This window comes from Podarcis tiliguerta, assembly GCF_965153285.1.
Source record: "Podarcis tiliguerta genome assembly, chromosome: 4".
NCBI lineage: Eukaryota > Metazoa > Chordata > Lepidosauria > Squamata > Lacertidae > Podarcis > Podarcis tiliguerta.
Genome location: NC_139537.1, coordinates 77214092 through 77339173, shown reverse-complemented (window position 1 = coordinate 77339173; position 125082 = coordinate 77214092). Strand labels below are relative to the sequence as shown.

Below are 125082 nucleotides of genomic sequence, written 5' to 3'. Positions count from 1 at the left end.
CACATGACATCAGGTACTGGGAAGGGAAGCATGGTGTGGACAAAATGGCCTCAAGGACTGAAACAGGACTCCTGCAAATGCCTCATTTGGCCCATGGGCTGGAGTTCCTCCACTGCTGTCCCAAAGTATACTATGTTCCCGTTGGAGGAACTGGACGCGGAGGAATTGGTTAATTTCCTTCATGAGCACAGTTCACCTCATAATCTGAGGTAAGTCAACCAGTGCAAGGTCAGCCGAGCCAGTTGCTATGGCAATGGTCCAGTGCCATCTCTATATGTGATTTAAGGCATGCCAGATCATTGGGTCTGGGGCCTTGTGAAGTGTGTCAGGGTCAGTCCTGAGAAGCGACAGAGTCTGTATTACATTTTGAATTGCTGGAGCAACAGAGATACTTTATACTTGTACATATCTGTATCTGTATATGCAAAGCCTACAAACTGTATGTATATACCAGTGTCTGGAACTGTATTACTGAAGCCTAATCTTCTGCAGCAGTAAATTATTTTGGACCTTAAGTTGCCTCTCTGTGGTGACTAGAACTGGGGGCAACTTCCGCTACGTGAGTATCTCGCCTCAGATTCCCAACAAGATATTTTTTATGTTAGAAGCACCGTTTTTTCTTAGTAATCCATTGGTGATCACTTATCTCACATCCATTGTCTGGGCCAGGATCCAAAATACTATTTGTACTTCCTCTGAAAGCTCCTGGAAGGAAATTGGGGTGGGGGGAAGAGAAACCCTTGAGTTTTCAGACATGGATATTTTCAGCTCTGCCTAATTTGTAATATCCCCCCCCCCCCCCCGCTGCTTTTGCAGCACAGGAACACAAGCAAAAGACTTTTATTATTTCATATTGTAGCCTTAATAAATGGAAATTTCACTAGGAAAATGGAAGAACTGACTGGGGTCCACAAATATTAATGCACCCACCTTGTTTATTTTTACAGCTTCCAGCAGCTACAGCTTTGAATGTATTGTTGCAGCCTTGACTGTAACAAGCTTATCCTTATGCATGCAGGTTATCTCGTTTTTCCTCTTTTCTTTGGGAACAGTCATTATGTAGCTGATGACTCCACATCAGTATTGCCCATTTTAAATCACACAAATAGTTTTTAGATAGCCAAAGCAAACAGTATACCTCCCTTGCCTTGAGCTACAATAATCTGCTCTGGAGAGCTAGAGAAAAATGTTAACGTGAACTCCCCATTTCGCCCACTACACCCCGCTGCTACCTGCCCTCCTGCTGTGTTCTTTTCTAAGGCCTTTCTGATTTGACTGTATTGTAAAACATAAAGAAGGAAAGGTTATTACATTTAAAGAAAACCATTTCCCTGCTTCTTAACACTGAACCAGAAAACTGAATAAAATATTTTAGCATTTCCCACCAAGGAGTGGCCAAGGAGTGTGTTTCAGCTTTGCTTTTCAGCCAAAACTTTCTTGCTTTTCAGTTCCCAAAACAGCTCCCCACCAGAATTAACACTCGTGGTTTCTCCTAAATGTTACTGGTTGCAAATACTACTCCTCTTTCCCTCTCGACTTTTCTGCCATTACTCCCTGTTCCTCCCTGACCTGCTAAGCTGCTTTTAATAGGAACGAGGCATAATAGATAAAAAGGCCATTTGATTTCTGCGTTTGTCTGAGATTCACGACCTGCTGTTATTCTACGAAGTTCACTGCAGGGGGCTGACAATACTAGATGCGGCATTTAAAGTGGTTTCTCAGGCAAGCACTGTTCCTTTTTCACTGTTAATTCCCCCCCCCCCTTTTTTTTAAAAGGTCTAACTAGAGCGAATAGGCCCATAAGGGAGTCAAAATGTGAAGTGCCTACAATTATCTTGCAGGATAATGGGCTTTCGCAAAGCAGGGACCAATTTTTTTAAAAAAATACTGTTCTTGGGGGAACTTCCCACCAACACCTTAGTTATCATTGTCCTCAAGTCACCATATATCGTAATCTGTTTATTACATCACGAATGCTTGCTTGAGAAAAATAATGTTTTCATAATTGTCATTCATTGAGAAGGCAGTATCTAGCATTTGTAGTCTGTCCCTTTCTGTGCTGCTGGGCTGCTTATTTTGGAAACACTCTCTGCAAAGGCAGCAATTGTGAAAATGTTTATTCAGTGCTAATACGTCAGTGCTCTGTTCATCTGTAGCTGTCGGGGGGGGGGGAAGGGCTTTGGAAATAAGGCTGTGTGCAGGCTTCTATGAGATACATGTATGTTAAAGGTAAAGGTAAAGGGACCCCTGACCATTAGGTCCAGTCATGGCCAACTCTGGGGTTGCGGTGCTCATCTCGCTTTGTTGGCCGAGGGAGCCGGTGTACAGCTTCCAGGTCATGTGGCCAGCATGACTAAGCCGCTTCTGGCAAACCAGAGCAGCGCACGGAAACGCCATTTACCTTCCCACTGGAGTGGTACATATTAAGCTACTTGCACTTTGACGAGCTTTCAAACTGCTAGGTTGGCAGGAGCAGGGACCGAGCAACGGGAGCTCACCCCGTCGCGGGGATTCGAACCGCCAGCCTTCTGATCAGCAAGTCCTAGGCTCTGTGGTTTAGCCACCCGCATCCCTACATGTATGTTATAGGCATAGTATTTTGAAGTTAACAGGTTATGTTGGGGGGGTTTATGATTGCACTAGATACTGCGGCACCTGCTCCTTTAGAGCACAACTCACATGTTGCACAAACTTTCTTCCTCAAAATCTCAAAGCCTCCCCACATATTTTGCACTTCCTGGAGCTTACGGAGGCATTTTTGTGGATCTCCTATTCTCTGCACCACTCAGCCAATCCTAATCCAAAAGTATAGCTGTCACAAAGAGATCCCTCCCGTGTGTTTCTAAGCAGAAAAAAATCATGTGAGTGATCCAACTGCTGGAAAGTCAGCCCTATGCAGAAGGCTCAGATGCCATCTGTTCTTATGAGACCCGTCCAACACAGCCAGCTTAGCAGATATAGGAGTCTACTTCAAAAACAGCCCCATGTGGTAGCATTAGACTATAGCAGAACCATATATTGGTTCTGAGCTGCTTCCCTGGACTCCTCGTAGATAACCAGAGAAGCAACAGGAAACCTGGAGCCAGCAGGCTAACTAAAATCAGAATGATATTGAACAGCCTTTCCCAACCTGGTGCTCCCCAGTCAGCACAACCCTAAACATCTAGAGTCACCAGGTTGGGAAAGGCTGGTGTACAAGACAACTTGTTGTTGTTTAGTCATTTAGTCGTGTCCGACTCTTCGTGACCCCATGGACCAGAGCACGCCAGGCACTCCTGTCTTCCACTGCCTCCCGCAGTTTGGTCAAACTCATGCTGGTAGCTTCGAGAACACTGTCCAACCATCTCGTCCTCTGTCATCCCCTTCTCCTTGTGCCCTCCATCTTTCCCAACATCAGGGTCTTTTCCAGGGAGTCATCTCTTCTCATGAGGTGGCCAAAGTATGGGAGCCTCAGCTTCAGGATCTGTCCTTCAGGGCTGATTTCCTTCAGAATGGATAGGTTTGATCTTCTTACAGTCCATCAGACTCTGTCTAGCCTGCTGCAATTATTTCCATTGTACTGATAAGGGAATGAGACGGAGGACTAGTAACTTGCCCAAAGCCAGGCAGCAGGTCTATGGATTTAAATCTGAGTTTTTCTAGGTGTTTTAGACTGAATAAAAGTTATCCACTAAATATTGTGGCTGGAGTGGAGTGAATGTGTTTGCGTAAATGTCGAAGCCCACCTTTTAAAGGAAACTTGAGATGTTACAAAAACTGAGTGTATACAAAAAAATTGAATTTGTCCACTAATGGAAGAAAAGGATGGCAAGAATTTCCTTACACAACTCGGTGTAACTGACATTTTCAAGTCTACTTTCTTTTGAAATTGGGTAACTGCTGAGTCAAGCCCAGCATCCAACGTGTTGATTACAGCTTTGTACAGCCACTTCGACCTGCAGGAGGTGAATCGTTCTGCCATTTATCCTATCCATTAATCAATTCTGGCATCCTCCAAGAAGAAGCATAATTAATCATACCTCCCTGGGTCCTCTGTTTTCACAAACAGCATTGATCTACTGCTTCTGGGTTCAATGAAGTTGGGAAAATGATACCTGTGATTCAAGATTTGTTTTATTTCCCGACAAGACATCACATTCATGAAGTCTCTCTTTCATTATGCCTGTAATTATACTACCCATTTGTTTAAGATGATGGTTCTGTTTAATGATAATGATCCTCATAATTACCACTCCCTCTATTAGTGAAGTGGGTACTCAGTGTCAGGGAAGCCAAAGGAAAGGAGAATGGACAATGGGAGGGTGATATTGAAGCTATGCAGGAAAGCAGGAAAGGTCTGTAATGATAAAATAAGTGGGAATCAAGGAAAATTAGCTAGCCTCAGTAGAAAAAATAAGGACAGGGTGAAGAGAAGCTGAGCAGAATGCAAGCAGAATTAAGTCAAGGTCAAAGTTTATTTGTTGTTGTTGTTGTAACCATCCAAAAATGAAATAAAAATATTCTATCTATGCATGCTGTGCTGAATATTCATAAATGCACTGTTAAAATACTGTGATAACCAGTTTGTATATTACATTGCCAATCAGACTTTACAGTTCTTCACAGTTTTGGGGCTGCAACCACGAATCTTGGTTCAGTGAATAGTGGTGACTGTGGAACCAGAGCTACCTTCGTTCAAATGAAGCTCACTAGGTAAATTTGGGCCAGTCAATGTACGGTGGTACCTCGGGTTACATTTGCTTCAGGTTACAGACGCTTCAGGTTACAGACTCTGCTAACCCAGAAATAGTACCTCAGGTTAAGAACATCGCTTCAGGATGAGAACAGAAATTGTGTGGCAGCAGCAGGAGGCCCCATTAGCTAAAGTGGTCTTCAGGTTAAGAATAGTTTCAGGTTAAGAATGGACCTCCAGAACGAATTAAGTTTCTTAACCCGAGTTAGTATTTCATTCTAACTGCTACTTCACAGGGCAAGATAACAAATGATGGAGACATTGTTGTTCCGCATAACAAGCACACGGTTGCAGAAGCTCAAGTAGCACACAGTGGCCATCTTGTGGCCACTGGAAGATGGACAGAAAGGTAGAAAGCCATGGGCAACTTCAAATAAACCAAGACAACTTCAATAACACTTAACCTAACACCGCTTGCAACAGATGAGAATTATCATTGCAACCAGTCACAGTGAATTTTTATTTACTTTCCCCAATATGGTATAGCAAGACATACAATTATTGAAGTATAAAGGTACCCCTGCCCGTACGGGCCAGTCGTGAATGACTCTAGGGTTGCGCGCTCATCTTGCTCAAGAGGCCGGGAGCCGGCGCCGTCCAAAGACACTTCCGGGTCACGTGGCCAGCGTGACAAAACTTCAACTGGCGAGCCAGCACCAGTGCCGCACACGGATATGCCGTTTACCTTCCCGCTATAAAGCGGTACCTATTTATCTACTTGTACTTAGGGGTGCTTTCGAACTGCTAGGTGGGCAGGAGCTGGGACCGAACGATGGGAGCTCACCCCATCGCGGGGATTCGAACTGCCGACCTTATGATCAGCAAGTCCTAGGCACTGAGGTTTTACCCACAGCGCCACCCGCGTCCCTGTAGATAAGGTACTTATTACTTATATGTCTTCAGACCATTTTCTTGGTTTTGTACCTTCATGGCTTATTTGAGATAGTGTCACCGTATCAGATTTGGTACTAATATAATGCTGAGGAGGACAGGAATTTACATGGGTGGGTATTGAAGTAATGTTGCCTTTGCTTATCAGAAGCCTCATTCCAAAACCCCTTTTTAATCATGTAAACTTTCTAAGGCTGTTCCTGGCAAACATGTCCATTCTTATATGAAAGCAGAGACTCTTCTTAGAATCTGGCAAATAACATGGAATTTGCCATCTGTTGCATGGTTGCAGCCACTAGAGTTCCTAGATAGAGGTATCGTACTGCCAATAATTTTTCTAGAGAATTGCAAAGTGTAAACAATACCTTAGGAAAGGAATTTTAATGGAAGGAGTCAGCATCTTCCTTCTGTTGAAAAGTGGCACACACTGAGCTGGGTTCATATCCTGATGAATAACAAGACACAGCATTTTCCTACAGGTTGCATGCACACAGACTGCAGAAGAGCGGAACTACTCACAGTCAGACCTTCCATACAGAGTCCCCCTGTTTGGTCATGTGAACAAGGCTCCCAGACTGAAATCAGCCTCCAGCCTTTTAGATCTGTACTGTGCTGCACACAAAATTATGCTGCCACTTTTTTCCAGCCACAATCCCTCAGACTTTAGCAATTGCATGAAACTCAGCATATGTAGGGACGCGGGTGGCGCTGTGGGTTAAACCACAGAGCCTAGGACTTGCCGATCAGAAGGTCGGTGGTTCAAATCTCTGCAACGGGGTGAGCTTCCATTGCTTGGTCCCTGCTCCTGCCAACCTAGCAGTTCGAAAGCACAGCAAAGTGCAAGTAGATAAATAGATACCGCTCTGGCGGGAAGGTAAACGGCGTTTCTGTGCGCTGCTCTGGTTTGCCAGAAGTGGCTTAGTCATGCTGGCCACATGACCCGGAAGCTGTACGCTGGCTCCCTCGGCCAATAAAGTGAGAAAAACGCCGCAACCCCAGAGTTGGCCACGACTTTACCATTACCTTTACCTTTACAGCATATGTAGCTTTCCCCAGAACGACAATGGTGAAAATCTTAGCCTGTCATGTTCTGCTTATTACTCAGCAGTGGATAAACGCAGAATATGGGATTTCCCAAATGCATACCTGTTTGTATGTGTACTTCGGTTAGATTCAGTGGAGCTCTCAGGAGTAGTTTTTACATTTGATATCTCTCATGTGTAAGGACGAACCTTCCTGTCATTTTGCTTGCTTCAATGTGACAACCTTGGAGCCTTATTTCTGCAGCATGTTTTGAGGTTGTTTTTTTAGCATATCACACAGGAATACAGATTCTATTGCCTTCATTGGAATCTGAGCAGTTCAAATGACCTGTGTCGTCTTCTTTTTCTTAATCAATTTGTGTTTTAATCTAAAATGCTACTTGCTGCTGTATGCATTTATTTCTTCAGCTAAATCTCCACAAGGTGGCAGCAATAATTTTTATAAAGATTAACTGCTTGTAAACAGAAGCAGTGTGCAGTTTTGCTAAGGAAAATGCAATAATGTTACATTTGCATTGCTGTGGATCAGCTACTTCTGGGAAATAACTCTCAATGTAGAAAACTTCGATTCATCCCTATTTAGATCATCTCCCATAATTTTATTCTGCCTTGTTCCCATCCCTGCATCTTACATAATGCTATTCAACTATCCATCATTAAAATCAAATTTCAGCTGTTTTAAATTAATGCAAACTATATGTATTTGTATTTTTGTGGCAGCATTTTATTTATTTCATCATAATTCTTTTTCATTATGGAAATGTATACAGTGGTACCTTGGTACTCAAACAACTTTGAACCCAAACACTTCAAACCTGGAAGTAAGTGTTCCGGTTTGCAAACTTTTTTTCGGAAGCCAAACATGCTCCATTTTGAGTGTTACTCTGAGGTCTGTCTGTTTTTGCTATTTATTTTGCATTTTTGTTTTTGTGGCTCTTTTTGTGTGTGACTGTGTGGAACCCAGTTCAGCTACTGATTGATTGTGTGACTGCAGTACAGTGTTTATTGCTTTCATTTTATGGATCAATGGTCTCGTTAGATAGCAAAATTCATATTAAGTTGCTGTTTTATAGCTTGTTTTTAAAAGTCTGGCACAGATTAATACATTTTGCATTACTTTATATGGGAAAGTATGCCTTGGTTTTGGAACGCTTTGGTTTTGGAATGGATTTCTGGAAGCAATGACATCTTCAGCTAGAGAGTGACAGGATAACTGATGGATGCTCCAGTCCTGACAAGTGAATGAACTGCTAAGGCTTTCATGCACTTTTATTTGATGATGTTTCTATTTACACTAGCAATTCACCTCATGGCACTTCATTGCAGGTTTGTTTGCATTTCCGATTAAAAGCTTCAGGTTACATTAACCTGCGAAGTGAGAAGCAAGCGCCACAAAGTTCAGTGGAGCTTACTCTCAGGAAGCTATGCCCTAGGACAGAAGGTGTCCTTCAAAATAGCTGAGCTTTTATGACAACAGGGGGGGGGGGGAGTCTTCCTTTGTTTTTCAAAAATTCTCTACACGGTTGCTTGCCCCTTGGGAAGCAAGGTCTCCCTGGGGGCAGACAATGGACTTGTAATTAGGGAATTTACCACTACACCACTAGTTAGTATAGCAGAAGCCTTCCTTTCTCTCTTTCTCTCTCTTATTCTGGTGGACCGCAACTGTGCGAAGGCACATTCTTCCTCCTTATGGAAGGGGCAGTTCTTCCTCCTTATGATCTGCATCAACGTAAGACCACAGTGGTCATTGTTTCTTCCTTGGGCACCAGCAGTTGTGGGCACAGTGTGTCAGGAACAATAGCATTTTGGTCCTGTCTCTTTCTCCCTTAGGTGAGTATAGGCAAGAGCACATGGAGGAGGAAACTATCTCCCTTCTTTCTGGTGGGTAGCATCAGTATGTACAGGCTGCTGCCTGAAGGTACAGGATGCAGCTGCCTTGCTGAAACTAAACAGATTTGGGTCTAGGTGAGTAGCTGGATGAGATGCCACCAGAGTACCAAGCTGTACACTGCCTTGGGCACCAGGGTGAAAGAAATGCAGAATACAAATCTAAGAACATGATAATGATGGGGTTGGGGGAGTGGTAACCACCAGCACTGAAAGAGGTGTCAGTGTATGGGCAGATACCTATACACAGATCTGGGTCTAGATTTGATACTGGCTATGGATGCGGGTGGCACTGTGGTCTAAACCACAGAGCCTAGGGCTTGCCAATCAGAAGGTCGGCAGTTCGAATCCCCGCAACAAGGTGAGCTTCTGTTGCTCTGTCCCAGTTCCTGCCAACCTAGCAGTTCAAAAGCACATCAAAGTGCAGGTAGATAAATAGGCACCGCTTCGGCAGGAAGGTAAACGGCATTTCCGTGCGCTGCTCTGGTTCGCCAGAAGTGGCTTAGTCATGCTGGCCACATGACCCAGAAGCTATACACCAGCTCCCTCAGCCAGTGAAGTGAGATGAGTGCCGCAACCCCAGAATCATCCACGACTGGACCTAATGGTCAGGGGTCCCTTTATCTTTACCTTTATGGATCCCACAACTATTAGTAATATTATTTATCTTAGTAATATCAAGCACTACTGTGCTGCTGCGATTGTGGACACATTCAGTGGGGAGTAAACCTCAATGAACACAGCGGATCTTCCCTTCTCAATAAGGTTTGCACTGCACAGCTACAATCTTAAAGACGCTTAATTAGGGAGTAGGCTTCATTAAACCCAGTGAAACTTACTTCCAAAGAAACACAGGTAGGGTACATTATCAAAGAGCAGTCCTAGCCACATCAATCCAGAAGCAAGCCCCAATGATTTCCGGCAGAAATAGAAGTGGTTAGAGGAGTATACTAAATTTTGTACTTCTACACAGTTACTGCACTAGCTATGTCAGAACTCCCACAACCAACCAGGCAAGATTCCTATTGAAACTATGCATATAGTAATTAAAAGCCTGGAGATGAAAGCCATGTATGTCACCTGTTATCTTCATTAGCTCAAATCGCTGCTGCGGTTTTCTTAATCTAACATAAAATTCTTGTTTACCCATTTCATTGGCACTTTTGCCATGTCGGAAGATACGCCTCCCTCTGCAGTTTCATGTGATGCATGAACAGGAGATGCTGGAAATTCAGTTGTATTAAAATTGGGAAAGGCTCCCTGCCAGCCAGTCTATTCAAGAGTGGGAGGTTTTGGAAGAACCTTGAAAGACTCTGTGTAGAACAGGGGTCAGCAAATTTATTCAGCAGGGGGCCGGTCCACTGTCCCTCAGACCTGTAGGGGTATGTCCTGGTATGTCCCACAGAGGAACTTATGGTCTTCAAATAAAAACATCCTGAAGGTCCCAGGCCACAGAGAGGTTAGGCTGGCCTCAACTGGAGCCAGGGCTTTTTTGGCTGCAGCTCCAATCTGGTGGAACGCTCTGTCACAAGAGACTAGGGCCCTGCAGGACTTGACATCTTTCCACAGGGCCTGCAAGATGGAGCTGTTCTGCCAGGCCTTTGGTCGGGGTTCAGTCTGACTCCCTCTCCCCTTTCATAAGAACTTGCATGAAAGTGGCCTCCCAATTTTTCGCACAGGCCCATATAAGTTCAGCACAAACAGTCGGGCCTGGTGAGCATTTAAGGTCCCCAACCCTAATCTGCGGGTTGCCATCTGATTGGATTTTATTCTGATCCTGATCTGATTTGAGGATGGATTTTAATTGATTGTCTGATTTTATGTTAATGTGTTATAGATTTGATGTTAGCCGCTCTGAGCCCGGCTTCGGCTGGGGAGGGCGGGATATAAATAAAAAATTTTATTATTATTATTATTATTATTATTATTATTATTATTTTGAAGGGGGGAAATGAACGAATTTCTATGCCCCACAAATAACCCAGAGATGCATTTTAAATAAAAGGACACATTCTACTCATGTAAAAAACATGCTGATTCCTAGACCATCCACGGGCCAGATTGAGAAGGCGATTGGGCCGGATCTGGCCCCCGGGCCTCAGTTTGCCTACCCCATGGTGTAGAACCTAGAAGAAAGAGCGATGTTCACCATGCTGTTACTCATCCCAGTTACTGCAATTTTATAAAATTGTGATATAATGTGCTTGCTAAAGAGAACAGTGTTAGATAATTCTGTACAGGTTATTTGGAAGGTATGCCTTCCTTTTGCATTGTTTGCTCATGCTGTAAGACAGTGTTGCCCAAATTTGAGTCTCCAGCTGCTTTTGGACTACAGTTCTCATCTTGCGAGTTAGGGATGGTGGGAGTTGTAGTCCGAGAAACAGCTGGAGACCCAAGTTTGGGAAACACTGCTGTAATAAGTGCCTGTCTTCCCTTTAGGAGAGTCATACCCAGTACACCTGTGCAGCAATGTCTCTAGAGCTGTTCCAGATGTGTTGCCTAATAAGCAAGGTGTCACACCCTTCATCGCTGACATAGATAATCTGGGGATAAGAGGAGCATGTCCTACTTCTGTGACACAGAGATAGCTCATCTAAAGTGTATGCTATTAGTTGCACGTCATATCTTCCTTTATAAAGGTAAAGGGTAAAGGGGCCCCTGACCATTAGGTCCAGTCATGACCGACTCTGGGGTTGCGGCGCTCATCTCGCTTTATTGGCTGAGGGAGCCAGCGTACAGCTTCCGGGTCATGTAGCCAGCAGGACTAAGCTGCTTCTGGAGAACCAGAGCAGCGCACGGAAACGCTGTTTACCTTCCCGCTGGAGCGGTACCTATTTATCTACTTGCACTTTGACGTGCTTTTGAACTGCTAGCTGGGCAAGAGCAGGGACCGAGCAACAGGAGCTCACCCCGTCGCGGGAATTCAAACCGCCGACCTTCTGATTGGCAAGTCCTAGGTTCTTTGGTTTAACCCACAGCACCACCCGCGTCCCATCTTCCTTTATACCCTGTATTAAATAATAGGTCTTCGTTCTTCACTTTGTTTTTCTCTTTCAGTATGAAGAGAATCCTCATGGGTTCAGAGATAGTCAGTGGTATGGAAAACAAGTCCAATGCGGAAAGGTTGAAGGAACTGGGTATTTTTAGCCTAGAGACTGAGTAGGGACGTGATAGCACTTATCAAATACCTGAAGGGTGTGCTGCCTGCCCCAAAAGGGCAGGATTAAATCTAGTGGGTTTATATTGCAGGAGGAGAGATTTTTGGCTGAAGATTAGGTGTGTGTTTGTGAGCCGGGCTATTTATTTGCTAATGTTGCAGGCACTCAATCTGCTCCTTCTCAAATTACTTCTAGGACTGTAATTAAAAAACAGGTTCCTCTTGCGGCTGGGCTGAACTCCGCCTCGGAAATTTAAGATTACAATCCCAAACATAATTAATGGCGCAGGAAATGTCATTGAAATCAATGGGAGAGAGCGACTGCAAGAAAACACCACCCCTCTACCGGCGTGTTTGCGACTCAGTAAAAGAACATTTGAGTCTTTTTGAACGGCGGCGGCAGCAGCAACGCGGCCACTGTTGCACGAGAGCCAGTCTCCAGGTATATAAAAAAAGCACGCTGTCTTTAGCAGCACTAGCCCCGCCTACTAATCTTTTGCGCGTTTGCGTGTCTACTGTCAATCAGCGGGCTGAGACCGCTCAGATTGGCTTCCCACGAGGGGGCGTTCGCGAGGGTTTAGGAGGCGGGGCGAAAGTGGCCTAAGCGTCCCACTCGCTGCGGGTCGGACCCGGAAGCAGCTCGGATGCATCTTGTGTGCCGCTTACGCGCGTGCTTGGCGGCAGCTGGTTCGAGCCCCGCTTGGCGGCTAGGTAAGAGGCGGGAGAGCGGAGTCCAAGCCGCTCGGGCGAGGCAGGGCCCCGCGGTGAGCTCGTGCAAATCCTTTCTCGGGGATGGTTTGGGGAAGGGACACCTGTGTGATCGCAGTACTGATCTCAGCAGCAGCGGTGCTCTGGCTGCAGTATGGAAAAGGTACCCAAAATCGCCTTTCGTGCGCCAGATTTGCTTATCTGCAGTTAGCCACAGGCCAGATATGGAGAGGGGCCTTTTTTGCGGGGGTGGGGGTGTTTAAAAGCATTTTAAAATGGAATCTGTTAAGTTATTGTCTGCTTGTAGCTCGCCTCGCCTGCTTAAAAATAATTGCCACAGGTGAGGTAGTGCAAGCAGATTCAAAGATAAACGGATGAGTTTGGGTGCATGACATACTGGAATATATAAGCAAGATATGGTTTAGGGCTTGAGATTAAACGTATGGGTGTGCATATTTTTAAAACCTATTGCAGTCATCTCTCTGTAGTCACCGAGAATTTAAAGAAACCCATCAGGCCAGAGTGTAATGATCATGCCCGCAGACTGAAGCGGGCCAGGTAGATTTTGTGAAGGGTGACTCGCCACCGAACAGTTGACAGAAAGGGCTGATTATACGAGGTGTGGACAGCTCTTGACTTCTCTACGCGATTTATTGGTAGGTAGCTTAATCCATCAGAAGGTGATGTGAAAGCAATCTATCCGGTTACACCTGTGATGACCCATTTCACTAGAGCAAGTCATCACAAATTACGAAGTAGTTCATAGTAGTTTGTATGGCGAGAAAATCCTGCAGGCGAGGGCTAGAATTGCTTATCTTTCTTGCTTTTTAAAAATATGGCGTTTTAGCCTTTTCAACATAATAAAGAGGGCCATAATTTCTGTATTCTCGTCGTACCTTCTTGGCGCTAACCCAGTGTTTAAAAGGTTTGATAGCAGCAGCAGCATTTCTTGCGACGTAACATCCAACGAAAACGCCCGTAACAAAAAAAATACATGCGTGTCTTTGTTGTGGTTTCACGGTGGGGAGGGGAAAAGTACGAGTAGCACCTCTTGTGTCAGCTGATTCTCACGTTCGCTTTAGGAAAGGTGATGGTGGGGAGCACGGCCGGATAAAACTGCCCGTCGCTTCGGATTCGTGGTAGTGTTCGTCGAAAACGACAGAAAGCTGTCAAGCAAAGCAAACGGAAGGCGCTTTCTTTCCTTTTCCACTGCTTGGATTGGAGTCTATCCCTGTCTGCGCTTTTGGGGAACGAGGATTGGAGAGAAGAGGGGGGGGGAGGCCGTCTAGCAATGTTGGTGCTGGCGTGTGCGCGCTCCTTCCAACCCGTTTCTCCGTGGTGTTCCTGGCGCGTGGAGAGAGGTCCCTCCTTCGCATTCCTGCCTGAAACCCCTGTCTCCACCATGCGTTTTTGTTTGAATGCAGCATTCCTCATTGTTTTTTTTGGGGGGGGAGGGGCGCAAGGTACGCGACGCCTTTTCCTCGGGAGGAGACCGTTGCCTATTGTTCTCCCCTTCCCCCCCCCCCACCACTGAAGTTGTGCGACAAACCCCCTCACTGCTTTGTGTGTGAACCTGGGCGACTGGCGCGCGCGCGCGTGTGGATGCGAGTGTGCGCGCACACGAAGGGGAGGGGGCAGCTGGAGCGCAATGCGCGCTGCTGACGCCGGGCCGGCTTGGGCCCGCCGGGGAGCGAGCGGAGGGGGGAAAGAGGCCGCGCCGGTGCTTCTCGGCAGCCGCCGCCGCTTCTTCTCCGAGCTCCGTGGCCTCAGGCCTCCGCGAGGCGATGGGCCTCCAAGCGCAGCCCCCTCCTCTGCCGCCGCCGCCACCACCGAGCTCCCGCCGCCTGAGGCGAGGGAGCGACTGCCGCAAACGAGGCTGAGGAAGGCCAGGCCCGTCAGGCCGGCGGCGGAGGCCCCGTTCGTTGCGTGTGGAAAGTTTCGGTTGGCGGACTATAAGGAGAGAGCGCGGCGAGAGCGGGTCGCGTGAGGCGCCGCCGGCGGCGAGGGAAGGGATGGGGTCTCGGCCGCCGCAACCGCCGCCTCGCCGGGGCCGCTGAGAGGGGGAGCTGCGGGAGGAGGGGCTGCGGCGAGGCGGGCGGGCGGCTGACCCCCGCCGGCCGGCCTGCCTGCCATTGATCGCCCCTTCCCGTCCGAGCGCGGCCATCGCGGCCTCCCGGGTGGGCGGGCCGCCTCCGCCAGGATGATCACCAACACGCGCGGCTTCCTGTGGTCGGACCTGGAGACCCGGGCTCTGCTGGAGATCTGGGGGGAGGCGGACGTGCAGAGCGCCCTGGACGGCAACTTTCGCAACAGCCATGTGTACCGGGACGTGGCTTGCCGCCTGGCCGAGCTGGGCTTCGAGCGCACCCCGGAGCAGTGCCGCATCCGCATCAAGGGCCTCAAGCGCCAGTACTACCAGGCCCGGGAGGGGCTCAAGAAGAACGGGCACGCCAGGAAGATCTGCAAGTACTACGACGAGATGGACCGCATCCTCAGCGGGAGGGCCGGCGCGGCGGGCCTCGACGACAGGCCTCTGAGCCCCGCGGCCGGCTTGGAGCCCGGGTGCCGGCGGAGGCAGCAGCATCTGCAGCAGCAGCACCCCGGAGCCCTGGCCGCCTCCGCCATCCTCGCCGCCGCCGCCTCCGCCGCGCCCCCTTCCGCCAGGCCGGGCGGCGGCGGGGCTTTGCTTCGCGAGGTGGACGCGGAGGAGGAAGACGAGGACGAGCTGGACGAGGAAGGCGGCGAGCTGCTGGAGTCGCCCCCGAGGGACAACTTCCACGAGGAGTCCGGGGAGTGCTCCTCCTACGCCGAGCACGCCATCAAAGTGGAGTGCCCGCCCTTCGCCATCCCGCTGCCGCCGGCAGAAGGTGAGTGTAGAGAAAGGAAAGAAAGTCGAGGGAGGCACAAGTCTCAGTCTCTGTTATGGCACCTGCCATAAAGAAACAGCCCCGTTATCTCTGCTTTTCTGAACAATGTTGCGCGTTGGGGGGGGGGCGGCATCCATAGAACAATCGCATCCCCTCACAGGCGCACAACACACACGCCCTGTTTTTATTGCCCTGCTCCTCCCCAGTCTGTGCCGATGTCTCTCTCCAAAATATGAAGTGTTGGGGGAAAGCTGGTGTTCTCATGATGACTTCACCCCGAGAGCAGCAGCGCTGTGTATTTCGTTTGCCCTGCTCTTGTCTAAAAGGAAAGGCAATGCCCCACTCTCCACTTTCAGTCACACACCCAAACAACTCTGGAGATTTCTCCGCCTAATCTTTCCTTTTGGAAAGGGTGAAACTAGGCTTTGTGTCACCTGGGTCAAAGACCCAGTTTGGCAAAAGAAGAAAAGAGCCAAGGCGTTTGCATACACATACACACACACACACACTCTCACAGGCTAGGAGGCTTAACCCAGGGCAAAAAAAAACAAAAAAACACAAACCCTGGCTTGTCCCCCACTCCATCCTCATAGCTGTGGCTATTAACGTTGCCTGTTAACGTTGTCAAACGGTCCTTCCTTTGGTTATTGGCAGGTGACTTCTGTTTTAAAATGAATCCCTGTTACCGTATTAGGAGTGGGCTATAAAATATAACCAGGGAGCTTCTTTGTCCTGGATATACCACCTACATAAAAGGCATATCCAATAGCAACAAAAATACAGTGGCAGATCAAGACTTCCTTTTTGTGTATGTCGACAGTCCAAAGTTCTGAAGACACTACACCACCCCACATTCCACTGTTGTGAGGGTGGGCACATGGTGGGGCCCAAAACCCAGTAAAGGGTCTGCCATCTCAACAGCGCTGCAATTATCACTTTTGCATCCTCTTTTTCAGTTTAGAAGCACCAACTTGGGCCAAGCACACCAGTCTTTAGCTGGCATTGTCCATCCCCTCTTCCCTTCTGCGATTGGGAAGAATCTATGGTCATTTACATAGGTCATCTCTGTATTTAAACACAAATGGCCAGCTCATACACCTAATGCAAGAATACTGCATGCAGTGTAAATCAGGTGTACAGTGCCCCAAACTTGAAATTCTTTTGCATGATGATGATTTTAAAGCAGGAAGACTGTTAGGCTGGCAGGCCTAAAGGCCACCATGCATCTTTATTTGACAACATATTCTATAGTATTTCTCTTGTAAATACACAACTTTTCATCTAGGTTAAAAACAGAAGCCCTCCACCCTCATATTTATTGTTCACATACACAACTCAGGCTAAATTTAAATTTCCACAAAGAAATTGAAGTGATATCATGTAGGGAGGTCTGTACTTCCTTCGCATGTAGGTGTGTGTATTATTTTTAGAAAACAATTCTAAAACAGAAAAACTGGAATCTGTGCCTTTGTCTTTTTTCATGATTGAGTTTTATTTGAATTGGGCAGAGCTAATACACATACATAAATCTGCATATATTCCACACAAAACTGGCTTCAAATTGGTGTCCTTAGGCTAATAGTCACACTTGAAGCAAACTTTTTACACATAAATAACATCAAAGGGGAGAGGTTTACAGTTGTGACCTTTTGCAATGCAGATCTGAAAGCAGGGCATTAAGGCTGCAGTTCTGTGCACACTTAATCTGGAAGTAAATTCCACAGAATATAATGGGTCTTACTTCCAAGTAAACATGCATAGGCTTCTACTGTAAAAAGTTGAATTGAGCAATTATCTGCAGTACACAAATACTTGTTTAAATTTTTTGGTTGTTCAAGTTCCATACGTACATACATAAATGTTATAGAAACACATAAATTATGTCAATATGAAAACTACCTGATTACTGGAAATATTTTTGTAACTAAAGTGACATTCTTCACTATTTAATTTTCTCTTAAGTTTGGTCAAAACATGAAAAACTAACTTATCTGCTTTTGTTTTAGGTTTTAAACAAATTAATGCTCACACCAATGCACCACCCTTATTATCTCAGGCTAAAAGATCAAAAAAACGCCATGCAAACTTAACACTGGACAAAATGATGGAGAAGTTTCTGCAACAAAGCATGGATACCGAAGAGAAGTTTTACAAATATGAAGAGCAGAGGCTTAAAATCGAAGACAAACGGCGTGAAGCTGAGCACGCCAGAGAGCTCCAGATGTTGCAGATGTTGGGACAGATGTTAGCAGGGATTTCTTCCACAGTATCACAAAGGTCCCAGTATATACCTAGCAATCCTTCACAGAGATCAAATCACCGATCATACGGAGATAATTTTAACTTTAATTCTATGTCAACATCACTTTCGCCACCCATAGGTACTACATTCTCTTGTATAAATGATTTTGGGACCCGGTAGCTAAGATTTTTGTGCACATTTGTGGTGAATTTTTCTAAAGCCAGTGAAATAGTACCCCGGGGGTTGGGGTGGCTGTTAATGGGTATATGTGAAAAATGAATCAAAACACTGGGCATGGTTGATAAGTCTACATAGATAATGGTGTTTATTTAATGTTATGCTCTTTTGCAGAGTTATTGTGGAACAGATCATGATCACTAATGTAGTTTACATAGCCCTTTTTTAAAAATGTAGAGCAATCAGTTGTGAATTTAGTGGATTAAAAAGGGAATTTTGTTCATCTTTAAAATAAAATTCATATTGCTTGATCTTTAGTGTTTCATAGAAATTCTGGAAGTAATAGTTTTTGCACTTGAAACAACATCAGTAATTGCCAGGGATGGTCTAAAATCATAATATATAAGTACTTATGGTAAATACTTTTAGAAGGTGGCTGGTTTTAGAGCAGTTTTTATATTTTTCGTATCCAAGTCTGCTTCCATCTTACTAGGGAATAGAATTAGTCTTGGATATTCTACTTCTGGGCTGGCAATCAGCGTGAAATCGCATCCTGGTCAGCAAAATATTTTCATTAGTACTTGCACTTCATGGTCCTGAGGCTGTCTTCTGCAGTAGATTTTCCTACCACACTTGAATAGTATTAGGGTAGCCTTAGTTTTAATTTGCAAGGCAAGTGAGTTCAAATGTCAATATAGCTGTGGCCTTAAAAATGCAGCATGGGCACGTTTGACTTTGAAAGAGGCAACTTCCCAAAAGTGAGATTGCCTTTCAACTTCTTTTACCCAAGTCAGAAGGGTCACTCCAAAATGCTTTGCAAGCACATTATCAGAAGCTCAACTGGAGTGCATACCACAGATCAGGAACTAGATAGACCTTTGGTCTAAATATGTTTAATACTCCCATCCAACTTCTCATTGAAAACTGAGTAATAGTGCATTTTATCTTTTCTTGTCATCTTGATATTCACAAGGAACACAGTTTGAAAACTGGCTGCAAGGAGTCTTCTAATCTAATGCTACCTACTTGCAGACTGTTTTGGTGTTCTTCAGGACTAGAGGTGACCAAGATGCACGAGAACTATGTATTTGTTAGGTACCACCTTGTGTTTAAATGTAGGTTCTATTCACAAAATCATGCTGTTGTATTTTGGGACCTCAATTGCTAGTGGCTTTAGACTCTTTTGATGCATGGAGACTTACTTCCAAGTAGGCATACATAGGATTGTGTTCTAAGTAGATAATTTGGAGGAGATCTTTGCCTCTACAATACTACTTCTAAATAAAACTATACTCCAACGTTTAATCCCCTTTATGAGCATAAGGTAAAGGGATCCCTGACCATTAGGTCCAGTCGTGGCCAACTCTGGGGTTGCGGCGCTTATCTCGCCTTATTGTCCAAGGGAGCCGACGTACAGCTTCCGGGTCATAGGGCCAGCATGACTAAGCCGCTTCTTGCAAACCAGAGCAGCGCACAGAAACGCCGTTTACCTTCCCGCCGGAGTGGTACCTATTTATCTACTTGCACTTTGACGTGCTTTCGAACTGCTAGGTTGGCAGGAGCAGGGACCGAGCAATGGGAGCTCACCCCATCGTGGGGATTTGAACTGTCGACCTTCTGATCGGCAAGCCCTAGGCTCTGTGGTTTAACCCACAGCGCCACCCGCATTATGTCATGAGCATAACAGGGTGTTAATAGGTAACTGATCTATTTTAAGTGATAGTGTTTGCTCACCCTTAATCATATTCTGGGTAAACTGGAGTTTCCTTTCAGGCTTTCAATAGTTGACATTAATCTGCTTTTACTGTCACTTTATCTAATCTATCTTATGAATTTTGGACCTTTTATCCAATTATCTAAGAATATGCTATTTTAAAAATACAAGGAAAATGGCAAGAAAAGTTATAAATCTTTAGAAAATTGTGTGTGTGTGAGTGGAGAGAGGGAGGGAGGACACAGTACATAAGTTGTACTGTGAAGGCAGTAACAGCAATGCAGCTGTTTCCATTTCTTTCTCTGTGCGCATAATCTTTCAGTGGCTCTCACCCTTCTGTCTACAAGTATGGATTTTTTGAATTTCGTCATGATTTGCACTTTGGTCTGAATATCGTAGGATACACTATTGTTTTTTTAAGTGAGCAAGCTTTTCATTCTTGGGATAGTGCAGAAATGTATAAATAAATGTGGGGAGTTTCTGCCATTGATAGAAGCCCCAAAGGAAAGGAGGAGGGGTTTTAGCATTCAGCATGGTTCTCTATTCACTGCAACTGTTTACCGTGACTACAGACTTCCTTGTTTGGATTTACGACCAAAATAAAAGAGTTACACCTAGAGTGATCCATGCTGGGGTCTCTAATGCAGTTGGAGATATGTTACAGATGTGTCAACATGTTGTGTAAATAACATCAGCGGAAGCGGAGTGCATTAATTAAAGAATTGTTTCCATTGTAAAGGATGAGATCAGAATATTGACCTGAAAGGACTTAATGTTTACTGGAAAAAAGTAAGTTTGATTGTGGAAGGGGTTGTATTGAGAATGAAGAGATTTTGCTGATTTTGCAACCACTGGGAGTTTTCTTGTTTGATGTTGACTTTTTCAGATACATTTTTCGCCCTGTGGATACTTTGAGCTCTTTGTTAGATTCATCTGACTGTGATAACTAAGCACAATTTGAACGGGCAGTTTAAAAAGTAGACATTGCTTCAGCAGAAATACCAATGAAGAGCAGCAGACTGATTGGTAGTTACTAATTATGTGATACAATTGTCAATTGGAAGCGTAATTGTCAAAGTAGGGTTTTTTTAAGCTGCAGAAACATGGAAGGATATTTTGTTGCTTATTTTGAACAAATTTTGGGTCTTTTAACACCCATTCATGTCTAGAAAACCAGCATTTTATTTAACTCCTAACCATTGACTCAGTATCTATTATGTGCTTTTTATTACAAAAAATGTGAGTGTTAACTAAGACCATTTTAATCTTTTTCTAATTTGCAGTTTGAGATATAAGTGGCTTAGGCCCGAGTTCATAATTCTTGTCAGCACAAGTTCTTCTTGCTCAGTGCTGTTCTTCCGGGTGTAGGAGTTAATTACATCCTTGTATGAAAGCTGGCCTGCAACTAAAACTGGATGACTGGGAAATCTTGGAGATTATCACATGAAAGTTATTAGGGTGGGAGCTCAGGCACCACCACCTTCCTCTCACTTGTATTCCCACCCCTCATGCACACACACATTGTCCCTTTCACATTGCCAGTTGGCCATACAAGAGAAATAAGCATCTGTATGATGGTTTGATACCATGGCTACTTTGGGTGTGCAGTGCAACGCAGATGCGAAAAACCAAGTTGGCGCTAATACTGTTCTTACAGTTTTCTGATCAGATCTCTGCACCAGGCATGCTGGTTTGCCCCTGCCACCCGACATTACGCAAACAATGTAGCCAGTTGAATCAATTGAGCCTTTGGGTGCACAGCTCTACCTGAAAAGTAGACCTGGCACTGGACCTCGAACCCAGATTTCACAGAGGTGTAGATTGTGGTTTTGTTCATCATGTGAAGGCTAGCGGGGAGGGCTCTTTGGTACGTTCCTGCTCCCTTGTTGAGGAACATGGAAGTGTTATTATTTGAATAGGGCTGGTTAATTGAAGATGCAAACAAGAATATTTAATACTCTAATTTCTTGGAAATATTAATGTTATCAGTGGATGTTATGAAAAGTTTGAATTTAAAGTAATTATTTAAATGTCTTTGTTTCTTTTTCAGTTATAGAAAGATCTTTCTCAGTGCACAAAACACATTCTGTAAAGGAAATGGAGAATATATTTCAACTGGTGCGGAATGTTATTCCTCCTCTAACTGCCAAAAAGCATAAAGGCCAAGATGGACGAATAGGAATTATTGGAGGATGCCAAGAGTAAGTTAAAAGAAAATGCATAACATCCTTGCAAGCAAGTTTTCAAGTATTACTAGGTTGCAACACATTTTACTAGCCCTCCTTGAGCATACCTTTTTTTAAAAGTTCCATTTGCACCTTAAAAGGTAAAGGGACCCCTGACCATTAGGTCAAGTCACAGACGACTGGGGTTGTGGCACTCATTTCACTTTACTGGCCGAGGGAGCCGGCATACAGCTTCCGGGTCATGTGGCCAGCATAACTAAGCCGCTTCTGGCAAACCAGAGCAGTGCACGGAAACGCTGTTTACCTTCCTGCCGGAGCGGTGCCTATTTATCTACTTGCACTTTGACGTGCTTTTGAACTGCTAGGTTGGCAGGAGCAGGGACCGAGCAACGGGAGCTTACTCCGTCGTGGGGATTCGAACCGCCAACCTTCTGATCAGCAAGCCCTAGGCTCTGTGGTTTAACCCACAGCACCCCCGTGTCCCTTATTTGGCACCTTACCAACCTGCAAAAAAGATATTTTAATCATTTTCTTACTTTTATTAGGCATGGTTTCCTGCCTGGTTGTCTAGAGGCAATTATTACATTCCCACATTCTTACTTGCACATTTAAATCAAACACCTGAAGATGTCTTAAAAGTCATGTTAATCCTTTTTTTTTTTTTTACTTTGAGGCCAAATGTGTGCATATGTCATGTGACCGTAGCTCTTAGGGAAATAAGGAAGGTGTACCATTTGACCTTGAGAGCTTAGCTCTTAACTGCATCTTCAGCCATAATTCACATTCCTTTTGAGATCCCATCATTATGCAAATGTTTGGCTTTCATGAGAAGTGTTCTTTGTGCTGACTGTTAAGGAAATGAATTTGTTTATGTGTGTGTGCATGTGTAATACAATTCTGTGAGCGTAGAAAAAGGGCAGAATGTGCAGTTAGGTATAGAATTCAACTTTCCAGGAATCTCAGCTTCCACTAAAGAGAGTTAAGTTGCTTTCCCTTAGGCCTGCAAATACACACTTGACATGTGTGAGCAGAATGAAAAGCCCAGAAGCCAGAAAGAATAACCAGATGAGATTCACAATGCTAACCTAGCTGCTTCCCATTAGTCTAATCAGAATAAAATAGGGGAACTAGGAAAACAGAGTATAGATTTTAAGAGACTGTGATTCAATTTTCAGAATTTATATAAGTAAAACAACTTTAACTTTTTCCGATGCTGAATTTGGATGCAAAATAAACAAAACCATGCATCCCCTTGATTTAAGGGTAGGGAAGTTGTAACCTCAGGCTCCTCATCACGGCCTCTGGGTCTTCATTCCCCATTGAAAAATAAATTCCTAATATTCTGCTACAATGTAATACACTAGAATGTATGATGGTAGTATTTTCCCATATAGCCAGTGCCAAAGATGCGTCCCAGTCCTAATACAGCCCAGCATAGCACAAGGATTTGAAATCTGGAGACCTGTTTGTGTACTTTCATAGAATCACAGAATTGTAGAGTTGGAAGGAACCCCAAGAGTCATCTAGTCCAACCCCCTGCAGCATGAAGGACCCAGCATGAAGATGACAAATATTTCATAATGCTAAGAAGAAACTATTATTTTAACATTAGATTTTATATTTAATAATGCCTAATCTAAAAGAGCTTCTGCTTGGCCTAACCAAAAAAAAAAAGTGCACGTCTGTCTTAATTTGAGCATTCAGTGCCCAGAGTGGTTTCCTCCTGGTTACATTCAGGTTCCACAGAAGCAGCTGTACCATCACGTTTGTCTCAACTTCAATGAGAGTCTGGTTATTTGTGAAAAGGCTGACTTAGAGTTGTTATCATAGAATAAAGTCTGCTCATCACAGCTACCAAGTATGAGCCTTGGAAGCAAGCCAATGAAGAGACAAGATCTGTTACTTTGCAGCTACCACATTAACTGAACATAAATGCCCTTAGCTATTAGTAGGCAAGAGTCTTCTCTGCAGGCGCTCGGTTGTGATAGTGTCATAACTCATATTTAAGACTTCAAAATATATGCATAATTTGGGGGGGGGGGTACAGGGTAATTTTTAGTCAGTTGTCTTTATCCCAATTCAGCAACCAAACTTGTTAGCAAAATAAAGATGCCTCCTAAGTTTATTTTTTATTTTTTGCCAGGTATACAGGGGCACCGTATTTTGCTGCAATTTCAGCTCTCAAAGTGGTATGTGCTCTCTTAACTTTTCGTTAAAATGGGTAAGGAACATCGCATGGCTAGTTTAGGTTTGATGGGAGTTGTAGTCCAGCAGCATCTGGAGGTCCACATGTTCCTCACCCCTATTTCAAAGGCACTGATAATTATCCAACAGTTTAAAAAAAGGTAAAGGACCCCTGACAGTTAAGTCCAGTCGCAGACGACTCTGGGGTTGCAGCGCTCATCTCGCTTTACAGGCTGAGGGAGCTGGCGTTTGTCCGCAGACAGTTTTTCCGGGTCATGTGGCCAGCATGACTAAGCCGCTTCTGGCACAATGGAACACTGAAACCAGAGCAGCACACGGAAACGGTGTTTACCTTCCCGCCAGAGCGGGTTGGCATCTGGGATCGAGCAATGGGAGCTCACCCCATCTCAGGGATTTGAACCACTGACCTTTTCTGATCGGCAAGCCCAAGAGGCTCGGTGGTTTAGACCACAGTGCCACCCGTGTCCCATTATCCAATAGTTAAGGGTACTTAAACCCGGTGAAAACAGCCTCTTATGTATGTTGTTGAATCATAGCTTTCTGAGGGTTGTATCTCTGAACTTCAAGTGTACTTAAAATGCTTTGGAATCAGACCGACTCGAGTATGTGGATAGTAACTGATTGTCCCCTTAGAAGGCTGCTTTAATAAATACTAATTGTCATCTTAATAATAAAGTGCAGAAAGCCATCATACACAGCGTAGAATTCCGTCTGTAATGTATTTCGCTACTGTGATCTCAACGGAATTCCAGTGGGGAGGAAGCTACCCAAGCACATATCAACAAAATGTTTTACTGTTCGAGGTATTGCTAAAGGCAAGCTATCAATGTTTGAGAAAAGAGATGTGAATGTGCTTTTCATTTAGATTGTTAAGGAATGTTGGGAATGGGCTTTTATATGTAGAGAGAGTACTTATATTGGATCCTAAAAAAATTGTTCCATTGATGTCCATGAGACATGCTCAAGTACAGTGGTGCCTCGCAAGACGAAAAGAATCCGTTCCGCGAGTCTCTTCGTCTAGCGGTTTTTTCGTCTTGCGAAGCAACCCCATTAGCGGATTAGCGCTATTAGTGGTTTAGCGGCTATTAGCGGCTATTAAAGGCTTAAGGGATTAGCGGATTAGCTGCTAAAAGGCTATTAGCAGCTTAGTGCCTTAGAAAAAGGGGGTGGGGAGCGGAAAAAAATCGCAAGAATCGCAAGACATTTTCATCTTGAGAAGCAAGCCCATAGAGAAATTCGTCCTGCGAAACGCATTGAAAAACGGAAAACCCTTTCGTCTAGCGGGTTTTCCGTCTTGCGAGGCATTCGTCTTGCGGGGCACCACTGTATATGTATTTAGGACTGGGGTAACTAGTGTGAGAAATGGACCTAAAAATTGCTTTGTTCTGTAACTCACTAAGAATGTCATGGGGCAGACTCAAGCTAGAAATCATGGAACTGGCTTGTTTGGGTTTTAATGACTAGCCTTTGCATGATGTTGTATTAGTATCAATGGATAACTATATGTTAACTTTCATAGGGTGCAGACATATCCCATGTATTTTGTACCAAAGACGCAGCAACTGTAATAAAGTCTTATAGCCCAGAGCTGATAGTTCATCCTGTTCTGTAAGTATCCTTTCCATTTTTTGTCTTTTGCTTTCCTCCTATATTTTTCTCACATGACTTAATGGATCATGTATTAGTTGTATTAGGGAAGCAGCTCAGAACTGGGTTACCAGGATCAGGTGAAGGGCGCCAATCCCTTTGTGACCCTACTGGCTTTGAACCTGGGTCTTGTATCCTGTACTCAAGCATTTCATGCCGTGATGCTCGCATCCTGTCCAGAGGACGCTGTCTCTGGATCTGTCTTAATGGCTGGAATTTCAAATATGTTTTTTTTAAAAAATGGTATATGGGGCAATCCCGCATGTCTGCCACACTTGCCGTGCTTTGACTCACAGTAGCCAGCTTCTGTTCTGCTGTAACTAAAACCAATCCAGATGCCAATACTTCTCTAAACTACGAGACAACATTTTAATGACGTTTTAATTGTATTCACATAACTTGCAAATAGTGCCACCTTCCAAAAGTGGTGGTGCTGAAAGTCCCAACTGCAGCATTAACCTTTCTATCTACCCAAGCTGTGTCCAAACCATTAGTTTAGTCTCTTACTACAGTGTTGTTGTTTTTAAAGTGACACAGTAAAGCCTCAAGAAAGCACCAGTAGAGACACAGAAGGGACTCTTCCACAGCAGCCAGTTGAAGGATGCCATATGCTAAAATAAGCCTATGTGCATAGATAGGTATTACATCCAACTGTAAATCTCAAAAGTTTGGTTGCTACAGCTGCTGCTTGAAATATACGGTCAGGAATTTGAGATGGGGGGAGGGAATAAAATCAAAACATTGCCAGAAAATAAAATATGAAGCAAGTCACATGGCATATAGGGATTGGAACTTGAGGGGACAGGAAGTGTATGCTACCCATGGGAATTCCTCCTCCTTCTAAAACCAAAAAGGAAACATGGCAGCCAGCCATGTGGGCATTTCATCTCCCTTTCCTGCTTTCGTTTGTCAGCTTTCCAGGCAGATGGAAGTTCCTCGGGTTCCCCACATACATTCACATGATGCCATCTCCTGTAGAAAAGGGAAAATGATAATTTTTGTGAACCGCTGAGGGCTTTTGCCAAAATGATACATTATCTATATAAATGTCTGGATATGGCATGCTTTTATTCAGGAGAAAAATGGTTTAGCAATTAATAATAATAATAATTTATTATTTATACCCCGCCCATCTGGGCACTCTGGGCAGCTTCCAACCAAATACTTTGAGAAACTGGTTGTGGTTGTTTACAGAAGGCCGCTTGGGGAGCAGGCACCCAGTACACTTAAGCTGAAAATTGCCCTTCCTTGCAAATGCAAGAAATCAGATTTTTGGAAACAGGCCAATCTGTGCTCTACTCTGTCTAGTGACAGCCCTGATGCTGTTCATGAAGTGGAAAAGTGGCTGCCACGTCTACACTCGGTTGTTATCGGACCTGGATTGGGTAGAGATGATGTACTGCTTGAGAATGCCAAGGTAAATTGGACAATACCCTTTTTCACGAAACTTAAGTTTCTGTTTTGAATTCATCGCTGTTAGTGATATTCTTGATGTTGGAAATTGAGGGCGATTATAAAATGGCAGGATTAGCAGCTAAAGTTGATGAAAGTTGCCTTTATGTGAAACGCTTACAGATAACTTAATGATCCCCAAGATCCGCAATGCTCCTGTGTTTCTTTGTATGGGAGAGCTCCACCTCCCCTTGGAATAGACATCGAGGCACAGTTGAGCCATTGTAACAAAACAAAATATCAGTAAATGTGGTTTCAAGATGGATCATAATATCCAAGCCATCCTTTGCTTGCTAGTGTTTGATAGAGCTCAGCAACAAGGGCATTGGTTTTATTGCTTACATAGTCCTGGCAGTGATAAAAGTGACCAACGGAAATAGGTCACAGTATTCCCCCCCCACACACACACACTAAAAGGTGAGCAAATGAAGAAGCATTTATCTAGAGAACTGTCTTGCTTGTACTTTTGAGTAGGACCAGTCTGCATTATAAAAAATTGAGAAATGGAAATGAAAGGGCAGAAGTCCCATAATAATGACATCATATGATTAGCACCACTTTATAGCCGCCTTCTTCTGGGTAAACTATCAATATCGTCTGGCCATCTCACTTTTAAAAAAGGAACCATTACATGTTTGTAAACCTCCCCAAATCCCTTAATGTATATACCATACACAGATGAACCACATGGCCCAGTGATGACCTCTGCTGTTCTTCTGATGCCCTGATCCCAAACTTCAGTTTCTATTAAATCTGTTTCCAGAATTGGGTGCACAATATAAATCATGACACAACAGATTGTGCCAGGTAGGAAAGTATGGTTGTGGGAGGTTAGGGCTGGAGATGCTGTGTTGCACTAGAGACTGATCTCTCAGGTCAGTGGTCAGAAAACAAATGTTCAATAAAGGCAGTGCTTCATTAATGCAGGGGTCCAGTCAGGCCCACCAAGCCACTTAGCATGTGCAGCCAGCGCCTGGCATACTGGGTGGTGCCTTTTCCTTTAGCAGAGTCACTTCTCTAGTGACTCTCTAGTACTTCTCTAGTACACCACTGTTGCTAAGAGGTATTAGCACTCAGGAAACGGGAAAGGGTGCTTCTTCCCGTGCCTCTTAACAGTAGTGGTGCACCAGAATGAGAGACACCTTTCCCAGGTAAGTGCTGTTCTTCCCATTGTTGTACGACGAGGAGAGGTTCCTTCCATCAGCCCAGCAATGCTATGGGGGATAAAGTCATTGTCTCCGTTCTTCAGTGATCTCTGAAGAACAGAGAGAATGCTATTCCTCCCACTCTTATTTGTTCTTCGGAATGAACTCTGAAAAGCAGAGAGAGATCTCCCCATCTCATTGCATTTCTCAGAGGAGAGGTTCCTTTCCTCCTAGCTCAGCACTGTGATCAAGAGAAAAACCCTCCCTGCTGCCTGAACGCTTGTGCATGTGCAAACATGTTTTTGCATGTGCGAGCTTTGGCCGCATCCTCTGCTGGCCTGCAGCCCTCTGAGGTCTGGCTAACAGCAAATGTGGCCTATAGGTTGGAAAAGGTTGACCATCCATCCCTGCATTGGTAGTTTTAAAGATCCAGGGGTATGCGTTTTGGGTTTCAGCCACAATTAGAGTAACCCAGAAGAGAAACAATTTTGTAAGCATGGGGTTGTATTCAACTAGGTCCTATTTGGAGTAGAGTAGACAGCTGTTTTTCGAGTTTTTACTTTGAAACTGTAAGAGTTAATTGAACAACGGGAAGAGGTTTCATTTTCAGTTCTTAAAAGTCTGCTCTTTTTTTAAAAAAACACAGGGTATCATAGAAAAATCGAAGGTCAAAGGAATTCCTATCGTAATTGATGCTGTAAGTATTATGTTTTCATTAGCTTATTTGCATGATGTTGTTCTTGCCAGTAAATGTTTCTCTCTTGCTGCCCGACGCAGGATGGTTTATGGCTAATTGCCCAGCAGCCATCTCTCATTCAGGGTTACCCTAGAGCGATTCTTACTCCGAATGCCATGGAGTTCAGCAGACTGTATGAAGCTATGGTGAGTTCATACTATGTTTTCAGTGATACTTAAGGAAAGCAAATTAAATCCAAGACCAAATTACATTTATAGCTCAATCCTATGAACAGCACTGGGTTCAGTGGGGCCTGCTCCCTAATTATGATGTTCAGGGTTGCAGCCTTAACACTAATATCTATGTTTAAGTAAAACCTGCATGAAACAGCACCCGCCTGTAATAACTGATTAGTCCAGAGGTGGGGAACCTTTTTTCTGGCAAGGGTCTTATTTCTTTGGGGGTAATCTGTGAGAGGTCACTTGCTGGGGGTCTCTGGGGCCGCTTGATAGTGTTGGACAGGTACGGACCAAAAGTAGACTTTCTATTACCTCTTTTCCACTCCCTTTCTCCCCACCCCACCCCTGCATATGCTGCTGTTGCTGCTAATTCAATTTATAAGATTATTTATAGATTAGCTTCAACCAGAGCCAGGGCCTTTTCAACACTGGCTCCGGCCTGGTGGAACGCTCTGCCTCATGAGACCAGGGCCCTGCAGGATCTGATTTCTTTCCGCAGGGCCTGTAAGACAGAGTTGTTCTGCCTGCTTGGAGCCAATTTGATTCCCTCCCCCTCTTTCTTTTTCCTTTCTCCTCCTGTGATGAGGCTGCATTTTAACATTTTAATATTTTACTGTTTCAATATTTTACTGTTGTATTTTAATCTTGTTTTTAAGTTGTATTCATTCAACTTGTTTTTATTATTGCTTGTTAGCCGCCCTGAGCCTGGCGTTGGCTGGGGAGGGTGGGGTATAAATAAAAATTATTATTATTATTTATTATTATTACCACCCTTTATCAAAAGATCTCAAGGCAGTGTACAGCATTAGAAACACATTGGAAAACACCAATGATAAAAACATAATAAAAACATAGTCAAAAACCATACTGACAGACACAGCCTATAGTAGTAAAATAATCGTAATAATTGACAATCCTCTCTCACACACTTTCACAGGCCACAGATTATTTAATAGCCAAAGGCCTGTGGAAAGTGGAATGTTTTTGCCTGGCATCTAAAGACATGTAATGATGGTGCCTTTCTGAAAGGAGCATTCCACAATCAGGGAGCCACCACAGATGATAGGAAATGAGACCACAGGTTGCCCATTCCTGAATTAATGGCTGGGTAGTTTTTTCTGATAAAATGATGGTAACGTACATTATTTTACATCACTGAAAGACGTATTTTGATTCTGTATGATTCCCCACCCCCCTCTGTCTTAGCTTAGGGACCCTGTAGATAGCAATGATCATCACGGATGTCTGCTAAGGCTCAGCCAAGCCTTGGGGAATTTGACGATTGTTCAGAAAGGAGAACGTGATCTTATTTCGGATGGAGAAAAAGGTAAGTGAAGAATAAACACAGCAAACAGAATGATAAATAGAGTTGCTTGGTCCTATTATAGATAGATAATCCTGAAAAACAAAAACTAATGCTGACAAGCATATATTCAATATTGAACATTATAAGCAGGAGGATAATGTTTTATTAGATGGATAAAAATTGTTGACTAGTGAATTTATAGTCAAAGTGTCAGTATTAAAAATGAATATTTTACTCAAATGGCAGCAAACATCATGATTTAAGATGTACACAGAAAATGTTAGCTACTGGGGTTGTGGGGCACATCAAATGTGTGATAAAATTACATGCTAATAAGAATGTTCATCTAACCACAAAGGAGATTCTTTTGTGTATTTATTTATTTTTCCTAAGCAATTAGTCCTGCAGAATTATACAGAAATTAGTGAGTAATTACAGAAGATAATTACATAACATGCAGCAGCAAACACACAGGGTGCTTTCATATGCAGTTGATGTAAGCTGTTGCCTACAAATCTTTATGGCAGAACAAATCAGTGGTTCCTTCTGCATGTCCTTTTAAAAAGAGAGATTGTGTTGTTCCTCACTTATGCTCACAAAGCATGAGGCTAGCCCCTCTGCACAAAGTTCCTCATAGCCAATTGTGAAAAAGAGGCCAAGAACTGGCAAAATTCAGAAGTTGGACTTTGACAACTAAATGCAGTCGTACCTTGGAAGTCAAGCAGAATCTGTTCCGGAAGTCCGTTTGACTTCCAAAATGTTCGGAAACCATGCCAGATGTTCGGCTTCCGAAAATTGTTTGAAAACCAGAACACTCGCGTCTTGGTTTCAATCATTTGGGAGCCAAGGTGTTTGAGATCCAAGGTACGACTGTATACACTGTGCATTGTGCCTGTAAGTTGCTTTGAGTCATTTCCATAAGTGACTAATAAATGCAAACAATAATAATCTAGAATATTTATGTGTGTGCACAAATAATGGGCCCTTCAGGGATATGGCAGAAATTCTGTTCTAGCCCTTGCAGCTAATAGGTGGCACTGCAATCATGTAACAGATAAACCTTGCCACTTCTTAAATCTGGGGTGAGCCCTAGGAACCCTGCCCACTTGGTACTTCTCATTACATCTCCAGCCTCTCCCCTTTAAAATACAGTTGGAAAACTTTAGCGAGTGAATTAGCGAGCAATCCTATACAGAAGAAGCTGGCCCTGGTGTTAAAATTTACGCCAGATTCAAACGCTGTTTGGGAGCGGGGCTGACACTGGCTGAGCCAGCCTAAGCCTGATATTTCCCTCCCCCCTTTTGTAGTGCTTGTATGCAGTCATGAAGGAAGCAGCAGAAGGTGTGGTGGACAAGGCGATCTCCTCTCAGGTTCTCTTGGAGTCCTAGCACACTGGGCCTTTCTTGCTGGACCAGAAAAAACAAACGGGTAAGGTGCTGGTCATACCTGAGCATTTTCAGCAGCCTAGTTCTTCACTGGAATTACACTGGGGGCGGGAGGGAAACTACTGGGGAGGAAGGGGTAGATAAACAATAAAACGTGCATTCGGGCAGCAGAAAAATTAATGAGAGATTCTTGTCTGTTAGGCAAGGCAGTATACTTAAATGCAAATCTCTCCCAAGAAATTGAAATACCTTTCCACGCTGAATACCTAGAGTGAGTTAAGATTTCTGAAGCTCCTTGAAAAATCCAGTCCCATTCCAGTTTTAATGAAGATTATTGTTTCCTTTTTAGTCAGAACCCCTTCCTAGTGGCTGCATTTGGAGCATGTTCACTTACGAGGCAGTGCAACAACCAAGCCTTTCAGAAGTGTGGACGGTCTATGACAGCCTCTGACATGGTTTTAGAAATCGGAGCAGCCTTTAATAAACTCTTTGAAACCTAAGACCAAAGCAGCAGAGGAAGGAGAAATACACAACACGGACAGCAACGGAAATTACAGTAGGATATCCATGCGTAATGCACCCTTTTTCAAGTGCTGTTAGCGGTCTTGGTATACTAGGTAGCTTTTATTTTTTAAAATAGAAAAAAATGTAGATATTTTTTAAAGAGTTTGGAATACATTTTTTTTGGCTGAATAAGCTGTAGTTGCAGATGTTATAATATAATAAAACTAAACTGAAAGTATTTCCTCTGTTCTATCTCACAGTTATTGAGCAATAACTAAGAGTGTGCTAGTAGCAAAAGATGCACTTAAGAGACAAATAAAAATAAGGGCACGGTCCAACCAAAGTTAAGCTGCGCATTTCTAAGGCCTGTTTAGTCCTAATGAATTCAGTGGGACTTCCTCCCTAGTAAGTGCATTTGAGTTTGCAGCTGAAGTCTCCTTCGTTTCAGTGGAAGAAGTAGACATTTCTGTCTCCCACTGAAATAAATAGGATTTGAAAACACTTAACTTTGGCTGGATTGTGTCGTGATATTCTTCCACCAGCTTAACTTAGTTCCTTGGTTTGCACCAACTTCATCACTGTTTTGGCTTGAGAACTACTGCAGGGTTTCAATTCTGCACAAGTCTGTGCTGCTTTTGAGACACGCCATTTTCAAGGAGGGACTGCATGAAATTCGCCTCGAGTCCTAGGTACAGAGGCACTGTTTTTCGTTCCTTGCTTTTTTGATGAGGAGGAAGGGGTGGGTATCACTAGTCTTTTTATAAAAAAATCAACAAAAAACCAGCACAAAGAAGCTATAGAACACGGCATGTGAAAAATAGAATTTATTTAGCTGAATGTATTGAAGTTTCATCTACTGAGCTGGGCTAGTTTAGATCATAAAATATTTGCAGAGAAACCAGATTAAACCTGTGATGGAACATTTTTTTTGGGGGGGGGTCAAAAGGGGAAGGCTTTAGGGAAACAACTAATCAAGGAGCAGCTCCTGCCATAAGACCTGCCCGGGAATGGTTTTCAGTAGAAAGCACCCTTTGTGCTTTTGTTTTAACTTTTAAAAGCTGCAGTGGAACACTAATGTGTGGACACACTTAGAAGAATCACCAGCATGTAGTAATTGAAGAATGAAAGGGGAAGGGCTGCCCTTTTAAAACTGCACAGCATTAATGAACTTGCGGTGCCCAGCAGACTACTGGGTAGAGAATAGGTTGTTCACAGTAGCTAGTTATCCCTACCAGAATGTGGAGCTTCTTTGTAATGGGGGGGGGGGGCACGAGTATTCCAGAGGATGTGTGTCAGCTGCTCTATGTGTATCCTGCTTAGCTGTGCTGGTTTAGTAGATGCAAACTCACGTTTTGGTAGGATCTATGCACGGAGCATTTCCACTCTAGAAATCCCACCCCATAATGGTTTTAAGGAGGAAAGATTATGGCAGAATACCCTTTGTTTTTACTTGAATCGCTTGCCGCCTGATGGCATTGCATATTTACTCGGAAGTAAGCCCCACCAAATTCATTGGGACTTGCTCCAAAGTAAGTATATGGAAATCTGCAGCCAGAGTTTATCTAGCTGTTTAACTAGCATTCCCATTTGTGTAGGGACAGACTGCTGTTAGGGTTTGCTACATTATATAGTAGTCAGTTGTTGCTTAGCATACACTGTCTACCTGCAACCAGGACATTGCTCTGTATAAATGCAACGTGCTTATAACTAACATTTGGATGCACTGTGACTACTACCTCAGAAAAATACATTTGTTTCCTTTTTTTGGTTTTTTTAATATATATATTTTCTATTATTTAGTTCTAGCAAAGTTCAGAGCACCAATTCAAACTTTTTAAAGACTTTGTTCGGTCCCTACCGCTTCAGAACACAAGTTGGGGATAGCTTCTCACATTTTCAAAACCAGGAAAAGTGTGTATGCTTTCCCTTTGCTTTCGATTATGTAGACTGTGGCTAGTATGATGTACTTTTTCTTTCTACTGAAATTGGCTCTAAGAAAAGGTTTAAGCAAAATGTATTATCAAGGCATGATTCACTTGTACTGGGCTGAATCCTACACTATATAACCTAGCACTTGGAAGATCCCAATATGGCTCTAGCACCCTGTTCTCCTTGCCTTGCAATGCAAGGATGCAGGTTTCACAATGCCTGTTTGCAATGCTGCTGGGTTAAAGACAAGGCAGACTGAGACAGACTATAAAGGAGGCAGGCGGCATTTTGTTCCAAGATTTTGGAGCCCTGGGTGGTTGCCTTGTTTGCTCAGCCCTAAGGTCACCACTCCTGGACTTTCTGGCATTAGTCATTTCCGCTTCACTGTGCCTTGGCTCATCCCCCACCCTCTCAAAAGCAAAGTAGCAAACAAGGGTCAATGAATGATTAATTAAAAACTTGGTCCAATAGTAACTGGCAGACCCAGAGTAGTTTGCTTTCATTGGGTGAAGGCAAAATGCTTGTGCTTGAGAATGTAAATAATGGTTGAATTGGTTCTTCTCTGGAGTTTCCTAGAAAAGCCTCCTTTGGCTTCAGGCATCTGCTAGAGGTACTGATTCAGCTGCAAGGCAAACCTGCTTTTATTCAGATTTAACATTACCCTGAGTCTTGGGGAACAGTAAAAATTCCAAATTAAATACATTAATTCAAATAGGCTCGTTTGTGTTAAATTATCCATCCTGATTTTCTTGTGCTTGCAAGATGGGGACAGGAGAGTTGAAACTAGACTGTACTACTTGCAAATGTCCCTGTCCTACAGGGCAGGTGTGGGGAACCTGCGGTGCTCTTGATGTTGCTGAACTGCAATTCCCATCATCCTTGGCTATGCTTGCTGGAAGCTGTAGTTCAGCCACCGTGGGCCACAGGTTTCACACCTCCGCCACAGGCAGTAGGTAGGAGTCAGCATGACCAAAGCTCTGAACCCTTTTGGGATCTTCCACATGTGCACCCTGCACTCATGGGGCAAGTGACTCATATGCCCAATCGTTTAAATCACAGCATTGTCTTGGTGCAGTGAGGGAGACGTTAACCATTGGTGTTGTCAACTGAACTAACCTATATCCATTTTCCAGAACGCACTATCAAATAGCTACCATCATTTAGAACTGAGATACAAATGCTGAACAAAATAGGCAGCAGAATTTTCAAAGCTATTATTTTTGCAGGGAAGCCAAATAGGACCTAGGATTTTCAAACTGATTGGAACAGTCACTATCGAGTTGAATTGCTTGTTGTTTTTTTAAACTGTATTACAGAAGTTGCAAATAATGTTGTCCACTAGTGTATAAAGATTTTACAATTGAAGCAATCTGAAGATGTAGCAGTTGATTTCTTGATGAAATAAAAATGACAGCTTAAACAACTGCTACGTGTATTTATTCAGCGGCTTTTTATAACGGAGCTGCAATGTGCCGACAAACTGTGGCTTCTCCATTTTGTTCAATTTGTATTCCTAACCTGGCAGATTTAAAGCAATGAGTGCCAATCTTTCCACTGACAAAGGGGACATGTGAGGGTTCTTGTTCAGTAATCTGGAATAATATTTTGTTGAACAGCTTATTATACTGCACGTAGCACCGTCAGGTTGAAGGATGTAGATTTATTTCCATCTCTCCAGGAGGACAAAAATGAAGGCAACCAGCTGCAGATCCGTCTAAGTTGTAAGAGGACATTTCTCCAGTCAATGCCTTAAGCGTTCATGAAAGGTAGGGGTGGTGAGGGCAAGTCCCTGTCTCCCTTACTGTATTACACATTCTTAGCTGCAGGTTCTATTTTCAGTTCAAGGTTTTTTCTCTCTGATGCTGCTGATATGAAATATGAATACCAGTAGCTTGCACACCTAACATTTTTTGTGGCAGGAATCCGCCAATGCACATACCGTGAATATTATAACCTCCCAGTTCTGATAACGATCTCTTCCCTCCATGGATGAACATAAGGCAAGCCTGCAACTCTTGTTTACCAGGGTCTTCTCTAACCTGATATCCTCCTGATGTTTTGGACTACAGTTATTTTCACTGGCCACAGCCAAAGGTTGGGGAGGACAAAACATCTAGAGGGCCACCATTGGTGAAAGGGTAGCTTAGATCATTAGCACAAAATTAGCACAAAATTGTGCAGGTGTAGGACCCTGAGCAAGTCACTCTCAAGGAATGTTTGGGAAGGGGAGCTAATCTTTGCTAGTCAGAACCAACACATTCCAAGCTAAAGCAGACGAGGTTTCATTTTTCTAGTCACAAGTTCAGGTTCCTAATCTGCAAAGTGAGTGTGTTTGATCAGCCACAACAGACTGACTGGCTTGCAGGTAAAGAATAAAGCAGCACAGGGATGTCTTCCACTCCCAGCTCTAAACTGGCAGCCTAAATCTTAGATCAAGTGTTTTGAAATGGCATTGGTATCAAAAAAAGCAAAGGTTGCATTTCAGCTGGCACAAGAGCCTTTGCTAATAGTGCATTTTGAAATGCAAACTGCATTTCAGCTGCAGTTCGCTTAAGTCCAGCAGAGTTCAATGGAGTCTAATCCCAGGTCTCTGTGCCCAGGACTGCAATCTTAAATAATATGGTGACTCTCTGGACACAGTTTCAGTGATTTCATTTACATTTTAACTAGTAGACTCTACAGGATGCTTTCTTCGGGGGGGGGGGGTGTTAGGTCTTTTCCTCCACTTTTTTATTAATATTTTTGCATTACTAGCTAAAATCCATACATCTTATATCATAAAATAAAAATATTTAATAGCCAAGCTTTGAATAATGCTTGTGGGGTGAGGGACAGAGAGAATTGCCTTAGATTATAAGAGGCATGAAATAAACCAGATCCCAGTAATTATTAATACATCATTTACATACAGGTATCAGTTTTGAAAATGCATTTCATATTGTTGGGGTTCACAACAGGCTAGCATAAAATGGCTGGTTTCCAAATTCCAAGGCCCTGCCTGGAGTTTATATTTGGAAGAAAAGTAGGAGACTTATATAGTTTGTAAGTTACCTCAAGTAGAGAAGCAAGTTCCTTTTCTTATATGTTCCAGCGCTGCTTTGCATTAACTCCCCAGGTCCTATTTCCCTTCTAATGTCCAAGTGTTCTTGTGCACCAATATTTAGAAACTCTTGATACACTCTTGCATGAAACCTGAAATTAGAAACTGCCTTCTAAAGATGGCACCAGTCCCTGCCGTCTGTTTAAAGATTTACAGGTCAGCCAGCATAGTCCCTATGGTCTCGGTGAAATGCATGGAGGCCATACCATCTCAGTAGAGGGCATGCAAAAAGCTTGTTTCTGAATCCACATCTCCGCTACCTTAAATGCCCTGGTCTTCATCAATCCCTTCTCATCTGAACAGCTGGTGCAGCAAATAAAAGGCCATGCTGAATGTTTAAGAGATACGCAGCAGAATAGAGATATTTTACTGCAAGGTGTTCTGGATTAGTATTTTATCTATTATTTTCCAACAAAGACCAATGTGTGTTTCTGGCCTGAAATTAGATCCAACTCTGTATCTGTAAATCTTCATTCGAACAAAGTCCAGCTCCCAAAAAAAATCAGCGAAATGGCATTGTGTTAACCAACATTGCTAAAAAGAAGCCGCCTACTTCTGAACAATGCTTTGATGCAGTGAAAAATATCTGCCACTGATGTTTCACGTAAAGGCTAGTTAGCAGGAGGCTGTAGATCAATAAGACACATGCTAACTCTACTGAGCTATATAAGCCAATGCTTTGACTTGGAATAAGGAACCCTTCCATGTTTCTGACCTTCTAGGTACTTCTGGAGATATGAATTCTGCAGAGATTGCTCTCTGCCTGATCCATAATTCATAAACAGGCTTGTTTGGTGCCAGCTACTTTGAAACAAGACTGAATCTAGTCTGGAACACTTTACACCAATGTGGAAGAAAGTTGGTATATAGAAAAATTATAGCATGGATTAGCACTTAACTGCAACATCAAACTGCAGTTCTTACAATAGAAAAGGGTTTATGTACGATTCAGCACCTTGCTAACAAAACACCCTACCTCTAAACCCTGGAGTTTTTGATCTAAATCCTAGTGCCTTTAAGCTTTAAGTTATTCTCGAAGGCTGTGCTGTTTTTGAGGCAGGGGCCTTCTATCTCCCTGTGCCAAGGGATACCAACTACTTATTGGTAAAAGCAAATTTAAGCCAACTCACCTCTTGTGTCACTACAGCAGACAATGCTATTTTCACTTAATTCTATTTTCTAGATGGCGCAGTTGAAGCAGTGTTTAAACTCTTGAGGTGCTGAAGTAGAGTCATAGGATTCCATAAGTGAGAATACAGGAGAGCTGCTGTAATAAATGACAGATTTGCAATTGTTCCTCCCCACCACACCCCAAAAAGAAAACACAAATCTCTTCAGGAAACAGGCGAAGCTTCTTGCTTTTAAATCTGAAGTAGTCAGTTTTAAGAATTATTTCTGCCACCCAGTAATTCAAGGAAGAGGATTCTCTCAGCCAGGGTAATTTAAAATCCATTATATCGCCACAGTATCAAGTCACTCAGTCTGTACTTCTTATTTTTATCAGCTCTTTTCCCGTTCTTTACTGGGCTCTCCAAGTTCCCATGTAGAAGTAGTACTTCTGTCCTGCGTAAATACAAAAAAAGGAGCGTGTGTTAAACACTCAGATTTCCTTTAACACAAACCACTTCTAGAACTAAAATATGAATTGGAAAAGCCTCTACTCAGTCCTTTTCATGCTGCGAAGTAATGCTATATTGTTCAATAGGCCTGACTTCCAAAGTAGGCCCCACAGGACTGTAACTCTGGCTTCAAATGTGGCATACTGGCTTGCTCTAGCCCAGAGCATTCAAAACTGTGTTGCAACACATTAGTGTATTGGCTGCAGTGTGCAGGTGTGTCGCACAAACGCTCCCCATGCTCCTCCCGGGACTGGAAAGGGGTCAGTTTAACCTCCGGTTTGCTAGTAGAACTGAATTACTGTGTCACAAAACGATGCAAAACTGAATTACTGCATCGAGAAATGATTCACGTTTACAAAGCGTGTCACCAACATGAAAAGTTTTGAAAGCTCTGCCCTAGACCAATGGGAGCGAACCTGTGGGGCTTCCAGATGTTCTAACCCCAACCACCATGGCAAATGGGTCGGGGTGATGGGAGCTGCAGTCCAGCAAACATCTGCAGAGCCACAGGTTCCCTCACCCTGCCCTAGACTCATCGCCATCTTTTCACAGGCTCACTCCATCTGCGATAATGGAATAGCAGTCACAATTCATGTTTCTAAGATGCTTTCCTGATGACGGCTGCAATCCTATGTACACTTTCCTGGGAGTAAGTCCCAGCGAACCCAATGGGACTTACTCATGAGTAATAATATACAGATTGTGCCATAAATCAGCACAATGTTGAATTGCTAGCAGGTAGTAGTAGTAGTACCCCGCCCATCAGACCGGGTTGCCCCAGCCACTCTGGGCAGCTTCCAACCTATATAAAAACATAACAAAACATTAAATCTTAAAAAGCTTCCTTATACAGGGCTGTTTTCAGGTGTCTGTTAAAGGTTATATAGTTACTCCTTGACATTTAATGGGAGGGCATTCCACAGGGAGGGTGCCACTACCAAGAAGGCCCTCTGCCTGATTCCTTGTAGCTTCAATTCTCACAGTGAGGAAACCACCAGAAGGCCCTCGGCGCTGGATCTCAGTGTCCAGGCTGAACAATGGGGGGTGGAGATGCTCCTTCAGTTATACAGGACCAAGATTATTTTATTGAAATGGCTTAAGCTTTTCTGAGGCGGTTGTGATGAGACACACCTGCTGCCACAGCACCAACTAACAAGAATAAACCTAAACTAGCATTCGGTTTTTGGGTTCTCCTTTTCGGTTGCGAAACCAGGAGGACCTTGCTACAACAATCCTCTTCATGTTTTACGCCTGGTTTGTACCCTCCCTGCAGCATGAGCAAGTCCACAATAAGACTGGACCAAGTACACAAAGTTTTCAACAGGACTTTTGGCCCTCAAGTCTGCTTTCGCTGGATTGCAAGCCAGGTTGCTTTTGCCATCACAGCTCCCTCGCAGAAGCCCAACTTACTCATAATAAAAAGGGCTTCTCAGATCCAAATACAGTGGTACCTCGGGTTACATACGCTTCAGGTTACATACACTTCTGGTTACAGACTCCGCTAACCCAAAAATAGTGCTTCAGGTTAAGAACTTTGTTTCAGGATGAGAACAGAAATCGTGCTCCAGCGGCGCAGCGGCAGCAGGAGGCCCCATTAGCTAAAGTGGTGCTTCAGGTTAAGAACAGTTTCAGGTTAAGAACAGGCCTCCAGAACGAATTAAGTACTTAACCCGAAGTACCACTGTAGTATGCAAAAGAACAGAGCACTTTTGCACATTTATTTGCTCTTCTAAAATCTACAACAACCCCCCCCCCCCACATACCCCTTGCATGGCAGGTAAGAAAAACACAGCTAGTACGAATGGGGCAAGTAAACTTTGTGGAGCACTTTTTCCCAAAGCCAGCACCACTCCTTTGCCTTCACAATGCAACTACAGGAGTGCTTGAATATTTTAAAATTTCCCAAGGGCTCTTTAGAACAAAAGAGGCTCTTCAACGCTCAACAGTTGTTTCCACTGAGGGCTGCAAAGGCAGCTACACAGGGCAGTAATAAAGACTTGCTGGCTTCAGCCAAACGTAACGACCATTCAAGTTTAAATCTACTGTTGCTCCTACTGTATTTTAACCATTTAGGGTTCGAGGGGGAAAGCTGTCTGTTCCCAGAGGGAAGGAGGGAGAAGAGATCACAATAAATCCCTATTCCTAAAACAACCCTCAGAAGACATATGCCACAAATGTTCAGCAAGGAGGATTTGAGCAGAGAAAGAGGTGAACCTTTATGTTGATGCCGTATATGGCTAGATCTCGACGCAGGCTGTCACACGCTTGCAAGAGGGGCGCTCGGTCCTTCAACAGTTGCTGCCTTTCGGTTTTCCTCTGCAGCCGGGCTTCTTTCGACAGAGGGGCACCATCTGCGGACACGCCCCCCGTAGCCTCGGGTGCAGCAAGGGCAAAATTGCGCACTTTGGTTCGGAAGCTCACCAGTTCATCTATCACGTTGGAGAGCATGGCTGAATGTTCGTTTTCTGGAGCTACCTATAAATCAAAAACCCGAATTCAATCCCAACATGCAATACACTTACACAGGAAGCCAGCTATGTGCGGCGTGTCCAGAACGGCAACAGGAGTACCCAGACATGTAATATAACTGCATAGATTTGTATTTAAAATAATTTTTAAATAAGATACAAAATGGGTCGTATTGTGCCTGTTTTGATTGCCATTTCTAAACAAATAATAAAATTCTCGATTAAGGGGTATATATATCTTGTTAAAAAGTAAAACAAACCAGTGAAGGCCCTCTTCAAATGTAGCAAAAAATCCTAAAGGAAAGCACGTAGTGCAGAACTTGCATCTAAGCAAGGATGACAGGTGATTTGTATGGGTGTGTATTTCACCCTATAGACCAGGGTTCCCCCAACTTTGGTTTCCAGCTGTTCTATGACTATAATTCGCATAATCCCTGACCACTGGTCCTGATAGGTGGTGATGATTTTATTTAAATGAACGTTTTTACTCCCCCCCCCTCCAAAAAAACAACACACATAACCAAGTAAAGCAATGTAAAACAAAGCACAATCACATTGCAGTAACTAACACCAAATAGACACCAGGTGCTCGTCAACTACATCACAACTAAAATGAATACATTAAGAGATAGTTATTAGGACTTTCAGAAAAGGAAAATACATCCTATTTAGTGTTTCTCATTTTCAACCTTATTGTTTTTGGTTTCTAAGCCAAAGACTTAACACGGTGCTTTGGAATTGTATCAATCCAGATAGATTTCTGAGGATCAGGTAGGAGGACAATTTTAATTTTGATTTTTAAAAAAAGAAGAAGTCAAAAACAACAACAAACTTGACTCTAAATCACCTAGGGACCGCCCTGTGTTAGGGTGAGTATCATATAAAAAATTATATGCACATAAAGATGGAATCAGCTGGAAACGTGTTTTTTCCGAAGGACAAGGGACCAGGCACACAGTTTGTCAGAAGCCTGGTTTTGTGACCCTACAACACCTAACTACAGCTCCTCGGACTCCTCTTGAATTCGATGGGGCTTACTCTCAGGTAAGTGGGGTGCTTTCCTACCTGTCTTTCCGCAAGGGTGATCCCAGTTGTGTGAAGGAATTCCATGATGTAGGAGAGAATGGCTCCAAACACAACGGCGCTCCTAGGCGATCCACTTTCCTGATTTCAAAACGCACAAAAGAGCTGATGTAACGATAACATCTCTCTGCACACGGACAAAGGATGAAAGCGAACAATACTCTGCGGGAATCTATTTATCTGCTAGATTGCCTAAACCTCCTCCTTTCCAAGAGCGAAGACTTCTTAACCGCAGTAACTAGCCATAGAGCAGAAGAAGAATATTTTGGGAAAACAAAATGCTGCTGGCATGTAAGCCGGGCCGCACTTGTAAGGCCTAGGGGCAAAGTTCGAGACACAAAGGCATTTCCTTGAAGCCACTCTCCCTCCTGCAGCTCTTGCTACGAGATTTTTTAAATGTACATTATCTAGGAAAAGCTCAGAAATAAATACCTTCCAAGGCTTCTTGGATAAACTGATAGGATAAGCTCAGGCAGTTGAGACTCTTAATCTCAGTGTTGTGGGTTCGAGGTCCAAGTTAGGAGAAAAATTCCTGCATTGTAGCAGGTTGGACTATAATAATATTATTATTATTCTGCAGTTCTGTGCAATGGCACTAACGCTGGGTTCAAAATCTAGCATTGCCAAACTCAGCTCTCCATCTAAGTGCTCCATACACATTTCTAGCTTTTACTGTTGAAAAGGCCATGCACAAAACAGTGTGAAAGCCATACCTATTGAAACCACAGAAATTCAAGAGCATTTGAAGACTCCTATTTCGTTCAGCAGACAAACAGGGCTTCCCAGCTTTAGTCGTCTGTCGTCTTGAGCAGTCAAAACACTAGTTTGTACACATTTGCACAATTTATACAGGTTACAGAGGCCAGCTTTCCTCATTGCGGAGCCTGGCTAACCATAGTGAAGGATTTTTGTATTTTCAATGCTTGTGTGGTGAGTGGGGAGGATAAAATATCTGTAGAGAGTTTTACGATACAGCCTTGGTTACATAACAGATCTCGGGCAAGTCAAGATTTGGAGGGAAGCAACTTCGCCTTAGTGAAGATCATAATTCCAAGAAATCAATTTAACAAGGGGCAAAACATTAGGAAATAATAATAATGTCACAGATGATGGATTGCATGCAGATATTCACTGAGCTAGAATCTATACTGCCAAGATTCAATACTTTTTTAAAAAAACCAAAACACTGTGTTCTTTTGTTAACAGTTAACCGTGTGTGTGTTTGTGCGCTGTACGTAGATAAAACTTTACTTAACGCAATCAGATGGCTCACTAAAGTAGCTTACAGAAAAGGCACTTTAAAAACAGTAAGCATGGAACTAAAGAGTTCAGTGCTCCAGAAGTAGCGGCCATTTAGGACTTTACCCATTAGACTCAAAATGAGAAGGGTATCAAGCAAGCAGGAAGCAGGCAGTTTCTCCCAACACACACACACACACACGGATTTCAACATTTTGCCTTGGGCAGAGTATTCAACACACCCTGAATATCTGGTGCCATTTAATAACTAACTCACCAATTCTAGACATTAATGGGCATGAAGATAGGCTTAAAAGTAGACCGACCAAAAAACATTTGCTCATAATTTCTTCCACGATTAGGCCCCAAAGTGCTCTGCACAAGCAGGGCAGCATTTCTGCCTATTCACGGTTGCCTTCCCAACACAGTACATAAATCTCCAATCTTCCTATGGCCTCTGTGGCAATTACATGCCATTCTGGAGGAAAACTTTTTTTTGGGGGGGGGGGGTAAATATAATCCTAGCGCCATACTAACAACAGTCACTGTGCATCATCATCTTGCCGCCATATATTAGCAACGTGTTGCTCTGTCTGTAAGCAAACCAACAGGGATGAGCTGTCTATGGTGGCTTGGAGCCAGACTCCTCCTGGTTCTCCTGCAGCAAAGCCCACCACTAGCGACCAACAGGAGCAAGTCGTCCTCCTGGGGGAGAGGACAACTCTGACTTCCAAGTTCAGGATCACTCTGCTCCACCTGGATGCTATGTCTGTCACGCTACCACCAGTGCTATTTTTCTAGAAAAAGAGGTGCCAGAACTCTCCATGAATACCTGCCTTGTTCTCTTATAATGGAAATGGTGCCCACATGAGAGGTGCCAGAACTGAGTTCCGGCGAGTTCCAGGTGGAAGAAAGCCCTGGTGCCAGTCAGTTCACACCTGAAAATCTTTACCACTAAACAGTGCTGGAAGCTATTTTTCTTTTAAATTCGCAACAAGCTAACTTTTGGGCAAGAAAAGGGGAAAGAACAGAATAAACTCAGGAAAACAACAGTTTCTATGAAAGATTACCTGGGTACTCCTCCGTGTCACACTCTCTCTCTCTCTCATATAAATACAGTCGTTCCCTGGAAGTCAAACGGAATCCGTTCCGGAAGTCTATTCAACTTCCAAAATGTTCAAAAACCAAACCACGGCTTCTGATTGGCTGCAGGAAGCTCCTGCAGCCAATCGGAAGACACAGAAGCCCCGTCAGATGTTTAGCTTCCAAAAATACTTCACAAAGCAAAACAGTCACTTCCGGGTTTGCAACGTTCAGGAGCCAAAACGTTCGGGAACTAAGCTGTTCGAAAACCAAGGTACAACTGTAAATACGTAACTGAACGGTGTGATTGGTGAAGAAGGGTCATGTAAAAGTTCTTCAGCTGCCTAAGAATACCAAGTAGCAAGAAGGAAATAAAACTTTTGGTGCTCTGAAGCACAGCAAAAGAGGTTTCTGATTCTAGAAATGCAGTTTGTATAAATGCTTGTCTTGGGATGTGGCAGAGGGTGGGGGAGAGAATCATTTGTCGTTATTTTTCCTTGCAAGTTTTGCCTAGGAAAATGATAAAGCCAACCTGTCAGTACAGAACTGTTTAGACAATGGTCGGTTTCTGATCTTCGTCTCCTAACGGGTTACCTTAGTGACGGCCTTCAGCTGCCTGTTGCCATGGTGAATGAGGTCCATAATTGCACCAATAGCCCTGGGGGTGTCAAAGTCATCGGCACACGCAGACTTGACCGCTGCTTTGGTGTTGGCTAGCCTTGGAGAAGGAGGAGAAAAAAATTAAGACAACGGAAGTGTTGTTGTTTTTTTAGAAAAGCCCCAGACGTAAACCGACCGGCTAGTTAAAATGCACTTTTGGCAGGATGTATCCCAGGTTAAGTAGTTTGACCAACAATTTCATCAGGAGGCGGCTAAGTTCCTGCTCCAACTTTTGCATGGGGAGCAAAAGTGCTTCACACAAGCTGAATCAAGTGCCATTGGTAAATCACTATTAAAGGAGAACGGATACCTTTCTTACAACAAAAGGGACAAATGAACGGGAGATGACAAGACTTCCTGCTGCCTGATGACAAGACCTCTCTGCAGCCCATTTTCCAGGCACACTGTACGTGCGTTTAGGACAGATAAAGGTTCTGGAACTAGCAAAACTGACGGATATAATAAGGAGAAAATCCAAAACTATGGTTATGAAGCAATGGGAGTTCTTAAATGATTATTTACAAAACCAGGGCTCGACTACAAAAATCTGGTTGCGTTTAGAATAATCTTGTGCGCAATATAAAAAATACAAAGTGAGACATTAAGGAAATCCAAAGTGAAAATATGAAGAACAGAGGATCTGACGAACGGATTATTAAAAACGTGTGAGGCAAATGGTGGAAGTCTTTTAAAAAAAACCACACACTTTATTTAAGGTAGATAAGGACAAGATGAAATTATACAATTGAATATAAATATAGATGGGAAACGGCTATGTATAGTGAATACTTATCTACTTTAAAAAAAATTCACCTATGATCTTTTTCTTTTACTTCGTTATTTTTTCTTTGTTCTTTTTTCTTTTTTCTGATATCTTATCTTTCATTTCACTCCTTTATTGTGAATAGCATTTTATAGAGGTATAAATAACTGTAAATATGAAAAGAGACAAAGTATTCTCTAATTTTTTTCCTTGGTTATATGTATTTTCTTTTCCTTTTGTATTTTCTTTTGTTGTAAATATGTATGTTTTCTAATTTGTACTTAATAAAACAATTTATTATTATTATTATTTTAAAAAAAGGACAGATAAAGGTTCTGAAAACGTTTCTGCAGCCATCACGCCTAGTGGTGGCCCTGAAATCTGCAATTTCTATACCAAGAGTGTGCATCAACAGGGACGAAAAATTGCAGAACCCAGACTGAAACCTACGGAGAAGTTAAGGAGCCATGTTACGGATTGGTTACAATACCACCAGATATATGAAACGTTTAAAGTAGATTTTTTTAAAAAAAAGGGTTTTCAGACCAAAGCTCACAATTGGAAAAAGAATGGTTACAAATTATGGATAAACATTTGTCTAAAATGTATAATTTCTTATTAGAATGGAAAACAAATGACAAGCTAGTTACAGCATCAATGACGCACTGGGCAACAGATATAGGACACAATATAGACCTAAAACTCTGGGAGAAACTTTGGAAAAATGATCTGAAATTTCCTGCGTGTTATTCTCTGAAAGAGAACTATTTTAAAATAATCCATAGATGGTACCTAACTCCCAGTAGGTTGGCTAAGAAGTATAAAGCAGAATCAGCTATGTGTTGGAAATGTAAAGAAGTAGAAGGAACCTTTTTCCATGTGTGGTGGACATGCAGAAAAGTGAAGTAATACTGGGGAAAGAATTATAACAGGCATAGGCAAACTCGGCCCCTCCAGATGTTTTGGGACTACAACTCCCATCATCCCTAGCTAACAGGACCAGTGGTCAGGGATGATGGGAACTGCAGTCTTAAAACATATGGAGGGCCAAGGTTACCTATGCCTGAATTATAATAAGCTGAAAAAAATGTTTAAATTTACCTTCCCAAAAAAACCAGAGTCCTTTTTGTGGGGAATAACCCAGACACAAATTCCCAGGTCCCGGAAAAGTTTATTTATGTATGCAACAACAGCAGCCTGTGTTTTGTTGGCCCAGAAATGGAAAGTGAGTGAGGTCCCTTGTAAAAGAGGATTGGCAACTTAAGATGTTACAATATGCAGAACTTGCAGGTTTAACCCACAGAATAAGAGAGCAAGAAGAACGTATATTTAGAGAAGAGTTGAAAATATTTATTGAATATGTGGAAAATAATTGTACACAGCTCAAAATGCTGGCGGCATTAAAATAAATTCAATGGAAGGAGAAGAAGGGAAGTCATTGGATGTTTCAAAGTTTGAATTTTTTAAAAATTTGATATGTAGAAAAATGAAAACTCTCTCTCTCTACATATATATGTATCTCTATAAAGACAGCCATACCTGCGGCTGTATCATTGGATCCCACCAAAACTGAGAATAAAGCTCTGTTAATACTTCTAATCTCCACAAACATGGCTACTGCAAGTGGCCAGAGCAGAAATGCAATTCCTAGCATCCAATTCATTAAAATTTGGAAGACATTAGCATTATTGAAGATAATATACGGTATTAAACTCGGGGAAGGAAGATCTATAAATCTGTTTCTTGAGGAATAGGAAAGATTTGTGTGTTATTGGAAAAGAAATTACGAAGCGTCAGAAGCTGGTGTTCAGAGAATATGGCTCTTTTCACTAATACAACTGAATAGATTTTGATTCATGACCATATAATCAATCAATAGAAGAGATATGCGACAGCCTTGCGTTGTGCCTGGACTCTCTTTAAAACTATTAAAAGAGAAAAGTGAACAGGGTATGCTAATTAATCAAAGCAAAGGCAACTCAAGGAAGGCTAAACTACAAAATAGAAGGGGTCAAAATACACACACAGCCGGGAGGAAAAAACAATACGGTACTCTGGAAGCAAAAAAACCTTAACATGCCGGGAACAGGATGAGTTAAAACCTCTTTCTCTGATGTGCTTGTCATTTTTACTTGCAGGGATTATTTTCTCACTTCGTTTATAGGGAAAGCATATAAAGGCACTTGTTGCATACCAGCTGAAATGGTAACTTCTCAGGATTTTATCACATATGAGGCCAGTAACACACAACACAACAGGCCTTCACACTCACCTCTCCCACAGTAGATCTTCTCTAACGGCTTCACACAAAAGTTGTCCTTTCATGTAGGCATGTGTACTGCTCACAAAAGAACAGATTGTCTGAAGAATGTTCTTCGCATCATTCATGCTGTCATCACTGTATTCAACAGCTAGGAAAATAAATTCAGCTTTATGTTGTTCCGTCAAAGCATCAGCATTATTATATAAACAGAGAACAATGGTTATGCTACTATTAAAAACTATTAATCTCATGTGCCTCAGGTGTGGGAACCAGCCAACACAGGGCTACATCTGAAAATTGATTTGACGTTCAAGAGTACAGACAAAAAAAAACCCCTCACGCCCCAAAATCATAGCACTCTCAAAAAAAAAGTCCCCAACCCAAAATATATGCCTTATAAATGTGCACACAAAGCATATACGTAATTATGACTTTATCCATCTCTACTCAAAGGAGTTTTCCTTACATGATCTGTATCCACTCCGTAAGCAAAACATCCTAAACTGATCAGGTGAGAACTTCTTCAGGAAATCCTAAAGACAAAGTGAAAAAGAAATACAAATTAAGCTCTAGCTCTCCTTATAACTAACAGTTATAAGAGAGTCATAAAGGACATTGCCAGTCACGGAAAATAGTCTCCATGACAGAATCCGACACGCTGCAAAATCCCAGATTGCATGTAGTGGTCAGAGTGTTGGGCTAGGACTTAGAAGACCACAGCGTCTCAGGCTGACCTACCTTGCAGAGTTGTGAGGATAAAATGAGGAGGCGGCAGGCCACCTTCAGCAACTTTGAGGAGAGGTGTGATAGAAAGGAAATCATCATCATCATTCAGCCTTCAATACTCACATGAATTAAATTTTTGCGTACAGGGCTGGGATTACACGTTTGGGACAGACCTTCCAGTTTACAACAGGAAGACCTTCGTTAACAAACACAATCCCAAGTCCTTCCACGCACCTCAAAGCTCCCGACCCTCTGCTATTATATACCTCACAAAGAGGATTATATCAAGGCAGACAGCAATCCCTGCTTCCATGAGCACCGATTGCAGCAGAATCTGACAAGGAATTTTGAGTTTTCATTTAAAGTGGGGAAACCCAAGCTTCTAGTTCTCACTGCTGAAATGTCAGAATGCACAGAAACACAGGGCTGCAAATGGGCCCCATGTCCAGGGATGGAATTTAGGCACCTGCATGAACTTACAGTCACTTCCTTCTGGCTATGTACCTCCTAGTTACTGCCTGCTAAACTTCCTCCTAGTACCCATTAGTATTTCACAAAATTAAAAATGTAACCCAAATTTTACAAAAACACAAAGAGCAGGTTCAGAATAAAGTGAATTTTGTGTGTGTATCTAAACACATGACCTGTACCTGCATCATTTTACAGTCTGAGTGAAATATCTGAATTTGGCTTCCTAGGTATAAGAAACGCAAATACTCTCACCGCTCAATATTAGAAGCACTATTTTTATGTCCTGTCTTCTGAGCATGACACGGAACAATATAATAAACTGTTAGCAACTTAAACTAAACTCGGGGTGAGAGTATCAGGGAGGAAGGCTCAAAAGAACAAGCACAGCTTGACAGACACTATTCAACTTGAGTCCAGAAAGAGAGGGAAACGACGCCTGACTAGTCCTTTGGAATCTGTTCATTCCTAAATGCGAAGGGAGACAAAAGGAAAGCAGTCAATCCTGCAGATTTTCAGGGGGGATTTTTCCACATGAGAGTTTTCTCATGAATAAACAAGAGGAAGTCTGGGTCAGTGGACTGAAACTCACCTTAAAGAGTTTATTTTTTTCTTTAAGATGAGTGAAGAAAAATTACCCATCAATTACTATGCCAACTAGCCCATCCAAAAGATTCCCCCAGTTACAATATACAACTGCAAAGGACGTGCAAAAAAATCCACAGGCAAACAAAATGTCGCCTTTGCGTTCCAAAGAATTTATCACGATGTCCTCTTCCCAACAAAACACAGGCATTTTTAAAGCTAGCATGGTGGACAAGATGCTAGCCTTGGGCCATGCTGGCTGAGGCTGAAGGAGCTGAAGTCTAACTACATCTGGAAAACTATGCATTTTCCCACCTCTGCTTTACACTTCCTACCGCTTGTTTACTCAAGACAGCAGGCCTGTTATGTTTAGTGAAGCTTACTGCCAGGTAAGCTTGCAGCCTTGGGCTGCTATCCTGAACACAGTTGGACTCACTGCATTGGATGGCGCTACACTGGACCTCAAAAATGTTGCGAGGACAAAATAAGGGAAAACAATGGCCTCCTCTGAGCAAGAGCTGGATATAAATGTTGTTAGACTCAACTCCCACCAGGCCCAGAATCCCATGGTCCAGCAACTAGGGCCCAATGATCCTCACCAATCCCTGTAACAAGTAACACTACATTTTTAAAAGCCTGTTAAACAGAACGTTTTGATGTGGTGTGAAGAATCATGGATACTGTAGAATAACCTCAAGGAGGTCCCCAAGGATTCCCCAATACAACTACAATAGATATACAGAGCCGTGTTCTCTTTGATACCTGTTTAATCCTCTGCCATCTCTGCTTAGACATAAATTCATGAATCAAAGGTAAAGGTAAAGGACCCCTGGACAGTTAAGTCCAGTCAAAGGCGACTATGGGGTTGTGGCACTCATCTTGCTTTTAGGCCGAGGGAGCTGGCGTTCGTCCACAGACAGCTTTCCAGATCATGTGGCCAGCAGGACTAAACCACTTCTGGCGCAATGGAACACCTGACGGAAACCAGAGCGCATGGAAACGCCATTTACCTTCCCATGCTTTCGAACTGCAAGGTTGGCAGGAGCTGGGACAGAGCAACGGGAGCTCACTCCATTGCTGGGATTCGAACTGCCAACCTTCTGATCGGCAAGCTCAAGAGGCTCAGTGGTTTAGACCACAACGCCACCTTTGTCCCTCTCATGAACCAATGAAGCTAAAGCAAGTGCAGAGTCAGAAGTAGAGCTGGGCGATGTCCAGAGCTGGTTTGAATTTCATATCATGATACTGTTTTCATAATTTTTGACTTGGCAATAGTGTGTGTGTGTGTGTGTGTGTGTGCACGCGCTATGCAAAATTCACAATGTGGGGAAAACTGTGAAGGCAGCCAATGTCTCTACATAACTCCATCCTCATTTCAGACATCCTAATATCATAATGCTTAGCTGATGATATATCATGATGATGAAAACCAGATATGGCCCAGCCCTAGTTAGAAGATGGGAATGCTCTTCTGTACTGAGCCTGCAATCCTAAATACACTTGCCTGGGACCAAGTCCTCTTGAACGCTATAGGACTTGTGCCCAAGTAGACATGCCCAGGGTGGCACAGGTAATCTCGAATATGAGCTGGGCCAGGCCTCAAGCATTCCTCCATCCCACCCTCTGATCTTAAGAGCTCCTTCTTCAAGTTTCTTCCTGTACAGGCCAAATCCACTGAGAGGAACTGTTCAGAGGATTCAAGTTAAATGGAAGTGTGTGCCAGTTTACAATACCTTAATGGTAATGTAGTTTTTCAGTGATTTTGACATTTTCTCACTCCCTTTAACATGCAGGTGTCCTGGAACGACAAAAGCAAGATGACTTTGCTTTATTTTCTGAGCAGAGTTTTTTTAAAAAAAAGACAAAAACAAGGTTAAATTATTTTTCAGAATAGCAGGAGCTAAAAACAGTAGACCAGAGTCTATTTCACTCAGTTTGTTGTTCTATATTAAGGAACAGAGAGGAACAAGAATTTTTTAAATATTAAAAACAGTGCTGCTATTTCTGTAACTGATCTGGTCATGTGCCTTGTAACTGCTTTAGGTTTAAATAGTTTGCATATTAATGTAGGGTTTTTCAGATATTGAAGCAAGCAGGGTGTAATATTCAACTAAGTAAGCCCATTACTATTACTCAGTGCTAGGCCAATATTTTCATTTTCGTTCCCTATTACAGTAACTAAAATATTCCCAAACACAACTAGCCCTTTAATTTGCAGCACCACAGATCAAAATCGCCCACCCCCAGGAAATTCTTCAACTAAAAAATTAAGGAACAATCCCAGGGCCCTATCCCAACAGAAACAAATGGGCTGAGACAAATAGGCTTTCTTTCATTTGCTATACATGGAGCATTCATAAAACTGGGCCCAATTTTATGGAACCTCCTTCCAGCTGAGATAACACAGTCCACCTACCCCTGACCCCAAAACCTACCGAAGACTTTTAATCCAGCAGGCATTGTAACTTAAGCTTGATTTAATAGTTTTAACCAATTTTCACCTGTTCAATATTATATTTTCTGTATACCACGTAGGGACTATTGTAACCAAGTGGTATATACCGTATTTTTCGCTCCACAGGACGCACTTTTTCCCTCTTAAAATCTAAGGGGGAAAGTCTGTGCATCCTATGGAGTGACTGCAGGGGGGAGACAGGCAGGAAAAGCCCCCAAGAGCCGCACACAAGTTTCACACGGCTCTTGCGGGCTTTTCCCCAGGAGGGAGAAGGGACTGACGCGGCCAGTCAGTCCCTTCTCCCTCCTCGTAGAAAAGCCCACAGGAGCCGCGCGCTCCTTAAAGGGTGCTCGGCTCCTGTGGGCTTTTGCAGGAGGTGGGGGAATTGCCTTAGCTGCGCGCAGCCTCTCCAGCCGGGAGAGGCTGCGCAAGGCTAAAGAAGCCAAGGCAGCGAGCGCGATCCATCCCGCTCACTGCCTTGGTTTCTTTAGCCACGCTTCTTTAGCCACGCTGGAGAGGTTTAGCTCCCGGCTGGAGAGGTTGCGCGGCTATGGCAGAAGCCAAGACAGCCAGCGGGATGGATCCTGCTCGCTGTCTTGGCTTCTTCGCTCTTTGGGGCTGGGGAATAATATTTTTTTTCTTGATTTCCCCCTCTAAAAACTAGGAGCGTCTTGTGGTCCGGTGCGTCCTATAGAACGAAAAATATGGTAAGCTGTTTAAACAAATCAATAATATTATATAAGCAAAGTGCCACTTTCAAGCCCCAGATGGCTTCCTAGGACCATTTTACCTCATTCTTTTCTGAGAAAAGGCAGAAACAGAAGGAAACCCTATTGATGGACAATGCTTTGCAACAACCACACAGCATGACTCCACTGGAACCTGTATGTGGCAGGAAGTCGCAAATGACCACAGCATGTGTGTGGGCATCGTGTGTGACAATCTGCACACGGCTTTCACACAATTTCTACATAGAAGTGTGCTAGAAACATATACTGTGTGAAGTGATTCTTAGGTTTTGTTGTGCACCATTGTACTGTTAAACACACACACACACACGAGAGAGAGGGAGAGAGAGTTGTGCATTTTCTCCATCGGCTCCTTCTACAAATATTTCAAGAGAGGCAAGCAGTCTTGAATAGAGTCCCATTAATGAGCTTGCCCAAACTCTACAATCTGTTAAGGAACACTGACAAGTTATTTTCTGAAACTCAATAATAATTGCCTATGAATAATTCACATTAAGTTATGGGAAGAAGAAGAAGAAGAGGAAGAAATCAGTTAATGAATGCAACATGCTGGCTTTCACAATAGCGCCACTGAAAGGTAGAGATAAGTAAATTAATCAGATACAGGTAATCTGAACACCCAAATAGCACTCTACATCATTCGAAGCATGCACGTGTAAGAAAGTAATTTTTAAAAGCAACGTCTTAAACATAATGGAGTGAATATCTCTAGTAGAAAAATTCAGAATCTTTCAGCATTTTGATTTACAATATTAAGTAGGCTGTTGCACCCTAAATATATATGCAGTGGTACCTCTAGTTATGAACTTAATTCATACCAGAGGTCTGTTCTTAACCTGAAACTGTTCTTAACTAGAGGCGTGCATTCGCTAATGGGGCCTCTTGCTGCCACTGCACCGCTGGCACACGATTTCCGTTCTCATCCTGGGGCAAAGTTCTCAACTCAAGGTAGCTCTTCCAGGTTAGCGGAATTTGTAGCCTGACGCGTTTGTAACCTGAGGCATTTGTGACTCGAGGTACCACTGTATATATATATTATAGGAACAGGGAAAACCATTAATCAGAAATAATGACTCAACTCTGCAAAAAGAGTAAAAATGGTTTGAACCAGGCTGACTGCTTGTTGAAATTTCACCATTTGGGTATTTATTTGTTTCATACTGTTACAAGAGAAGGTAGTACTGAGATACTTAAAAGAAGCTAAATCTGCCCTCGCATCAACAGGCTTAAAATAAACCAATGCCTGAGACACATTCACAAATAAAGACACACGTGAGGCAACTCTTTTTCAGAAGGGCTTGCCTTACCCTCGTCAATTCATGCGCACATTTTATGAGCACAACTATTCTCCTTACTTTTCCCACTCCAAGAAGAGATGTGATGTGAAAATATCCCAGAATGCTCCTTCCTAGCATTTGTGGTAGGACAAAGGCACCTTGGGCCCTGATCTGGTAACGTCCACATGAACAAGGACAGGGATATGTAATTCCCCTTACAGAAGACACCATGCTCCCTCTCTCCCTTCCACTCCCCTCAGAGGGCCAAATCAAATGTCATGTGCCCCACCCAAAGGCTGCTGAAGAGGAGGAGAGCTTCACACAGGAGGGCACAACAGCCTCCATCTTGAAAACCACAAATGGAAAGAAGTCCACCTAAGAGGACTTGTCCTCTTTCTTCTCCCCACCACCCACAGCTTCCAAAAGGGCTATCCAGAGGGTTGGGGAACTTTCCTGAGCAATGTGGGAAAGAGCATGGGGGGCAGCACTGAAAAGGTGACCCAAAATCAGGCAGAGGAACTTGTAGCTCCATTCATACAAGGTTCCTCTTCAAGATTTTGGGTAAGTTCCCACAACCACCAACAGCTCACCTCCTATCCCACACTGTTCGCTTGGGTCCCCCAACTCCAAAGAGGCATTAATGGGGCTATAGAGGGAGGTTCAAGGGTACCATTGAGAGGGTCTGTTGTTGCAGCTCCCCGATAGTAGAATCCTCTCCCCAGTGAAGTCCACATAGTGCCATCATTAACTTCTCTCTTTTTCCAGGCAGCTGGTGGCTGATGGTGATTTTGCTATTTCTTGATATTACTTTGCTGCTGAAGATCTGCTGCTGTTTTATTGGGTCTGTTCTATGGGTTATTGTATGCTAATAATAATAATAATAATAATAATAATAATAATAATAATAATTTATTATTTGTACCCCGCCCATCTGGCTGGGTTTCCCCAGCCACTCTGGGAGGCTTCCACAGAAACCAAAAATACACTAAAATCACACATTAAAAACTTCCCTGAACAGGGCTGCCTTAAGATGTCTTCTGAATGTCAGGTAGTTGTTTATCTCTTTGACATCTGATGGGAGGACGTTCCACAGGGCGGGCGCCACTACCGAGAAGGCCCTCTGCCTGGTTCCCTGTAGCTTTGCTTCTCGCAATGAGGGAACCGCCAGAAGGCCCTCAGCGCTGGACCTCAGTGTCCGGGCAGAACGATGGGGGTGGAGACGCTCCTTCAGGTATACTGGGCCGAGGCAGTTTAGGGCTTTAATATATAACATACACAAATTGTTCTTCTGATTTGCTTTATGATCTTAAAATTTTGGAAGTTTGGAGACTCCTTATGTTGCAACTAATAAATGGAATTAAAATCCTTATTCACAGATCACAGGGTCCAAGTTCATATTTGTACTGAGCTTGGTCTGTGAGCCAATCCAATTGCACAGGCCACTTCTATGCTGCCACAGCTGATCCCTAATAGGAAGATGGCTTGGAGAGGCTCCAAAATATTGTGCTGACTCATTCAGAAAAGCCCAACATAAACTTGCACACACACCATATTGCAGAGTAGTGCAATACACAAGTACCTTCTGTAGTCTCAATAAGCAAACTGTGTTTGTCAGGCACTGAGAAGTAACAGAAGAACAGATAAAGAGAATCAAAATTAAGTTACGACATGCGGTAATTATGGTCATTAAATGTTACCTTTAAAAACTTGATTTTGTCCGGATCGGCGTAAAGCATAAAGGGACGTCAAAAGCAAAAAAAGGGTTTATTTAAGCACTTACCAGAGTGTAGAAAATAATTTCCCCATTGTTCACACTGATGATAAACTTCACACTGAGCAATTTCGTTTTCGTGATGAGGAAATGCAAGATCGATTCCACCAGTGTGGATATCCAAATGTCCTCCAAACACCAGACTACAACAAAAGCAATCAATGAGTGTGAGTTGGGGGGGAGGAGAAAAAAGACAGAGAAATACATTCCTGTTACAGTTCAGTAAAGAGAAGAATTGGCAGCCAGCTCTGGAATTTATTCAAACCACTGCATCAGCTTAAGTTTATCATACAAGGAATCATCTAGATATAGGTTTTCTATTAGCCAAATGAAGTGTGTGTGTGTGTGTGTTTGTGTCATATTCTTTGATTTATTTTTTTCAGAAGCGCTGAAAAAAAGCACTGTACTTGTGTTCAATCCACAGGAGCAGATCAATAATGGCACTTTACCAATCTGTTCCGATCTCACTCCAAATAAGCAGAAAGATTTTTTAAAACATTACAAGGCAAAGCCAGTTTAAGAGGAGCACCTTGCAAAGTGTGTTTTTCCAGGATTCTAAGATTGATTTTAATTGGCTGTGGTGTTTTTTGCAGAATAAGAGCAACAGAGGGACATTCTGTGCAGCGAGTTTTTCCTCCTATGCAAGAAGTCCCGTGCATCCCTGGGTATGCATCAGCAAATGTAATGTTTGAACAAGGCAACCACAGTTGCAACCAGCAGCAATTGTGCACAAGCGTTTCAATAAGGCAGAGCAGATGCAACTGCAGCACAACAGTTCTGGATGTCGTCATTCATTATTGCCAAATTAACCAGCAAGCTGAGCTCCGTTGACAAAGTGTTTGGAGTTCCATACAGTACGAGGTGCCTGTTCTCTGCTCCCTTGCACACCTATAAAGGGATGGCATTAAATTGAGCCACTTACTTGAATGCTGCAGTACTTCCATTTACCTCTAGATGGAAGTGGCCTTACCCTTATTAAACACTGTAATCTCAGCCCCAAAGAGTTTAACTGAGACAGCAGAGGAACTGCAGCCTTAGTCCAGCTTCCAGATTGTCACAGACTACCTATCTCCATTGTCTCTCGAGGACAACAACACTGATCATTATTTTATATTGCTTATAGATATTTTATTGACTAAGCGGTTTACAATTTGTTCTCAGTAAAGAAAATATATTCAGCCAAATGCTTCTTAAAACTTTGCGTGTTGAGGACTACTTGTTCCGGTCCCTTGTTTTCCATGAACTACATTAGAAGCTGTTTTTGAAATGGCTTCTTGAGTTGAAGTGCTTTGGGGGGCCCAATCCAGCTGAACTGAACAGACAGCATGAAGTGAAGAGGGAAGCACTCCTAGGTCTACAAAGACTTGTCCTAGATCCCTAAGACATTTGCCTATCTGTCACCTAAAAACGATGTCACCTTGTGTGTTCCAAGTACAGATGCACAGACCGTAGGAGCTGCCATTTTGTTCGACATTCACCGCCATAAACTCCAGATAAGTCAAAGTAAGAAGAACCTGCTGGATCAGGCCAATGGCTCAGGATAGCTCAGTATCCTCCTCTCACAAGGGCTAACCAGATTGCTTGCAGGAAGCCTTAAGTCTGCCAGCTTCTCTCTCTGTTTCTACTCTGGCTTTGCAGACTGCCTAAAATAACATTGTACAGTCATACCTTGGGTTACAGACGCTTCAGGTTGCTTTTTTTGGGTTGCGGACCGTCGAAACCCAGAAGTACCGGAACGGGTTACTTCCGGGTTTTGGTGGTCGTGCATGCGCAGAAGCGCTAAATCACACTTTGCGCATGCGCAGAAGCGCCGAATCGCAATCCGTGCATGCGCAGATGCGGGTTGCGAACATGCATCCCACACGGATCATGTTCTCAATCTGAACGTCCACCGTAAACCGCAGTTTAGGAATCACCGGCTTGGCTCCCCTGTAGGATCACTGCATCTCTTGCACGGATTGCGATTCGGCGCTTCTGCGCATGCGCAAAGCGTGATTTAGCACTTCTGCGCATGCACGACCACCAAAACCCAGAAGTAACCCGTTCCGGTACTTCTGGGTTTCGACGGTCCGCAACCCAAAAAAATTGGTGTGCTCTCCTGACTTGCCACGGCGCATCGAAGCAAGCACAAGATGTGGGCTACAAAGGCATCAGATGTTACTGCCTTTAGTTTGCAGCCCTTCCACTCAGAAGAGCTGTCCTTAAAATGTGATTTCATTATTTGCTTTCTCCCTCAAACTGCAATTGCCATTAATTGTCACTTATTAAAAATTTAAACTGTTCTCAACAGAACCCCTCCGTGATTCACATGTCAATCGCTTTCTAATGCATGCTCATAAAAAAACAAAGACGAAGAAGTCCAGACCGGCTGACCTTGATATCGTTGAACACTCAATGTGCCAGCCAGGCCTTCCGTTCCCCCAGGGAGAACCCCAGCACGTCTCTTGAGGTTTGGCTGCCTTCCAAAGAGCGAAATCCTTCACGTTACGCTTATCGCTGTCGGCTGCCAATAACAAGGGGTGACGCATTAACAAAGATGCTCGGAATGAGTTAAGTGTGTAAAAGAGACCTCTGCTATATTCCGTAAGTAATCTGGACAGCTTCATATGTCTCACTAGCACGTCTCAAGACCTGCCACTGGGCCTTAGGCCACTTTCAGTGCAATTTTAAAGGCCAAATATTTGGGGAGCGGGGTCACCTGAGGGGAGCATCACAAAATCACAGCAGGGGAATCAGAATCATAGAATTGTAGGAGTTGGAAGAGAACTCAAGGGTCGTCAAGTTCAACCCCTTGCAATGCAAGGAATCTCAACACATGGTCCTCCATCCAATTTAAAAACATACTGGACCCTGCTTAACTTTGCAAATGGGCTAGAAGTTTTATGGCTGCACCACTAGGAGGGCATCCCTGTGGGAGCTGTCAGTTTTTGTTTTTAATAAAAATGGACACACATGGGTGCAGAGGTTGTCCAGAGCACCACACTGATGTACTTATGGAAGCAGTTATAAATAACCTGTACAAATTAAATTTAAAACTGGGAGGTTCCACAAAAGACTCTTTAGGAGCCAGATGCAGCCCATGTGCTACAGCTTATCACCCCTGGCTTACACAGAACCAAGTTAAAACAGGGCTACTAGCATCCTTTCTATGTATTATATACTTTTTGCATAGAATACATACAAAGCCTCCGTAATTCATGCAGAAGCCAACACAGCTTTTGTTAACTTACCTGGTTCCTCTTGGGTGTCAGGGTAAACCTGCGTTAGCTTTCCATATCTGTCTCCCCTAGAACGGACATCAAAATATACATTACCTGTCGGAAATAAACAGTTTGGTCTTATTACAAAGATGGAAGCGATTAGGCCTACTGATTTAAGGCCTAGCCAATTTAAGGCCTAGCCAATTTAAGGGCAGCCAATGTAGTGCTCTACAGAAGTTGTTGCACCACAATTCTCATCATCCCTGAAGGCTGACTGTGCTGGCTGGAGCTGATGAAAGTTGGAGTGCAACAATAGATGGAGGACACCCTGTTGACTACCCTTGGATTAAGGGGAAACTCTACACCTGGGTTTCCCAAACTTGGGTCTCCAGCTGTTTTTGGACTACAATCCCCATCATCCCTGACCCTACTGCTAGCTAGGGATGATGGGAGTTGTAGTCCAAAAGCAGCTGGAAACCCAAGTTTGGGAAACCCTGATCTACACATTCCTCTATATCCATGCACCCAGCACACCACCACACAGGGTACTGAACAGTGCCAGCAACCATAGGAAGATGGTATCCCTATGCTGATCACATAAACCAAGCAGGCTGCATGTGGAATCATCTGCCAAAGTGGACTGGCCCAAGGTCACTCAGTGAACTTCCTGGCTGAGTAGGGAACCCTGCTCTCACAGGTCCTCATCTGCCACTCTTAACTACTAGGTCACAATGGCTCAAAGTTAATAGTTACATTAACTCTGCATTTGCTATTTAACAGCTGCACAAGACGTATTCAAGGCAACATGAAAAAAACAGACACCAAAAAATGTCTTCTACACTAATTAACATGCAATTGCATAGTTCAGAAGATTTACCTTTCAATGTTGCGTAACCGTGCCCGCTATCAATGATCTGCTGTATAAAAGAAATGATCTGAGGAATATTTTCAGTCACTCTCATATATATTGTAGGAGGTAGAACCTGAAAATTTAAAAGAAGTCATCAGCTTTGATTAATCAATGTGGACTATCAGCAGCAGGTTTAAGTGTTACCTGGTCGATAGAATAACAAAAAGAACACCAAGTTCACAGGAAAAATCAATGAAGTTGGGGAGACACCTAAATATGCATAGGCATCTTTTCCAACAAATAAAAGATGTCTTCCATATTAGAGGAAATATTTGTACCTTTAAAGCATCCATGTCTTGCTTGAAGTCCTCCTCATAAAAACGAGCAAGAGACACTGGTGATATGCCCATCTGTAAGAAAGGAGCGCACAGGTAAATTTGTTTGATCAGTTAGTTAATAGCGAACTGAAGGAAATAAATCCAATAAGCCACATTAACTGCTAGCCTGAGGAGCACAACAATCTTACATATCAAGGAAGAAGGGAACTAATCTTTTTTTTTGGGGGGGGGGGGGACATCCTTAATCTAAAGGTAGCTTCCATTTCAAACACGGAATTAAAAATACCCCCATTCATAGTCAAACAGGAATGACAGGTGACAGCTCTCCGGAGCCCTGACAACAGCAAAAACCCCAAACGTTCAGGGAAATTCCTTGAAGCACTTAATACTATTTCTCATTTCATTGAGATAAAAGAAGATACAATTCAAAATGGGTCAAACTAGACTGGTAATGGAGCGATATCCACCCCACCCCCCCGCGCCCCATAGCACACCCACTTGTTTTGATTACTGTTTGGGGCTGAGGCCTACAAAAGCAAGTGTTTATCATTTTGAAGGAATTCCCTTGGTTTTAGCTCCCTAGCATCACCAGAAAGTCAGCTCAGAGGGGGAATCACCACAAAACCAAATCCTATTGTCTATGTGACATCATTATGCTGCCCACAGAATCCCAGATCGTTTGGGAGAGTCTTTCCCAGCCTGGTGCTTTCCACATGTTTCTGACGTCAACTCCCCATGAACTCCAGCCAGCACAAACACCAAGTTGGAGAAGGCTGATCTGGGGTCATCCAGGAAGCAGCCTGGGATTACTGTTTTTTGCTTATGTTTTTAAAAGTATTTTTCAGTACTTTGGATCTTCCCCTTCAGAGCTGGTGGGAAAGGAGGAACTATGAGCGACAAGTAAAAATGTTAAGTACTGTATGGACGAAAGCTTGGTGGACCCCCATATGGTACAAGAGGCACCATACGTCAACAACTCAAGTTACTAGATTTAAATGTCCCAGCAATTCCCGGCATACAAAAACTGAGCTGCTCAATGCCAATATATTATGCCAAATGTTAGGACAGTAAATTGGGCAGATGGGGAATCAGAAAAAAATTACTGAATTGCAAGGATAGAACTGGTTTAACTGCATTTAGGTAGGTTAGCATTGATGGCACTGGGGTATCTGGGTAGAATTGTGACAGATAACTGGAAGAGAACCTTTAAAATGTGATAATGATTTCCAATCCTTGTTAAGTGGGAATCCTGGTTATTATTTATTAATTTTAAAAGTATACCACAGTACACACTCTCTCTATATACATATGTATATAAATCTCTAGGTGATCCTGCTCTGTTCCAGTAACAAGAAGCCGAAAGCACCAGCCTGAAGATGACGAGTGAGACCTCGTCGAAACGTCGCCTAGACACCCCAACTTTTACACGGGAAGACACCCGAGGACACCAAAACCTGCAAATCTCTAGGTGGTTTACACAAAAGCTATAAAAAAATGACAATCACTACCACCAATTAAAGTTCCTAACAATGTGGTAAGAACACAAAACTGTATAGCACAAAGAAAAATCAAGCATTGTACAAAACAAAATAAACATTAAGAAGTCCAGGAAAGTTTAGATCAGGCACCCCCAAACTTGGCCGTCCAGCTGTTTTGGGACTTCAACTCCCATCATCCCTAGCTAACAGGACCAGTGGGCAAGGATGATGGGAATTGTAGTTCCAAAACAACTGGAAGGCCGAGTCTGGGGGTGCCTGGTTTAGGTGAACATAATCTTAAAGAAGCATTCAAAGGTATTGCCGTTTCTGCCTCACAAATAACCCACGGACGGGTGCTATCACCAAGAAGGCTCACTTCTTAAGCATTGTCAACAAGTAACAACTAAGTGGTCACAGAACAACTGGCAGGCTCTTCTTTGAAGAGCTTAAAAGATTGACTTGGTCTGTACCTGGGGATGCAGTCTGCAGAATATTCTGGTTCCCAAAGTTTTAAATAACAACAACCACACCCTTCTGAACATGGCTCAGTAGCTAACAGCCACTGCACATCTTTCAACACTGGTGTAACATGTATATAGCTTGGTGTCCCACCAAGCACTATAGTCGCTGCATTTGGTGCTTGCTGCAGATTCCAAACCAGGTACAAGGGCAGCCCCACGAATAGCACATCACAGTAGTCTAATTGTGAGGTTATCCATGCATAAACTACTGCAGCAAGGCTATCCCTCTCCAGGAATGGTTGCACCAGTCAAAACTGGCAATGTGTGTGATTAACCACTGATGTCACCTGATCCATCACTAGTGACAGTGATGGATCTCAGAGAAATCCCAAAATACACACTTCCTCCTTCAGAGGCATTCCTATCCAGCGCCTTCATTCCTTTATCACAGCTAACACTGCCACAGCTGTATTACTTAACAGAGGTTAAGGTAGGAGATGGAAATTTACTTCAAGAGGGACAGGCATGGGGACAGATCTCCTAACTGCAATTGAGAGAAGCCTCTCTCTTGTTTGGCTGAGGCCTAGCAGAACTTTTCACCTACAAAAAGATAGAGAGAGTCTGCAAATCTCCCAAATTTGCAGTACAGTCATACCTTGGGTTACAGACGCTTCAGGTTGCGTTGTTTTTGTTTTCTTTTGTTACGGACCTGCCTCAATCCGGAAGTACCAGAACAGGTTACTTCCAGGTTTCAGGGGTCGCGCACACGCGCAGAAGCACTAAATTACACTTTGTGCATGCGCAGAAGTGCCGAATCACAACCTGCACATGCGCAGACGCACCGCTGCGGGTTGTGAACGCTGCGGGTTGTGAACGTGCATCCTGCACAGATCACGTTCGCAACCCGAGCCTCCACTGTATCCGTTTCATTTCACAGTCTAACTAGACTGGCTATAATGCAAACAGTACAATACAGCACATTTGTAAAATCCACTGGATTGCGAACCAAAAAGCAAGCTGAACTATATGCACTTACCTCACTGGCTCTCTTAATTATTTTGTCATCTATATCTGTTATCCCCATCACCATGACGACTTCCTTTCCAAACATCTTTGTCAGTATTCTTCGAATTATATCAAATTTAACATAGGAGCTGAAAGAGAGGGGGAAAGGCACATGCATTACGGGCCTCAGTCGGATATGAAACAGGTTGGTTTTATGTTAAGTAGACATACTGAAGCTAGTATTTTATTTTATTTTTTGCTTCAGAAGCCTCAGCAGAAAGACGAACACCTTGTTAAAGCATGAGGCACAGTGACCCATCATATTTTGGATCTCAGAAGTGAATTTTTCTCCACGCCAGGCTGACTTTCCCCCCTATCTTTTCTTCCAAGCCTCACTTGGGTGCATTTAACTACACTTCTTATTCTGCAGGATGCTGATAGCTTGCACTTGGCTAACTCCTCAGGGTTACAATTCTAGTATTCCTGCTCTCTGCTGAAAAACAGCTTGATGCTAATGTACTCATAAGAAGAGTATCTACTACACAAAGCAAGAGTCTATATTGAAGCCGGCTGGTGCAGAACTAATTCCGACCAAAAAAATATGAAATTTTAGCATGTGAAGGCTTACCAAGCATGCCCAAGGTGTGCGTGGTCATAGACAGTAGGTCCACAGCTATACCTGTGAATAAAATTAAGATCTACTAAGAAAAACACCAGAAGGCGTTACATAATGATCAGTTTCAAAATTCACATCAACCATTACACAGCTGAATAAGGAGGGTGAAGCAAATGACCTCTGAACTCGGAGCCCATTTTAGGCACAGTAGGGAAAACTAATCCCCCCCCCCCCCGGGGAAAAAACAAGTCTTTGTTAAGCAAACAATACAAGGTTCCTGGACTCGGTCCTTGCCCACGCTCCTTAACTGCTGCCTCCTCTGTCAAGTTTGCCTAAAGCTTTTTGTTATTCTGTTCCTGGCCTTGCCTTGTTTCCTAGAGGTACCCAACATCTCAATTTCCCCATTTTCAAACTCACACCTGTTCCATTCAGTGTCCCTGTTCTCCACCATGTCTCAGCCTTCTGCTTATTCACACACCTACTGAGAAATTGCTTCCCTACCTCTCTCAAAGTCTGTATCCATTATGCCATGGTGCAATTCTGGTTTCAACTTTTTAAAAGCGCAGGCCACGTATAGCTGTGAGCCCGATTACTGAGCAAGACCCCACAAATAAATCCTATGCACACCTAATTGTAAGTTCCATCCAACTTACTTCCACATAAAGCACCCAAGGATTGTGCCACAACTTTTGCTGGTTTTAAATATTTAGATAAAAGTAAAGGGACCCCTGACCATTAGGTCCAGTCGTGGCCGACTCTGGGGTTGCGGCGCTCATCTTGCTTTACTGGCTGAGGGAGCCGGCATACAGCTTCCAGGTCATGTGGCCAGCATGACTAAGCTGCTTCCGGTGAACCAAAGCAGCGCACGGAAACGCCATTTACCTTCCCGCCGGAGTGGTACCTACTTATCTACTTGCACTTTTGACGTGCTTTCGAACTGCTAGGTTGGCAGGAGCAGGGACCGAGCAACGGGAGCTCACCCCGTCGCGGGGATTCGAACCACAGACCTTCTGATCACCAAGCCCTAGGCTCTGTGGTTTAGACCACAGCGCCACATGCGTCCTAATATTTTAATATTTAGCTGGACCCAAATGTACTGCATTACTAATTACTAGTTCCCCTGGGAGCTTCGATTCTAACAAACTGCAACATCTCAAAAGGTGAGACTTTACCCTCTTCACTGCTGGGGGTGGGGGCGGAGGGGAATCCATTTTATTTACCTATTTACCTATTTATTATTTACCTATCCATTTTATTGCTAGCTATGAAGGTATCCCAGAAGGGGGGGGGGAATAAATTAAAAGGAATAGGAGCGCAATTTTCTAAGTATTCTAACCAAGTCACCATATCCGCGTTTCGCAGGATGAGAGGCTCTTTCCTTCTGCTCAGGCTATTGTACACCTGGATGCCGCTGTCCCGACCCGCGGGCTTGATCCACTTGGTCCCGCGCTCCGGACCACCGCTGCACCTTGCTCTCCGGGAAGCGACGCCCAGAAGATGCTTGCCTTCGGCAGCTGAAGCGCCTTCGCCGGCTGATAGGCGGAGGAGGGCCAATCTCCCATAACGCCTGAAACCCAGACGCGGCGAGCAGGAGGAGGAGGAGCCGCCGGCGCGCCAAGGAACCAAGCAAGCGCGAAACATGCTCCTCGACGGCGGCCCCCGAGCCTGTTTGGGGCGCTTTGGGTTTGGTTTCCCGGCTCCTCTTTACGAATCAGCTGCTTGGCGCCCAGGCCAGCAATGCCACAGGCTGCGGCGCCCGCATGGTCGGGCTGCAGAAATGCAATGAAGAGGCAGCGCGCCTCCTCCTTGGCGTAACGAGGGCGGCACTGCGCGGGCGCCGGAACCGCTCGGAAGAGGAAAGGGAGACGCGCACAGCCTGTCGCGCCTGTAGCAACAGCCGGCGCTGCCTGTGCAGCTACAGCCAGAAAACCCACCAGGAAAAGGAGGAGCTTTCTCTGCCTGAAGCTGGGAGGGGAAAGCGGAGGGAAGGAGGCGGCATTTGGGTTGCTCGCCGCGCTGGTAGAATAGCGCCTCGGCTGCAATAGCTTTCGCATTCCCTCCCCTCGTCTCTTCTTCCAAATCCCCTGCTCTCCTGGTTCCCACCGACCTTGGAAATAGCGCGACCGTCCTTAGCAGATCAAAGTATAGCTTCCGATGCCATGCGCGCGTGAAGTCCTTCAAGGAGACTGAATTGCTGGGAAAGGGCGCCTGAGGCGCGTAGGCTTCCTTCCTCTCCCTCGCCCCGCGACATCCTTTTTTTGAAGTCGGTGGAACGGATCTGGTTAGCACCGTAAAATGTAAAACCCCCTGAGAGCTCCGAGCGCGGGCGACGGCGGCAGTTGGTTTTAGCAATAGCCTCGCTCCAGATCTACAAAGAGCAAGGTTTCCAATCTGAATGAGCATCGCACGGCAAAGTTATTAAGAGGAACCAGGATCTTAATTTTTGGAGTCAGGTTTTTATTTTATTTTTTTACAACGTACAAGGTATAGGGGAGGGGGATAAATTTGAAAGTGTTATTTTTTAAAACCATAAAATATAATTTTATTTATCGAAATGAAGCAAAATCTACAGTAAGATGGGAAATAAGGCACTCGCTCTCAGTGGAAGACTGAATGGGGCAGCTGACAATCATGTGAGCCTCAGAAAATGTGTTATTTGATTACTGCGGTACTGTATTGCCTTGTAATTATAGGAGAAAAAATAGCCAGGATTCCTACAAATTCCTAAACATTTCCTGGTTATTAGTATTTTACATCAGTCCACTTGTTCCTTGGGAGAAGATCCACAGAAAAGGCTGATAGCTTTTATTGGGGTGGCCAACCTAGAATATGTTCTTGTCAATGGCTCATTTACTTCATTTTGCAGCCCTTGGGCCTCTACAGCCGAGCATTTTTAAATTGTTGAGTCATGTAGATGAGTATAAACATGTGTTCTGTGCTGGTTCTTTGTTGGTCCAATTAAGGCTGCAGTTCGAGACACATTTACTAGGGAGAAAGCTCCACAGAACACAGTGTGACATACTTTGGAGTGATCATAGACAGAAATGGATCACGCTACAACAGCCAGAACGGCCTCTGAAAGTCCATTTGTCCTTGGTCTTGTCGATGACAAATTGGCAGTAGGTATTTGCCAAGTGGGGTCCCAACCAGGTGTTCTTGGTAACTTCCCCAGGATTGGATTTTACACTACTCCAGCCCCCAACATGCCATTGAAATCAGCATCTCCCAGCAACAATACAGTTTGATTTTTTTAAAAGGGCACAATCCAGATGAAGGTAAGCGTTTTTATCTTCGATTAAATTCAGTGGCAGTCCAAAATCACATGTACTTTTAAAAGTGCATTTAGTTATAACAAGAGGTTGCACAAGCTGAATTTGCCAGTATGCGATTGAATCTCTCACACACATACAAGAAGCACCCACTGTTCTGCAACCAGACAAGGAAAGGGGCCCACAGGTATCCTATCATTTTCTTCAGGATTCCTGAAGGTGACCTGATAAATTTTCCTGCAGTCATGTCACCCCCCTACCCACCCACCAAAACCTGACATGACTGCAGGAAAATTTATCAAGTTACATTTGAGTTCAATGGGACATGCTCCCAGATAAGTGTGTACAGATTTGCAGCCTTATACAAAGATAAAGCATTGGATCCAGGCTAACATGTTCTGTTTCATTGCATCCACAACTCTGCGTGCAAAAAAATAACGTTTACTGTAATGCATATAGCAGCTTAAGAGAACACAATAAAAAAATACGATTTATGTTTTGTCTAAGTCAGCAGCATTATTTCTGTTAAACTGCAGTAAATGAGGCTAAAATAAGGGGCTAATCAACGGATCTAATTGCTAGTTGGGGGGGGGGGGAGGCCACCCAAGTTGAGAAAAATCTTCCTTCCCCAAACTGTACTGTGCTGTCCAATAGACTCTGATTATAGAAAGGGTATCAGGCTTTGCCCATACAAATACTAACCCTGCAAACCTATACTTCAAAGTAAACTCCGCTGAGTTCAATGGCGCTTACTCACAGGTAAGTGTCTCTAGATTTGGAGCCATAGTTTCTCTTGAGTTCCAGAAGACTCTAAAGCACTGGGCATTGTTTTTAGGAAATCCTACTTTGTTTCGCTTTCTACCAGACAGAACTAAGATGTAGGGGGGAGAGAAAGAGGAAAGGGAAAATTAACAAATTACAGGCTGCAGATTCCGGGAAGCGAAAGGCGGGAGAGGAAGGGGGGGGAGTGTGTCTTTCATGACTTAACCAATGGGCTTCAAGGTTTTTTTAGGGGGCTGATGTGTGGGTGTTTCTTGCTTCTTACATGTACAGTAATAGCCATTGTTGCCTGGTGCAGAAAATGCAGAAAGGAAAAGTGAACCTTCCTGCTAGCCGGTGGAGACGTGGAAGACAACAAAGCACCGTGTCTTTTGGGAGAGCTCCTCCCCTTCTGCCACCAGCGAGATCCACCGCTATTTGATCATGGCTTCAGCGGCGGCGGCGGGTCAGGGAAACTCTTAAACGAGCTTATTGGGGCAAATCCAGATCCCTGTTCTTGGAAACGGGTTATGAAGGACATAGAATAAAAGCTGCTTCCTTTGGAAATCTACTCCCTCCCCCCGCATCGCGCTTTGGAGAGGGGAAAAAACCGAGCGGTTTGGAATGGATACAGATCCATGCTTTTAAGGGAAGGCATCTCTTCCCACCACCCTCGCGGTTTTGGCGATGCTATTTCCAGAAGCTGAGCTAAGTAATGAGCAGCGAAGGTGGCTGCTGATGCATCTTCCTGACTCTCCTTTATGGTGGGCGAAGAGTTTGCTGCAGATCGTAATGGTCCCTGGTGATCAAAGGCAAAGACTCCCGTTCCTCGCCTGCCGGATTAGTACTCTCCCCGCCCCCCAAGTGGGCATTGCTGCCGCCACCCCGCTTGCGCAAAGTACGCAGGTATCCCCGTAGTGCCATACAGGAATACAGTATCGCACTTTCAAAAATGTTAAATCCGAGACAGCGGCTGCTGCGCATCGCCGGTACTTTTAAGAGAAGCCGTTTGCAGGAAATCGCGAGTTTGCTTTCTTGCTTTGCTTTCCAAAAAAACCAAATCTATTTGTCTATTTTTTATACAGCATCCCAGGCTACAGCGTGCATTATTTAAAACCCGAAGTTTATCCTGCCGACAACTCAGTGTTGTTGGTTTGTGGAAAGTGCTCACAAACCCCAGTTGTGAAAACATTTTGCCTTTTTCGCTCGAGATCTATAGCGGGCGAGAGCAGCCGGCAGCAGGAACCAAGTATGGCATTTGCTACCACTTTCCAGCTGCAGAGGCCTTTTTTATTCTACTCCCCGCTCCCGGCCACATTTTCCCAGCGATCCCAATTCACCCATGTGCCCTAAATCGCAGCGCCTCTTTCTAACCAGCAGCACGCCTGTTTAGGAATGCTTGCACCAGCTACTTCCATTCCCAGGCTACGGGGAGTGGGTGAGGAATACATCTGAATGAATTAACACCGGCAAATAACTGCCGGGCGCTAAGTAACCTCGTCCCCCACGCGTCCCCCTCCTTTTGTTTTCTGCAGCCGAGTGTGCCTTGGTTTTCAGATCAGGCAACCTTAAAAAGCAGCGGGGGGTTACCCCTATGTCGGGACTGCAATGGCCACAACCCAGGCGCATGCGGCCTGCGGTGCGGGAAAGGAAAGAAAGAAAAGGCTGCTGGGAAATGTAGTTCCCTTTCACCCCTTCCTCCTCCCGCTTCGCACCCTCCATTTTCTCGTTCCATGGATGACGGTGTGCGCACGCGCCGCCGCCTTCCTCGTCTCTCGCTCTCTTCCGGCCCCCCCCTCTACCTCCTCCTCCTCCACCACCATAAACCCGCGACCTCCCATTGGGCGGCCGAAGCGGAGGGGTGGAGCGCGAGGCTGAGCCGCGATTGGCCAGAGGCGCTGCCTTTAACTTGGATTATAGTTCTCGATGCGGTTGCTCCGGTTGTTAGTTTTCAAGCAGGGAAAAGAGAGAGAGAAAAAAGGCCGCCTCTGTTTTAAGCGCGGGGGGGGGGGGGGGGAGTCCTGCGAACTAAGGGGAAGGGTGCATGTGTGTGTAGAGCATCGTGCCTTTCACAGCCCACCCTCCACAACACAACACAACACGCCTCCCTCGGTCCTTGCGTTGTCAGAAACCGGGGCTCCCTCGCAGCAATCCTGGCCATCCTCGGGAGTTTCACCCGTGTTTCCAAGCACGCGTGCAAAAGCGCCAGGGTTGAAGCCCCCTCCCCTAAGCGGAGGCGAACCCCGCTCGCAAGCTCGCTCTCTTGCTTTGCTCTAAGTCAAGCAGCAACAAATAATGAAGGCACGGAAGGCCTCCGCCGCTGCCCTAAGTTGCTGCCACCCAGCGATGCAGCCGCGGCACGGCTGGATCCTTCGGCACGCGTGTGCATTCCCGGAAGCCGCAAGCAAGCCCACACTTCCAACTCTCCCGTCCCCTCCACGCGTGAGGCACGTCTGCATCGGTGGGGGAGGAAGAGTGTTTTGCTCTCGCCTGCACACGACACCCAGGATCCGCGCATCTCAGCAGCGAGCGAGCTGCCTGCTTCCTCCCCCCCACCCGCGCCTCCCTCACTTCCTTCTCCGCCAGTAGCGAGGGAGGGAAATGCAACGATTATACAGACAGAGAAGCACATCGAGCGCCTCTGCTGTTTAGTGTCGCGGCGGGGGGGTTGGTGGTGGTGGTGTTCAAGGTAGATGGGAGTGGTGCGCATGCGCCCTAGGCGGCGGGGCTGAATGTTTCCCAAGTGTTTGAAACTGGTATTTGGGTTTTCCACGTTGGATCAAGTGCGGCGCGTAGAGGAGAGGCTGCATTCATACCCACCGGCGGAACAGGAGCAGCAACTGCATTCGCCGAGAGGAGCTTCTCCTCCCCTTCTGCCTATCTGTAGGCAGAGCAGAACAGATCGTATTTGTCTTCTTTTTTTTTAAGCTTCCTCTCCTTTCCCCTCCCGTCTCTTGTACACACACAAATCCCTCTCCGATTGTTCGTACCACCTCCTTGGTGAGTTACCGACAACGACAGCCATTCAATCAGCTGCTACGGCTGCTCTGAGGCTGTAGGGACTCTCGGGCTGTGTGTGTGTGTGTGCGCGCGCCTGCCTTGCCTTGCCTGCCTGCCTTTCTACTCTGGGAAGAAAAGGACTCAGATGTAGCTCTCTCTCTCTCTTTTTTTTCTTTCCCCCCTTTTTGGAGTGGGTTCTTTTCTCCTTTTTTTGGTGAGATCCGAAGGAACAGGAGGCGGAAAAGAGAAGCGGCGAGGACGGAGACTCTGCCATTGGGGGCTGCTGTGTTTGAAAGGAAAACTCTCGCCCATTTAGGGGTGAGAGGAGGAGGAGAGAGATATATAGATATATAGATATATCTATACTCACAATTTTCGGCCGGATGAAAATGTTGAACCCTGCAAACGGAGAGCAGCTTCATTTAGCGAACTATGTGGAGGATTACCTGGACTCCATCGAATCTCTGCCCTTCGATCTGCAGAGAAATGTCTCCCTGATGAGGGAAATTGACGCCAAATATCAAGGTAAGTGCTTTTCTCCTTTATGTGTTCGTGTGCGGGAGAGTACGTAGAAGCTACATAGATGATGATGATATTATTTTGCCTTTTCTGCAGGGATGATCTCTCTCTCTCTCTCTCTTCACCACCACCCCCTCTCCCCGGTTTCATCCCGAAGCGGATGGCAAAGCTTTGAAAATCTTATTTATTTATTTTGTGAGAAGGCATTCAGAAAGCAAAAGGAAAGAGGGGCGAAAAGATTCGAGGAGGAGAGGCAGGAGAAGGGGGCTGCTCTGCAGAGATAGATGGAGGGGTGGGTTGTGTGTGTGTGTGTTTTTCCCCTTCCCTCCCCTTCCCTTCCTTGGGGCGGAACAAAAGGTCTTCTTTGGGGCTCCTGCTATTAAAGCAAAGACTTTGCTTTTTAGGTTTTTTGAAAAATTGCTGGACAAAAAAGGCGGCGGCAGCAGCAGCAGTAAGGGCAGAGGAGGGGCTGGAGGATCAGGACGCATGGGGCACTGAGGCGGCTGTTTCTCTTTTCTGGGTTGAGAGAGTATGTTTTGTGGGGACAGCGGGACAGCAGGGTGTGTGTAGGGGGGTTGTTGGAAGAAAGAGGGTAAAAAGAAGGGGGCAGCGATCCCAGTTACAACATTGAGGAATTTCTAGCCTTCGCAATGGCTGTAGTAGGAGAGAGGGTGCTAGTAAGGGAGGGGAGGGAGGATTAGATAGAGAGTGGAAGGGGGGGTGGGCAGGGCTTGTTGCCTTCGCTACTTCTTTTTTTTTCAATGGGCATTTGCTTTTAAAACAGTCCTCTCCTGTCAAGTATCTGTAAACCGGGGAGCCGGGGGGGGGGTGGAGAGAGACTATGGAAAGGGAAAAAGATTATATAAATACTGTGTGGGTTGGGGATGTACTGCTTTGCTGAGTGACCCCCCCTCCCTCTCTCTCTCTTTTTCTTTTCCTCCCTGTGCTGAAACTCATACAGTATTTTCTAGTCCTTTTTTGGCGGTGAGGGGAGGGGAGGCTGTCTTCTCCCGCACTCAAGCCTGCAGCTGGGGAAATGGTGGGGATTTTTTTTTAGTTATTGAGGGGGCTCGAAAGGTCCTTTGTCACTTGGTGCTGAGAGAGGTAAAAGGCGTGGGGGGGGGGGTGGAAAGAGTGCCACTGCTGCCGGTGGTAGAGGTGACACAGGGGTGCCCGTTACACATTCAGCTCCCCCTTTTTTCTCCAGGGGCGAGGAAGGGGGGTTGAAAACCTGGCAGGCTATTGCTGTGCTTATGAAGCGGGTGGGGGGGGCGGGGAGAGAGAACGCAGCAAGTATCCATTCGAGACCTTTCGTGCGACGAGTTTTTAATGTGTCGTAAATAGGGAGAGAGGAGAAGCGCGAGATAAAGAAAGTGACGAAACATCAAAACTTGAGGGCTTGACTGCGTGGTTAGGAGACGAGGAAGACCGGGAGGCGGGGGGCTGTTGTTTTAAAGGACAAGGGCGGGCATTTCAACCAGCTACAAGCACTCCGTACTGCGCTAAAGGGAGGCACCTTCGCGCTTCAGCTCTAGAAAGAGTGAGAAGCGCCGTCACAGCGGCTTTTATACTCACCGTCATTACCCTGTTGTGCCCGCCCCGCCTCCATTTCCCCATTATTGGCCAGAACTTCCCTCATGGAACAGCCGTGGCCCCGCCCTGTTGCCCAGGGATTGGTCCCGCTGAATTCTCTACGAAGCCCCGCCTTCTAGTGGCGCTGACGAAAGCGAACGGTGGAAACCGGGTTGGGGAGGGGGAGAGGGAGAGAGAGCGAAGGAGAGAGATAGAGAAGCAGTGGGAGGTTTGTTGTAATAGTTCGAACTGCCCCGTCCGTTTCTTAGCCTGTGATTGGCTCCTCTAGTTGCAGGAAACGTCGGAAGCTAATGGTGACTGACAGGTGGATGTGGAAATATGAGGGTCGCAGTAAGCTCCGCCTTTAAACATCTGATTGGAACGTTGGCTTAAAGCGGGTGGAGATTCGCTTGGGGCTTTCCCTTTCGATTGGCGGAGACGCGCTTAAGGCAGAGGGCGGGCTATTGGGTCCGAATCTTTACTCCGTATGGCTTGCTTCAGTCTGAGGCGGGCACTGTTTGGATTTGCCGGGTGGTGATTGGCCGACCAAGCAGATTCTTCTGCTCGCTTACGTTCCGCTGAGGAAGCCGTAAAAAGACGGCGGGGGGAGGAGAGAAACGGCTCTTAACACGGCCACTTCCCTTCTAAGAACAATGGACCCCGAAGACGCATCCCGTGGGGAGGGTGTGGCCTCCCTCCCGAAAAGGAGGAGGCGGGGCAAGGGCGGCAGGCGTTCTCTGGTTGGCTGAGAGCCCGGGTAGGTGGGTGTGATAAACAGGACCCTCTTCCAATGGCTCAGTGGGCGCGGAGACCCTTTTTTTTGTGGTGAAGGGGCGGGGCATGTAGTTACTTTTTTTTAACCCCTTCCGGCTCTTCGCCCTGTTGCTTTCCTCCTCCGGCATTTACCATGAGCAATTCTGTTTTATTTGATTTCTTCAGGTTTCTCACCGTGTGCGCTTTGGCATCAGGAGGTAACCTAAACCGACACTCTAGTTGTAAAAAACAACTCCCCCCATTTTTTGTTGCTTCGTTCCTTGCACACGTTAAGTGTTTTGGTACACGCGAGACACCTGCTAAGCACACGTCTTTTAAAATGCGAAGCAACGGAAGTTGTTATATATATATATATTTTAACCACAAGCTTTTTAATTAACTTTTCAGATTTTGCAAATTCTTTTAAACAGCATTCAGCACCAATCTCTCATATCCATGACTTCCCACCCAACCATCCATAGTGTTCTTTTCTTACTATTTAAAGCTGCTATATTACTTATGTTTTACCCATTATAAACATGAATTCAAACTTAATAAACTACCATTTCTCATATAGGTTATAGATCTACTTCTACCGCACCATTTTCCCTGACTGGGTATAGCGACTTGGGCTTGCAACCCTGTGCCCAAGACTTACCTGGGAGTAAGACCCAAGATGATGTCAGTGAGGTTGAGCTGCACCTTGCAATTTGCCCAGAAAGAGGGCTTGTTTACTTAGTATGCAGCATGCTTTTAAAATGAAGCTGCAGTCCTGTGCGTATTCAAACGTTTTAAATGTTGATTAAGCGTTTTAGGTAATTGACCTTCTTTTTTAAAAAAAGGAAAAAGAGATCTCCAAGGCAGCTCACAAAATACAAAACAAAACACCATAAGCAAAACAGAGGCAAGAACAGCTCATTTGTTAAGCCGCAGATAGAAAACAAGCAGAATAAAATCAGAGCATTCCCACAAACTGTCTTGTCAGCCCTCTGGAAAAGCACAGCTTTTGCTTGCTAGGCAGGGCAGGCCTGTACACAAAGAACCTGGTGTTAAGTTGGGTGTAAAGCAGGGGTTGGCAAAAAATTTAAGCCGTGGGCCGGTCCACTCTCCCTCAGACATTGTGGCGGGCCAGAGAAGTGGCACTGGGTGGGGGGGCTGAAAGAAGGGGCAAGTAGCCCTCCCCATGCCCCAGCTGCTGCGCTTACCTTCCCAGGGGCTGCCGCCTCTGCTGCTTCTCGTGGGTAGGCAGAGGGAGCTTGTCCGCTCCGCTCTCTGGCCCACAGGAGCACCAGGGCGGCGGTGGCGGGAAGATGAGCAGCGCGAAAGGGTTGGTTCCGGAGAGGGGTTGCTTAAAATGGCGCTCAGCCCAGCCCCCTTCCTCCTCTAGGCACGGCGGGGAGAAGCCAGGAGGAGGGAGGGAGGAGGCGCTGCCACGGTGTGTGTTTTTTGGGGGGGGGAATGGCACAGCCCGAAGGAACAGAATCCCCACGCCAATCCACGGACAGTCCACGGACCAGATCCTAAAGGCAATTGGGCCTGATCCAGCCCCTGGGCCTTAGTTTGCCGAACCCTGGTGTAAAGTATGCAAGATCCAAACTCCATTCTGGAGTTAGCATAGAGATGATAAAGAAAACAGGAAGACACAATGAGAGATAAAGGAGGTGCTGTGGGACTGGTGGAAGTCAATGTCTTGTTGTTTTAGTGTTTATAATATTAACTTGTAAGATATGGATTTGTTGTTGTTGTTGCTTTCTTTAGTTTTCGAATGTTGATTTTTGTGTGTTGTTATTTTTCAATATCTTTCGTGTTGTTGTGTGGAAAATACTAATAATGTTTTTTTAAAAAAATAATTTAAACTCCATTCTGGAGCAAGTCTACCACTGGTTGAGCTGGCCTAACCCTAGTGGAGAGGAAAGAAGCCTTTAAACAGAGCTTGAGCTATGCCCCTTTTTCCCTGACTTAGTGCTGGGCTTCCAGCTCACAGTGAGCATGCTGAATGGGCTTAGGATGCAGCCTAAATCCTCCCACCTTTTAGCCCAAGCAATGCCCCTTTTTGAGGACTTAATGCCAGCTTGACACCCACCTAATGGGCCCATTCTGAGCTAGGGAGACATGCAGGCCTATCTGGGCTGAGTAGGGGATGGGGCTGCACTAGGAGCCTCCCTGCTCAGGCAGAGATGTGTTAGATCCTAGCCCTGCTCATCCCAGAAGATCTTGCTATAAGACTACAGCCAAAGATAGTAAACATAGGGTGGAGCTAGCCTCCCTAGGAAAGGAGTTCCATTATTTTGTTCTTACTATAGCTATATGGGACATACAGTGGTACCTCAGGTTAAGTACTTAATTAGTTCTGGAGGTCCATTATTAACCTGAACCTGTTCTTAACCTGAAACACCACTTTAGCTAATGGGGCCTCCTGCTGCTGCTGCCGCGCCGCCGAAGCCCAATTTCTGTTCTTATCCTGAAGCAAAGTTCTTAACCTGAAGCACTATTTCTGGGTTAGCGGAGTGTGTAACCTGAAGCATATGTAACCTGAGGTACCACTGTATTTCAGTGCAACTCACCTCAGAGTACCTGTGTTTAGAATCCACACTTTAAAGTGTGGGAAGTTTTAGGTATCCCCCCCCCCAAAAAAAAAACCTTTTGATGACACATCTGTGACAAAGCTCAAGTGCTGTATCATGCATGAGGTTGGGAAATAATATAATCTTATCCTTTCTTCACAGAGATCCTAAAGGAGCTGGATGATTATTACGAAAAATTCAAACGGGAGACAGATGCAGTACAAAAGAGGAGGTTGTTGCACTTAATACAGAGAGCCCTGATCCGGAGTCAAGAACTGGGAGACGAGAAGATCCAGATTGTCAGCCAAATGGTAGAACTTGTTGAGAACAGAACCAGGCAAGTTGACAGCCACGTAGAACTGTTTGAGACCTGCCAAGAGACCAATGAGACGACTGGGAACAGTGGCAAAACTAACCAAGATAAGTCAAAGAACGAGACAATCACTCAGGCCGAGAAGCCCAACAACAAACGGTCCCGGCGGCAAAGAAATAACGAGAACCGAGAGAACGCTTCTAATAACCACGACCACGACGATATCACCTCAGGAACTCCTAAGGAGAAGAAAGCGAAAAAGTCCAATAAAAAGAAGCGGTCCAAGGCCAAAGCAGAGAGGGAGGCTTCTCCAGCCGACCTCCCCATTGATCCGAATGAGCCAACCTATTGTCTGTGTAATCAGGTCTCCTATGGAGAAATGATAGGCTGTGATAATGATGAGTGCCCAATTGAATGGTTTCACTTTTCGTGTGTGGGACTCAATCATAAACCAAAGGGCAAGTGGTACTGTCCCAAATGCCGAGGAGAAAATGAGAAAACTATGGACAAAGCGCTGGAGAAATCTAAAAAAGAAAGAGCTTACAACAGGTAGTTTCTAAATGAGAGGATAATAAAGCAGTGAAAACAAATATTTATTCTCTTTGCCTCACCTTTTGTGGAGGTGCCAGGATTGTAAAATGTATATTTTTTAAGGAGGTTATGAATCAAAGCATTCTTGTCATAGGGATGGCGACTGAGGAAATGTTTGTTTTTTCCTTTGATACAGCTGTCAACAAGAAAACGGTTCTTTGGGCCCAAACATACAGTTAGATGATAAAGAGTTGGCACGTAAAGTCTGGGTTCATCTTTATTAAAAACATACTTCCACAAGTTGGTAAAACTGCCCATGAAAATGTAGATAGTAAACATTTATTGGATAGCATTCCTTTTTTTTTTCTTTAAATGGGAATGCCGTTGCTCTTTCCAGAAAATTGTTCTATAGTCTGTTAAATAAACTAGCAGTGCATTGCAAACGTGTCCTAAACACATCAATCAAATCCATTATAAGAGTGTAGTATATTTATGCCCATTGATTTCACTGGGCTTAAGTGCACTTAACTCTTGAGTTGGATTATGGCTGTTTACTTGGAAATAAGTTCCGAATTTTTACAGTCCTAGCTATTTCTAGGATTGCAGCCTTACACCCAGTTTTAAACAACTTGCTGGGAATTGAGGACCATTACGTTCAATGGGACTTGCTTCTAAGGGATGTGTTTAGGATCAGGGTGCTCATTTCTTCTGGTGACGATCAATGCAATAGCAAAGAAGAAGTTACAGCATGGGTCCTGTTACATGTCAGACTCTAGCAGCTCAATAACAAATGTTTAACTTACAAGTTACAAGCTTATTTTTTAAAAAAATGTGCAAAAGGTTAAATTTTACACAACATATTTTATATACTGGCCAAATACCACAAGGGCCTTTTTAAAATGATTTAGTATATTTTGTATTTAACCAGGAAGTGGTTTAGTAATGAAACTTAACATAAATCAAAGCTTTATACTGTCACAGATAATAGTGTAGCAGTCTTTACTTTGTATAAGTTGTAAAAAAATGTACATTTTTCAAGTGGAGTTGCACTTAACTGTATTATAATTGGAAATGCATCCACATGACATGGTGTAGCCAATATGCATTTCTCTCTGTATGTATGAAAATTGTACAGCTGTGATATTAAGGAATAAATTAAACAAGTTGGATAGGCTTGTTCACTTGCTTTCCGTTTTCCTCCCCGTTTCTTGTGTTGTGTCTGCTCCTCCAGGGGAGGGACTGTCTTATCTTTTTATTTACAGACAGGGCTTAGAACAGCCTTGCATGCAAGAATAGTTATTATCGTGAACATTTTTTAACAAGTCTGCTAAGAGGCTTGGGGAGAGGGCAATGCCTTCTACCAAGCAGGCTGGCAGAGGAGGGATGGATCACTTTCGCCAGCACATTAGCTTTCTGTGCTGGTTGCAAAAGATGGGGTTTGCCTTCCTTTTGCAGCCAACATGGAAACACAAAGTTAGCTGGCAAGAGGAGGAACAGAGCAATCATTCCCCACCTCTTGGTTAAGTCCACTATATTTCCATGGCAGCTGGAAAAGACAGAATTTCACATCATCCATGACCAGCGTGGAAACCAAAACAAGCTATCACAGAAAGAAGATCACTAGCCTGGATGGAATTCGATATAAAACTGACCTAGGAAATTAATTCCAGGTACGTGACATGCAGGTTCATAAAGATCCAAAGCAACATTCGTGCAAAAGGTGAGAGAGCTGGCACTGCACAAGCTAATCTTGTTGCACAAGTGATAGCGGTGTGCCGATGCAAAAATGTTGTATATTAACATGGCACAATGCTTCTACCAGCCTAAGCAGCCTGTTGGATTTGACTGTTGCACCACATTAAGGACGGGGCTCCCACTAGTGGCGTGACCGTTGTGCTAGTGGTTGCCACAGTTTGATCCCTTTCGGAGTCAATATATAGTTCTACTCCAACGCCTTTCATTGTAGGAGTTGTGCACACACTGCTGCTACTGCTGCATTTCTCTTTCCCAGGTGCCTAACAACTACCACTTTGATTACCCATTCACAGCGCCTAGAGAGCCAATGTGGTGTAGTGGTTAAGAGCGGTGGACTCGTAATCTGGGGAACCGGGTTCGCATCTCCGCTCCTCCACATGCAGCTGCTGGGTGACCTTGGGCTAGTCACACTTCTTTGAAGTCTCTCAGCCTCACTCACCTCACAGAGTGTTTGTTGTGGGGGAGGAAGGGAAAGGAGAATGTTAGCCGCTTTGAGACTCCTTCGGGTAGTGATAAAGCGGGATATCAAATCCAAACTCCTCTTCTTCTCTATCCATCTCTTCTCAATCCCTCCTGGCCCAATTGTACTGGCCAGAATGCAGTCCGTCCTTTTCCTCATCCAAAACAACCTGTAATTGCCAAAAAGTGCAGTATTACTGCCACCACTATGTCAAGGCTCTATTACAGCCAGGGTGTAGAAGTGAGGAAGATCAGTTTCTTTGTTTATTCTATGTATATTTAAAATTTGTAAAAAAATATGCCTCTGTACCATTTATGGCTTCTTTTAATTCTGTTAAAAGAGTCACGGGTTAAGTCGCCACTCACTGTAGCTTCAATCTGCAGCCAGTAGCTCATTTTTCATATCTGCTGAAGTTAAACAATAGTTTCAGTAATGCCTGTTTTGAGACTTTGGGAGTAGAAACTGATACAAGATTTGTGCCTTCTAGATATGTGTTACTGTGATGGAGCTTGGAGTGATTTTCACCAGGGTTGTCGTGTACAGTGTCCACAAAGTCTTATCTCACAATGCTGTTTGGGTGTATAGAGTGCTAAAATAACATGACTGCTATGCAAATATCATCTAGGAAATTAAACTGATGTATGAACTTCATAGTTACTTCACGCTGGTTTATATGCCAAGGGGTGCTCCCCAAAAATATGGCAGAGCTGAGCTGATACTTTTATATGACACTTCATACCTCTGGGAAATTAACAGACTGGAAAAGATCTGAGGGTCTGCTCATATATTTCCCACTTGAAACCTCAGAAGAGGTCCCTGTTGAGTTGAAAGATCTAGTAGCAGCGTAACAACAGCTGTGAAAAAGACACTTAAAATAGAAGTCTGCGGGATCTCCCAATAAAAAATTAAAATATATGCAGCCATCTTTCCTACTTTTCATTGGGGAAGATAATACTGTTCTGATTTAAGCAACTCTACTTGCCTAGAGATTGCTGCATATCTTCTCATCCACTTTCCCTAGTAGTTTTTTTTTGTGTGGAACAAATGCAATAACCCCCCCAGCAGACAACATCAACTAAATTTGGTTAACTTAACCTAGCAGCAGCCCCTGCCCCAAAGAAAACACAATGCAACCAATCAGTTGCTACCAGCCATGCCCTGGGCCCTCTCAATCTCTTGCTCTGCCAACAAAATCAAGATACCTACCCACACGATGTTGAAGCAAAAGCATGGCTCGTATATTACCAAAAAAAGAGAAAGTTTATTGTTGGGCCCCACCCCCATGCCTCTTTCCTCCCCTGTCTCTCCACTTCTCTCGGGAAGTTACCTGCTAAAGCACAAGGATCACTAGAGGAAACTAAAGCCATACTAAGCTTAGCACACTTGTTCCAAAGATTGGGACATGGGCATGCTATTTCTGAACAGATACACCTATGGCATTAAATGGCAATATTTCCTTAAAAATATAAAAATAAAGGGAAAGAGAAAGTTGTGCACATTTCAAAATGATTTTGTAGTCACCTGGGCCACAGTCTTGTCATTGGTGATCAACCTTCATAACGCTTGGAAGAATTCAATCTCTAGGCAGACTGCATGGCTCCATAAACAAAATCAGACAATCTGACTTGCAATCTGACTTCCATTGGGTAGCTTAGAAATTTGGTTCAAAGTTAATTTTAAAACTGTCATGCCTTTCTTTGAGAGTGTTAGGCATAGGCGCTCAGCAATTTATCAAACACTGTCATGCTTGAAGTTCTATTTCTCTTCTTAAGAGACGCCAAATAATTGCCCACTGAAATGTCAAGGCAGCAGAAAACGTAAATGATAAAAGGCAAGCAACTTAAAACTGTAGGAAAATGTTAAGGGGATATGAAAACTGTTGGTGATTAAACTGTTGGTGATGTGATATTATGGAAGGCACTTGAATTAGTAAATTGTTAGTAAACTGCTTGGGGCTGAACCCCAGCCACCTGCAACTGGCCCCACATTAATTCCCTAGAGCTTCGCCTCCCTACCCTATTTCATTACTAAACTCAATTTTCACTTTCCCAAACCAATTTCTAAAGCCGCTTGAATTCTGCAGCAATACTGTGCACCCATTTTCACCCCACGCTGATATCTGTTGCTGCATCTTTAAGAAGAATAAAATCTTAAGAGTAAGCCTTTCAGTTAAGTTCAGCTGACAGGTGTTTGCAAAACATCTCCTCCCCCAAAAATGTAAGCTTTGGGGGATTTTCAAAAAGCATTTTTGAAAGAATTGCCCTACATGCCATACATCTGGGTCTTCCCGGACATTTTTGCCAATTCGGCAAAAATCTGCCCGGACGTCGTTTTTAACACAATTTCCAGGAAAACCCAGACATTAGGCAGCCCTAAATTATTACATTGAATAGGCAGCTTCATGTTGAAGACAGCATGTGGTACTAGGAGTGAAATACAATGTGTGATAGGGTATGGAACATGGGTTTGAGACAGAAATATCAAAGTTGGAAAAAGACTTACTTCAAAGTAAAATAAAATAATATCCAAAATGTACAGATTACTGCTGGACTGGGAGGTTAAGGATGAAAAGGTCAAAGAAGTGATGATCAAATGGTCAAAGAACTTTGGTTATTCCATCCAGATGGATGATTGGGGAAAATTATGGCAAAATACCCCTTAAAATTCACGGCTTGCTACACAATAAAGGATTTTTTTTTAAGTTATGGTACATGACCCCCAGCAAATTGGCCAAAATATATAAAACAAACTCAAATGCATGCTGGAGGTGTAAGCAAATGAAAGGAACAATCTACTATATGTGGTGGGGTTGTAAAATCAAGCACTATTTTTTCAACACTGCTTTGAAATTTAAGTTGTGCCCTCACTTCTTTGTGTTGACTTGAAACTGTTGTGACTTTGTTGCTGCGTTTATCTTCCATGCAAATTCTTTTGAGGCCAAGTGCATTGCTTTTTCTTCATTTTCCTCTGACGGCTATAATTTCAGTTATGATCGAGTATGATAATTATTATTATCGTAATTTACTTTTGTTGGCAGTGTGCAAGAAAAAATCAGGTTGGTCACTGCACAAGAAGTGCTATTTCTTGTGCCAAATGAGGCATCAAATATATTTTAATATCCACATGTTTCTCAACGTGTTAGCCTTAAATCAAGCACGCAGTTGCTCAAATTGTTGAAATACACCTTGAATAAAAAGTGTACTGTCATTAAAAAAAAAAAAAATGGGCTAGGTTCTCTATAGCATGGTGTAATGGTTCTAGGGGTTGCTTGTGCGTAAGCCGGTGCAAACACCTGGCTGGGTTGCCTGAGTGAACCTTTTCTGTCCGGACAGCCACTCACCCGTTGCTGTCTCAATCGCTGGCAGAATCCGTCAGTGGGCATTTCTTAAACTTCTTCCAGCAAAGAAGCTCTTTGACGCCTAGTCTTCTCCTACTCTCTCTGCGCGAAAGCCTTCTGCGCAAGGAGGGCGTAGGCAGCGGAGGACCTCTACTCTCCCCGCTGGTCCCTGGCAAGGAGTCATGGGACCGCCTCGCCGCTTCCCCCATATGCCCCCCTTCTCCACTGGTGCTACGCTGATTCTCTTCCCCAGAAGATGGGCTGCCTCTCCCAATCCTGGGACGCTCTCTGGAATCCCTCTGGATTTTGCTCTCTCCCTCCGGCACTGATGGCAGTTCACTGACACATAGGTAGGCAAACTAAGGCCCAGGGGCCGGATCTGGCCCAATCGCCTTCTCAATCTGGCCCACAGATGGTCCGAGAATCAGCGTGTTTTTACATGAGTAGAATGTGTCCTTTTGTTTAAAATGCATCTCTGGGTTGTTTGTGGGGCCTGCTTGGTGTTTTTACATGAGTAGAATGTGTCCTTTTATTTAAAATGCATCTCTTGGTTATTTGTGGGGCATAGGAATTCGTTCATTTCCCCCCCCAAAAAAAAAAGTCCGCCCCCCCCCCCCAAGGTCTGAGGGACAGTGGACCGGCACCCTGATGAAAAAGTTTGCTGACTCCTGCTCTATGAAAAACATGTACAGTATTTTAAACCACATTTCTTTCTGGTTTTGTGATATACAGTGGTACCTTGGGTTACAGACGCTTCAGGTTACAGACTCCGCTAACCCAGAAATAGTACCTCGGGTTAAGAACTTTGCTTCAGGATGAGAACAGAAATCGTGTGGTGCTGGCGTGGCGGCAGCGGGAGGCCCCATCAGCTAAAGTGGTACCTCAGATTAAGAACAGCATCAGGTTAAGAACAGACCTCCAGAACGAATTAAGTTCTTAACCCAAGATACCACTGTCACACTTACCTGGGAGTAACCTGCATTGAACTCAGTGCGTAGACAAGCAGAGGATTCTGACTGCAGTAAGTCTTTCTGTTCTACTTCCTGGCTGGAGGGACATTATTTTCTGCTCTTGGGTATCCTAGCAACACCACCTACCTTTGCCATGCTTTGTGGGGCTTCTTCGGGCTACCAAAGACACCCCCCAACCCAAAAAAGGGGCTGGTGTGTGGAAGGGGCCAGTGGCACATTTAGCAAATGTCCAGAATTGCGTCCCCATTTCCACCATTTAATGGTAGACAATGAGCTGTGCTCCAGCAAAGGCAAGCTTTCCACGTGTCCCTATTTTACAGGGACAGTACTGGATTTATACAAGCCGTCCTGGTTTCTGACTGATCCCAGAATGTCCCGCTTTTCCTTAGGACATCCCTATTTTCATCAGAGAAACGTTGGAAGGTATGGAGTTAAGGTATGGAGTTGGAAGGGACGCGGGTGGCGCTGTGGGTTAAAGCCTCAGCGCCTAGGGCTTGCCGATCGAAAGGTCGGCGGTTCGAATCCCCGCAGCGGGGTGCGCTCCCGCTGTTCGGTCCCAGCGCCTGCCAACCTAGCAGTTCGAAAGCACCCCTGGGTGCAAGTAGATAAATAGGGACCGCTTACTAGCGGGAAGGTAAACGGCGTTTCCGTGTGCCGCTCTGGCTCGCCAGAGCAGCGATGTCACGCTGGCCACGTGACCCGGAAGTGTCTTCGGACAGCGCTGGCCCTTGGCCTCTTTGAGTGAGATGGGCGCACAACCCTAGAGTCTGTCAAGACTGGCCCGTACGGGCAGGGGTACCTTTACCTTTTTATGGAGTTGGAAGGTATGAGTTATCAGAGAGAAATAAACAACCTTTGGAAGACATCTGGAGAGAGCCCTGTATGGTGAAGTTTCTTTAATGTTTTGTTCTGTTTTTTATATATGTTGGAAGCTGCCCAGAGTGGTTGGGGCAATCCAGTCAGATGGGCAGGGTATAAATATTATTATTATTATTAATCGTAGAAATGTTGGAGGGCATGCCAAGGGTTGCCTAGCTGATGCTGACATTTCCAAGTAAACCATCATATTTTCATAAGCTCATTTCCTATCATGCAATAATCTCCCCCCTCGCAGAACCTAAACGTGTCTTCCAAAGGCAAGGGAATGGGGAACCTCCAGGATTTTCTAGTTGTACTTTGGACTCTTTATGGAAGTGAGAGCTGGACCATAAAGAAGGCTGATCAATGAAGAATTGATGCTTTTGAATTATGGTGCTGGAGGAGACTCTTGAGAGTCCCATGGACTGCAAGAAGATCAAACGCATCCATTCTTAAGGAAATCAGCCCTGAGTGCTCACTGGAAGGACAGATCGTGAAGCTGAGGCTCCAATACTTTGGCCACCTCATGAAAAGAGAAGACTCCCTGGAAAAGACCCTGATGTTGGGAAAGATGGAGGGCACAAGGAGAAGGGGACGACAGAGGACGAGATGGTTAGACAGTGTTCTCGAAGCTACAAACATGAACCTGACCAAACTGCGGGTAGCAGTGGAAGACAGAAGTGCCTGGCGTGCTCTGGTCCATGGGGTCACGAAGAGTCGGACACGACTGAACGACTAAACAACAACAACACTTTGGACTCTTCCTAGGTCCCATTCTTGCCCAGACCGACATCCTTCCCTGACCTTGCTGCGTACACTTCTCAGATGCTTTCGTCTGGCAGGAATGACTCCTTGGACGATCATATTGTAGCACCCTGCTTGTGGTTAACGCTTAGCTGGAATGAAATATTCAACGCAGCAATAGAGAAATTAAAATAATAATTTATTTGTCAGACAAATAAATGATTGGCACAGTGGTATATTTACCAAAAGCTCTGCACCACCCCAGCCCTGGTGGCCAGCACTTATATTCCCTCAGCCCAGACTCCTTACTCCTCCTTTGGCTGCCTCTGTCCAATCAGCCTGGTTGAAATTCCTATTGGCTGTTTGCTAGAACCAATCATAAAAGATACACCCATTTCCTATTACCTTTTATGGGAGACAAAGAGCTATATTTCCTTCTATCATATATCTTACATTTGTCTTGACAAGGCATCTTAATTATCAGATCCCCTATGCCCTTTGCTCTTCTGCTCTTGGCTCTTCTTTAACCTTCTCAGGATATCTTAAACCTTGAGAAGATATGGCTGAGTTTGAGTAATTACCAACTCTAATTAATGTTTTTGCAGCTTGGATTGTATTCTGTAATCTGTATGACCTTTGTTCCCAGCTTTTGCTCCTTTTTACAACTTTGAAGTACTGCAACAAATCAATGAGGGGCCCTGTTCAGAAAAATAAATATCTGCCAAGGCTAAACATCTGCCAAGGCTGGAGCAAGCATCTGAAGCAAGCATCTACAGATATATTTTTAAGCTTATTTAAAATACAGATCTTTGATCAGATGCCTCAATATTTCATCAGCTGGAGAAAGGAGCATGTAGAAACCTAGGTTAACAGTCACACAGGAACATAGGAAGCTGCCTTATACGAAGCAAGACCGTTGGTCCACCTAATTCAGTACTGTTTACACTGACTGGCAGCACCACCCCAGGGTTTCAGGCTGTCTCTCCCAACCCCACCTCGAGATGCCAGGTTTTGAACTTTGGGACCTCTGCTTGGGAAACAGATGCTCCACCACTGAGCTGCACCCCTTCCACACTTTTGCATCTTGCTCCACCCACCCACTGGTATGCAGCCCCCCCCCCAAGCTTGTCCATGAGGGAATGAGGCCTGGCAATGCCACACACACACTGTGATTTTGACCCTGAGTCGGTTTTTACAACGGATACAGAGTGGAACAGACCATCTCCTGGCAAGGGGCAGGTGGTCAGGAGCATCTTCATGGAAAACTTAGAAGAACACAACAAACAGGAAAGCTAGTAAATGCATTTATTGTCTCGCTTGAAGGAGGAAAGCACCTAACTCCACCTATATACAAAAAAAGTCCAGCACGACCTAGTGATTTAACTATGTAATGGCATTAGCCACAAAAACTCATTATATTAGCCTGTAGGGACCGCCTATGAGGCCGCTTTGAGCAAACTTGGGTGCCATTCAAGAGCAGCAAATTGCAGGTTATTTATTTTAGTTACCAAACCTGGCTAACCCACCCTTTCGTTCCAAAGTGAGCAAAGGCTCCAGGGACTGAGGAGGCGCTAAGGGATGACCACCAAGCCAAAAGTTCTGTTCAGTATATGAAGACAGTGTCAGGAACAGAACCAGAGTGGGCCTTGAACCTCAGACTTGAAAGGCGGCAGGCATGGATTCACCTTATGCACCATTTCTGAGCTTTAACTGAAAAAGGAGGCACTGCAAGGGCAGAGGGAGCCAAGGAAATATCCCTGGTTCCCCTTCCAAATTCATTGGCATATAGATGCTTCAAAAGCTCAGCTCTAGGAAACAGCCAGGAAATGTATTCCACACAGACCCCGGGCTCTCACAGCTTTTGCTCTCACAGAAGTCAATTTCAAAACATTTCCTTCAACGAATTTCTCTTCTTTTCCATTACGGTTCCCACCAGGTTGCAAATATATTTATTGGAAGTGCAGACATCCCTCTTCTTTTTAATTAAAGCTCTCTTTCATACAGTGTGTTTTGTTTATAAAGTGTGTGATTCCCTTCTAACTTTTGCTTTGAGAAGCATATATAATTAAGTAATTGGCATCGTGGATCCTCTTTCATCTAGCATCCAAGCAGGTTTTGTTTCCATCACCTCACTTTGACTTAAGGTTTTGTTCAGTTATCATTCAATCTATTTCTGATGCTCAGGCTGTGAATGACGTTGCTTGTATAGCCAAAACAGCACCACTCACACGTGTTTGAACTCACATGCATGTCCAGCACTCAGGTTTCGTAATATACACACTAATGTGTATATTCGATTAGATTCAAACGCCAATGTTTAGAATATTTTGCTAAAGTGTCTGTTATGAATATGTGTTTTACCCTTAACCTTATGCCCACAAGACGTTCCCACACAAAAGGAATAAAGAAAGCTTGGTTTATTATACGAAATGAAAATGGCGAAATATATAAATGCTGTTTCAGACAGCAAAATTACCATTTAAGCAGGCAGCAAAACCTATAACACATACACACCTAAAGAGTGGAAGAATCCCTACCTATTCTCAAAAGCCTATAGAAGTGTGACAATTTTGTCCAACAATTTTGTCCCAGAACAAGTTGGACAGATAAACATAGTTTCTCTTATTTTGCACAGTTCGTTCTGCGATTTTTATTATTTTGTCAGCTTTGTTCCAGATTTGTTAGTGATTTCCAGATTTCTTAGTGATGGGGAGAGGTAATGAGCGATGCAGTATACTGAAGCTCTGTTCTCCCACCCCTCTGCAAAACTTTCCCCACACTTTGCAGTACATTTCCTCAGCACTTTTCTTATTGCAACAAGTCCCGTCTTTTGGAGAAGCACGTTTGTATTCACAATTGTTTTCACTAGCAATTGCACTATAACTGTGCAACCCGAAATGGCTAGGATATGACTGAATTCCACCCGAAAATCACAACAGTCTGGAAGCTCCTACATAGTTTGTAATACATTGGTACAGGGATCGGCAAATCCAGGAAGACTTCCTGGATGCACTTTACCAGAGTATCCTGCTGGGAAATTCTCCTTGCCTCTCTTGACACCGCTTTACCATAAAGAAGAAGAAGAAGAAGAGTTTGGATTTGATATCCCGCTTTATCACTACCCGAAGGAGTCTCAAAGCGGCTAACATTCTCTTTTCCCTTCCTCCCCCACAACAAACACTCTGTGAGGTGAGTGGGGCTGAGAGACTTCAGAGAAGTGTGACTAGCCCAAGGTCACCCAGCAGCTGCATGTGGAGGAGCGGAGACACGAACCCGGTTCCCCAGATTACGAGTCCACCGCTCTTAACCACTACACCACACTGGCTCATAGAGTACGTCTTTCCTGCCAGATGTTTTCACTTGCCCTCTGAGCATGCCATTCTGCAGGCTAGAAATGCTGTGGTATCTCCTCTACAGATCCCGTTGCTGGATCCAGAATGGGGCTGTGCAGGTTGTAAATATATGGGCTACTTGACCAAGCCACCCCCCCCCCCACACCGTTTGAACATAGCTTAGAAGTAGATTAAGAACAAATACAAATATATATCCAATGAAATCACCATATTGCAATGAAACAAAAAGAACCGAGAGTTAAAAACCAGAGAAATGCTAAAAAATAATTTGGAGCGGCAAAGTTAGAGAAAGCAGCACTGGCTCTAAAGCTGTGGAGGATTGCTGTCACTAGAACAGCAGGAGCAGAAATATCCTGCTAGATATAAAATTGCTGAAGGCACATTTGTTCTGGTAATGGGGGAATACTTTAAAACAGTGGTTCTGAAAGGGTGTGGCAGGAAGATTCAAGGACAATCAAAGAAACATGTAAACATTTCAGTGAAATATTCTGAAAGTGTGGCCCAGAGAAAAAGCTTTGAAAAACACTGCTAAAATATACTATAGTACCGGAATTAGGATGAAAACTGGATGGAGCATGGTTTCCCTTTTATTTCCACTAGGTGGGGGTGCAGAGTTAGGAACAACTTTTTTGCTTGCATGACTACAGCAAAACAACCCTTGAAATTATGTTAGGAGTTATAATACTTTCTTCATTTCACAATCTTTTGCAACAGATTAAAAAATTTAAGGTTGCTTATGCAAACTTCTCACTAGAGTTTTCATTGTCTGGCCTTTGTATGATAGCATTTGAATGCCTAGTTTGCAAACTCCATTAAGAGGCACCCTGGTGCACCTACATTGACAGGCTATAGTTCTTCGAAACTGGAATATGGCTGGACCATGTGGCTACACTAGCTCACAGGTTAACTTCCTCTATGTGGAGGAATTTAAGCCATCAGAAACTCTGTATGCAAGAACAATAGCTCCGAAGGCTCCCATCTACAAATTGGTAAGCCTGATAAGAAAACAAAGAATGTAATAAAGGGAACATAGTGGCATGAATTTGACTGTCTTGATTAATATAATTGGGCCTCTCACCTTGAATGGCCCTTGATGAAAATGTCACGCCCCCCCCCTTTGGCATGTGAAGCTCTCTAGGGGGGCAGAGGAACTTCCGTTGCAGTTTTGAAACTGGACAGAAGCAGAGTTTGGATAATTTTGAGCTCTAAATTTAGCTGGGTGGAAGCAGCTCACGTACATGTGACATGTGTGCAGATCTAGACTGTTGCTTTGGGAAACTGATGCCATATTAGGAGTTTTGCTGTAGTTCTTGCTTCCGTTAGGTTCCACTGTGTATTTGTAAATACAGTAAAGCTGATATTACACTGAATGTGCTCTCTCATTCTCCCCCCGCCCCCCCTCTCTCTCACACACCCACACACCCTATCTATCCAGGTAGTGACTACTCCAGCACACTTCATCTTTCAGAGAAGTGAGGAGTAGCCGACTTTAGCTGAAGTCTCACTGGAGTGGAAAACTGATCCGGTGCACATGCCAAGATAAAGTAAACAGAGCTAACAGCAATCAGACAATTTCCCCAGGAGAAGATAGAAGCCATTATAAGAAAGAATGGTGAAATCAAATTAGTGATTTCCCAAGGAACTTAAATCAACCTTGAAGGAGTATTTGATCAGCAGCCACAAGGAGTGAAAGTTGATGTGAGAGCCCAGCTGCAGAGCATCCAGACAAGATGGGTTGAGGATATCAATTATTATTATTATTATTATTATTATTATTATTATTGTCATGTTTATATACCGCCCTTTATCCGAAGATGTCAGGGCGGTTCACAAGATGAAAATACAGGCTAAAACACCGCCATTAATGAGATGCCTAAGTACTTGATAGTTGGATAGATAGATGATAGATAGATAATATGCAGCATAACAACATTAACTTATAACAAAGAACAATTATGAGTAAGCACACACTTAGTGTCTTTGTGAACACTCGGGTTGTGTACTGCCAGCTGAGAATTGAGAGACTTTAGGCCAAAGTAGCTGTGACATGGGAGGTCAGATATATGGCTAGGATCTCTGAATTCTTTTTTTAGAAACAGCCCAAGGAAAACACTCTGCTTCAGCTAAGCAAGTCTCAATCCAGTCAGTACACAGATGCAGGATTTTCTGGGAACCCTATGTACACCATCTTGCATTCCATGGAAGCTGATTTGATCACCAAATCCAACAGCTGCCATAATACCAAGGGAGCCCTTTATGCTGTTTTCCCAATTAAAATGGCCTCCTCTTCAACAAGTTATTTTCCCCAGTGTGGTGTAGTGGTTAAGAGCGGTAGACCGGGTTCGTGTCTCCGCTCCTCCACATGCAGCTGCTGTGGGCCAGTCACACTTCTTTGAAGTCTCTCAGCCCCACTCACCTCACAGAGTGTTTGTTGTGGGGGAGGAAGGGAAAGGAGAATGTTAGCTGCTTTGAGACTCCTTGGGGTAGTGATAAAGCGGGATATCAAATCCAAACTCTTCTTCATCATCTTCATTATCATCTGTGGTGAACATACAAGAACCATAGAGCAACCAGTATGTGTTCCTTCACAGATCAAACTGGTGGACAGGGAATTTTTAATTGGGGTTGACACACGTACCTTTCTTTCTCTAGTATGATTTGGTCGCACACAGCTGCCACTTTGATCTTTGGAAACAAACTGTGGGAGAGCCTACTGAAAACGGGCTGATGAGTTTCAGCCCATCAGCAATGACCACAAGTTGCCCACCCTGCTGCCGGCAGTAAATCACACCATGCAAGTTGGAGTCAACTCTTTATTAGCAAAAACACCTTCTGTCCAGTAGTGTCAGGCCTAATGAGTACAGCGGCTCACCCCCAGGAGGTCTTGCTACATGGATCAGTTGCCAAGATGGAAAGTCCCTGCCTCCCCACAACCGTTTTAAGTCCTCTCCTCTCCAGGGTTTTTTTCCAAGCAATCGGAGACTGCAGACCAAGAGCTATGAAGTTTGGTGCTAGAGAGGGTGTGACCCGGTGGAATGAAAAGCACAAATGAAGGAGTGTGAGAAGGAAAACATTGGCAACGGCCAAATGCTTCAGAAGAAAATTGCATGATTTGAAACAGTCAGCCAAGTATTTGCTATAGGCCAATCGTAACAAAACAACCTATGGTCACATAAAGCATTCTTATTAACCACACAAGACATAACCGGCTGTGTTCTTAGATAAATAAGGTATACTATTCATTGTATCAAATGATGGACCTTATGCATGAACTGACTAGAGAATGATCTGATCCACTGGGTCTTCTGCTTTGTTCGTTTGTTGAACTTTATGAGTTACTTCTGTTGAAATTTACAATTTGATACAATGAATAAAGGTAAAGGGACCCCTGACCATTAGGTCCAGTCGTGGCCGACTCTGGGGTTGCGGTGCTCATCTTGCTTTATTGGCCGAGAGAGCCGGCGTACAGCTTCCGGGTCATGTGGCCAGCATGACTAAGACGCTTCTGGAGAACCAGAGCAGCACATGGAAACGCCGTTTACCTTCCCGCTGGAGCGGTACCTATTTATCTACTTGCACTTTGACGTGCTTTCGAACTGCTAGGTTGGCAGGAGCAGGGACCGAGCAATGGGAGCTCACCCCGTCGCAGGGATTCAAACTGCTGACCTTCTGATCAGCAAGTCCTAGGCTCTGTGGTTTAACCCACAGCGCCACCCGTGTCCCTCTGGATACAATGAATAGTATCTTATTTATCTAAGAACACAGCCCGTTACTTCTTGCAGGCCAATCGTATACCTCTAATGTGCAAATATATATATATATATTTCAAGGTTCCCTTCCAACTCTACAATTCTTTTTAATCCAGGCCTTTCCAAACAAATATACAAGAAGCAACCAAAACAACTTCCAAAAGTGCTTTGTTAGCCCAGAGCAAAGCAAAAATAACGTTTTGTGGTGACAAGCCAGCTCTAGGGTCCTCCCACCCATGGAGTGGCCATTCTATTCTATTAGCTATTCAAGCTTTTAACACCAAGTAGTGTTTGGCTGAACTTACTTTTGACATTTCCACATGGAATACCAGCTTCAACTTCCAACTGGAAAGGGTTCAAGAGTTTAATTACAAAGACTTTAGGCTTACTGTCCTATGTGGGGAATGCGGCTGTGTATCTTCAAGTGACTATGTTTCTTGAAATGATTGTTGAATTTGCTGTTGTTGGCAGGCCATGATTAAGCTGAGCATCTCCTTTGGGTAATCAGATTCTAAAGGTTCAGCTCTCTTGTATCCAGGGCAAATAAACCTAGATTTGCACCACCTATGAATTTAATCTGACATGTCTTACTCACCACAATTTTAAAGAAGTTTCCTAAATAATGGCATTGCCAGATCCTGTTTACAGATACAGGATAACATTAACACTCGAATGAGTGTTCTGTCTTGAGTTTTGCTACCTGGCCAATTTAACATAATTCCATAATTCTTGTCCCTGTGGAATTGGAGAAGAGTCTGTGGGCTATGCTTTTTAAATATTGCAGTTGGGAGTCAGGAACCCAGAGGACGGCTGATTCTTCTTCTTTAACAACTGTACCTGCAAGACTCTGATCTCTTACTGTTTGAGTGATGAATGGTTCTTAGGTTATTGAACAGGTAGCTGTTGATTTTTTCTTTCATCAAAATTAATTAGGAAGCAGGTGGTCATTTTTTTCTGCTGGTGCCTCTGTGAATCTTAGATTACCCTGTGTGTTACTTTTCATTGGTCGGCGATCATAAAAAATGATCTATGTTATAGTGTGATGCTCTAGTACCTGTTTCCTCAATATGTTCACGCAGATGGGAGCAGTAAATTTTGGCACAAAGGTAGTTTCTTCTTCTGAAAATTGTGGGTTGATACCAGTCTAGAGATGTTCCATTCAAACTGACACAGCACTTACTTCTAAATAAGAACGCTTTAGTCTTAACAAAAGCACAACTCATGCCCGTTAGGTGCAACACCTTATCACAGGGGTTGGGAATGTTTTTTGACTCCACAGGCCAGTTCCTTATTGGGATCGGCTTTGCAGGCCAAATCTGACAGGTAGTTGGGGCTTCCCAACTGTTAAATCACATGGCACCATTATGTCACAAGGGGTGTGTGTGTCAAACTGTTTTGCAAGTCTCTTTGCCACTTCTCAGAAAGAAGTCCTGCCTGCCCATCCCACAGGCAACAAAAAGGTGTGCAGGGTTTTTAGGAGCCAGCCATACCCTCCAGTCTTCCATTCCATTTACCGTATTTTTCGTTCTATAAGACGCACCAGACCACAAGACGCGCCTAGTTTTTGGAGGAGGAAAACAAGAAAAAAAATATTCTGAATCTCAGAAGCCAGAACAGCAAGAGGGATTGCTGTGCAGCGAAAGCAGCGGTTCCTCTTGCTGTTCTGGTTTCTGGGATAGCTGCGCAGCCTGCATTCGCGCCATAAGATGCACACACATTTCCCCTTACTTTTTAGGAGGGAAAAAGTGAGTCTTATAGAGCAAAAAATATAGTACTCCACCTATCTGGTTTTCTGCTTCACCCCTAGTAGTTAACCAGGATTCCATGTTCATTGAACATGCAGGGTCCCCACTGCAACCCCCCAGCCCCCTCCGGCTTGCTACTTCCCCTATTGTGCATGAATGGTGCTGTTTTGGTTATATAAGGATCTACATTTGGATAAAGGAATTCACCTTTTAATATACAGAGTAAACTCAGTATGAAATGATCCCAATCAGCATTCTTTTAGTGATACACTAGATAGCTATTTACGTTGCTTGTTTCAAGAGTGATACAAAGGACCAAAAAAGAGTGACAGAACACACTAATTTTTTAAAAAACCTATGCACTACACATGTGCAAGCCATGTTGATGGCCAATTAGGACCTTTTAGCCCTGCTGCTGTCATTTCTTCCTGCAACAGCAAAGAGCTTGCATGTGGCTATCTGCAGAGAAATTCCAATGCACGAGCACCTCTTCATATGCAGGGGCTCCTGTGAATCAGTCAACTGTGAAACAATGTCCTAAATGTGTAGAGCCTGTATCCTTGAGCAGGTACAACTATTACATGAAGTATCTTACATGTGTGCCATGCTAATAGGATTTCAGTATTAAATTAGTGTGGGAAACTGTAATTATCCAAATAGATTCTCAGATTGAGTGTGTATGTTTATACATGTTTTAAGTCCTAAGTATACAGGATGACTTTTCGCTAGTGAACCACGTTGAAGCCCGTATGCCTTAACATTGTCACACTATGTTTTATTTCAGTTTTGTCCCGTACTATGCTGTGTAGTATTTCACTTCATAATGGGGGTTTCTGTGGTTTTTCATTTTTCTCCCCTTGATAAATGCTAAATGCACCCATTGTGCTCCTGAATTGTGAGAAACAGCAAAACCAGAGGTTGAATTAAATTTTATCCAGGACTAAAAAAAACCCCAAAATGCTATCTGCCTCATCCTTCCAGTAGGAGGCTCCACCCCTATTAGGAATGTCCCCTAGCAACATCTGGCAAAATTCTAATATACTGTTCACTTAATGTCACTGCATATTGAAAAGCTCTGGCAGCCAAATGACAGACGTAAGACAGATACTGCTGCTGCACAAAAACACAAAACTAAAATGCAAGGTGGAGTTTGCTTGTTTATTTTAAATTCAGTTTGTAAAGGTCCCTTTAGAAACGAAAAGATACAAACACAAGTTAAGCACACAGTTTGCTTTTAGTTCAACACTTTCTTCACCCATCAATTTTACCCAAAATCACAAAAGTAATATTACAAAGCTTTCGCAGTGCACGTTTACATATTCTGCATATACATCTATTCACTCTTCAAATAATGCATTTCCATTGAATTTGGCTTAAAAAACAACAACACAGCCTCTATATCAGGCTGGAAATATATAACATTTTAAAGCAACGTGTTTTTCCTCTTAAAAAAAGAAAAATATATTCATGTTATACGAGTAACGAAACATGAAGCTGAAATATATTGACCAGACAACATTTCAACGAGTAACAGGTTTTTTTTAATAATTCACATACATAGTAAAAAGGTGCCATCATGCCATTCTGTGAGCTATGGTAAAATAGCATGCATATCTGCAGCAAAGCAAAAGGAAAAAGTGCCCCGTTTCTGCCTTCAGTTGTATACTAGGAATCAGTTTTGTGAACTTTATAATACAAAAAGCTAACCATTTTTTTTAAAAAAAGCAACCCAAATATAACTATGAAACAAAACGTATTACAACCACTACTTACTGCATTTATAAGTAGTTCATTTATTAACTTATTAAAAGAAAAGCCACTCCTTTTGAGAAGCGAGGCAACAGATTGCGTCAAATGCTTTTACTGTCACCACCCACTCCTTGCATAGTCATAGCTGGCACTGATATTGCTTACCATAGTCTCAACAGATATATCTTAAATTAGAGAATTTGTACTTTCCTAATATCAAAAATGAGATTCTTGCCACAAAGTTTAGTTTTAAAAGAGCTTAATTAAAGAGAAAAACAAAAGTTCTAAAGTACAGTGTTTATAAGCGTAGGAAAAAAAGTACAAAACTAGAACTCGTCATAAAAAAGACCAAACATTCCATTGAAAAAGCACCTATTCGTAGAACTAATGGATTCTGTGCATGCAAAACTAGAAGCGTAAGGCTATCAAGTGTCAAATTCTCTTAAACAACATGTAAAAACTGTTACTTGCTGCATCCTTCAGATTATACTGCCCCCCCAGGCAAATTACATTGCTTAGTAGTATTTTTCCAAAATATGTTCCGACACCCACAAAATATGGTATTGACAACTTTAGGAACCGTGATAGAGATACATTGTACCCAAGACAGTATTATCATATTTCTGTGCAACTTTAACAGAATTGGAATGTTCAACAACGCTGTTAAGTTCAGGAATACTTTCGGCAGTGTCCCCGAAACCATGGTAATGTCCGTAGTGCAATGTATCTCCGAGATCATCCACCCATGATGGCCTGCTTGAAACAAGGCTACTTGGGCTTCCATTCAGATGCAAAGAGCCACACATTTCGGAAGAGCCGTTTACAACCTTCTCTGGTTCCTCAACACTATTGCCCCCATTGAGTGTATGTTTATTAGCAGAGGCTAGTGCATTAGGTGCTATCAATGTTAGGCATTCTTCGTGCCTGGCACTCATTCCATTGAGCTGAGCTGGGGAAGTGAAGTCCAAATGTCCATTGACGATATGTCCATTTGTCAATGCATTCAATATGGAGTTACTGCAATTCATATCTGCGTCAAGAAATAGACCCGTCACCACAAGTTGACTTGATCAAAATAAAAGCTCTCTTCCATTTTATTGCAGTTTTATTAAAATATTTCCAAATTAAGGTCAAAACAAACCCAGTGCAGCCTCATGCTTTAGGCAATGATAGTTTACTAATACACCTTAGAAACAGAGGTGTCTGGTAAAACATTTTATAAACAAAATTTCTCTACAAGGTGTAATTAAAATTTACATATTGCTGCTTCAGCTAAACTATGCTCAAAATGTTAATCTGTTAAGATCACAACCCTACACATGCACTTCCTTGAAGCTCCATTGAAGATAATGGATTTTATTTTTAAGTTAAGATGCATAGGAGTTGTATGTAAGTACATTTCTAACAATTATGAAAGGGATCATAGAAAACTGCAAGCAATATTTTGGACAATCGGAGAAAGAAAAGGTTAGATGTACTTCTTAACTAGAATATAAAACTCCCTACTATGAAATACAAACTAAACGTGTGAGTAGTCTGGAATTTCAAAGCATTAAAGGTTACGCCAATATTAATTAACTCTGCTTTATTAAATTTCAGATGAGCACACAGTAAAGCAGCCATATCAAAAGCCTTATGCAAATGCAAGAATGATTATGCAACATGTCTTAAGATCAAAACTTATTTTATATCAATTTTATATTTAATATTAGACGCAGAATAAATCTATGTTCTTCCTTAGAGTGGAATTTCAAGTCGGTACAACCCTGCTGCAAAAACACCATGAATGGCCACAGCAAAATGTATAGAGATCTGGTGTTTTTCAAAATTTTCGCAATAAGCCAATGGTCTCTTTTCTCATTACTCATTAGTGCAAAATAATAGTTTTCTGTAAACATTATCTCATTAGTTATATTTCTTTTTTAAAGAGAAATTTTATATGTAATGGGACTAGAAGCAGTAGCAGGACATAAAAATATCAATTTGGCAAAAATAAATTAAATCACCAAGGTGAAATATTCTCTTACATGTAAAAAAAAGGCATTTCTGTGTTTTACATGGTATTCTAGGGATGATCTTTGGGCACATGAAGAAGTTCATGAAAAAAATGAAGGTGTTTTTGCCTCATAGCTCAATTTCAGCCCTGTTTCGGCAAAATGCCATATTCTAGCAATATTGTCCCCCCCAAAAAAATCATTCGGTGTATTAAAAAAATGGAAATATTATTTGGCATACCAGTATTTTATATCAGTATGTTTAAAAGAGGGCAGCATCTGTTAGAATGCAGGTGGAAGAATTTTTTGTGTTTCCCCAGTTCTCTACAGCAGATATGGGGGGACTGTATTAGATACCATGCAAAATTGTTGGGCACTATCCAGTTGTGACTGTCAGCTAGCAGAAATGCTCATACAATGAACTTTCCCTTCCTCTCCTTCTCCTGCAGCCATCCAAATTTGCTTTAGAGAGTTGGGGAACACTCAAAACAGATTGTGGGATGGGGAGGACAGCAAGGGGAAATCTGTTCCAGCAACAATGAGAATCATCCATTAATTCAAATATAATGGAAACAACTTAAGTTGTTACGTAAGTTACTTAACAGCCTTACTCAACAAAACCGCCTCATTAAAGTTTGTGTAAGATTCACGTAGGCGTGTTTCTAATGACAATATAAACACTTGCGTTGAATTTACTGGGACAACACAATGTGAAGACTTACAATTAGTTTTCTATTTAAAAAGCAGTATCAAGGGTCATGAGATTCTGCCCCCTTCCATTTTATACAGCAATGACTATAACCCAATCCACTTTATGTTCCTATGCACCAGAGATGAGAAATATTCTCTCCAGAACCAATGTGCACATTAACAGATGCAAAAGTGCATCAATGAGTCATTTAAAATATAGAACTACCACCAGTCTCTAAGAGAACAGTGTGCGCAATCATCTCCATTCAGTGGAAGCTGAAGCAGGTCTGCACATTGTATGCTCTTTGCATGCATTTGGCAGCTTTCTCCACTGAAGTGACTAAGGAAGCCCTTAGGAGAAGAGATGAATTTTCATGCATTTCCAGCAGCCCTTGAAATGGGAAGAGTGACTAATGACTGGGCTTCAACAAAGGAGTATGAATAGGATTTTCTTCATGGGTTGCAAATAGTAACTCAAGCCCCAAAGCATCCATTAGCTATCATTTTAGTTGAATACTAACAATAAAACCAAGACATAGATATCAGGTTGGATCCCTCAGTCCACTCTGGCAGCTTTAACAGCCCCCCCAATGTTCCAAGGGACAGGGGACCCTGCTAAATAGGACAGGTTGTGGTATGCCCCTCCAGGTAAAATCTGAAAACCAGATGGAGGCACTAGGTTTTGGGATTCCTCTCCCCTCTGCACCACATTCAGGAGGGCTACCGACACTCAGTGGGGCACTTTCAGGGTACTACCATGAGTAAGACTCATTAGAAATGCTTGCCCCTGGACCCATCCCGTTGCTTTAACGCACTGAGGCTACCTTCTTCGAAGCAAAACTGGTAGCATTTGCCGAGCTAAATTTACAATCCTATACACTGATTAGATGATTATTAAGGCAGTGCAATCAGCTTTACCTTTTTTAATTACAATAAATAATTGCTGCATTAATCAAATGCTGAATATTCTTCCAAGAAGCAAGTAGGATCACCTCTGATCAAGGCACAAGGCATGCAGGTCTCTAGACAGGAACAACCACGGGATCATCTATCTGGATCTGTCATCAACATCTTCCCTCATATCTTACATCTTCTACAAAACTGATAATCTTGCTATTTAAAAAAGTCTTATAAAGGTATTTTAGCAACGCAAATAAGTTTTAAGACTTTGGGACATGTGCAGTAAGATTAAGTTAGAGATAATATGCATACTGATTCTTGCAACGACAAGGAGTCTGCATTGCAGAAACTGTGTATATTTCAATCTCTTTGGGTCCAATAGAACCACTCTTCTGCATGGTATCTTCAACCATTTGAATGCTGTTGTGGTTAACAGGAAACTGTCCACTCCCACCTGATATAACAGGAAATTCTCTATCAACATGCATATTGTCAGCATCATCTTCAGTTCCTCCATTTATCACAGATATCAGACCACCAAAACTTTGACCTGTTTAGGAAAGAATGATGTAAACTGGTGAATATTTCTTATTTAACTACAGTAACATTTTATAGGTGGAATTTAATGCTAGGCCTACTCAGACCAGCCCCTTCAAAAGTAACAAACACCCCATGGACTGCAGTAAGTCTAATGGACGAAACCATATCTTTAACAACTGTAAAGGTAAAGGGTAAAAGGATCCCTGACCGCTAGGTTCAGTTGTGGCTGACTCTGGGGTTGCGGCACTCAACTCGCTTTATTGGCCGAGGGAGCCGGCGTACAGCTTCCAGGTCAGGGGGCCAGCATGACTAAGCCACTTCTGGTGAGCCAGAGCAGTGCACAGAAACGCCATTTACCTTCCCGCCGGAGCGGTACCTATTTATCTACTTGCACTTTGACGTGCTTTCAAACTGCTACGTTGGCAGGAGCAGGGACCGAGCAACGGGAGCTCACCCTGTCACAGGGATTCGAACCGCCAACCTTCTGATCGGCAAGTCCTAGGCTCTGTGGTTTAACCCACAGCACCACCTGTGTCCCTTTAACAACTGTAGTTAGCATATTTAAGGTAACTCACAGGGAAAAGTAAATTGGACAGGAACATTTTGAGACAGTTTCATTGGCATGGTTGAAAATAGTTCTAAGTTCATACAAGTTTCTTTACACAACAGTGGACCACACTGTGGTCTACATTCTGTACAGCAACTGCATCACGGGGCACGCACAGCATCTGGTTTTATGTTTTTAAGAGAGGAGAAAAGGATGCGGGAAAATAAGAGTTCTTCTGTAGACAGAGATTTGGGTTGTGTCTGTTGCTGCAACACTGGGGTTGCACTGGTAAAAGGGACTTGTTTCCTCTCCTTCCCCTATATGCCGCCCCGCCCCCATCTGCTTGAGGGTTCCCCAACTAGATTTGAGGACAAATTGGGGGGGCGGGCTGGAGGAAACAAGACAGTTCCATTGTGCAAACAGAAATCTCTTGTGACTGTAGAGCTGCCACCTCCAAACTTTTTTTAGCCAAGAAGAGTTCTTGGAGTAGTTGAAACAGAACAGAGTTTTTTTTGGGGGGTGGGCAAACTCTTCGGTACATGCACATATTGCAAGCTTTAGAAGTCTACTGAATGAGCTCTGTGCAGGTGCTGAACCCACATGTGTGAGTGCACAGAGACCACAAAGAACCACCATGGTTTTCCATTAGGAATGAATTGGGCCTCTGCATTCAAACTACTTTCAAGCAAAAGTGACAGAAACCCAATGCCTCACCTTCAGTCCTAGCTTTCTTCATCCCAACACTGTTCATATCTTCAAAGGATCGTTTTCGACTTATGCCTCTACCGAGGAGACTGGGGCTAGTATTCTGATGGGCCCCGTTTAAAGTGCCATTGCTATAGAAACGGTTCAGCGGGCAGTTCTGGAGGTTCAAGAGCAACTGAGCACATTCCTGGAAGCCCTGGGTTTGTGCAAGATCTGCTGCTGTCTGGCCACTGGCATTTCTCAAGCTGCACAATACAAATATATTGAATTATACCCCATAATAAACATAACCTGGTGGTTGCTGCTGATTCTACTAAGGTGATGAAAATTTTGCAAATTCCCATTAAGGGTTTTAAATTATCAAATGTTATATTATGTAACTAATCCCTTAGCACATATCTCTATTCTAAACAAAGTTTGGGAAGCAGTACAATTAAGTATCATGTGACACAAAAAGTAAAAGCTTCCTATTTAAATGTCTAAAAAGGCTAAAATTTCTTGCCTATGGTCTGAAGTATCTGAACTCTTACACAAACTTCAGACTCTTAATTCAACTCGTCTTATACTAATTTATTTGATAAAATGAATTATCTGAACAAAGTACTCGAGAAAACTGTTATAGAATAGTTGTCCATGGCATTCTAGAATCTAACACCACAAAAATACATCGCCGTTCTTCCTAATCATAAAAACTAGGTATGCACGTGCAATAAATTTTGTACATATATATCCACATATAGTGCTTTATTTTGCTACTGTGGTTTTTATTAAGCTCACCGCTTATTTCAAAATTTGTGACATCATAAGTAGTAATGTATTATTCACTATTTTAGCCCATGATCATGGGTACAGAAGGATTTATTAGTCTCTGAACTTCTAAAACTGAAAGATGGTAAGACAGATGCAGTTTAAATTGAGGAATTCATGATTTGCCTTGACAATAAAAAATATCTACATAGCTTCTGTATCTCTCACACATACTCTAAAGGACAATAAAGTAGTAATGAACAAAATAGCACAAAAGAATAGCAAGGAAATATTCCCTAGGAAGTCCAGGAAGAGCCAAATACTTGTAATGATGCATGAGCTTCTTTTTAGCTATGTAGCTAATTATCTATGAATAGGTAGATGGACCAATGAAGGAAGATTTCAGTGAAAGAATGTAGCTTATTTGCTAGATGAAGTTAATTCAGCATATAGCATGTATTTCAACACTGAACCATCTAGTGTGCGACTGAACAAAAAAAAAAGTTTTTTAACAAATGGGGCAAGCTATCTGAACATAGATGAGGGTTGGCATAGGGTTCAATAGAATCCACTTTCCTCTCTCCAGTCCTGTGTTCCAATGGGACTGCTTGGGCAGACCTCCCCTAAAAGCACTTGGCAGCTCCACTCCTTCCTATGCCTGAAAGTTACTTGGGCCGCTGGGAGGAGGAAAGAGGGCTCAGAACCCAAATCACCTATTAGACACAGAACTGTGAATGGAGGGGCAGTGTTGGATTACTGTCATCACATTACGGATAACCAGGAGGCAGCAAACTGCCAAAATGGCAACAAGACATAGCCTATAGAGGTCCAGGAATGTGTGATTCCACAGCAGAACAAGATACCCCATTCACCATGGGTCTGACTTTCTACTTCAGTCCCCAAGCCTCCATGCCTTTTTAAAAGCTGTATTGAAAGCTCCAAATATGAAGCAAATAAATGGCGGGAAGATAGAATCCATAAAGTGGAAACTCATAGTTTTTAAGAGTGGAGATTAATAAGAATATTAAATCTCAAGGATTCAACCTTAGGGAATTTCCCTGCAAAAAAATAACAAGAGGAGTGTGCAATTTTGTGAAGGACATTTTATAAAGCAAAATGTCACCCATTCAGAGTAGCAAATAAAAGCTAACCCAGGGCCCAGACTAGCACATGCTAAATCTTGGAATAACAGGAGCAAGGGAAAAAGAAGAGAAGAAACTGCGTATTTTCAGAAGAAAGCTGTTCTATTTTTCTATTCACCAAAGCCACTAAATTTAAAGGGGAGGTATGTGTGAGATCTAATTAAGATTTTCTCAAAGATTCCTTTTCTTATAAACACCTAGAGACTTTCATGTTTTCTGTTAAGGAAGTAGTATCTGATGAAAGCAACAAGCTTAAAAGTAATATCTGGGAATTCTGAGAAAGGCAGTTGCAAGGATCAGCAAGAGGATCTTCAAGAACAGAATGGCACAGAAGTTTCTTTGCCCCGATCCCAAGAATTAAGGCAGCTTTTATTATTTCAAACCTACTCAAAGAAAATATGAGTATGAACATAAGGGAATACTGCATGTTAAAAGAGTGATTGATTTGATCTATAATCTTGGCCCTCTAACAAAAAAGCAAATGCACTCACAAAGTATTGTGAATTTGATCACTGGTATACAGATTAACCTGCTAGTGCAAAAAATCTAGATCATTAACTTGTAGCAGGCCTTGAGACCTACTAAAATACACAACTTTGCGTTGCGAAAAATGATTCCCTTTTTGCTATCATTCTCATTCAATCCTATGATACACCTGGTTGGCTCAATATGGTTTTTTACGTGAAACAAATCGTAACTGGTAGTAACACATAACGCTGGAACTGATTTGAGCTTTAAACCAGAAAGGAAAAGATACTTAACCAAGAGCACAAAGGTTTTATTCATCAAGAATAATTCGTGAAATAGAATCAAAGTCAGAAAAAACAGAAATCAAGCCCTATTGAAATGTTGCACCTAGATGGCCCTTCTACCCCTCATGAAATAGTGCAAGCCTGCGAAGACAATGTACAAAGATCAACATGTGAGATTGCAAACGAGCACAGAAGTTAGACTTGTCCTGCTGATGTTAACTTCTGTTGCTGCTGCTGCAATAAGAGATGGTTATATGCTTTAAAAAAACAAAACAAAACCAGACCTATAATCTTGGATGGTGGGAATAGAAGCTCTCTAATCTAGGGTGGCATAGGACATATTCAAGAGTTTACCGAGATAAAAACAGGAATACTAAAGTTCAGAGGTGGGGGAGGGGGGCAAGAACTGTGTCCTTCCAAATGCAAAAGGTCAGTTTGAACAAAATTAGTAATCCAAATGCTTTTGTTGTGAGGTATCTGAATGTACATATAATTATACATGATTAAACTTCATCTGAGTTAAATTCTTTATCTTCTGACCTTTAACAGTGATGTACATGTATACCTTTGTTTGTAGTACTAAGGGTAACATTCATAGTAGATTTCTCCCCCTGTGTCTCATCCATTTTCCTCTTGGGCAATGTGCTGCTTCCAGAATCTTCATTACTACTGATTAGTCTTGACAAGGAGTCTTCTCATCTGTGGATCTCACTCTTCTTGTTTTGAGTTTCCATTTAGCTATGTCACCATGACATCCATTCTAGGGCCATGATTCATTTGAGACTGTTGTAATATTATAAACCAACTATTAAAGGATGGCAGTGATGCAGCATACAATCTTTAAGTATAAATATATTGCAATCTTGCCATTAAGATTCATGGGCATATCAGACTCCAATTGATCAGTCATCAAGTAGATATTCCTTGACTACAGTAGGAATTTCAACCTAATCCTAAATGCAAAGTTAACTTTCACTGCAGTAATCTCAAATGCCAGGAGATTGCTCTCTGTCAGATATATATAACTACTGCTTCTTTTCAATAATGTGACCTAAGGAAACGGGTAGCCCATCCTATACATGTGGTCAGATAATCAATTTTTCAAGATAATTCTAATAGGATGAACTGATTTAACGGGGGGAAATACAGAGAGCAAACACTTAAGAGCATCAACCTAATTTTTTTTAATCACCTTGCTAATTACAATCATTGAGGCATGATTCAAGTTTCCAAAAAGTATCCCTAGGAGGTTTATAAACATACAAATGTGATAGGGGGTCTACTGAGTTAATTTTCTGAGTTGACAAAAGGAAACTTGCCCCTATTCTTTTCTTCCTTGCAATTTTGCATCTGACTTACTGGGTGGAGGGGAGGGAAAGGGGAATTGAATACTACTCGCATCCTGAATGTATCATCCACTTATAATGTCACATACTTTGAACAAAACATAGGCCTACTTAAAACTCTAAGAAAGGGGGGCGGGGTTAAAAATGTTTTTTAAATTAAAAAACCCCTAAACTGGGGTGATTGCCACTTTATCTGCAGCTTAAAATGTTTCGCCATTAATGCCATGAGACAATCTTAAGAAAATAAAACCTCAATTCTTAATGTAATATGCCCATTTATAAATAATCAAACTTAATATATTGTTAGTCTACAATTTTTTTTATAAAACTGTAATTAGGGTAAGCAAAAGCATGCAAATCTATATATGCTATATCTGAATTCCTAGATTAGCATTAAAACCAATCACCGCAACAAATACCTCAACAGTATGCCTTGTGTGCAGAAAGGAAGCGATACTGAACATTCAATGCCACAACTGTAAGGTTTTCGGAGAAGCACCTGTGGCAGTTTCAGCAGTTTCTATATGGAATGCTCCCCCTTTCTAGGATTACTTGAAAAAATCAAGTCAATTCGAATTACGTAGCTGTAAAACATTGACATGTGTAGTTTTTATAGTTTCAGAATCTTCTCTTTGATTTAAAAAAAAAACGGGCAATGGTGCATAAAACAGGAAACTTACATCATAAGGGATCACATATTTGCAGGCAACATTAAGATTAAAAGTTATATTAACATACATAAAGTGCAGTAGCACATAGTTATTATTAAGCCATCATCATGTGACCACCTTAACAATGAGACAGAGCGCCTGACTCAAGCACGGACTCTCAAGCACGGATTTTCATCCTGAAGCCCATTGTAATTCTGTCAGTTCTCTGAAATGTAAACATGATATGTACTAGAAACAAATTGTCAATTCATGGCTTCCGTTACTTTAAATTTTGGTAAATTGCATGTAAAGAGAATTACCAACTATGCCTACACGAAAAAAGTAGCTAATACATGGGATTAAAGAATAAAACTCTTGCTACAGCACTGCAGAAGTGAACAAGTTTTTTTTCCATAGGCTCCTCAGACCCCAGCCTAAGACCGTTAAAGCATTAAATAAATAAATAAATAATAATAAGATAAAGAAGCTAAACTGAAAGTTTTAACCCTTTGGCATCCAAAAATAGAAAGTACAACAGAATGATCTTGAAACTGTGGTGAACAAATAACAAGAGACCAATTGGGGAAAACTTCACTTAAAGAGTTACTGCAGAAATGTACTGCAAACATACATAATTATGGTGCCATGTTTTCATTTCACATTAAATAACGTATCTATATTTTTTCAGCATGAGGATTATTGTATTTCTTCTTTGCTTCTGTACTTTGCTTTACAAAGATCTTAAAGTTCTGATATTGAATACGCAGATATGGCTAACTGCTCACCACTATGTTCTCCCTGCTTCCTTCTTCTAACATATCTTAGTCTAAGAGCCTTCAGAAGTTTCCTTCACTGTTGCCATAAAGCTGAAATAAGACTGCAGACAAAACTGTGTTTTCTTAAGAAAGGCATCCCCCCCCCCCCTCAGTCAGAAACGGAGCACAAAGCTGGGTAAAGTAACATTGACTAGTCCTAATAAATGTATTTCCATCCAATTCCAATATTCCAGAACTTGCTCTCTCCAAAGTTGTATGTGCAGCGTTTTTAACTACTCCTGTACAAAAGGGGAAAGAGATTCCTAATTTTTTTCGACTGCCACTCTCCTATAACTGAAATCACGGAGCTGACAAGAATTGACATGCTCAGGTTCCCCACAAAATAAAAAAGATGGGCTTTTCGCCCACTAGTATGTTACCCTGAATCAGCTATAATTTACTATTTTTGTAAGTTTGCACTTTCTGTGTAACCTAAGTGTTATTATATTATATGCTTAGGATTGAAGAATAAACAAAAAAAACCCAACAACTACAAGGTTCCCCTTTCTTGTGGGATTTTACAAGTACTTACAGTACTTCAATATGATGAAGAAACATCCAAGGAGTGTATTAAATGAGACAAATCAATAGTTCACAAGCACTGTTAAATCTTGACAAAGTGACGATAGAAACAAGAAGTCTTACATTATGTAAAGCAAGATGCTGTTCAATTCAGTCCCCTTAATTAGGAATTATTTTGAAGCATTCTGGGTTTGTAAAATGTCATTTAGAAATAGACTGAAAGGAAAATACAGAAGATGACCCTGAATGTTGCATTTACTCCTTATAAAAGCTACTGTGCATTTTGGATCCGAGAGCTATCCTTCTCTTACCAGATAGCAAGCTTTAAATAACCAAAGTTAGGTAAAGGTAAAGATACCCCTGACCATTAGGTCCAGTCACGGACGACTCTGGGGTTGCGGCGCTCATCTCACTTTACTGGCCAAGGGAGCCGGTGTACAGTTTCCGGGTCATGTGGCCAGCATGACTAAGACGCTTCTGGTGAACCAGAGCAGTGCACGGAAACGCCGTTTGCCTTCCTGCTGGAGCGGTACCTATTTATCTACATGCACTTTTTGGCATGCTTTTGAACTGCTAGGTTGGCAGGAGCTGGGACCGAGCAACGGGAGCTCACCCCGTCGCAGGGATTTGAACTGCCAACCTTCTGATCGGCAAGCCCTGCGCTCTGTAGTAGCTAAAATGCAATTTCTAAAAAAACCTAATATCCAGGCAAAAATTTAACAGGTTGCCTTTTACAGTGCACTGGAATGTGTACGTTGAATATATATTAATAAGACACTGCCTTTCTGAATTAAATGTGGTCTATGGAACTGGATGTTAAGTAACAACACTGCTCATGTCTACTTTTACAAACCAAACAAGAGGAAAAATTACAAACATTTCTCATCTTCCTACCAAAATATATTACAACCTGCAGGTATAGTGTATTCACGCTTTGCATGTAGAGACAGAAGACAATCTTGAGACTTCATAAAATCATATGTAAAGTGAAGATATAATTGGGAAAATAAAGAATGGCTTGGATTCCACGGGAGCCCCATGAAATATATATTGTGAATGCTTACAGAACCAACCTCTGGTAAGCAGAATGATGGAAACTGGCTGCATATGCTTCTCTTCCCTACAAACCAATACAAAAGCTGATACATTGAGGAAGAGAATCGAGATCATGCATTCTATGGGTGAAGACAGAAGAATGGTGGGATGCACCAGCTAGGGAACCCGCAAGTGAAGAAGGCTCAAGCTCAGGGATTGGTGGTGGGAGGATGATGAATGGTCAGAGGGAGAAGACTGGGAGGTGGTGGTGTCAGAAGCTGAAAAGCTAACAGGGTTCAGTGAACAGGGAAAGTTTGTTGCAGAGAGTTCAGAATCAGAAGCAGGAGAGGAGGGAAGCCAAGAGCCAGAGATGAGTTGGGCTGGTGAAGAAGCCAGAGTGCCTCTCCCTCCTGCTGAGAAAGCCCTTCCCTCGATCTCCCAAGACCAGGAATGGTATGAAGGAGGAGGAGAAAAGACAGGTGCACCCGGAGAATCTCAGATTGCTTGGGATGGACCTGGTAGAGGAGCCTTAGGCAGTTTGGGAAGGTGGGGACACAACTGCTTCACCTACTGAGAAGAGCTGCTGTGCTCATTAGGCATGGCTCCTCTGAGCAGACCTTGTTTCTGGCTTATTCTTGACAGCTGATGTAATTAAAGTCCTGCCACATCCATAAAAAAGGGGAAACGTCACCTTTGTTCTAATTACTTTGCTAACACTAGGCACACTGTTCAGTTTATAAATGTAGATTAAAAGATTGGGGACCCTGAATCTATTTATGGTCCTAAATCTTCACTTGTAATGGAACAAATAGTGCACATTTCTGCCTTCTATTTAATAGAAATGAAACTTGTTAGTCAGCTTCATAGCAAAAGAACTGTAACGAGCCAGCAGTATTTTGCAGACCACAGTGATTCCTATTTGGTCTTGGACTCAATCTTGTGGCTGGCAAAGCCCACTCCAGCTAGTTGTGAACACATGAACTTTTCAATGAAAGATACTACATTCATGACTCTAGAATTCTGTGTGGAAAGAAATCTTAAATCTAATTTGTATTGTTACAATTACGTAGCTGCAGGTTTTATATTTAGATGCAAGCTGGTTGCTTTCCATGAGTATGGGTGGTGCTTTGGCATTAGGTAGAAATTTGTGGGTTGGGGTACTCTCCCCTTGGATTCCTGTTCTGTGAGACCCCTTTGGATTCTCCTGTGAGACTATGGGAACCTGTTGTCATATATATATGCACACAGGTTAGGGTGTTTCCTCTTCCTCCCTGGGATACCCAAGAGTTGAGCCAATTCATCCTGTCTCATCTCTACCATCTTTGTGCTAAAACCTAAAAGCTGTTAACAAAGCGCTGTTCACAAAGGAAAACTTGTGATTCCAATAGTCCTTCGTCAGAAATTTATAATGCAGCTCAACTGAACTGTTGCAGCTCTGAAGTAGTCTACATAGATGAAGCAATCCTTCAATTACCTTGAAGTACTTGAAGATGTGGTGAACAGAAGATATATTGTAGTTACAATTAAAAGAATTTATACAGCTTCTTTCATTTCTAGAAGAAATACAAGATGTAAGAACCTTGACAGAAACTGCAGGAAAGTGATGAGAGATCTTTCTCCTGTTTAATGCTACATACACTCAATTACCTACAGACACATACTTCAGCTATGTTATAAAAATGTAGATTTAAAAAATATATTTTTATTGACTTTCACTGATGTTACACTAGAAAGGCAAAAGAAAACATGGCACCAAAATTGTACATGCGCTGGTACAAGATTAAATATGTAAAATGCACAAATATTTGTCATTATGCAGTTCTCAAATCAAGTCACTTTATGTATCCACATCAAAAAGTTACACCTCAAACCTTTTATTTATATGAGGACATTAGGACCACCTGCGTCCCTTCTTCTCGTGTCCATGAACACTGAACCAAAGTTAAAGGAGCAACCATGTTTATATCTGTTGGGTATACAGTGCACAGAATATGCTCCAGCTAAAATGAGAAGGTAAAATCCAACAAAACACATCAAAATATTTTCCACTGGGGTACATTTAACATTGCTGTCTATTAAATATACACAACTCAAGGGATCCAACTTCAGCATTAGGGAAAGCAACACTTTCTTATTTTAATCCCCTTATTTCAGAATTGCTAGGTTTTTTTATTTTTTAAAAAATTGGAATTGATTAAAAGTTTCAGGCTAAGAGCCTCCCATTCCCAATTAAACTGGCAAAAATGTTATTAGTAAAACATAAAAATGCTAAAGCAAGCAAAATAGTCATGCTTTAAAACAGTATTTCAATTATGAAATGTCACTGTAATGTGAATTTAACATTACAAGATTTTTCACCATGAAAAAGACAATGAAGCCTTGGATGTGTGTTCATTTCAGGCCTAATAATAATAATAATAATAATAATAATAATTTATTATTTGTACCCCGCCCATCTGGCTGGGTTTCCCCAGCCACTCTCGGCGGCTTCCACAGAGACCAAAAATACACTAAAATGTCACACATTAAAAACTTCCCTGAACAGGGCTGCCTTAATATGTCTTCTGAATGTCAGGTAGTTGTTTATCGCTTTGCCATCTGATGGGAGGGCGTGAATGTGCATTACTGTATTGTATTTTTAATCCATGTTTCCAAAATGACAGATTTATATATCTGCCTATGCAAACAAAGTTATATGAAGATACTAGAAATGCATTTTGCCCAATCTTTTTTTAAAATGTCAGTATTTTAGGTATGGTTAAAACTAAGCTCCACAGAAAACCAAGGTTGAATTCAGTGGAGGAATTCTACTGATATATCATAATACAATTTACACGTTGCAAAAGCCATTTTGAATAGCATTACTGAATATTTGTGATCAGAACAAAGTTAGGCAAGACAAAAAAGTATGGAGTGTGTTATTTTTTTAAACTCACTTATTATCTTGTGCAATGTGACCACCTCTTAAACTTCAGTTTTCAAAGCGGATACCTATATTGCCAATTACCTTGCAGTAACTAATGAGAACATCTTTATCTTCAACATCTAGATCTGAAAACTAGAACTGAGAACTGAAACCCTCATATCGTTCTAGTAGTGCTCATGAGTTTTTTCAACCACCCGCCTATGTATAGCTCCTTATATGCCCAACACGAATCTTGCTTACGTAATGCCTGGCATGTTTATGATACTATACAAATGGTTTGCATTACTACTGCCACAACAAAAGCAAATTGAAATGTTCGCAGGTAGATCAGTAAATTTATTATTATGACAGTAGGCATCAAATTAATGTTTGATTAAAAAAATGGCTGCTTTGCATATTTGGAAGTTTTAGTACTTTCAGATATCACATTATTGAAACAATTTAATTCTATCTGTTTCCATGCTTGCCAAACACAAAGCTGGTTGTTACCAAACAAACATTGTTCTAAAGAACTGCTCCCTGAGATGAGCAGGTGTGTACATATATAACCCAGCATGTAGGAAACTCAAGTTGCTTTGTGGTAAGGGGTCACCAATGGTCAAAACCCAGACAGAATGAACGTATATTCTGTGACAAAAGGGGATAGAAAATTGGAGCCTGGAATGATTTTTAAAAATTAATCTACTGAGTAACCTTACAGTAATTGAGTCTCATGTCTTATCTGTTGAAGTTCTTTTAGACCCCCAAGGATTTATCGTGTTCTAAAACTAAAACAGCACAGAAAGGAAGAAGGGTAACTAAGCTTGTGTTAGATATCTACTTTTTAAATAAATCATTTGGTAAGAACAGACACTTTGCTCATACTCAAAAGTTACTTGCATGTTGCCATTTATCACAAATCACTGATGATTTGATAACTGGGGACCGAGTGTTGAAATGCCTGCACTGCAGAGGGTTGGACTAGATGACCCTTGGGGTCCCTTCCACCTCTACATGATTCTATGGGATCATGATTGTGGGCCTAATGGAGAAACCAACAGGGGAATAAGCCAGAGAAAAGCTAAATGTATTAAGTTGGCACGAACAACGAGCGCTAGTAAGTGCTCTGCTTGATATGTAATGTCTGAAAGTACAGCAAAGACAAATATTTAACAACAACTATATTCTGAAACACAGTCCTTACAAAATACAATAATTTTGCTTTATATAGGACACAAAGTCTTATTTTATTTTCTCCAAGCATTACTTCAAACAACTTATCTTGCACAGTAAGTTCTATATCTGCCTGATATCTCCATTTTTTTATTGTCAGGTTTTCTATTTAAGATAAATTTTTGTCCTCCAATTGAGATGTGGCTCTATTTAGGCATCCGCATTTGAAAACTTCAGTAGAATATTTCATGTCTTTAAAAAGGGTTTAGACCGGGCGGGGGGGGGGGGGGTAGGAGAGAAAACTTACCAAGTTTCAGGTAAGACCAAAGATTTTGGACAGGTCTAAAGATTTTATTAGAATAATTCAATGGAAGACCTATGAGATATATACACTTTTTGAGCAAGACCATTGTGTTGAATAACTTATAAAATGTGTAAGAGGATTTAAGGTATCTCTCTATTGAGTTTCAGTATTAGCCGATTTAATAAATGGAAACCAAAGGGTTAAACAAGCACCAAACTCTTATTGTACTGAACTAAAAGGAAAGTTTATACTTCAGATTAAGATACAAAGTACTATTTAAATACTAAAACTAGCTGTAAGAGAAAAAGCTAACATCATTTATATTATAAGCCATACAGCTTATACTCAACAGTTCTAGTGAACAGTGCATCCAATTTGTCCATGCGGTATGTTGCCATTGTTTGTGAGATTTTCTGAATGTTTTGAAGAACACAGTACCTTTAAAGAAAAAGTTAAAAGTGCAAGAACAGAACTTACTATGAAACACTACCAATCCTACTAATGTGCATACCTAAAATTCTATTCTAACAAATAACTAATTGGTCTGTCATATTTTAAATATAGCTATAGGCTCTTAAATACTTAATAGCTTATTCTACAAAGTGCAATTAATAGTGTTAACTTAAAAATGCACTCTTTCATGGATGACAGACATTGATTTCACTTTTGGCTGCAATGCTATGCACGCTTGCATGGGAGTAAAAGGCCACCGAATACAGTGGAACTTACTTCTGAGTAAATGTGCATAGGATTGCACTGTAAAATGTGTAAAGTTACAAGACATGTTAAAGGTACAATACTTAGCATAATTCAACATGTCTAATTGAAATCATCTCCATTAGTTGCCTGTTGTTCTGCGTTTCTCAGTTAATACCTGAGTTTACTGCTCTATGTTAGTTAACTAGACACACAACTACTCAAAATATCTCCAAACCTTACTTACTCTATTTGAGCTCCGTGAGCCACAAGGGCACTTATGGACTCCATACTACCAGACCGGGCTGCTTTGTGAATAGGAGTTTCACCACCATAATCCTGGGGGGAAATATATAGCAGATTAATACAAAATATGTATAGGTTAAGCTAATAATTCTTGGACTGAAGACAAAAAATGGGTAATGACAGATTAGCAAAGCGACTTGGACTGACTATAGGACAGATGTGCAAATATTTGACCAGAGGCAGGTAGACTATGAGTCATGTAGACCTCCAAAGATTATTAGCTACATATCATCAATCCCCAGCTGATATGGCCTACGATGACTATTTTTTTAATACCCGAAAAGCAGTATATATATTTAAACAATACGTAAATAAAACTACTGCTTCAAAGATCTCCAGGTGTCTTGAAGCATCAACTTCCTACCACTTATTTTGGACAAGCTAAAATTTCCACCTCTCTCTGTCTTGACAGCACCACAGTTTGCATGTCAAATGAAGAGGATAAAAGACACTTTAATTCACTGGGGTCACCTGTACCTCAAAAGTGAGGCAGCTGGAGCACCTCCAAGCTACAAACCTGATCCTTTAGAGCAGTGATGGTCAAACTTGGCCCTCCAGCTGTTTCGGGACAACAATTCCCATCATCCCTGACCACTGGTCCTGTTAGCTAGGGATGATGGGAGTTGTAGTCCCCAAACAGCTAGAGGGCAAAGTTTGGCCATCACTGCTTTAGAGGAAGTGAAACCCCATCCAAAACAAGTTGAAGATCATGAGAATATTGCCCATTCACAATATCTTTATTTTGTCTAGACTGAGTCTCTATTTCAGCCCTCATCCAGTCCATAACCATGGACTGTAGTAGTTTATAACACCACTGTGTCACATGGATATGATGTAAAATGATGTGTATAGCTTGGTGTCATCTGCAGATTGATGACACCTCAGCCCACGCCAGATAACATGTCCTAACCATTTGATGCCGGTATTGAATGGCACGGGAGATGACAACCATGGGCTGGTGCAGTAATGATCCCCAGCATCACCTTCTGAAATAGGTCATTCAGAGACAGCTTATCCAGGACACTGAAATACCTCTCTTAAGGATATATTCAAACAATGTGAGTCACAAACCTGAAAATCTTATCAGTGTACAGTAGTTTGACAATTACAGCATAAGATTAGAGGGGGAAACCCAAATCAATACCTGTTTGTTTATGTTGGCTCCTGATTGAATTAACCAGATGAGGCACTGAGGATGTCCTCCGAAAGCAGCAATATGGGCTGGTGTTTGGGCATGACGTGTTGTACAGGCATTAACAGTAGCTCCCGCTCTCACTAACTGCATTAAACAGTCCAGCTTTAGAAAGAAACAAAGAACAGAAAAAGCACATGTTTAATTATACACATCACTGTATTAACCTGGTGTCATATAAACAGCTCATTGTATTAACCTGATATCACATAAATGGTTAAAAGAATCTGTGGCCAATTCCTGTTCAACATAAAGCTTCTCAGATATAAAAATAAGCCATGGTTTTTCATTACAAGAACGTAACATAAAATATATACCGTAAGTTGCTATAAGTTTGCATGTGAAATCAGACTATTTTACGTATTTATGAAATTTACAGAGGAATTCTATACATGTTTACTCAAAAGCAATATTACTCCCAGGAAAGAGTTGAAAAGGTTGCCACCAAGGAGGGACTCAGTAAATACAGTAGCCACAGAATACTCATTTCCAAACTAGATAAAAGGTCACCAAGAGAAGGCAATATTTGAATGAGCATTTTTTAAAGCCAAAAGAATGCAAATATATATGTTGGCAGATATATATGAAAGGAAATGAGAAATTACCAAATATTGTTTGTGTGTTTGATTATGGTTTGTATGTTAGTTTTAACGCTGTTGAAATTCCCCTAGGGCCAGGGGTGGGAAGCTAGATCTGGCTGGTAGGACAGAACCTTATTCCTCATACCCCTTGTGGGCCAAACTTGACAGGGTTTTTTTTTGGGGGGGGGGGGAGACACCTGTCAATCATTAAACGGCACATCATCAGGTGATGGCAGCACTTCAAAGAGCTGAGCAGAGCTATCTGGAGCTGACTTCTGCAGAAAAATTGACTTGAACTGAGCACCTACCAACTGGCAGTGCTCAGTTCCAGCTCCACTTGGCTGTACTATTGAATTCATCATGTGGAAGTTAGCAGTGCTGCAGATTCCAGGAAGCTAGAAGTGAGCATCTGCCAGCTGGTATGTGCTTAGGTGAGAGACTCAATAGCACAGCTGATTCCAGCTGGGTTGCTCACACTGCCAATAAGCTGGCTACACTTTGGCAAGGGAGGCTTGCTGTCACTGCCAATCAGGAACACACTTTAAGTCTCCCAGTTGTGCACTGGGAGCCACATCTGCACCAACCCTCATCCAACATCACATATAACATCAGGTGTGTTCTAGGGTAATAAAAGACATTCTAAACAATAATTTGAGCCTGCCAATTCTTCAAAGTACATCAATTCCGTTTCTACCATTTTTCACGCTTCATAGGTTGGTCTTGTCTGCTTTGTTAGTGCCATCTTTGCTTTTTTCCCCACACTGCAGAAACTGAAGCAATGCAAAAAGAGCCAAACACGAACCATTATGGACAGTCATTTGATTTCTCCTTTTAATCAAGAGTAATTTGATTGCCATTATACTTAAGATACTTTCTAAATGAAGTGTATGTTAACACTAATATATACTGAACTTGCCCTTCATCATAATGGATCCCAGGGCATGTTGATTTCTAACTAATGCTATCAGAGCCTGGAGTGTGTGTGTGATCCACTACAACTCCACAAACCTTTTATAGGACTGTATGCTCTTTCGAAAAGGGTGGGCAGTACTGTTCTTTGTACATAAGCAACCAAATGATTAAATACATAAAACCTTTCAGAAAAAGTAGACCAATGGTTATTGGACAGGTTCATAGTTTCCTTTAAAATGTACATTTAAAAAAACCTGCACATGTGCAGCAGATAAAAGTTTTAATAACTACAGCTTATGAGCAAATTGCAAAGACTTCTAGTCTCTGGTACAAAATATAGTTAATACATTTAGAAGTAGAATCTGCAACAGAATGCTACTGCATATTATAACCTTTTGAAAGCCTGCAGCTGACACAGCAATTGGGCCTGCATTGGGCTCAATGCTATAATGCAGGGGTCAGCAAACTTTTTCCGCAGGAGGCTGGACCACTGTCCCTCAGACCCTCCCTTTTCCACAGCACCGGACGAGCCCCAGTGGCTGCTTACCTGTGCCTTGCAAGCGGCAGGGGCTGGGGGTGGCAGAGGGATGAGTGGTGGGATGATGAGCGGTGCAAAAGGGCTGGCTCTGTAGAGGGGCTGCTTAAAATGGCGAATGATCAGAATCCCCACGTCCGCAATTCCCGGACCATCCGCAGGCCATATCCAGAAGGTAATTGGGCTGGATCTGGCCCCTGGGCCTTAGTTTGCTGACCCATGCCATAATGTGATGGTAGTGGGGGCTGGCTTCAGATCCAGCAGATCCCCCTGTAAGGCTCAACCCCCCCCCCATGGTCCATTGTCAGTCTTTTTGTAGGCTGTCTAAACATTCCACTGGTGGCACTTTTACCTGCCTTTGTGTTCTGCAGGCAGAAATGGGAACTCCATGCCACTATAATGATGGCAGTGTCACTTCACAGGCAGATGCCGGAAGGCCTGGCTGAAGGACTCCTCTACCCAATCCAACCCATCCTGCCTGGTGCAGAAGGGGTTTCAGTTGCACTGTTATTATAATAAGCCCTATTAAAATCTATTTTTATCCACCCTACTTTGGGGGAAAGTAATTTAGTAAACACATACTTTGCTTTGGTATGCAAACTGATAATTGTTGCCAGTTAGTGCTGTTAACATGTTTCCAAATAAGATCACAAAGAAATGTCTTACACAGGGAGTAATTAGGCTAAAAGCACGACATACTGTTTATTTCCTCTTATTTATTTATTTGCTACTACTTCATATACCATCCTTTTCCGAGGATGATAGGGCAGTTTACAATACAAAAACACAAAAGTATGTTACATAGCAACAAACAAAAATGCTCTCTCTCTCTCCCCCCCCCCCCACATTGAAAGAACATACATACATTAATTCAACAAAGGCCTAGGAGAAGACAAATGTTTTTGTCTGGCGCCTAATAATATCCTAGGGTTTCATCTTCTTGGCAAACACTAGAAGATGACAAAATGAGAGATGAGGAAAAAGAAACATTACAAGAGTGGGAGAAAGGAAACAGAAGCTGCAATAATTTAGGAGCAGGAACTTGGCATGCTGTGTCAGTTTATAAAGTTGTTTGTACTTGCTTACACTCACAAAGGAATTTTATTTTTAACGATTGACAATTACTATTCTTCGGGTTGCATCCAACTAAATTCTACTAAGAGTAGTAGGCCCACAGGAAATAGTTATGTGTTTTGATAGGGCTCTACAGAAAAATGTATCAGAACCATAGAAAACGCTGATACTGCTAAGAAAACCAGCGTACATGAAAGAATCCTGATTACGTTAATCTTCATCCACTATCAGAGGATCATTTCGCAGTAAGATTTATTGTTGCCAAACATAGGCAGAGTCAGAACACTCCCTTTCTTTTAGGACTGAACAACTTTGATGCCATAACAAATACATCAGTGTCAGAGCAAACTGCGTAGGTGTTCAAGAACTTGAACATCACAAACAGGTGGCTGACAGAGTTTTTAATAACAAGTGGCAAACCAAAGTGGAAAGGTGAGATTAGGTTTTTACAATGAACTCAAGAGCACCTCTAGGGATGCGGGTGGCGCTGTGGGTAAAACCTCAGCGCCTAGGACTTGCGATCGGCGGTTCGAATCCCCGCGGCGGGGTGTGCTCCTGTCGTTCGGTCCCAGCGCCTGCCAACCTAGCAGTTCGAAAGCACCCCCGGGTGCAAGTAGATAAAATAGGGACCGCTTACCAGCGGGAAGGTAAACGGCGTTTCCGTGTGCTGCGCTGGTGCTGGCTCGCCAGAGGCAGCTTGTCACGCTGGCCACGTGACCGGGAGGTGTCTGCGGACACCGCTGGCTCCCAGCCTCTAGAGTGAGATGAGCGCACAACCCTAGAGTCTGGCAAGACTGGCCCGAACGGGCAGGGGTACCTTTACCTTTACAAGAGCACCTCTACCCAATCCCATGTGTAGCACAAAGGATAACCACTGGAAAAGAGGCAGAAGTGGAATCTAGCATTGGATGTAGTTCTGTTCTCTCTAAGATAAGAGAGGAAGGAGGTCAACTGTGATTCAGAATTCGGGTAGCCAGATGTAGACAACGGCAACACTCCTTTAATAGTTGTGTTAGAACTTGCTGAGATCTCTTCCACTCAATTATCCCAAGATGCAGGGGCCCTCTCCTCTTCTGAATTTGATTCAACAGGGGAGGATTTTGTAATCCAACATTTGATGGAAAGGGGCAGAATATGGAAAGAAGGTTGCCACTATAGCTCTGTTGTACTAGGGCAAACACCACAGCTCTGCATAGCAACCAAAGACCATGCACAAATAAATACTGGACAAGTATGGCATATAGGTGGGGAACCACCTGCAGCCCTTCAGATGATGCTGGATTCCAACTTCCATCAGCTTCAGCCAGCAAGGCTAGGGATTAGAAATGGTGGGTACTGTAGGACAGCAGCATCAAGGGAAGACTTGCAACAATAAAAGCAGGAAGTTGTGTGTCTAAGCTCAATAATCAAAGAACCACAAATACTTTTATGCGTTCCTGGCTTGCTTACATTATCGGGTTCAAGAAGGGAGGAAAGTGGCTGAAGCAACCAAATGTGAGCGTTCACTAACCATCCTGAACAGGAATACTCCCAATCCATAGCAGGTTCTCACCAGTAACGCCTGCCTACACCCAGGGGGGAAAACCAGCTCCATCCCCTTGACAGCAAGATATGTGGCAATGGGCTTAAGAGTGTTGTTCTTAGGCGTTCCCTTAGGTACAGAGAGTTCATGCCTTCCTACATCTCTCAGTGCTTCCTATTCTCTTTCAAAATGTGGGGGGTTTTTTTTGGGGGGTTATTGGGTTGTTGTTTTTATTTTGATTATATGTATTGTATGTTGTGGTTTTATATTTTAATTTTGTTCTGTGAACCGCCCACCTCCGGGTATAGAGCGGTATATACATTCAATAAATAAATAATAATAAGTATTCGAAGCCACAGCTGAGACGCCTGCATAGCAGGGGGGGTTGGACTAGATGACCGTGTTGGGGGGGGTTCTCTTCCAACTCCACGACCCGACGATCCCCACGGAAGGTTAAAAATATAAGGCTCGAGAGCCACTGATTCGCAAAGCGCCGGCTGAGGCAAAACGCTTCCACTCCCGAGGCTGCCGCCTACGAGGTCGCTCAGGGAGCGCCGAATAACAGGCTAATGCTGCTCGCCACCGGGATTTGCTAATTCATCGCTCTCGGCTCGTTCTTATTTAAAAATATAAAAGGGAGGGAAACCCACACAGGCCGGCTAACGGCGCCGCCTCGCCTGCGCTGACAGACCGCGAGCAAGTGCCGCGCGCCACTCCCCCCTTCCCAACGCACCTTCTTATCCCTCTCCAATACCACGCCGAGAGGAAGTTAACGGCGTGTGAGGGTTTTTGTTTTAATTTATTCTTATTATTCTTATTATAACAAAGACACGCGCGCGCGCGCGGAATGGCGGCAACCGCGAACAAGGCGCGAACAAGGCGGGAGAAGCGCTCTAAGATGGCGCCGGCGCGCGCCCACCGGCCGTTGCTCCTCGCCAGCAGCTCGAGGCGTAGAACCTCCAGACGGCCTGGCGCCGCCTGAGGAAACGGTCCCCCTGCCTCTGGTCTCTCTCTCCCCCGCCATACCTTTCCGAAATGCGCGGCCCAGTGGATGGGCGTCCACCCGTAGAAGGAGTCCTCGGCTGCCAGGTTCTCTCGGGGCGCGCTCTGCAAGAGGCAGCACAAAGCCGGCAGGTCCCCGTCGCGGCAGGCGCGATGCAGAGGGAAGCGCAGAGTCAGCAGCTCCTCGCTGGAGAAACCCGCCTCCGGGCCGGATCCCAGCGACATGGCGGCGGCGGTGCTTGAGCCACGGGAGAACCGAAGGCGCCCGGCGAAAGAAGGCGGTGGTGGCGAGGTAGAAGCCACCGTGCAAACAGCCCCGCCGACTGCCGCCGCTGCTGTGTGGAAGCCGTGAACACAAAGGAAGCGAGGCGGGCCTGAAGGGGCTCCGCCCCCTACGAGAGGCGGGCGCTTTGGCCAGGCCCCGACGGCGCGGCGCTAGTGGGCCTTCTGCGCGCTGAGGGGACGAAGCTTCGAGCGGCGTCAGGAAAAGCGCTGTCAATATCAGCCGCCTCGGTTCTGCGTCCGATTCGTCCGATTCGCTCCTTCCATCCCCTCGCCCTGTCGTCCTCCATTTGAGTTTACCAGAGGGGAACCACCGTTGAGTTTAGCTGGGCTCACTTCTGAATATTATTATTTTATTTTACTATTTATACATCTTGTTGGGTTTCCCTAAACGCCATTGGGGATTGTACTGTTAACATGGGGAAGTGGCAGGGAGCATTCTCTGTGCCTTGCTCATAGGAAGGCACCTTAGAGAATTACAGCACACTTTGCCAACATTTCTCTGATGAAAATAGGGAACGTACTGTTCCATATTATTATTATTATTATTATTATTATTATTAATCCCCCCCCCATCTGACTGGGTTGCCCCAGCCAGTCTGGGCAGCTTCCAGCATATATAAAAACGTAAAAAACTTCCCTATACAGAGCTCCCTTCAGATGTCTTCTAAAGGTTGTATAGTTATTGATCTCCTTGGCTCAGGGCCCCCCAAACTCTATGTCCTCCAACATTTCTCTCATGAAAATAGGGACATCCTAAGGAAAAGCAGGACATTGCAGTATCAAATCAGAAACTGAGATGGCTGCTGTAAATCTGGGACTGTTCCTGGAAAACAGGGACCCTTGGAGGGTTTCTGCATAGCATTGGAAGGGACCACAAACCCTCTTCAATGCAGGAATCTCTACTAGATCATACATGGTAGATGGCCATCCAACCTCTCCTTAAAAACCTCCAAGTCCACCACCTCCCGAGGGAGACTGTTCCACAGTCAAACAGCTCTTTACCATCAGAAATATCTTCCTGATGTTTAGTTGGAGTCTATACACTGACTGACAGCAGCTCTTCAGCCCTCCTTGAAGATGGGCAGGGTTGAACCTGGAACCTTTCATATGTGTGGAGCATGTGCAGAGCCTGTACATGGCTCTTCCTGGTGTGTTTAGATTGCTGTTTAGGAATTCCAGAGGAGTCACCGTGCTGATCTATTGGGGCAGAAGAGTGAAGGAGGCTGTTAACAATAATAAATTTATTGTGGCATAAGCTTTCCTGGACTAGAATCTGCATCATCAGAACCCTCTGCACATCTACTTGAAAGTAAGTCCACACAACACATCAGGATTTATATCTGAGTATACATGCAAATGGTTGGCTGCACAGCATGTATACATACCAGTCCAATGCATGCCTACAAACTTCATTGGTTCTTTCTCCCAGGTAAGTGCATCTATAAAGTTAACAAGGCAGAAAATCATGTATGTTTTCTCAGAAGTATGTCACAGTTAACTAGGACATACTCCCTCGTAAATTTGCTTAAGATTGAAGTATTGATTGATTCATTGTCTTGCTTCTAAATGATGAAATTGGAGAAGGTAGACAGTTGTTCTTAAACAACAACTTGCAGTTGCAGAGTCAAAGGATACCACATTATTAAGAAAGCAAAAGTTACATTTAATTGGAATGGGAAACAGCTGGTGCAGTATTGTAAACAATCAAATCATTATTTTCTCAACCTCGCCCCTTCCCCCAGTCTGCAATATGAGGATATTAATAGCGACCTTGTAGAACTGCTGGAAGGATTACTGAAATAAAGTACTGTACATGAAGCACTTTGAACACAGGCTGACCCATCTTCAGAACACTCGGAAAATCCCCACTGGAGAAAGCCACTTTGATCTGTGACAAAGCTTAGGTGATTAACTACTAATCAATTAACTAGGTATTTAAACACTAAATAATTGACTACCAGTACAGTCCTAAGTATGATTATTCAGCAGTAAGTTCTATTGAATCCTTTGGGTTTTAGGAATAAATATGTATAACTGCAATCTTAGACTTCTTAGTTTGCCTATGCATATTTATTTCTGAGTAAACATAGAACTTAACTTTTGAGTTATCATACCTAAGACTGAGAAATCTCATCCTAGGTTTGTGAGCTGCTAGATAAAGTTTTTTCCACATTCTTAAAGAATAAATTTCTCGGATGCTGTAAGAACTTATTGTAGTTTTTCATATGTTTTTGACTAAGCACTGAAAACAGATTATGGGAACCATCAAAAATACTTTTGGAGGACGTGCTTCATACTTGCAAGCCTGGAATGCTTCCAGATGAGGCTTCTAATGTACAATTGCTATGCCTCCTTAATGCAATTTTATTAGATTTCCATTGTAACCGTTTCCATTGTAACTGTTTCCATAGTTTCCTTTCCATTGTAACTGTTATCGTCCTATGTTTTCATATAACTGAGACCCTTTATTTCAGGGTTTGGGGTTCGAGCCCCACATTGGGCAAAATAATTCCTGCATTGCAGGGGGTTGGATTAGAGATGATCCCCATGGTCCCTTCCAACTCTACAGTTCTATGAGTCTATGCTTCCTCTATATTTTTTCTTACCATTCAAAATCTTTTAAGGAGGTAAATATTGCCAGCTCTTTACAGATAATGGTAGGGCAATTGAAATATACTCAGAGTCGCAAAGTGATTTCATGCTCTTTATTCAGCTCATAGTGGTGAGGAGGAATGAATGGAAGTCCCCTCAAAGTATCTGCTTTATATACATTATTTACACAATGGGCTGCACATGATTGGCTAATTCTGGAATTCTACTGTAAGCCAATCAGGTTGTGGATTCACTTATATCTGGAGCATGATTGGGTGGTTCCTGCCAACCAATCAGACTGCTGCATTGTTCTAGGACCAATCAGACTGATGCATTCTGAATCCTATTGTTCTAGGACCAATCAGACTGCTGCGATTTGGATCCTATTGTTCTAGGACCAATCAGACTGCTGCAGTTTCGATCCTATTCAACTCAGTACATAACACCCCTCCCCTCTAAGTTCCAGTCCTGCCCGGGAGGTCACATTCATAGTCCTCGAGGTACGCCGGCGGCCTACGTGTGCGTTGCGGCCTGTGGTGTTCCCTGGTCCGGGGTTCAGGTTCTGGCTCGTGTTCCAAGGATGCTGGCTGTGATGGGCCTGTTTGGTCTGGCACAACCGGCTCACTCAGTCGTGGTTCTGGTTCCGGTGTCCTTTCGGCCTCGCGGGTCCTCTCTGTATTTACTGATTCTGCCTCTCCTGCTGGCCCCTCCTGCTCTATGGGCCTCACTGCCGCTCTGTTCCCTTGGGACTCCTCTGACCTTTCCTCCTCCTGGTTTTCTCCCGGGAATCGTCGCCGTATCTGGTCGCAGTGGCGGCGCCAGCATTGCCCCCCATCCGTTAGCACCTCGTATGACACGGGGCCAGTGACCCTGGTGACTGTGGCGGGTACCCATGCTGGGCCTGCCCCAAAATTCTTTGCGTACACTGGGTCCTGCGCCTCGAAGGTCCGGGGGTTCCTGCCTTCCCCCACCACTACCTCATCCTGAGCTCTATCGGGGTGAAGGCGGTCCAATCTGATTGCAAGGCGCCGACCCATTAGTAGTTCAGCGGGGCTCCGGCCAGTCGTTGAGCTGGGGGTGCTGTGCTGTGCTAGGAGGAATGTGGCAAGGCGGTACTCCCAATCCCCTTGCGTCATGCGGCGAAGGGTGTCCTTGGTGGTCCGCACCATGCGTTCTGCTTGGCCATTGGTGGCAGGGTGGAATGGCGCCGAACGGATGTGGCGGATGGCGTTCTGCGCTGTGAAGGTTTGGAATTCTCCTGACGTGAA

The 125082-nt window shown here is 43.3% G+C and overlaps 4 protein-coding genes and 1 long non-coding RNA gene across 14 annotated transcripts; 2 read left to right on the top strand and 3 right to left on the bottom strand.

The window, feature by feature from the left end:
- Positions 1–12276: 12276 nt before the first annotated feature.
- On the top strand, positions 12277–35516 carry NAXD (NAD(P)HX dehydratase). 5 transcript variants are annotated; one of them, XM_083437824.1, is made up of 11 exons: positions 14071–15285; positions 17292–17666; positions 21469–21619; positions 23748–23793; positions 25329–25417; positions 26765–26873; positions 28700–28750; positions 28831–28935; positions 30175–30295; positions 31582–31702; positions 32009–35516. In XM_083437824.1, exons 1-11 carry the CDS (start codon positions 14619–14621, stop codon positions 32157–32159), a joined length of 1986 nt encoding a protein of 661 aa, XP_083293950.1. In that variant the 5' UTR covers positions 14071–14618; the 3' UTR covers positions 32160–35516. The 5 variants fall into 5 exon arrangements, with proteins under 5 accessions (XP_083293952.1, XP_083293951.1, XP_083293954.1 ...); XM_083437826.1 differs by lacking the exons at positions 14071–15285; positions 17292–17666 and adding an exon at positions 12277–12421; XM_083437825.1 differs by lacking the exons at positions 14071–15285; positions 17292–17666 and adding an exon at positions 12391–12581.
- CARS2 (cysteinyl-tRNA synthetase 2, mitochondrial) lies at positions 26016–66242 on the bottom strand. Of its 3 annotated transcripts, none has more exons than XR_014510442.1 (16): positions 65686–66242; positions 64362–64412; positions 63765–63882; positions 60790–60861; positions 60479–60584; positions 59632–59715; positions 58775–58904; positions 56411–56544; positions 51883–51947; positions 48837–48903; positions 48380–48518; positions 45279–45402; positions 42345–42443; positions 41026–41286; positions 38323–38755; positions 26016–26428 (listed from the first exon to the last, which is right to left on the bottom strand). XR_014510442.1 is itself a non-coding variant. In XM_083437855.1 (15 exons), the coding sequence occupies exons 1-15, from the start codon at positions 65988–65990 to the stop codon at positions 38693–38695; spliced, it is 1818 nt and encodes a 605-aa protein (XP_083293981.1). In that variant the 5' UTR covers positions 65991–66242; the 3' UTR covers positions 32929–38692. The 3 variants fall into 3 exon arrangements, 1 of the variants encoding a protein (XP_083293981.1); XR_014510443.1 differs by lacking the exon at positions 26016–26428 and adding an exon at positions 36863–37284; XM_083437855.1 differs by lacking the exon at positions 26016–26428 and having other exon boundaries at positions 32929–38755.
- A 4458-nt stretch (positions 66243–70700) lies between these two features.
- Positions 70701–78815, top strand: ING1 (inhibitor of growth family member 1). Of its 4 annotated transcripts, none has more exons than XM_083438083.1 (2): positions 70701–71902; positions 76948–78815. In XM_083438083.1, the coding sequence occupies exons 1-2, from the start codon at positions 71761–71763 to the stop codon at positions 77649–77651; spliced, it is 846 nt and encodes a 281-aa protein (XP_083294209.1). In that variant the 5' UTR covers positions 70701–71760; the 3' UTR covers positions 77652–78815. The 4 variants fall into 4 exon arrangements, with proteins under 4 accessions (XP_083294209.1, XP_083294211.1, XP_083294210.1 ...); XM_083438085.1 differs by lacking the exon at positions 70701–71902 and adding an exon at positions 73690–73819; XM_083438084.1 differs by lacking the exon at positions 70701–71902 and adding an exon at positions 74338–74439.
- Positions 78816–95740: 16925 nt separating this feature from the next.
- Positions 95741–121369, bottom strand: ANKRD10 (ankyrin repeat domain 10). The gene is made up of 6 exons (XM_083437980.1): positions 120962–121369; positions 115264–115416; positions 114061–114152; positions 101736–101971; positions 100389–100484; positions 95741–97380 (listed from the first exon to the last, which is right to left on the bottom strand). Exons 1-6 carry the CDS (start codon positions 121160–121162, stop codon positions 96923–96925), a joined length of 1236 nt encoding a protein of 411 aa, XP_083294106.1. The 5' UTR covers positions 121163–121369; the 3' UTR covers positions 95741–96922.
- Positions 118020–120561, bottom strand: LOC310676384. Its single transcript, XR_014510517.1, has 2 exons — positions 119251–120561; positions 118020–118880 (listed from the first exon to the last, which is right to left on the bottom strand). It is a non-coding gene; the product is annotated as an uncharacterized lncRNA (long non-coding RNA).
- Positions 121370–125082: the final 3713 nt, after the last annotated feature.

Coding starts and splice junctions, on each gene's coding strand:
- ING1 (XM_083438083.1), top strand. CDS start 71,761: ATGAAAATGTTGAACCCTGCAAACGGAGAGCAGCTTCATTTAGCGAAC. Junction 71,903..76,947: donor AATTGACGCCAAATATCAAG/GTAAGTGCTTTT, acceptor CTTTCTTCACAG/AGATCCTAAAGGAGCTGGAT.
- CARS2 (XM_083437855.1), bottom strand. CDS start 65,990: ATGTTTCGCGCTTGCTTGGTTCCTTGGCGCGCCGGCGGCTCCTCCTCC. Junction 56,545..58,774: donor GAGTGTTCAACGATATCAAG/GTCAGCCGGTCT, acceptor CTTTTGTTGTAG/TCTGGTGTTTGGAGGACATT. Junction 51,948..56,410: donor AAATTATTTTCTACACTCTG/GTAAGTGCTTAA, acceptor TTGTCGTTCCAG/GACACCTGCATGTTAAAGGG.
- ANKRD10 (XM_083437980.1), bottom strand. CDS start 121,162: ATGTCGCTGGGATCCGGCCCGGAGGCGGGTTTCTCCAGCGAGGAGCTG. Junction 115,417..120,961: donor GGGCCGCGCATTTCGGAAAG/GTATGGCGGGGG, acceptor TTCTTTCTAAAG/CTGGACTGTTTAATGCAGTT. Junction 114,153..115,263: donor GAGCCAACATAAACAAACAG/GTATTGATTTGG, acceptor ATTTCCCCCCAG/GATTATGGTGGTGAAACTCC.
- NAXD (XM_083437824.1), top strand. CDS start 14,619: ATGATCACCAACACGCGCGGCTTCCTGTGGTCGGACCTGGAGACCCGG. Junction 17,667..21,468: donor ATCACTTTCGCCACCCATAG/GTACTACATTCT, acceptor TTTCTTTTTCAG/TTATAGAAAGATCTTTCTCA. Junction 23,794..25,328: donor CAATTTCAGCTCTCAAAGTG/GTATGTGCTCTC, acceptor TAACTTTCATAG/GGTGCAGACATATCCCATGT.